Below are 121,896 nucleotides of genomic sequence, written 5' to 3'. Positions count from 1 at the left end.
CATATATTTACATAGGTTAATTTTCCTGGGTTTTTTCCTCTTCAATTGTGGTGGAGTCAGATCCAATCATAGCCTTTAAGGTGACATTACAGATGTTTCACTACAAGGCCACTAAACTCTAGAGAGAATTCCACAAGTGTCAACAGGGAAAGGCTACTGAGGAAGGGATGTGACAACTCTCCTGGCTCCGCAATGGCATTTATCAGCATTACATGCACCATGGGTCGGTGCCGTGCTCTGCCTTGTGGCGGGACAGCTCCGCAAGGTAAGAATAAACTTCTTGTTAACTGAGGTTACTGGTGTTTGGGAGTGGAGGGGCAGGAAATTTGTCATTTTCCTCCATCTTTCGGTGCCGTGAGTGTTGTGTGTTTATTACTGCTCTTGAGGCGGGTGAGCCCATTCAATTCGAGAGCCGGGTCCTTGCCACACGGTGCTCAATCTGAGTATAACAGGGGATGACAGAAGGAGGTTAGAGGGAAAGAGACTGATGACAGAAGCAAAGGGGTTTGAAATGCCTTTTGTTAAATGGACATTTTGGTGCGAGTCTAAGGAGTGGTTTGTGAAAGAGATGTTATTTGGGCTGGAGAAAGCATGTGCATTAAGGGAAAAAAGGGTAAAGCAGTTTATCATTCACTTAATGATTTAGAAGTCATAAGGAAAACAACATTTAAAGGCTTCTCAGAACCTTTTTATCATTACACTGTTAAAACATGCAGGAGCCTAGTGTGTGGTTTTTTATTTTAGGGCATCAGTGCTTCCCGATAGCAAATTCTTGCACATTTCTGTAAAAAAAATCCTGCTTCCTTCAAGCATCAAGCTCTGACATGTCAACTGCGATCTTTGTGAACACCAAACCCCCTTGCTTTTATTTTTTGTGACAAGCACACTGTCCTATTTACATTCTAGAGTGAACAAACGAGGAACCTCCTTGAAAGAGGGGTACTCGGAAAGAATCTTCCTCTCACTTCAGTGGGAGGGAATCTGACAAGACACCCCTCTGGGGCTGCAGTGACTGCTGAGGGGATGAGCCACTTCAGCTCAAGTATGACACAGAAGCACAAACCTGAGTGGCTGAGGCTGCAGGCACAAGATGAACACTTGCAGGCACACCCTCATCACAGCACTGTCCCCAAAAGGCAACTCTTTAAGCTCCAGCACTCAGAGTTCACCTCTTCCTGAGCTAAAATATGGTTTCCTTAAGTGTGTTTGTTCCAAGCCACAGCAAAGATGGATTTTTTCTCACTGAAGCTCAATTTACCGAAAAGCTCTAGGATTATTTCAGTTGTTCAACCAACTCCTGCAACAATGCCAGTAGTATTCTTGCACTGCGCTCAAAGTTCCAAGTTAAGAGTGTCTCGCTGCTTTTTGAAGATGAGGTGAATGTGGATGTGGCAGCAGGTCTCCTACAGGCTGTAAAACATACCAGAGACTGATAAAAAGAGGTTAAGGCTACAGGCTAAGCTCAGCATACTGAAGCTGAAATGATTTCTTGCGAGAGATGTATAGCTGGGCTGGAAGCCTTTTCATCCCAGCACTGGGACGTAATCCTTGAAGAAATGAAGTGCTTCACACCAACAGCACTGCTGCAGCCTGGAGCCCAGGTGATGGGATCCACATCTTTGCAACCAGAGGGATGCTGATGGTGAGCAACTCGCTGCATTGCCTGTTTGACTATCGTCAGAAACATCTAACTCCAGGAAAAGAGCCACTAACAAAGATGAAGCCTTATCAACGTGACATTTTCAATAATTCAATAATAATCCAGTTTTTTTAATAATTTAACTGTTCCTTACTGAGGTCTTCAAATGTACAACTGGAATCTCTGCAACTAATTATGCCTTTTTGTTATTCTCAACATTTATAGTATTTCTACAAGTTGGGGGAGGAAGCTTCATTCAAGAAGGGCTCGAGCATCAGCCATTAACACGTGGAGTTACGCTCGTACCTTGCAAGAGCAAACTTTCCAGGGCCTTTTCCTGAACAGAACTGGTATGTCCTGCAGACTCCTAGGACTCTGCGCTGCGGCAGGATGCAGAGATCTCCTGTCCTGGCTGCTGCTGCTGCTTGCAAGGACGGGGCACGGGATCCTGTGAATAACTCCATACAGCTCTGGCAGAGGCTGACAGGTTTCTAACACATCAGTGTTTTAAACTCAGGTCTGAATATGATTATGAAAAAAAAAAAAAGTCTGTTACTGTCAACACAGCTGCTTTACTTAAATAAGCCACATACGAGCTTTCTTTTAACAAGAAGTGGCAAGAGAAGAAAGTCACAGCACAGCAACTCTAGTTCTATAAAAATATTAATTTATTATTTAGAACTGGGGAAGGCAGTGTGTTGACTCATCAGCACAACAATTTGTAGCAGAGTCAGAAGTTGTGGCCTGCACTATTTATTATAAACTGACCTGGCATTGCTGCACAACTGGTTCTCTGCAACTGCTCAATCGGGCACTGAAAGTCTTTTAAAAGCTGACTAACAAAACAAGTCTATAAAGCGAAAATATGCTGTGACCTGTAAGAAGCAAGCGAACCATCAAAAAAACAGAACAGTTAATGTCTTTAATATAAAATGATTTTGTCCCAAAAAGCAGCAGCACTATGTTAGAAGAATATTATAGTTAAATTAAAGGAACACCATCATGATTGAGGACATCTTCATGGATGAAGCAGAATCTTCCAAATAATTCATAGTCCATTTTCTGTATATTTCAGCTTATCAAAACACACTTGGAACAAATAATATATTTTCTGTTCAGCAGGTGTCACTACCACCATTTCTCAAAGAAAACACAGTTTCTAGGAACACCAATGTTGGACAGAAGTTTGGATATAGATTCTATCATTGGAGGTGGACCGCAGATGTACCATAAAGTATCCTTAGATACATGTTTTTCTAGGTCCTTTTCAGATATTCTTCCCTCTGACAAAGAAAGAAGTAGAAAATGAGAACAGAAATATTAATCATGAGGTAATTTCAAAAAGAATGACTGGCTAGAGGTATTTTGAGCATTCATTTCTTAAAAATGCCAGGCCTGTTTAAGGATAATCGGTATCAAGATTTGAGGCTTCCAAAACCAATTGTTCTGGGGATTTATATCAGTACTTCAGTTGGAATGTAGGGGATATTAGTCACTGAGGAGAAACATGGCTTATGTACAACTAGTAATCCCACATGCAGATGGAAAAAATATAACACAAATACAACAGAAAAGGAAACATGAAGTATCTCTTACAAGCAGTCAGTTTATCCTTCATCAATCCCACCTTAAGCTAAGTAAATACTTTCCCTAATAGTTTCTGGAATAAAGTTTGCAGTGGGAAATACCAGTATAAGGTTTAGAATTAACAGAGGAGGTTTACTAGAAATGAAAACAAAACTGCAAAGGGAAATTTCTTCTCCAAAGCGTAATATGTACAGTGAAATTATTTAATTCATGTCTCATTTTGGATCTTCAAATGTCAAAATACTAAATTATGCATATAACATCATCCTCTAGGATGTAATCAAATACAGACCTTAGAAGTCATCTCTCTGCATTACAATTATATTTACCTGTAACATGTGGCTGAAGTTCCTTACAGATCTGTGATCTCTGTTGGGTAACGTGGAACCGACATGTGATCTTTCCAGGAAATGCATTCATCAAACCAAGAATATTTCTCTGTAATGTTAAACACACGTGCTTATCCCACAGGCTCTAAACCAAAGCAGATGTCTGCATCCAGCCCCAGAACACCAGCGGTTATGACTGAGTATCAAGACTCTTGCATTTCACAGGCCTGAGAGCTGGCCGGGCTGGATTTCAAAGGGCTGCCCTGCACATGTACGCAGCATTTCCATACCTGGAATGTGAACACTCTACCAGCTGTGCTGTTAGTGCTTTTCTCTTTTTTTTTTTCTCACAACAGGTAGCAATTTGTAAGATTTGGACCTAAGAACCAGTTACATCCTTTTCTGGTTTCTTCCTCATGTAAATTCTCATCATTTCTTCCACTTCCATATGGGTTTTCCATTTAAAAAAACCCCACAGTTTGTATTTACCATTTGTTAGGAACCTACTGAATCTCATCTGCTTTATCTGATAAGATCACTAGACCCTTTACTCTCTCATGTTCTCCAAATAACACCAACTACAGTGTAACACTAATGCTATTTTTACCCAAGCAGAAACTGTAATTTTCAGTTCTCTAAGTCACAACTGTGATAGTTACCACCAAAACCCCAATAGCTTCAGTTCAAATCATAGTAAAAAAAGAAGCCTGTCTGTCAGATGCTGTAGTTAGTTCTGAAACTAAGATTTATTTAGTCTAGATTCTGCACTACTTGGGGTTTTCACTGCTGGAACATACACTGGAAATTCTTAAAATATTCTGAAATGAAAATAATTTCTACCCTGTGAATAGGTAAATTAGCTCATATTGTTATGTGGTTGTTTACTAACTAGTTACTACACTGAACAGTTTGCCATGGGTGGCTCAACAAAAAAGAAAAAAAACCAAACCCAGACAGATTTTACTTAATAGACAAATCTGTTACTGATTCTCCAAAAAGACATGGAACAAAGAGCAGCACAGCTGGACACCACTGGACACGGTTCCACCAGCACCTGCTCTCACTGTTCTGGACGCAATTCTAAACTTCTGTCCCCTTCCTATGGAGCCACGTACAATCTGATAGCACTTTGGAAACTAACCGCGTCCTGTCGAGTTGAAGCCCTGGGACCAAGGCAGAAGGGATGCCTAAGGTAGGACCTAACCTGCTTAGATAATCCTGCAGTCGTTCACAACACCTACTTGTCACCTGTCACCCTGTAGTTCTGTGACATGGGCAGAAAGTCTCAAGTTTCACACCTGTGATGACTCACCACAGCCCTATTTTCCAGCACGCTAGGGCAAGAAACGGGCTCTTTTTAACCAAATGAACAGCTCAGCGGGCTCTTCGCAGCCTAGTAAGTCTGTATACACAGTGAAGCAGAGAGCTGAGCAATACAGACCCAAGGGGAAAGTCCTATCCCTGCTGTCCCAGCCATAATAAGGAAATGAGGGTCACATTCAGTCCTCATGACACGAGGAAAACCCAGCTAACTGGCATCCTGCAGTGGCAAAGTTAGCATGCTATCTTTTGTAATTTGAACACCACTACTTTAAATAACAAGATTTTAAAAAGCAGCACATCTGCCTGTGAAATGAGAGCACATCCAAATGATTATTAGACCACTTATACTGGGCTGACAGGGATGAAGGGTGAGTGACGCTATACATAGCTGTTTCTCCGGGGAACAGGTCCTCCAAAACGCTAGCAACAACCAAACAGTTTCTCACAGAAATTTGCACAGATATACCTCACAGCATAAAGACTCTAGCAATCCTATTTCCTCAATCCTCTGCACAGAGGTAAAGAATTTTCATATACATAATCTGGATTTGAGGACATGTGAAGAACAAAGGGGAGGATATATTTAAGCACTGCAACATATCAATGTGTTCTCTTCTGTCCCAGAAGCTCTAATTCAAAAGCTCTGCTGTTGTAATGCTGCTGAAGTAAAAACTCGGGAAATAGAATCACTGAATCGTTTTGGCTGGAAAGGACCTTTAAGATCATCGCATCCAACTGTTAGCCTAACACGCTCAAGTCCACCTCAAAACCATGTCCCTAAGAACCTCATCTGTAAGACATGTCTTTTAAACACTTCACTAAAAACACTGTGCACGCTTCAACGGGCTGGGAGATGAGTATTGGCCAAATGGAAGAGTAAATAGGCTTCCCGTTATTAGTCTGCTTCTAGCAACAAACAAACGACTTCTCAAAGAAAGCAAACATGTAAAGAAAAAACATGTAAAGAAAAACTAGTGATGGATCCCAAAACTATTTTCTGGAATTATGATAAATTTTCACCTTTATATTACAATCAAAAGCTTTAAATTCTTCGAAGAAATCTAAATCATTAGGGATGCTTCTTTACAGAAGCTGTGCTAATTTGATCCTAAAACGTTAACAGTGACCCTTAATACCTGTGTGTGACAATCTTTAACTGCATAGTAAATGTTGATGAAATACTATTACAAGCAATTCTACAAGAAGTGCTTATAAATCCTTCATTCCTAGACTAGCACCCAACAATAACTAACGCATTATTAATAAAGGTCCCCTGTTATTTTAGAAAGTATTACATTTCCCTTGGATAGAATTGCTCTTGCTAGTCTTTAAATTCAATGCAATCTGTACTGAGATTATGTGGTTATGGTATTATAGCATATAGCATTATGCATACTATTAGTGTGTATATACACATATATATTACAGTACATATGATCTTTAGTGTACTACGATGCTTTTAGGAGATTATAGTAAAATACAGACATTGAGGGTTAATTGACCTATCAGTGAAGTCAATGAGACCAGGTATGTCTAATAACATCCTTAATTTGTACACGGCATAATTAACCAAACATACGTGGAATTTGAGGCAGGAAGTGACGTTTGTCTCTATTTGTACAGTCACTTACACAGAGGAAGGGGCTCTCTGTAATTTCGCAACAGAATGATACACACATTAATAGCTGAATATCTGTGATCTATTTTTTTAAGCTATTTATTTACCTTAAATAAGAGTTCGCTTGTATTTTTTGCACTGTAGTAGAGCTTCACTGTTCCCATTTTGTATCCATTTCCTTTACTTTCTTGGTATCCATGAAGATCTGCTATATGCAGCAGTATAGAAAACAATGGGTTAATTCCAACACCCCCTGCTATCAGCACTAGTTTTACAGGGGAGTCACCAGGCTGAGGATCAAAGAAGAAATCACCTCCCACTCGAAGAGCCACTTCTGAGTCAACAGTACACTAGGATGGAAAAGAAGATATTTAATTTCAAAACTAAAAGCAAAAGTTGAAATATTATTCTTCTTGCACCACAGTCACAAGATTTGCTGGGCTGTCGCTTTTTATTTTTCTTGACCAGTGAGGAAAAACTGAAGTACTTTAAAATAAACACTTGGTATCCAGCTATCTGAAGTCATCTGTTTCAGTGTCTCTAGGGATCTAGTTCTACTTTCAGAAGTTTCGGTCTTCTGATAAGGCAGGATGGTGACTCCCCTTCCCACCCCCAGAAGAGCTGAAAGAGGAATGATTCACCCAAGAGTTTTTCAACACCAGTATGTGGTTGTGAAAACCCGAGGTTAACATGTGAGATCACACTTCTACCCAGACCTAGTCATGTCAAAAAACCCCCTTGCTATGAGGTCACAGGAAGAAGTCAGACATAGACACAGAAGGTTTCTTCTGTGCATAGACACAGAAGGTTTTTCCATTCCCATTCCTAAAAAATAAAAAACACCCAGAAGTGAAGCAAGTATCCACCAGAATATTTCTTTCAGAACCACTTCTGCATTTGTAACTTCAGAGTTGCAGAAGAAGAAAAATCAGAGGGAAAGTGGTCTCTCTTCCTTTCCATTTACACATAAGAAATTATTTCTTACAGAAATTAGCCAATGTATTATTTTTTTGATACATGGAAAACTAAAGCTACAACAAATAAAACATTTGGGTCAGTATCTTCTTGGTAAACTGCACCCCAGTATAAAGCGTGAAACTGCAGTACGGAGAAGTCAGATGAGTTCTCCCACATCACTGAAAGCCAACAGAACATACAACTCATTTCAAACCATATGTAGGGTTTAAAAATTGAAATTAAGGAAGTCTCGAAGGTGGGAAAGAAGGAGAGAGAAAAAAAGTAAAGCTACAAGAACTGCTGAAAAATTAGCAATTAATCATTTACAGAATAAAAACACCTCCTCCAAAAATCCTTTTGGTATCAGGAAACAGTAACTGAAACAAAATTATTTCAATTTACTTACTACACACGCGTGTAGTAAGTAAAGGTCTACATACGTAACAATTCCACCACGAGGAGGAAGAAGGCCCTTTGATGCAGGTACTGCACAGAAGTTCCTACAGTAATGAGCATGACTACTAAAAAAAGGCTTTTTGCCTTTCTCAATTATTGCATGAAGTATTATCTCTCAACTATTGTGTAAGAAAATCTGCATTTTTTATCTGAAATGAATTCTCTCTCCCTTTTTAGTGTACACTGCCAGGCTTTCCCACCATGTTTCACTTTGTTTTAGAGATGCTAGAATCCAGAAGTGATCCAGATTCATGTGGCAGAGGAGGACAGAGAATACGTTGCATCCTTTGTGGAAGTAAGCATTTTTGGGGAGAAACAATCTCATTCTTGTCTAATCTGCCTCCTTAACCAGCTATAGCTCAGCAAGGTGGGACACAGGAGGAGCCTCTCTTAACCAGCAGTCTCTCACACATTTCAGTGTATTAACCACAGCAATGATAAGAGTAAGCCAGTTTAAAAAAAGAAAAGAAAGTCTGGAGCAAAGGGTGACAAAGCGTAGTCCTTTAGCCTAGTTTCTAAATACAGCATTGAAGCAGCTTAGAGAAGTGAAGCAATCAATACATTACATGTACATTTTTCTAAATAAAAGTCTATTTTCCTAAACTATAAAGTACACTGTGATGAATTTTATGATTTTATATACAGTAATATTAAAGAATAAATAGAAATACCTCTGAAAAAAACAGTGAATAAATGAGTACTAACTATTCCCATAACAATCTTTCACCCTTTCACCCAGAGATATCAACTTCCTCTATAAATAACATTTAAATAATTAAGTACCAAAGGTTTTTTCATCATATATACAACCTTTTCAAATTCTACATCGCCAATTTTTTCATCTTCTTTCCTAAGGAAATCATGCATTTTTGTTTAGCTAGAAGAGTCCATATATACCCTGGATGTTTTTCCACAGCATCAGGTTTGACCTTGCTCACCCACTAACTAAAAATTTCATATAAATTCATCCAGAAAACTCAGGAACAGCAGACTGATTTACATCAAAAAATCCTACAAGGAGCCTCCAGAGACTGGGAATTACAAAGTTAGGCCTTCATATTCTCTAAAGAGCAATACCAAAACCAGGTAATCCTCTTAGTTATTATGTGGCCTGCTGGCACGTGTATTACAAGTTCTATACAACATCTCAAAAAAGTTATTTATTTATGCTCTACTGCAGATAACTTGCTATAACACCAATTAAAATACTGAGGATAGTCAATACTAGATTAGCACCACTTTGGATATTCTCAATTCTTGTAAATTTGCATCAATCTTTACTGTAACTCTGCTGGTCACTGAACAAAACTCCAATATTTGTAAACCTGGAAGAATCTGTCAATTTAAACCTTGCAGCCGCATTTAAGAAATGAAAATGCCAGGCAGAGAACAGTAAACAGGACAGATCACAGGGCGTTGTGAAAAGAACAAAAGCTCACAGGACAGCTCATCTATGAAATATGATCAGCAGCAGAAAAAGGACTCTTCTGACTGTAACTAAATCGTGTAAATGGATGAACAAAACGCCACAAGAGGCCAAAGTGCCAGACTGTACTTTTAATATAGCAAAAATAATCTCTTGGGATATGTCAACATTACAAAAATACTGCATATTTAAAAGAATACTACAGAAATTCTTATGTATTTTGTTGTTTTGTCTTTTCAGAAAAAAAAAAAACAACATCTAAAAATCACGCTCTGCTTTCCCTTAATAACTTATATTTATATTTATCTGACAATGATTCCAGTCTGTATTTGTAGAAACAGCCAGGAACAATGGTGATTTATCAAATGTAACTTTGTAGCATGCAATGCAGCCTGTTCTCAGGTACACAAGTTATAACAGATGTTTTTCAACATTTTTCAGTTCATGAACTCCAAAGGAATGAGAACCCTTATATGCACCAACTACAGTATCACTGTAAGCCCACCAAGCACAAGTGAATTCAAAACATCACAAAAACCATATTACCACAACAACATCCAATTTCAGTCCCTTACTGAACAAATGGTAATAAAATTGGCTGAACAAGTCAACAGTCATTTTGAATTCAATAGCAAAAAGTTGCCTGATATCACACGCACCACGCAAAAAAAGAGGAGGGGGGAAAAAAGAGGCTAAATCTCACAACCAACAGTTGATCTCCTTTACCTCAGTGTGAACCCAGTGAGCAGGAGGATGAACAGTGTGCTTTACTGCCAGCTCTAACAACCCTTCTCGTTCCAGCAGCCCGGGGCTTGAACATATTGAGAATCCCCCAACTACAGATACTCCAGGAATAAAGAAATCAACCCTAAAAATAGAGCAGAAACAAAAGGGTTTTTTTAAAAGTCAACAACCTCAAACATAGAAAACAATCACCTAAACAAAATGGCTGCCTTTGTTTCAATTATTCTTCCTTCACAAAGATCTTCATTTCCATAACACAACTTTTCCAAAAATGGACTTAATCTTGAGTAATGCCATTTCCTCAGAATTCCTTTCATCTAGAAACATGTTATCATCTTTGTTAAACTAGCAGGTTTTTAAACTGTTCTACTTTTAGCATTAGATGCCACATCTTACAACAGACTAGAATTTTCAGTGTTTAAATAAATTATTTGCATATCAAAACAAAAATACTATGTGGTCTGACAGAATGGCTTAAATTCTACTCTTTTTGGCCCCTTTGATGGGCTCTTCAATTTTCAAACATAAGAAGATTGGGAAACTAATTTTAGGGAAATGAGTTTTGATTAAACACTTTCTTTTCTTGGGAAGATGAAATATCTGAAAAATCACAGTCTGTAAAAAATTTCTTATGCAAAAAATAATTTACTAGAAGCAGAATTGCTTTACCTACTGAACTGCATTGCCCTCTGGTGGTTGATATCTCTTTTTACTTGATAGGAAATTGAACTGGAATAAATTACTACAATTGTTTTTAAAAGTTAAACTAAACCACGCCTTGGTTTCTACAGATTAGAAGGTGAACACATGGCTGAGCTTTTGCAAGACGACCAATTAGGGAGTATGGAAGGCAAGCCATTATTACACATGAGCTATCATTAATTTTCATAAAAGTGAGGCTTTGATATTCTAAATACTATCAGAAACATTATGAAGCTGGTTTATGATCTAACATTTAAACTATTCTGAGTTGCATAAATATTCAAATCCTTCCGTTTTCTACAGCATGTAGCAAAATCACTGTATTTCAAAAGAAAACTACTGTTTAAAACTAATTGTCCTGCTCCACTTAAGAACCACACTGGTAGGCAACGCCAAGTACCACAGAATCATTATTCAATTCAAGCCACAGTCCGGCTGGTTCAGTATTAGCTAAATGAGAATGCAACAAGAAATACACACGAACTTCCACTGCCCAGAGATTTTTTTTAAACAGCAAGGCTGTATTCTTCACGGAGATCACGAATTGTTGAGGGAGAAGAGAAACACTTTGAAGAGTTCCCTAGTTTTTAAAGAAAAAACCCTTGCTTGCTTTAGAATAAAATCATCCTCTCCTCAGAGAACGCATGAAATGTAATATATACGATACTATAGCGATGTAATTTTTAACCCTGTACTTAGAAAGCTGATGGTGTATAAAGGCATCTGACTTCAAATGAAAGGTCAACAACCAAAAAAAAATTGAGAAGGCTTATTTTGCTGTCCTCAGCTTCTGCAGCCTCACTGGCCATGGGGTTCAGCTTTCATGGCACCCAGGATCTAACATTAGAAAGGATGACTCTTGTACTGCAGCGTTTATTGTATTAAAGAACACCTCAAGATGCTACTAAAGCTCTTTACCACCCTCTGGTGGAAAATAATCTTACTACCTACATTAACGGAAAAAAAATATTTATGCTGTAAAGTAACAATTTACATTCAAGTGAAAATGTTCTGCTTGACACAGAAGGGAAACATGACTCCTGCCTGGTGGGGAAACACACACAGAAACCCAAACATTGCTGTAAAACCTAAATCAAATGTAGTTTTTAGCCTTCTAAAGTACTAATGTAGGTGTATGTTTCTATATTAGTATTTCTTTCCCAATTACATAATTATGAGAGATTTCAGGTATAGTGGGCCAGCTTGTACTTCTGATGGCTTTTCTCAGCTGTGTGTAAGAAGGATAAGAGGACCCCTGAAGAAATGCTGTCTGTGACAGCTTGTCCTGGTTTTGTTAAAATACAAGTTTCTCTTTTAGTAAATTTGCCTGTCCGCTAAAGCCTTCATATTAGCTACATTTTCCTGGAGATATATGTTTTGCTAAACCTAGCAGTGGAATGCAAACTTATTGATAAGCATGGATGGACATCTCGCCAGAGGGGCAATGAGAAACAGGTGACCAAGAAACTGACCAACAGCGTGTAACATTCCATTCACGTGAATACTTCATATAAAAGTGGGAGATCACGAGGATCTCGTCCCTTTTCCTTCCTTTTTCATCCCTTCTGCTTATGGCCGACACTAGGAGAGGACCTTGCTGGTTGTCCCTGCGAACTGAGGCCTAGTGAGAGACTGAATCCAGCTCCAATTGGCTGCAGAGCCCAATCCAGGACGTCGGGTGCCGGCTCTGCAGTTGCTGAGGCTTTCAAGATTGGTTTTGTATATTTTGTATTATTTTCTCTATTCTTATTAGTAGCAGTAGTAAAATATTTATAATTTTTCTAACTCTCTTCTCTCTGTCCTTCTTTTCCCCCCAATCGCCTGTCCTGAGTGGGAAGGGGGGAGAGGGAGGGGCAAAAAGGGGGAAGGAGTGGGGAGAGGAGGTTAACAATATATCTGCCAGGGTTTTATTGTCACCCCGCAATCTAAACCCTTGACACAGCTAAAGTGAAAAGAATTGTGGGAGGGGAAAAAACAGGACAAAGAAAAGAAATATTTATACCCACAACAAGGAGAGGTGCGAAAAGATGTAAAACAGATCTTAGGGTGGTTTTTCATTTCCCTCCTTTTAAAGGTTACCTAAGCCAAATCTTTAAGAAAAGAACAACCATCAGCAATTGCTGAAGGAAGAGATCAGAAACATTAAAATCATAGAGCTACTTCTTCAAAGTATTTATAACATGTATATACCTCAATACATGTTTTAGTAAATCAAAAGGGGTAACAGCAACAAGCCTCTTCATTACTACTTGATGTCAGATAAAGACCAGTATCTGGCAGCATGCTTGCAAAACAAATTCACTTTTGCTTCTGAAAAACTTGATAATTAAAACTCTTTCAAAATATATATACATTTTAGTGACAATCTTTGTCTGTAACATCTTCCTATAGCAAATTCTAACAAGTTAGCCTTTTCCTACTCAGGAAATTGTGGCCTGGTGTTTTGTAGTGCTCATCAAAAAATGCAACCACAGTTTACAGCTACAAGTATAGAAAAGTTGTTGTATCCCTCACAATAGCATTAGAATATTTTCAAGGAAGAAGAAAATGAAAAAGAGTAATTATAATTAAAGCTTTCAGTCTTCAGCACGATAATTTCTAAAACATTTTTGGAGGGCAAATGCACTTTCCAAGTACTGGCAAGCAAGAATTTAATATGAGTCACTGCACATGTGCAAAAACTGCAGCAAATTACTCCACAAACAAATTATTGCAATCAACATCTTGTGTTCTGGTTCTAAATTTAAAAGGCAGCATATTAACACTACATGAGTAACATATGCTGTTCATACCCTAGCAGCCATACTTTGACTCCAGCAAAACCACTTTCAGATGGCCTAAGCCAATAAAAAGTTTAAGAACATTTAAATGACCAATGCCAGAAGGAACTACTCATGGTGTTAAATTAATTTTTAAGAGAAAAAAAAATATGATTGAGTGGGAGTATTTTTAACAAGAAAGGAAGACAAACATGAAAACGCACTATTTCCATGGGAAAAAAGGTTGCTTAAACAGGTCATTATTTCAAAGGCTTAGTAATTCAAGGGTTTTTTTTAATTTTCAAATTTGTTTATCTGTATTTATATATTAACAGGCTTAATTTTCAGACTGGAAACTTCTAGAGGAAGAAATAGAAGTTAACACGCAATTCTGATTTAATTATAAACCAAAACTAAGAAACTTTTGAATCAGCAGCAGTCTTGGATCCACTGTAAAAATCACTATTAAATAAAGACGGTAAAGACAGCTTGCAGAATGAAGTGCAGTGTACTTCAAAGTACTCTTAAAGAAAAAAAGAAAAATACATAAAACAGAGGAAAATAGCAAAACAATCAAACTGATCATTTAAAGAATATTGATTTTTGCCTTTTAAGAATTAATATTAGAATATTTAATAATGGTTATTTTACAATTATGCCAAACATCAGCTACTTCACAGAGCACTCAATAACAAAATGTCATATTCTGTAAATTAACAATTTTTTTAAGGCTCAAATATCAGAGGCCTTTCATCATTTTGTATAGTGGATTTCTGTTGTCCCCTCAAACATCAGAAGAACTTACCACTGTCCTGCTTTGAAAGTAAAATCTTTATTTGTGATAGACAAACGAAGTCTTTTGACTGTCTCTGATTCATCTGTGATCCCACACACTTTTGCTTGTGAAATTACCTAAAAAAAAGGAAAACAAACCATTCTGTTACACAGATATCGTTTGCAGCAAAAGTACGCAAGAATCCGTGTATGTGTATGAGATGCCCATCACTTCACGTATTATCTGCGGCATTTCGTTACCTAAAGAAACAATATTTTTTCACTGGGGTAGAGAAACAAAAATGGATTCACTTACACAGTCACTGAATGGAGAAATGCTTTTCTGCTTACAGTCCGCTATGCCTAGCTCTTTTGTCAGGGTTATTCTAAGATTATATATAAACTTGTTTTATTTTTGTTGAGGAAAACATAATGGTAAACAGAAGGGATTGCTAGTTACCACCTCTCAGATTCTTTTGACATCTATAATAAAGCAAAACCTCCTGTTTCTTCCCAGCCACAAAGTAAAAATATCTCTGAAATAAAGGCTGACAAAAAATTTGTAAAACATCAGCTGCTACTGAAGTCCCAGGGAGAATTCTGGATCTGTATCTAGTTTTATTTAAGTAATTAAATGCATTACTGAAAGGTTATGCATTAATGCATAATGCGTTAATGAAAGAAAAACAACGAGCCTTGTGTTACTGCATTTACAGACATACCCGTTTGACCACATACACGATCTGTGAACCCGGGAAAACTGAGACATGAACATTCATTGCTAGTTAGCAGAAGACTTTTTGTCTGGATGGGAGGGGATGTAAGAGCTGCAGCTGATACCGCTTTTAAGGAGTTTATATATATATATATATATATATATATATATATATATATATATATAAAATGCTTTTCTTAACAAAAGCAGATTTTGCAACAGGACCATTGAGGAGGAGCTCCCCACTTAAACTCTTTGAAATGCTCATCAGTACAACATGGACTTTCATCCTCTCCCCTCCCCTCCCTGCCCTTCATCTTCAGGCGTTTTTGAGTTATAATTATTAACTTTTTTCCTCTACAAGGAAAGTAATGCCCTAAATATTCTCTATGCAGGCTAATATACAGATTTTACTCTGTTAAAAAATGCTGATGTCATTTACCACACTAGGAAATGCTAATAATACCACCACAACTCTACCATTTCTCATTTGTATAAGATCAAACAGACCAAAAAAAAATGTAAGCTTTAAGCAACTATGTTCTAATTTAAAACACATGGCAGGAAATTATTTTATTCATAAAGTAACATCTGAACATGTCCACTGTCACATTAAACAGCAGGATATTTGCCAATTTAAAATAAAGTAGCGTACATTTCTTTTCCACTTTAGCAGACAGTATTAAATGGGGACTGCAATCACTCCAAGTTAACATGAGAAATGTCAGATACATGACTTAAATTATTGTTCTGATGGAGAAAATGTAAGTGCAGGAAACGGCCATGAAGTTTGGACCTTCTTCATTCCCTTCTTTACTCTTCAGTATACTCCCTAATTTGTTCTTCGGCTGACACATCGGACAGAGCACTGGAAAAATTAGTTCTTAATCAGTGTAAAGTTATTACGAAAACTGAATTTGAGACAGGGTCATCAAAGACTCTCAACCAGGATTTTGGACCATCACAAGAGTATCCAGCTGACCCAGAGCAAGGCTGTGGTGAGAGGAAGGACAACACAGGACTATGGACTTTGCCACTGTATTTTAAGAAAATAATAGGCGCTTTTTCTTGCCCTGGCCTTTCACATTACCACACTTGAACAGTCAATTTCATGTAGCATGCACACTAATGCAACACAGATCTATGATTCTTTCATCCTTCTACAGGGCTGAAATGGCCAAATAAGGCAACACAGACTGAAAGAAGCCAGCGGCTGATTACATGGAATGTAAAACCAAGCAGAGGATTTAAAATAAACTGATTTTCAAGTGGTCAGAAAGTAACAAAGATTAAATCAACTGTTATAAAAAAGAAACAGCATAGTCCTCTGATATGCAGAGAATTTGCAGAAGCAAGAACTGAGCCCTGCTTGTTCACCTGTCCCATACAGCTTCCTTCTCTTCAGCAGGCCTTACAAAGATCCCTGCACCACCTCAGAGCCCCCAACACCTCATAAGGATCCATTTGCCACGTATTTTCCAGCTACCCAGCATTTATGTTGAGCAGAAAAAGTAAGCAAGCCAAGCAATCAGAATTGCCCAAGATAAAAAAAACACACAAAACACCAACACACTGCTGCAAAACTCAAAAGTGCAATTTTTTTTCATGTTAGAAGCAAACAAGAATGTGTCTCTGTCTGTACCTGTCTCTACACTCATTTTTTGATGTACTGGGTTGATTTGGCATAAACGGGACCCACATGAGCAGCTGTATGTCCACAAGCGATGCTGCTCTGTACTCAGGTAAGAGTTGGCATTAGATGCGAGTACCTGAGGCTCAGCTCTGACATACGAGCGTTCCCAGAGCTGCTTGCACCCTGACACCTCTGGGGACAGGCAGAATGAGGCTGCATTTGTCTCATCCACCTACAGCCTATGTCACAAGTGCCGAGTCTTCAGTTCTAGTGGTTACCTGTCTATCCCCTCCACCCAGCTTCATTCCGAGAAGAATTCATTTTTCCTGTGACTTACTCTCAACTATACTTAGGGAAAAACCTAGCAGAGGACGACTTAATTATGTACATATATGCACATTAATATCAGTGTAGTGTGTTTGAGAACAGTTTGTCGTGCTGTGTGACAAATGCAGGACTGGCCTCTCATGTCTCCTTAACACTGAGAGAAACTAACTAAACAACAGAGAAAAACTGAGCACTGTTTACCAATTCCTGGGAATTAAATATGGGATTTTTGAATCAAAAAAGTGCCCCACTTCTCCTGAAAAGTCTAAGGAAAATGCAGAATTGTTTACTAGTGAAACATTTGAGAGTTGATGTAATCTTCTTCCAGTATTTAAAAATTTCAAAACGCCTACTTTAGCTAATAACACCAAGGAAATAGCTATATGAAATACAAGAGTATGTTCGCCTCTGAGCATTATTAAAAAGCATGCTCCCTGCACAAACCAGATCCAGAATAAACATTTCTGGATTTTGATGGAGAACAATGCTCTTGTAATTGCGAATTAAAACAGATATAAACCAAGATCCTTTTTACAACTCTCTATCATTTCTCCCTTCAAAATGTGTACACATTTATCTTACCTCCTATCTTACATTTTAATCTTAAATTTTAACCAGAAGTGTAGAAATCCATAAAAATCTGAAAAGCCTGTGTAGAGATGATGGGCATTGCTTACCATAATCCATACTTGATCAGAATTCTATTCAATTTCTTGTTCAACAAAGTAGCCAGCATCATGTCACCAACAATTTTGCAACTCATTACGTTTCACACACCATCACAATATACACTTATTTTAAAACAATATCAAATATGAAAAACGAGGAGAAAAAAGAAATAAAACAGATTCCAGTAGAATCAAATACAATTATCCAGTTTCTTCACACCAAAAAAAATTACTTACGTCCTAAAGAACAGAACACTAACCTCCTGGCGAAAATTTTTTGCTGTCCTCTCTAGATGATCCATTTTCCTTTTTGATTTTATTGTGCTGCAACAAAAAGCAAACAAAGATAATTGTCATTTTGACAGCTGTGCTACTGTCCTTTTCTGATATGAATTTCTATTAGCATAACAATCCACCAGTGTAATCCAGACTGCAGATGACATAAATCCAAATAAGAATGAAATATAAATATATAATTGGCAGTTAAGTATTTATAGGTTTGTAGTAATTTGTCAGCTTCATTTTGACAGTGTTACCATGACATTCTGTTAAAAAAAAAAAAAAAAGAAAACAACAAAACATTTTTGTACGTGGATAACCTACCCAACCTACCCGTTCGCTGTGCAGTAACAAAAAGCCGAGTGCCTCAACACCACCAATGCAGAATGAGAAGAAAAACACCTGCTAACACCTCGTAGTAACTGAGGAACAGTAAAACCCACATAAATAGTAGCACGAGCCATGATGACTAGGCCTCCTTCAGAATCACCAGCTTCTGAAAAATCGATATAAATACTTGTTAAAATAAAATACCCACTGTTCGACATGGCTTGTTTTCAGTCTTTACTTTGATTAAATCAGAAAGGCTAAATCTCAGCTGGAGCTAAAATTAGCAATAGAAATATAGCGTAACAGGAAAGAATTTTAAAAGTATGAAAGTATCATAAAGAAGTGAAAATGTGCATCCATCAACCGAAGGACAAGACAACCTTGTCACAGATAATATGGAAAAGGCTGAAGTACTCAATACTTCTTTTGCCTCACTCTTCACAGGCAAAGCCTGCACCTAGACCTCTGCTTGTACCAGCAGCATTTGGAAAGGAGAAGGATAAGTAGGAGTGGGGCCTGCAACTGCTCAGAGAAGCTGGATTTATTCAAATTCACAGAGCCAGATGGGTTACACTCAAGGCTGCTAAGAGACACAGCTGACAGGCTTGTGAGGCAACTGCCTATTGCCTGTGAAAAACAGCAATCAGAGAAAGTCTCCGATTGACTTGAAAAAGATTAATACATGGTCATGTTTAAGAGATGCAAGAAGCAGCACCTCTGCCCATTCAGCGCCACCTCAGTCTCTGGAAAGCTGTCCAGAGCTTTTCCTTGCAGCTGTATGAAAACTAAGAAAGTAATCAGGGAGATTCAAGGGAGATTTACCAAGTGCAAATTATGTTTGACAAACATAATGAACACCTACTGCAATGAAATGTCTGGTCATGGAGTTAAGGTGACAGTTCAACGACTTTATCAATAACTTGGACAATGAGACACAGTGTACCACCAGCAAACTTGTGGATGACACTAAATTAGAGGGATGACTGACATGCTGAATGGTAGAGCTTCATTTCAAAGGGGCACTGAGAAACTGCAGGACTGGAAGACAAAAAGCTCATGAACTTGAAGTACAAAGGTCTGCATCTGGGACTGACTTAATCCAGCCCTGGCAACTCTCCTGCTCCAAGCAGGAGCTTTGACTAGATGACCCTCAGAAGTCCCTTCCAGCCAACATACCTGGGATTCTAAATGCTCGAACAATATTTATGTTTGAAAGAAGATCAGACAAACCTTGAATATGCATTCCCGTTCTATTGGTAAAGAAAGGATTCTGGTAGAAAATTGTAATAAATATTAAATAAAACTCTTTACAGGTTAATTTAAAAATATGTACATCCCTCATCCTTCCCTATATCCCATGTAATACTTACATCTCTAAACAGTTAAGCAAGTAGCAAACACTTGCATGCACCACATTGGAAACATAGTGTGAAGCTTCCCAACTGCCTATTCAAATAGAACTATGACAAAGAAAGATGAACTGACATGTACAATACTCAAAATAAGTCAGAAATGTCCTTCACTTACAAACTGTAGGAGCCAAGAGCTACTTCTCCTTGCTTGTAAATCTGCCTTTGTTTTTCCTAAAGTGGACTGACATTACTGTCAATCATATTATCATCACCTACCAAATTATCATATTATTTCTGTGATGCAGTCCACTGCTTCTTTAAAGCATACTTAATCTTTTACTTCCATTTTAATCTATTTTCCTGCATTCTTTTAAAGCATGTAATTTATTTTTAAAAAGTTTTTGTTTTTCATTTTGAATCCTTTGAAATGGCAACGATGCAGCTTGTTTAACTAATCAGGCCTGTACTCTGGGCTTTCACTAACAGCTGCAATGGCTGGTCACTCACTAATTTGTCCTGTTTATAATCTTGTACAAATGGGAGGCAGAGCTTTCATAAATTAGGATGCTCAGAAATTGAATACATTTACTGTAACTACTCAAAATGCCCACTTTCAAGCATAAGAAATACTTCCTGCAGCTCTTAACTGTCCATAAATTTAATAGCTTTTAAACATTTAATTCCACAGCAGCTTGCAACTTTTCAAAGTGGAATTATTTAAAATTCTTCTCCCACCAGTGAGCAAAGTTACTTTAATTTTTTTGCCATAGCATATACTGAGTACTGTATTTAAGCAAAATACTTCAGCTCTTTCTACATGCAAATGTGTAGAAGCTATTAATAAGAAAAGTATTAACATTCTTAAATTATTTTAGCAAGACAAAGTACACATTAATCAAGAATTCACATTCCTCTACATCAGTATGTCCAGTCTGTAAACTGTGACTGCTCAAAAATAATTGAGTTACTCAAATTCATTACATGATTTTATGATCTATAGTCTGTTGGATAGCAGATCTTGGTTAAATCCATCTACATCTCCACTTTGGGGGGTTTTCAAGTGCTTTTTGATTTGTTTTCAAGCTTTTCACTCTACCACGTTAACTAATTCAAAGCAAAAATTAAGGAAGTTTGAAAGTGGATACTTAAATAAGTTGTTTATGCCAATAGCAGTGACTAATTAAATCATCACAATGAACCACATAAAATCCAACACTTTGCTCCAGAGGCCAAGGACTGAATAATGATTTAATTCTTTTTTTTTTTAATTGCCTCACATCCCTCAAAATCCTTTCTGCAATTAATTGCTCCTAAACACAGTGACATCAGTTGGTAAAGTAAGTAGCCTAACCTTAAAATCCAACACAAAGATTCTGCATTGCTTATTTTACATGTTTAACTTAATCGTTCTACTGGTAAGGTTGGGAGTCATTAAGGCTGGCCTCACTTTCACTGCTGTCACTTTAGGCAGCAAGTATGTTCAGTTACACACGTGAAAATGTGAAGAAAAAAAAAAGATCTAAATATCAATACATAATACTGAAAACAAAACAAATGTCAGCCTTTTTTAATCGTAGCAGATACAATTTTAAAGTCAGGGCTGAAAGATCCTATTGAGACATACTATTTTAAGACTGAGACTCTGCCCTGAATGAAAAATAATTCTTGAACAGTAGCTCAAGCTACTTGTTCCATTTACACTATCATCAATCACTTTCCAGTCCTTAAAATCACAATGAAAATCAATTGTAATATTTACTCTGCAACTAGAAATTCTGAAACCTCTTTGAATGAGTCCCGTTTCTCCTCTACCCTATAGAAGTCTGAGTCATTCCTTTACAAATGTGAAGAGCCTCTCCCCCATCTGTCATCTCCACAACTTTCCTGGCTTATCCTGCTCCTCAGCAATCCCCTGCCCTTCAAGAAGCGCAGTGCTTCAGCCTCCCAAGCTCGTCTGGTGGGATTTTTCTGCCTTTATTTTTTCTTCTCTTCTTATCCAAATCCTTATAGAAATAGCCACTTCAAATATTTCCTTTCTTCTTTCACTCTGTGGAGAGAAATGAGCGCTTCTTTTGTATATGACTCCTCCCTCTCCTCACCTGAAATTAAAATCAAGCGATTCGTTCATTCTCCTTACCCTCTGACCCACCAGCCTTGGGTTATTATCGCTTGAGATCTATGACTGTATCTCTTCATTTCCTCAATCCTACATCAGTATCTGAAGGGACAGAGTTACTTATAGTTAACCTGTACCACACTGAAGAGTGAATACTATTTAAGTTAATGTCAGAGTGCTGAGGAGGTGAGCAGGACAGCAAATCTTTTACCACCATTAAGTGTATGGATGGCTAAGAGGCACCCCACGAGACAAACCGTCCCTTCTGCAAAAGTCATAACCGAAAAACGCTTTTCCCCTTGACCCAGCACTGAGGAGCACCCCGGTGCGGGAAGCGCGGGAGAAGCCCGCGTTCGACTGAAGCAGGGCAGCACTGAGGAGGCGGGAACGCGGCGGGAACGCTGTGGCCCCACTGCCCTCCCGTCCCGTCCCGTTCCGACCCGGGGGTCGGAGCAGGACAAGGTCGCGGCCACCGGAGATCGCTGCTCCGCGCCGCCCCTCGGCCAGGAAGGCGCTCCGGACGTGGAACCGGCGGGGCCAAGGTGCAGAAGGCACCGGTGGGAGCGGCGCCGTGCAGGGATCCCGCTGTGGGGAGGGGGCGATCGGGGGAGACCCCACAGCCCCGCCCCGCGCTCGCGCCCTCACCCCAACAAACCCCAACGGACGCCCGAAGCGCGCGCACCCCAACGCAGCGCCCCTACCCGGCGCCGCATCACGTGACGACGGGCGCTCTCGCCCCGCCCCGTCACACGACGCGCGGCCGAGGCGCCGGCGCCGTTGCGTCCCTTCCGCCTCCGCCCCGTGACCCCTCCCCCGGGCGCCATGTCGGTGTTCCACGATGAGGTGGAGATCGAGGACTTCGAGTATGATGAGGAAACAGAGACCTACAGCTACCCCTGCCCGTGCGGGGACCGCTTCCTCATCACGCGGGTAACGGCGGGCTTGCGGGGGCGGCAGGGGAGGGAGGCGGAGGGGAAACGGCGTTAGGCCGCAGTCCCGTCTCCGCGGGCGTCTGTGGGCCGGGCAGGCGGCGGGTCGGTGACTGCCTTCCCGGGGCTGTTGCAGGAGGACCTGGAGAACGGCGAGGACGTGGCCACCTGCCCCAGCTGCTCCCTGATCGTGCGCGTCATTTACGACCAGGTGGGTGCGGGGAGGGGCCTGTGTGGCAGGTCGCGGCCTGCTGTCCGGGGGGTGGGTCAGCCGAGCCGGATTCCAGTTCGCCATCCCGTTAGAAGGGAACGGTGGCAGCTTTTAAAGGTTCCTGGTAAACGTGGGGTAGGGTCGTGGGAGCTTGTGGCCGGTTTGTTTGTGGCTGCTGCTCCTGCCTCATCTCTCTCTGGTCACCTCCTGCCCTGTTTGGGCTTTCAATGTACCTGCTTGTGTGCGTGGGGATGGAACACAGACAAGACAATGTCCGTGGTGTTAAGGCCTATCCGTGATTCTAGCAGCCTGGTTTTCCTTACCTGGTAGGTATGTAATGGCTTTCATGTTTTGGGAGATAGTTTTGTACTAGTTATACTCAGGCGAGAAAACAGAATGGTTATTTGGTATTTTTTGGGGGGAGAGGAGATCCAAAAATAATGAAAATCAATTAAAACTCTTTTTGCTGTCTTCAGGAACAGTTCATGCGTGATGAAGTTGTTGCAGAACCTTTGACAAACAAGGAATTGATTAAATGCTGATGAATGCCTCGTGAACTGTTGCTGCTTTAGAATAAGAAAGTGTGGGAATGGTGACTTCAGAAAGAGATGTGGTTCTCCTCCTGGAAGTGTTTGCTGCTGTGAGACACAAGTGCAATAACTGGCTGTTTTCATAATTTGGATGAGAATTTGCTGGGATATCAACACATGAATGGGTTTTGTTCAAATGGGTTATACCATTAAAAATACACAAGTTGCCATATGTATTCCAGAAGACTCAAGGAGTGTGATCAGAACTGACAGCAAGTCAATATACAGAAGAAGTGTATGGAAAATTACAACATTTATCTAGCAGTGGCTTAGTCTGTGGAGAAGAGCAGGAAATGTGTGGGCATGTACCTCTGTGAAATGGCTCAGAGAGCTGAAATGTTGAGGGTTAGAAGTCTGTACAGCTTGATGCCATAAAGAATTACAGCTTTGATACCATGCAGTATCCCCTAGGCTGTGTGCTTGTGTACTTCCAGCCCATACTGAATATGGGGGAAAACAAGAGATGCAGAACCAGTGCTGCTGGTAAATAGGTTTTACTACTGTGAGCACAAAGAAGCTGCAGTTGTAATTCTGTCTGCAGGGGCAACACCTGAGTTGGGGCAGATTTGTTTCTTAAACTGCAATAGCTATGAAGCAGCTTTGGTAGCTGTTATCAAATGACTCTCTGACATAACAGTGATACACTATTCTGAGGGGAGTCAAACTTCTTTTACCCCAGCAAAGCTAGTAATGTACAAATGGTCTTGAACTTGAAGTGAATTGTAATTTACCCATAGTTTCTCAACAACTTTGATTTGACTATGCAGCAAATATAAAATGGGTGGCAGTTCTTTGTGCCATGTGTAGTAGTAATTCTGCTGAATTTCTCAGTCTTCCTTTGGTAGGTTCTTGTCACTTCCTGCATAGGAAATGCACACATTTCAATAAATAAAAAGGAACTTTTTATCTTAGAAAAGAGTTGAAAGAACATACTTCAAAGTATATTGATTCCAAAACTACTTACTTTATTACAAGTCATTGCATATAAATATTCATTTAAAATTATGGTCATTCATGTGTTTTAATAGGGTTTGACATCTATTAAGTTAAAATACTTGTGCAGCATTTAAATAGTTATTTTGCTCCAGGCACTAAAAATAAGCAAGTCTTACTGAATTCTTGCATTTAACTGTTTTTGTTCTTACAGCATTCTGTGAATGTTGAAGATGAGCATTGTAATTATTAAAAAAGAAAAAAAACCACAGAAAACAGAAAAAACAATACCCTTCAGTTAGAGGTTTTGAATGCAAGATGCACAACCCGAAGTGTTTTCGTTTCAACACCAGCAGGTGGCACACACACTCCTGCAATGTCCGTGCTTCAAAAAAGAAAAAAAAAGCTGTGGTACTTGGGATAACTGTGTCTTATCAGCTATTTATTTTGACTATTTAAATAAAGAGATCTAAAACTGTGCCAGTAGTTATAATGGTTCATTGCTTATTATTTGTGCACCAGACACAATGGTTTCCAGAGGTGCTGAGTTGCTGCTGCTGCTGTAGTAATGATACTGGAATTTCTTCAGATAAGTTAATAAAAAGTGTTTCAGTCTATCAGTGGATGCTACAAAACAAATTTACAGGAACCTTGTCTAAGCTCCTACTCAAATTTCTACTACATAAGGATCTTAAGGATTTTTCCACAAGTCTTCTACATAAAACTGAGTAAGTTTCAAATGGAATAGCAGGGAATGTGTACACAGAAGTAATTACATCAAAGTAAATTGCCAGGTGTAGCATTACTAAAGGTGCATAGATTTTGCAGAAGTAATTTGACTATTTCATTTTATAATGAAGGTAAGGCACTGTCATAAAATCTTATGAAACTGGCATAGAAAATTATTTTTACTCCATGTGGTTGAATTCCTGCATGGTTGTAAGAAGTGTTTATCAATTGAATTTTACTTGGCATGTGCTAATACAATCTTTGAAATGATTCTCTGTCATGTTCCCCACTTATCTAAGGTACAGGTAATGGCTTTTTTAGAAGTAATTTTAGCAAAGTAATTATTACATTGGTTGGGACTGTCAGTGCTTAAGGTTTCATGGTAAGCATATGCTTACCAAGTAAGAACAGGATCCGAGTTTTATAATGCAATTTATATGCACGTTAAAAATACTTGGTTACATAGTATATATCAAAGCTTTCTTGAAGTGTGCATTATCTTTGCTTCTCTGGAGCGTTTTTACAGTACAACAGTAAGGTGTTGTGGCTGACTTTGTTGGAAATGGGTATGGCCACATTTACTCACATAAACTTGTCTCAAGTCAGTCTCATTGCAGTGCCTTGTGGATCTTGAGGCAGTAGTTGCTGTCTCCACAAAAAGGAGACAAAACAAGGATAGATGTCACTTATCTCTCTTCTGTTCCCTTTTGGCAGTCATAGGTGTTTAAAAACCATTAATGGTTTGTTGCTTTCTGTTCAACTTTGCAGAGGGGAGTGGAGTTCTGCAGCAACCGAGTTTACCTTTCATAAAAGCTCAGTGATGCCAAAGAGCTGCCCACTGTTGTGTTTTGTTGACTTGTAAGAAGCTTTTGACTCCCATGGTTGTAGACAGCTATTAAAAATTTTTCCATACTATGTAGTTCCAAGACACTGGTCCGGGCAATCTGAGTAACTCCTCAGAAATGTTCCTCTTTCAGAAACTGAGTCACAAAGTTTTTTCACAGCACCACGGGCTCTTGTGCAGCACGTGGGACCCGTATGCGTTACTTGTGTATTACATATTCTTAGAAACCAGTGGGTCACTTGTCTTCTAAAAAGGCAATTGTGTAGGACACAAAGGAGGCTTTTGCTTGCTGTTTGTATCTGACAAGCAAATTGATTGACTATGCATTTGATTAGGTCCTTGACTCTGCCCGGGGTCCAACGTGATGAAAACAGCATCATGAACACTAATGGAGTAAGTGGTGTTTACTAGAGAAATTGCTAACATTGTTAAACACCTAAAACAAGTAATACACTCTGTTGCCACAATCTCATGGGAAGAAATGGAAGATAATTTGCTCTTCATTGAACTGAAGAGGCTCAGCTTCGAGCAGTCAGGTTCTTGTTTGCATGTCAAAGAAACTTGCTGAGAAGGTCATGTGCTCTTGGCTCATTGTGCCTCCTCTATGTCAGTGTCATACATTATTAGTTCTGAAGAGTTGTTCCAGAAGGCTATGACAGGGACCCTGGACCTCCAAGAGCTGGGGTCATTAGGCCACCAATTTCAGCTGTTGCACTTGTTCCGTTTGTTTGTACGTTGGGAAGGTCACAGTGTCCTAAAGGACCCTTATGTGAATACCTTGGCATTTCTTCCCTTCATCATGATTTTTAATTGTGATTGCCAGCACCAGTTAAAAAGAATACGTCCTTTGCAGAACACCAATTTAATAAAAATCATTACGTAGGTTACCAAGCCCATCTACCGAGAAGCAGATACTGTTCAAATAAACCTCCAAATTTCAGTTAAGAAAGTGAACTGACAACTATGTTACTAAGAAAGCAAGTTTCCACCTATCCCATTTCCATCTCACCTCTATTCCAGCTTAATGTTCAGATCAGGCTAACTGTAGGAATAGGTATTTGTTACACTGAAAACTTATGTAAATGTTTTTACAAGTAGGATTTATCGAGATAATTTGGTTAGTAATGAATGTTTGCCATGATTTTATCCTAGCACAGTTCATGGGGATAGCCTTATATTTAGTTAGGACATAGCTTTAATTCTGCTTCACAGTAAATTAAAATATTAATTTCTTAATGTCGCTTCATAGTAGCTGTGGCATGGAGGAGACAGGAAGGACAGAGAGGATCCAGGGGATCCTGTGGGCTCCTCAGCCGTGAAAATGGTTAAACCTTGTGAGTAACAGAGGTAACACCTGACAGAATCTGTGCCTAACTGGAAAACAGCTGTCACAGTGTCACGGGCTGTCAGGGAGAAAGTGGGTCAAAAGAGACTGAGCAAGAGGGAAAAGGCTCCAGTGACCTGTTGTCACTCCTTCCCACCGCTTGCTGTCACTGTTCTGATCTGTTTGCACACCAGGTCGCCTCTCCAAAGTTCTTGGCAACTTGCCCGTCCAGCAGAGGCTTCCTGTCGTTTTGTGGAAAATGATTGCTGTGCCGATTGCCCTGACGCTGAACACAGCCGAGAGAACCTCGCTCCGAAGGGTGGTGCGAGAAGGTCAGCAGCAGAGCTGCCACATCCAGCAGTGCTATCCCCCCACCGGGCAGGTGGTCACCATAGCTACTTTAAGAGTTCTCCCTCTAGAAAACTCCCAACAACAAACTGGTATTTTCTGCTTTAGGTTATGTGCTGCAACACACCAGGTGAAGAAGAAAGTGGGAGTCTCAGAGAGTTCTTTAGAGTTCTACCTGTGTGGATTTTTTTTTGAGCCATAAGGTTGATCACGGTGTCCACCAGTGTGCGCTGGGGCAGGAACAGCCCTGTGAGCCATTAGTCTTCTCTTTCAGTGTGCACCCCTGTTCTCGGTGTTCTTTGTCCTTTGTCTTCATAGAGAAGGGTGGAGCTCTGCTGGTACATGGTGATACAAGGGAATAATTCAAAATACATGTGCTATTGGTCTTGGTAGATGTGTAATTGAGAAGTAAACTTCTAGGACTGCCAAATAATGGGTCATTATTATGAAACATTTCCGAAGGAAGCAACTAGACTAATCCATGGGTTTTATGGTTTTATGCCTCCTCTCTTCCTTCTGGTGGAAAAGTGATTTAATTTGCATTCACAGAGTAGTAATTAATTCAGGAATATCTACCCCATCTATATTGTTAAGTAAGCATCTTTTTGCTATTTTCTGTATGTTAAGTTGTTGTGTGGTTAATACAGTGTAACTTTCAGTGTCTTATTTTCTTCTCAGAGTCACTTCCCTGACAGATTTTCAGTCAACTCATTGATGTTACTTGAAACCAAGCTTCCAAAATGTATGAGTTGGGCCCCCAAAGATCCTGAGTTTGTCTTAAAATAGTAAAAGTATTAAAAAAGTATTTAAAAAGTAGTAAAAAAGTATTTAGACTTTATTCTCTCATATTGAAGCTTTTGGGGATCATATTTTCATTTTGCTACAAAGATTTTATTTTTTGTTGTGTGGTGGTAATTTTTTGTTTTTAAGTCAAAGGTAAGACCCTTATCGTATTGTTTGGATACTGAGGCTGTTGCTTTAGGGAAAGATCCAACTATCACAAGACTGAGGGTACAGTCAACAGGAGCTGGCAATACACTGACCTGCAAGTCACTCCTTTAGTGCCTTTTTCAGCCTCTTTCTGCTCCATGGCAACTGTTTTTACTTTACTCTCAGTTGTAGCCCTTCTGGACAAGCCAGAAAACAACTTTTTGACACATTCCTTGTTTCAAGTAGAAGTTATTCCAGTCCACTAGAACACTAAATAGCTGCAACACTTTTTAAGCACGATATTTTGTGCATAGTCCTACAGTGTTTACACAAAATAGAACTTTATGGTGTAATGTTAGGAAGAGTAGCTATTTTACACTCCCTAGGAAGAAATTACATTTTTCAAGGGGTTTTTGGTTTGGCTTGGTTGTTTTTGTTTGGGTGGGTTTTTTTGTTTTGGTTTCTTTTTTTGTTTGTCTGTTTTTAATACATTGAAATAGATACTGCCTAACAGTTCTCATATCTGTGTATCTCTGACCATAGGCCTGCTGCTGCTTCTTTCTGTGGAAATTGTGTACCTATGCAAAGCCAATGCAAACATCTGGTATTTATTTTATCTTTCAGACAATAACGAGAATGTTGAGCTCCAACTGAACCTTGTATACTGCAGCATGAATTCATCATTTTATATCACTCAGAAACAGACTAGAATTGACTTTGTAGCTTGTGGCAGATTTTAAGATAAGTGTTTAACTAAGTATAGAAAAAAGTATGTAGAATATGAACCCTACATTATCCTACCTTTTCTCTCATTATGGTAGAATACTTTTAACCTCCTAGAGGAGGGTCCAATGAGTCCTCCTCTGATGAGGCCTTGCAAGAAGAACCAAACTACAACATTGAGGGCGGTGGTAAGAGGTGACAGGGTCACCCTGCCTTGCATCCTCCATCAAAAATAGCTCCCGCAAAGCAAAAAAGAAAAAGGTGGGGGGAAAAATAAAAGCAAGTTGTGCTCGCTGGAGACTCCTCTCTACAGGGAACAGAAGGCTCAATATGCACTTCTGAGCACCACTGAGGGAAATGCTTCCTTGCTGGGGCCGAGGTTAAAGGCACAAAAAACAGGGTTTAGTGCTTGGTTGTGGTTGGACTTGATGATCCTGAGCATTTCTTCCAACCAAAATGATGCTCTATTGTAACTTTCTTTTCTAATACTGGCCTGGAAAAAAAATACTGTGAGTGATGAGTGTGATAGAGCGAAGACTTCTTGCATTTCCTGTTGAAGAAGGGGTTAATTGTAACTCACAGTCTCTCTCCTCTTGCAGAACTACTCAAGATAAAGCTGTTTCTTGGAAGAATACCCTTAGGAAGTTAGTGACCTAGAATGAGCTTGGCATAGAATTGCCTTTTAGCCTTAACTGTGATGTTTGCTGCTGCTGTGATCTCCATACACAAATGGCTTTTGACAGGCTTTGCAAACAGCCTGGGGTCAGAGCCCACGAGCTTTCCTTGGGCAAGTAAAAGCTGTGGGTTTGGGAAGTTAATCTGTTTCCTGTCGAGACAAACAGCAAAATTCCCGAACCCTGGGATGGTGCACAGTGGGGCACTGATGAACAAAATGCAACCCCTTGTTGTAGGACTGCGAAAAGGCCATGGCAAGCAGCAAAACACACTCTCTGCCAGTGATGCTTCATGAAGTTCAAGCCCTGCTGCTAGCTGGAACTAAGACTCTATTTTTAATATCCCTTGACATAAGGCCCAAGGGAGTGCAGGTGACAGCACACTAAGTTGGCATCGTGCCTTGGGCTTCAAAATATGTTTCTCTGGCCCCTCCACCTCCACTGTAAACTGCTTATCCACCTAGCGATGTGATTTTGCTGTGGAAGCGAGGGTGAGTGGGAGCAAGCCTTTCCCACGCAGATTCGCTCTGTAAGCACACAGAGAGTGTGGCTGTGGGGCAGTCTGGAGGGATGCGCTCCTTTGAGAGGGAGGATTTTCTCCCCACCCCAGCTGTTTGTTTAGTCACTAATCTCAGAATTTGTTTCTTGCTTGGTAAACCTAGTGAGTAGCCCAGTGATTAGGGCTGCATGGTTATTCCCTGTATGTACAGCAAGTGGGAGACAATGTATAGAAGATACAGAATCACAGAATGTTAGGGATTGGAAGGGACCTCGAAAGATCATCTAGTCCAATCCCCCTGCCAGAGCAGGAACACTTAGATGAGGCTACACAGGAATGTGTCCAGGTGGGTTTTCAATGTCTCCAGAGTAGGAGACTCCACAACCCCCCGGGCAGCCTGTTCCAGTGCTCTGTCACCCTCACTGAGAAGTTTCTTCTCAAATCTAATTGGAACCTCTTGTGTTCCAGTTTGAACCCATTACCCCTTGTCCTACCATTGGTTGTCACCGAGAAGAGCCTGGCTCCATCCTCGTGACACTCACCCTTTATATATTTGTAAACATTAATGAGGTCACCCTTCAGTTTCCTCTTCTCCAAGCTAAAGAGCCCCAGCTCCCTCAGCCTTTCCTCATAGGGGAGATGCTCCACTCCCTTGATCATCTTTGTTGCTGGAAGAATTTAATCTAGTCCCTACAAACCACTCTGATCTTTGCAAATACTTTTCTTTTTTTCTCCTTGATAGTTTTTTCAAGTCTGGGATTTTCATAACTGAAGGAAAAGTCAAATAAATCAGCAACTGGAGAAAACGCCAAACAACCACAGTCAAACTTTCCCAGTGTTTTAAACTAATAAGACCCCCCTTCTCAAGATATTGTGCCTAACAGGATTTGATTGCGCTTTCTCAGCCAGACAATTTCTGTCAGTACCTCTGCCAAATGCACGGAGGGAGGATTTGATAGCGATCCAGGTTAAGCCAGGCTCCCCGTCCAGAGACAGTGACTGCCAGCCCCACACAGGCTGCAGCGGGGCCACCCAAATGTCGAGTTTCCATTGAGGGAGGCCAAATTCCCCTCACTCTTTTTGTTTTTGCAACCGTAGCAGGGCCGTGTCCTTGGTTTCTTTCCATGCCAAATAAAGCGTCTGCACATTTTGTCTAGTTCGGGATTTTTTTTTTTTGTACGGTTGAGGCGTTTATACCACGAGCACCTGCAAAAATAGAGGTCTGAAGAAAGACATTCATTTCTGACAGGTTAATCAACCTGAGGAATAAGAAATTATCGTGCTGGATCAGTAAACACATTTGCAGGTTGCTTTGCAAGGGCAGCTTGTGAAGATTAAACTGTCTGGGGATACTCAGAGCCGCAGGCACAGAGCGGCCTGTGAGGCACAGCTAACATCAAATGCTGTGAGGCAGATCCCGCCACCCCGCGCTGCCGCGTAAATCTGGAGTAACTCAGGCTGCTTCAGGGGCATTACTTCAGATCCACTACACCCAACAGAAGGGCAGAGTTGAAATGAATTACCCATGAACAGAGAAGAAAGGACATGTGCAGTAAATAATACATTTCTGGGTTTTATGCCCTTCATGACTCTAATAAATATTTCAGGCTCAGTCTGATGGCTGCTTCACCGTGTCAGCCAAAAGATCAGGCCAGGCAAGTGCATTTCGGTGTCATTCCCGTCTGACGCTGCTGAGGCTCAGGGAAAGGCAGAACCACAGACAAACCCCTGATTTCTAAGAGAATGATGCTGTCCTCACCAGACCCGTACTGGAAATGCCACAGGGCACGTTTTGTGACTTTCCTTGGTCACACACGGCTCTCATTTTGTTTATTTTTTATCTCTTGCTGAACTGAAAAAAACGTGGGAAAGAGGGGAAGCAATTTTAAATTTGTAAAAATCTGTTTGGTCCAAAAGTGTCAATTGAAGCTTTTCAGCATTTATGAAACTATTTATTTCATTCTGAATAAATTACTATAAAATAGCATGGTATTTCCCACCCTGCACAATCCCTCCATGCAGGCTGGTGCTTGACATCAATCTGTGAGTAGTTTTGGTTCCTCCAAAACTGAATTTTTGGGGGACTTTACTCACTGAGTACTTAATATGATTTATCTTTTTTTGTACGTTACTGCTGGATTCTTTCTATTCACTTATTTTGTTCAGCAGCTATACACTCTCTATTACGATACCCTGCAGATATCGTACCCTGGAAGGTACCTGATTAGAATCAGCCTGAACCACGATTGTTCGTGAGGTCAGGCTGTGACCCCCACATTGGCTGCACCCCTACAGTGTCATACACACTCGTGGTGCTCCTGACCTGTTGTGCAACACCGAGGAATAAAATCCCTGAGTGAGACTGGAAGAGCTACATCCACACCAGGAGGCACAACGGCTGCTAAGAAACCTCCTTTTCAGAAAGCCTGAAACTACTCAGTTTTAATATTCTACTTTCTTACTGAGGTGACTGTCATATTTTAAACCTGTTGAGTGTGTTTTATCAATGTGAAATGCTGTTTATTTTCACTCATTCTTGCACTATCCAGATCATTACCATGCAGACTCTTTCTGGTATTTTCCCCCAGATGTAGCATATTGTAATTCATTGCTCATGACTGCCAAGAAGTGACAATTTCAAGACTGTCCATAGTTTGCAATATAGTTATTTTGCTGGTGGAAATTCCATCATTTTTTTTTTCATTATAGCTGGGCCAGCAGAAAGCAACCAGAAAACTGAGCGAGATGAGCCTCTCTAATAGGGCAGGGAGGAAACGTCAAATACAGATTTGTGCATATTTCTGCCATGTCCAGCCAGAAAACGAGAAATCCTGGTCTCAGTAGAACAAATGACCACCTGCACATTCTCACTGTCTGAGAAAATACCTCTGTCCTGCCACTGCTGCTGTTTTTTGCTCTCCTGTGTTCTCCATTAGGATTGCCTTTCTAGTGCCAAAAAGCAAGAAAAAAGGATACAGCTCTCCTGTGTGTTCTAGCTGGATGTAAGCTTTGTCCACATCTAGGGGTTTTATCCATTCTACTATTTGTTTTGCAGATGTTTTTTAATCATTTTTAATAATATAATCACACTGATGAGATCTAGTACGGGAGCAGGTATAAATTACTCTTGCACTTTTTGCAGCTTAATACTCTCCTCAGTTCAGAGGGGGAAATCGCTGGCCTGGTAGAATGAGATCCATGTAGGGTGGGGAGGTTTTAATGGTACCAGCACAGCTGGAATGATCTGGCTAAGGGCTGCAGACAAAAAACAGCGTTTTGTTGTTGTTGTCAGGGGCCAAAATGAGGGTTATCTGGAGGGATGAAGTTTCATGGTCTGCTGTACGTTTCCAATATTCATCATGCCCACAGTATTCCTATTGAGAAACAGAAGATTAGGGGTTAAACCTGTCATCTACAGAGTCACCTTGAAACCCCATAATGAAATATCAATAATTAAGGATAGCTCTTTGCGAAAAAAATTACTGACAGGCAGAAAATAACCATCACCAGTGGCTATAAATGCATTTTATGTCTTGGATATTTTCCTGGCAGTCTTTAGTCTTTCATTGAGGTATGTAGTAGCAGCCCTGGATTTGGACAACTTGTGCTCAAAAGAGTAGTAGGATGTTTTTGGGGGTGCCAGAGGGGAGAAAGGATAGCTTTTTATATATTTTTATTTATTTTTTAAATCAGCATACCATAATTTTCTTTGGTTAGTGAAAAAGCATACTCCCCTCTGTAAACAGAGAGCTTCATTTCAGTTTACACTTTTGCCATGTCCTGTATAAGAGGGAAGAAGATGAGATAACTCTTACTGGAGAAAATCCAGAATGTTCATTAAAGAAACGGCAGTTTGACATTCATTCCTTTACTGGCTGGAGTTCATGACCATACAGGTATTAATATTTCATGTCTTACTTTCATGTTAAGAGCTTTCCAAGATGATTTTCTCTACAAACACCTATTTTTTTTTTCCCTGCCGCTAGAGATCCTAAAAATAATAAGGAAAGGAGGCACAAAAATATCAAGGAAAGGAGGCACAATGTACCCTTGTATTTGACACTAGGGCCTTGTCACAAGCTGGACTTGAGTCCCAGGTCACCAGAACACCCCGTGAGTTGGCTGACAGCATGGATCAGCACTGGGCAGACTGGAGGAATGGCATCTGACTGTCAGACTCAAAAGAAGAACTTTGCCTGCAACCCAGAGTGATTTTCGTGCATCCCTGAGGAGTGAGGTAGGCTTTTCTTGCACCTCACTGATTTGTCATGCCACGCAAGTTAGAGCAGGGAGGGTTGAGTTGTGGAGGGAGGGCTCAGGCTGCTCAGGTCTACCTGATGAGTGAAATGCTGGGGGAAATCGGGAGAAAATCAAGTGCCGGGATACTGAACAGCAAGGCAGTTCCCACCAGCTGAAACTGCTTCCAGGACTTGGTTCTGGGTCCTTAATCCCAGGCCTCCTGCTTCATCCTTTCCCCTGCAGAGCTTGTTTGTGCACGCAGGGAGGGACAAAAATCACCCCATGTGCCAGGGAAAGCAAAGAGAGAGCAAATGGCCTGATGCACGAAAATATAGTGAAAAGCTTTCCTTGACGGGCGTTCCAGTAGGAACCAGTATTCTCAACATAAACCTGAGGCTCCTGTTATAGTTGTAGCCCTGTTGGGTTGTTCTACGGTGCTCCAGTGCTCTAAAGAGAAACGGATGGATGTACTTGGGAATTGCAATTAAATTCAGCTTTTCCCAATTTATTCTTTCTCTGTGTTAAAAATTGAACATCGATTTTCCTCATTCTGCTAAGTCTGCAGTCTTTGTAGCACGTAATTGCTATAAAGAGTTTCACTAGAGCTGGTAAAGAAAGTTCCAGCAAGACAATTTTTTAAAATCAAAATTTGCCAGCTTGTTGAAAGCAAGACATCCTAGAGGAAAACGTTCTTTCTGATGATGGGATGACAAGGGAGCAGAGCCTGGCACCTTACTATGGGCAGCCCAGCTTGGGGACCCCTCTCTTTGTGCCTCCGGGGAGAATCCCCACTCAGCCTCATTGAAGGAAACACTGGGTCTGGTTCCACACTGAAACCAAACCAAACTCAGAAACCTTGGAAATTCTGCAAAATGGAATTACCACTCTCTGCCAAGCCAGAGCATCATGTTACAATGTCTAATGTTGAATTAAAATGTACAAAAGATTGTATTTTTCTGAAAAGATGGACATTTTCTTGTAATTAGCAAATTATGGCCTCTTTGTACTTATTTTGCTTATCAAGTTATTTTTCAGTGTCAAGACCCATTTTGTTTCACCCTTCCCTGTTGTCACTGATTTAAGAGTTGTTCTTGGCACTGGGGAATCTTAAGAGCGCTGTCACGGGCTGCACGCAGGAGGTTGTTCCAACAGGAAGAACTGGAGCCGAAACTGCTCATTGTTTATATAAAAACTAATATTTCTTTAGTGTCAACACCAGGCTCCATTCCTGAGGTTGCACGTGTGTGCATCAACACAGACACCCCAGGCTGACTGCGTTTGGGTACACTAGTAAATCAGCATTTCCTTTGCTGCTGGAAATAAAGGACTCGAGGGCAAAGAGCCCCGGAGAAGCAGCGGCTCTTGCTGCCGTTCGGGCTGCCTGCGGCAGCGGGTGATCCATCGGCTGAAGTGCACGAACTTGGGAAGCACTTGCTGCTCCGTCAGACAGAGCAGTCTCCCAGGCTGTGCAATTTGTTGGCTGATTTTTAAGTGAAAGCAGCTCTTGGCAGCACAGATGATGAGTTTTCGATGAGCATGACAAATACGCAAACCAGATAAGAAGACAAAAAGCCAGTGTTTTAGATAGACTTGGCCAAAGAGGATTTTACTGCGAGGCTTATTTTCATTTGACATGGTGGGTTTTATGTATGTGCCCACCTGAAGTATTCTGATTATGAAGCTCTTGGTTCACTGCATGGCTCTTGATTTCTAAGCAGGGAGTGTGTGCTAATAAAAGGGAAAGAAAAAGAAGACACTAATGCAATGAACTTCTCTATAGAACCGTTTTGCTTTAAACATTTTTGGTTTGGCTACAGCTTTTTACCACTTTTGGTTTGTTCAGTAATCCCAAACCATGTGTATAAAGAGGGATTGACAGAATACACTGTGTTTGAAGCAGCCTCCCAATGGCTTGTACTCAGATATAAATATCTGATGTTCTAAATCTTGAGAGATGAACTGATGCATCAAAGTACCAGTTGATTTTCTTTCATATATACAATTAAATTTTTCATGTAAATGTCACATTAGATGATGAAAAAGACTGTAAAAACAACCCCAGTTTTCACCTAATAGGATATTAAGTTAGAATTTTAGAAAAAATACTGTCAAAAACATAATACCAAAGGATGTAATCTCTTAAAGCTCATTTATATATATAAGTGACATTATTAGATAATTTTTTGTCAGTCTGTATGACTGAGAGACTAATAAATACATGGCAAAGAATGGAGATTTGTGGTAGTCACCTTTTGAATAATTCCATTAAAATACTACAGATTATTTAAAAATATATTAGTTTTATACAGTGCACATTTTAAAATATAGCTTTCACCCTCTTCTCAATTTGTAACACAAAATCACCACTGTAAATAAACTTCATGATAGTTTTACTGAAAGTCATGGACTTTAAGGGAGGTCATTCTGTAGCTATGCAGAAACTGAATAATGTATTCAGCCTTCAGGCTGGTCTGTATGTAACTTAGGTTCAAGCTGAGAAGAACCACCTTGCCAACAATCCTGACACCTGTATCTGTTCTGTTTCATCGAAATTCTGCTGTAGCTTTCTAGCCTACTCAGCAGAATGACAAAAAAGTATCATTAATTTTAAAATCTTCAAAATCTTAGAGAGACTTTTCTGAAAATTTAAATTCTTAACTTCATTAGGATTTGAATCTGCTGTAATAGAGCATCCTACACGGTGAGGTCTCTCAGGTTGTGAACAAAGAAGCCATCTGGAAAAACAGTGTGCTGCTGGATATAAGCTCTGAAGAGCTGGGCGCTGGGGGTGGGCTCCTGGAAGGGATTTCAGCCTGTGTACCCTTTGGATGATGTTCCTTCCAACTAACTCCAGTTTAGAAGCCATCTAAATTAATCCTTAAGACTCCCTGTCTAACCAGCAGAGAAAGCAAGCACCTCTAGATAGTGATTCACCCATCTTGTTACCTCTGGATGTGTTTTCTGCTGACCAGTAGAAGAAGCCTGGACAATCAGCTTAGTTATGACTACTGTTTAGGAGGCTGCAGCCATGGGGTGAAGCCCATCACATGTGTCTAATATATAATAATCCCCAAGTGGGAAGCTATTTCACCAAAAACTCACCATTTGCAACTAGAAAGACAGCAAAAATGCTATTCGTGCCATCCCAAGTCATGTAGCCAGATGGTTTTTCTAGTACATCCTTCCAAGCCACCTGGTGAAGAAACAGCCGTGAGCTGTCTGAGGAGTGTGCCAGAGGTCATGCTTTCCAGGGATTCTGCTTCTGTAGCCTCTGTTCAGACCTTTCCACTGACACTGATAGAAATTATGGCAAATGACTATGAAATCAAAGCCCCTCTATGACGTTAGCGGAGTCACAGTCCTCCTGTACATTTCTGTAAGATCATTAAGTGACAGTTAAATAAAGGTATTGCCACCGGAGGCTTTCGACAGGGTTGTTTGCAGACCAGCTGTTGTGTAGCATAAGGAAAAACAGGCATTAGCCAAACACATTGCAATGAAGAGGAATAAAAATACAACATTTCTCTGTGCACTGATATACTTTATTTAGGGCAGAAGTGGTGCAGTTTGTGTAGCTTAAAAAACCGAGCCAAGAAGTCATCATTTTTTGCAAAACACTCCTTTTCTAATCCCTTCCAATATGTTTTTGAATAAAACTGCCGGAGATAAAATGAGATACAAAGGCAGAAACAGAAAGCTCCCACCCACACGTCACCTTCCAGCTGTTAGGAAAATCTGAGCTGCTACTGTTCTTCTGGTTTCCTCAGCATAGCCCCATTCCTTCCTGGGGAAATCTGTAATCGAAGCTATTGCATTTTAGTCAGCAGGGAGTATTGTAGCTCAATCAGCATGTCCAAGGGAGGATATGGACTGAGACATGCCCTGAACATTTCTCTGCTACAGGATTTAGCATAAAGGTTGCTCGAACCTCTCCCCTGTTCAAACTTCAGGTTACCACTGGAAGAAAAATGCCACCATTCTGTTTCTCTGTGTTACTGGTGACACCTCACCCAACAGGACCAACGCCAAACTGCAACCCATACCGACTGCATCAACTGCATCTAGGTTTAGAAGTCAATTAATACTTCAAGCCTTTATGTTGTTCCATTTCTATTTAGCTGGAAAAGGAATAAACCAGGCTACTTAGTAAGCGTTGTCAACTGAAAGGTGACCTGTTCTTGAATTTGACCTTGTAGCTCAGCTTCATGGGTGGGTTTGACTCAAAGCAGTCATCATGCCTGGGCTGCCAAAGTCAAAGAAACAAGTGGAGTTAGACTGTAAGATGTTTACTTGTGTTATGTCGGAATTCCTCTGCTCTTGCCCAAGGCTCTACTTCGGTTAAAATGCTACTGAAGTCAAAAATGCTACTCCGTTCTTGCCTGAAACATTTTGTTCTTAATGTTTCTCTCCTCTCAATGGGAATTAGAGGAAAAGGAAATGTTCTCCCTGTCTAAATACAGAGCTAAAAGTAGTAATTCCACATTTTGTGATGCTGAAAGCATCGCTGTCTGCTACACACTACCACCATGAGCAGAGACCCTTTCTTGGCCCCCTCATACAACGAGAAGGGTCTAGTTCATGGATCCAACCACAGGGCCAAAGTGGAAATGACCACAATGAGGAAACAGCATTGGTACAACCAACCCTTCCATTTAAAAGGCATATTGGAAGGAAGCTAGGGAAAACAGGGGATGGATTTTTTGTTTGTGTGTTTGTTTTTGCTTTATGTGTGTGTCTGTAACAACAGGATATGTTTATATCAGAGGGAAGCGTGCTCCATGGTACAGCCCACAATGTGTGTCCCCTGGCTGTCCCCAGATGGAGACCTTCTGGCCCACATTGCAGTTCCCTTCTGGCCTGTGCTCTTGAGTTTAGCTCCCTTGAAAACCAAACGGATTTATACTGTTACTAAAAGCAAGAAGTATAATAACGATTTTTTTAATGGTACTGAACCATGTATTTTCATTTTATTTTTGGAAGAGGTTTTACGTAACATATTTTTCTATTGTACATATATCTACAGCAAACCTTGTTTTCTAGGGTTTTTTCAGTATGTTAAAAAGCAGTATAGGATGAGGACATCCACATCTCTTCAGTTTTATCCTGAATTTTTTCTTTCCGAAACAAAAATATTTTCATCTTTGTGAGAACTCCCACTTGTGATCAATTATCATATTTGTATACACATTTTTTAACATTAAGCTAAATGCTGAAGGAATGATATTCCCAGTGTAGAGTCCAAAATATAATAAATAATACATAATTTAAAAAATCTGGCATATTTATAGTTTAAAATAAAGGAATTACATGTCATTAAAACAGCATTTCACTCAGCTTGTACGCAATTTTAGAAATTCTCTTTTCTCACCCTAGATTTGGGCAATGGTCAGGGATCACTTGGTGTTCTGGAAGAAGTTGCTACTATCCTTTCAGCTGAAAGTTGAAGCTTTTTCAAGAATGTCACAGGAAATTTTAAATGACACAGCAGCAAATGGTATTAGATTCCGATGCTATCAAAGAAAGAGTAAATGGTAATTATGGTGACTGGAGTGAGGCCTGAACATGGTGTGGTATCTGTAGCACTCAAAGCAAACAGAGACCTCATTGGGAGATGCTTTGGCCAACACAACGCAGAGTGCTGTTTGCATCCTCTGTTTTAACCAATTTCATATGCTTGGAACAACTATGATTTACCAAGAGCAAGTAACTGGAAGGCTCTGATCAGAATATCCTGTTATTCCTTCCTTCGTTTAAAGTTCAAATAATGTGCTGTACATTTTACAGAAGAAAGCGATTTTCTGTCTTTTGAAAATCTCAAAACTAAATTAAATTTCATTAATGACACCCTTCTGCTTTAATAAATACATATGATTATGACTGATTCATAGTATAATCAGGTGTGGTGCTGATGTGGGAAGACTCCCAAATCTTTGTTCTTTCTTAGAAGGCTCCTGCAAAGTACCATCATTATTGGTTTTAACTCCAAAATTGAAAGTGCCCTAACAAAATATAGATAGAAGTTTGCTTTGCTGGTGCATATGGTATGAGACCATCCTCATTACCTTGCAGGAACTCTCCTTCACTTCTGTGAAAGGCAGGAGGTCAGTGGGCACGCAGGCTCTGCAGAAGAAGCTTTTATGTTACTGTCTTTCAAGGATCAGCTTGGAGCAAGAATCTAGATGATATTGGTTAAATCTGACAGTGTGAAAGACTCACTCAGCACAGTAGGCAGCAAGGAAGTGGAAGCGGGCATCAGTATTTTCTTTCTAGGTAGCCACTGTTGCAACCTGACATTTGCCTTAGTTTGCTCTTTTCAGACAGCACTTTTGTCACTGGAATAATAACTAACTCATCCCATAGCTTTATCAGAGCAAATGGGTGCCACTGACTCTTTCTGTTATTCTTCCCTCTCATCTAATTCAATCTTTCATACTCCACAAAAGTTTCCTGAAGAGTTGTTCTTAAATTTCATTACAGCTTAAACAAAGTTGTTAATAATTCAGTCTCATTTTCTGATCCAAATTAGACTGTGAACGAAGGATTTAAGGTAGGCTGCGCCAGACCCCGAGGACTGTTGGTATTCCAAGTCAATTAGAGCAGTTAGTGCCTAATTAAGTGCTAATTTATGCCCTGTGCAAACTCATAAAGGGTAGAAATCTGGCTCAGGCTAGTTGGAAAAAAAATTTAGCTATTACACATTACATATCTATAACTTTTTTGCATAAAAAACCTACTTTGTTTTATGTGACTCAAATGCACTGTAAAACAAGGCTCAATGCTAATCCTGATCTGGCTTTCTTCCTCTTGCATTTTCAAAAGTTTCACAAATATTCGTTTTCCTGTATGCCCAGAAGTCACAGAATATGCTAAAGACAAGCTGTCTGCCAAACAATTTTCCATGTTTTCTTCAAAGGGCAAACAACTGTCTCCTGCAATAGCAGAGTTGAGAATCTATAGATGCTCACAGTATCTTTATTCCCTGCTTCACAGAATAAATAGAATTTTTAGCTAGAGCTGAATAAAGCCAGGAACTGGTGGCAACTATATGAGCCACGCTTTCAAAGGAGTGACCTTCCTAAGTTGCCTGCATGCTACAGCAAACACAGATCTTTCATGTCCATGCAGGAAATGTATCTTAAATCCCAAACAGAAGTAATGTTAAATTTTGGAGACTTGACCTCCACAGAGACCTGTGGGTCATCTCTGACGTAGCACATGGGAATGTTCAAATTGCCACACCTGATTTGCATTCTTATTACATACACATAAAAACAAGTCCTTCTCATCATCACTCTTCGATGCCTCTATGCATTTGCCAGAAAGGACATGGACAATCATTCCATTCTACAAGATGAGAAAAGAAGGGAGAGAAAGAACAAATTAAAATTAAGGGATTTCCAGTAATAGTTAGGCCATGTTTCTGAAACTTTTTACATACAATAGGTCACCAGTAATGACTGGTTGTTCAAAATTTTTTAAGTATTGCTCTAAACATAATGACTAGGTTCAGCTCTGAGCCCAGGCCATGGTGACTATGCATAATTCCTTTTGAAGCTGACAGGAGTGGTAGGTGCAGAATCCACTAGATCTCCTTTTCACCACTATTTATTTCCTATGGGTACCACTTGTCATCAGCATCAACTACAGTGCTACAGGCTACAAAATTTCAAAAAGACCAGTGTTTCCCTTAGGAATCAAAACAAATCAGAGTAGGAACTGCACCTGAGGATTCTAGCATCTACAAGAACTGCTGTTTCCCCAGGCTGTCCTAGAGCATGACATTTTTCATTCTTGTAGAGGAGTTCCTGCTCTGCTGGGTGAAGTCCGCTGAATAATAACGAACTCCTCTAATAGGAAATTTGCTCTTCTCTTAGAATGCAGGAGGAATTGTAAAGTTTCCCTCTCTCCCAAGGGTCTCTCATTTGGGAGGGTTCAGGATCCCCAGACCCTTCTTCTATTCAACAGAAGTGGGCAAGGATTTGCCCTGCTTTTATTTTCACAACCACTGATTCTGATTCTATTCCTATAAGGCCAGTAAGACAAACAGTTAAAACCAGGACATAAGAATTTAGGTAAGATTCCTGTAACTTGTATTTTTAAATCAAATTTATTTCATATAAACAGTGTAAATGGGCAAGAGGCATCCTAAATTCCCTGGGTGAAAATGCCCTTCAAATACCTCATCCCTTCTCCACACACAAATCCTGTCAATCACCCACAGTCACTGTCAGCTGCCCTCCCCTCATGGCAGAGTCACTACTGACCTCCTGGACCTCCCAGCGCTGTTGGCTGTCGTCTGTCTCCTTTGTACAGTTTTGAGGGATAACTTTCCCGTGTCTGACATCAAAGCAAAAGAGCGGAGCAGAACCAAGCCGGATTTCCTTCATGCTGTTATATTCAAAGTGCTGGAAAAGGGAGGGTTTGTTTGAACAAGAATGAAGGGACATCCGGATTCATTTTTAAATGCTAATTCCAAAAATAATTTCCTATACATGTTTGTTAAGATGAAACCCAAACAGGAGTGATGGAGACCCAACAGCCTTGACCCTGCAAAGCAATCCCCCTTTTAGCTAATTCTGGCTTAACTATTTACCAAAGGAAAGGCTTTGCGGACTGTAAGTATGTATAACGTAAACTCATCCTATAATAAATTTTTCTAGCTTAATAAATATTTGAACAGAAGGGTGTTTCTGACAGTGTCCGCACACACTGCAGTTAGAAACGTGCCTGCAGCTCATCCTGAGCTCAGAGTGAGCAGCAAAACTTGCCTGGGACTTAAATATCTGCAGTCAGCCTGTATTGGTTTGGCCTCTCTTAATGCATGAACTTGCCAGTCTGCTACCAGTTTGGGAGTCTACAAGCATTTCCCTCCTGTCTTTGACTGCTGTTTAGGCACTAAACTTTGGTTTTAGTAACTACTGGGGAAACCCATCCCCATTATTATAGAATTGTTATATACTTTTTACTCCTTTATGTTCTCCAGACATTAACAAATATACTAACAAATAGGCCAATAATTATGTCTGCTGGAGCAAAGTGTGGGTATCTGGAGTCACTGACACATGGAACACTGCCATTTTTCAAAGGATGCTCAGCTGCAGAAGAGTAGGCACCATTGCCTTAGCACATGCCTAATTTTGAACGCATCAGTATTTCCACTAATATCAACCCAGCTGTTTACATGTTGGGAGACATTGTCTTCTGGATGGTTCCCTAGATCTGATACAGTGCCTATGAAAAGTATACAGTACCTGGGTGAGGCTGTCACTGCAAGGGGAGAGTTCAATAGAGCCTTCTGCAGCGGCGCTTGCAGGTCTGTAATCTGCACAGAAGCCAACACCAGTATTGTAAAGCTGTAAGTAAAGGTTTATACTGAAATAAAGCACAATCAGATACAAATAAAACATCCTTCAGCCAGTGTTACCCAGTGAGCTTTGTTTAAGTTAGAGATACCCACTTCTGGTTTTAACTATGATAGTTAAAAGAAACCCGTTAAAATTTTTATGCTAATGGAAATTGTACTTCAACTGGACACTATAGTCAGAGAAAAACAAAGATATTCCAGAAGAAAAGAACCATGTGATAATTCCTGTGACCCACAATCAGTTCTTAAGCTCTTCTCAAGCAAACTCTGATAACAAAGAACAGACAAACTAGTAAAACGACACAGTAAAATCTAACTACAGATATCAGTGTGTGACTCAGTTAGTGGACCTTGTTGCCTTGTTGGGGGAAAACAGCTTCCAGTAAGGCTGCTTGGAATAAATTAATATCTTAATGAATTATGATTACCAGCTTTTGCTTCCTGTACATTCTGCTAAGGAACTGCTGTTGCTTCCACTTCTGCCCTTGGGGGAAGTGCAGGACTGAAGAAATGTTTTTTTCTCTTCATGCACACGGGTCAGCACAGAGATATCTCAGTGGCTGTTGCTCCTGCCATCTGCATGAGGCAACACAATTCTAAAGGATTACTACTGGCCCCAGATAACTGCAGGTTAGGATTCTCTGAGCTGTGACACTGAACTGAGTCAGACAATCTAGGTTCAGCTCCTGTCTGGCTTTCAACATTTACGTGAGAATTTGGACCAGATGCTTGTCTCCTCTGCCCAGGGAAGTGGTGGAGTCACCATCCCTGGAGGTGTTTAAAAGACGCGGATATGAGGATCTTAGCAACATGGCTTAGAGGTAAACTTGGCAGTGTTAGGTTAACGGCTAGACTCAATGATCTTAAAGGTCTTTTCCAACCAAAATGATTCTATGATTCTATGACTCTATGAAAGCAGAAACAGCCTCTTACTGTACGCTCACTGGGTACTTGAAGTGATATCAGGGTCTTTGAACGATGCAAAACCACTAATTCTTTATAGTGTGTTTTGTCTTACCGTGCCAGAGAATCTTGGTGTGTCTTCAAGTTGGGAGAGTTCAGGGTACACATTTGATATAAACCATTGGAAACTTCTACAGCCCAGTCTCTTCTGTAGCTGAAGGCGCTCACTGCAGTCTGGCTTCTCTGCCTTCATGGAGAAAGCACAGGGGCAACAAGGTTACTAGTATATTTGTGTTAGAGATGCTGAAAATGAAAATGACTACATAGAAATTATTTTCCTCTTCTACCCTCCATAGATATTGATATGTATCTCTCATGAGCACACGAAAAAGAATCAGCTATAGCCTTCCGTCAACTTTGCGCCAAAACAGCATTTGATCTGGCATTGTGATGGAAGTAAATGTTTCACAAGTATCATACACTGTGAAAATAAGTATTTATTCTAAAAATTATTATTATTATACTTCAAGATAAGTCAGTCTTTGTGATCTTTTTAATTGAAAAAGTCAGGGCCAAGTTTGATACTTGTTGCACTGAAATCAGTGGGATTCTATTAGATGGTCATTCAGTTTAGAATTTGCTGTGCTGATTAAAATTCAATTTCCTGGTCTTTAAGAGCCCAAATTACCCCGTTATTGTCAGTCCTCCACAATCAGAGGATGTAAGTGATCACAGAATTTATCCCAAAATATAATCTATTACATGATTATCTGACAGTCACTAAATCTAGTAAGTGAATGTGTTTTGCAGCTGTAAAGGCATAAAACTTTACCTATGATTTAAGTTTTCTGGAATTATATACACACAACTTTAACTCCTACACCTCCTGGTAGCAACTCTGTTCTGAGAAAAGACAAGCACCTTCAACCCTCAGTGCAGCTATGGGCATCTGCACTGCAAAGGACTGACACTCTGAAGAATATTTGAGGGTATTTAGTATTGCAGATGGTTCTAAAAACCTCTAAGCAGGTAAGTGTTTAATCCTTTAGTTTCAAAACCACACAAAACACTTCCCTAAATTTCTCAGTGCCCAGATACTAAGAACACCTCACCACCCTCCTCTTTCTTGCCAGCAGTAGATCTCCCCCTTCACATTTCTACATTTCTAAAATGCAGATTTGGATTCCAGGAAACTGGTCTGGATTCCGATGTCAGAAAATAAAATTGGTAACATAAGCGAAGAATCGCCCATAAATAACTTTTCCCCAGTCTAGTAATTTCTCTGCATCCATAAGAAAGAAAAAAAGACCCTTCCACATGCCTGGGGAACACTGACAAATAAAGGGCCTTGTAGATGAAGGGAGAGCTATCAGCTTCTCAAGGCAGGGATCAATTATGCCCTGTGACACTTCATGCCAGCCCCTGTGAGCTGCACAGGCAGAGCTCAACTGTTACAATAAAAGAAAGAGAACCTCACAGTTTAGCATCAGTCCTAGATTCAATAAGCACAGCAGCAAAGTTCAGCAATTCAGTGCCACGCAAACCTGGCCCCACGAGGTTTTCTTGGAAAAGGGAAATACAGGAGTAAAACGCTTTCTCTAGAAAAAGATGTTTCTCATGAGACTCTGCTTTGGCTGAAGAAAGTGATGGCGGTAAATCTCATTTTGTCATACTAGTTACAGTCTGCATTTGATGTTGAATAAATGGTGTAAATAATGTAAAGAAAGTTATTATCTCTGTAAACCAATCAGAAAGGAAACTGTGCTTGTAAATGAAATAAACAATCCACATAAGAAAATGAGAAAAAGAGATGGTGTTTGAAACGGGAAGAGCTTTATGTATCTGTATTAACACTCACACCACGGGCATCCCATGTGGGATGCAGTTGAGACCATAAACCCAGGAGACTTCTAAAGCAACCTCCATGGGCGTCACTAGTTATTTTCTGCAGCGGGTGATGTCGGTGGTTTTGCAGCGGCCAATAGGTGGCTCCATTCAGCCTCTCAGTGCAATAAATCCCCGCGGGGCCCATCTGCAGCTGAGCGGCAATAATGTCATTGCTCGCTCGTGTCTTTTGAATAACATCCCACTGCACTGACAGACTGAAAATATTGGCTGTGAAAGAAAGGAACGGAGAAAAGGGCTTTTTATGTTATGGTATGCTGAGCACAGAGATCATAAAATTGATCATTTGAAGGAGCATCATACCTAGAAGTACTAAAAGTATTCTGGCTAGAATAAATTCCCAGGCAAAAGGTCGTGGTGCTTACAGCTAGTAAACCGTATCATTGGTGGCTGTAGTTTTTAGTACAGAATATTGCCTCTGAGTTGACAAGAAAGACCTTCAGGAAATTATTAAATGATTAAAGGACCTAACAGGCCATCCTAAAAGACTTGGCCTAGTGTCCTCCTTTCAACTACATGGCTGTAATCCTTGTCAGTCAATTGACAGACTTCTGGCCAGTGGAGTTCAAATCTACAACACAGACAAGGAGGGAGAAACTTTTTAAAAAATGTGAAAATAGAATTAATAAAGAAATGCAACAGTCTCAGACTCCAGGATTAGCACAGCAGACTGACCAGAGACAGAGATCCAGTGGTGGATCATAGGGAGGTCAGACTAAGTGACAGGAGAGAAGCCACAATGTCACACAGACCATTTCATTTCTCCATGATGGTGCAGCTACTGCTGGATCTGGCTTTCTTAGACAAGAGTAGGCACTGCAATGACTGAGGCATGCAGGACTGAAGTTCAGGAACAAAACTGATTGGGAAACTTTGCACAGCACCTACCCATCCTCTGCATAAATATGAATCTTTTTCTCCTTAAAAGTATGGCAACATTAAATGAACAAGATGACTGCCACATTTTCATTCAAAGCTGCTCACAACTTAGTCCACTGCCTTGTAGGAGAGGATATTGCCATAAGAAAAGCTATTGGAGCCAGAGAATTCCTGAGAACTGCAGCAACATCAACAACTTTACATTATTTGCAACTTAATATTAACAACATTAACCACAGCTTCATGACACCCAATAAACAAACATCCACTGGTTTGTAGTACATGGGATATACAGTCCCTTGACTGACCCTGATCTGCAATGGATTATACAGTGGCTTAAAAATAAGTGTGGTTGTTCTGTAGCTGCTGGAGGGTGTGCAGCCCTCAGGCAGTTCAGGTGTGGCCGCATGCCAGGTCTACCCCACATGCTGGGCTGCACGCCTGCCTTAGCGTACAGGCTGCTGGGAATCCAAATCCCTGGAGGTAAGACTGCAGTCTGTGCAAAGCTTCTAATGAAAAAGTAACTTGGAAATAGTGGTTATGTTGAGATCTGACTTTCCCAGTAACAGACAGTTGCTTCTGGATGTCCATCAGTTCAGGAAAAAAATCACCTTGTCACTAGACCTCTCAGATATGTTCCCTTCCACTAGGGGAAACACCACAGTTTGCCACATGCCTGTGAATATTCCTGAATATCCTCATGAATCACATGAGGAAGACCTTTGGTAATGAAGAATGAACCCTCTAGGAGAGCTTTTAGTACTACTAGATTCTGCTTCAGATGCACTGCAACCCTCTGTGTACTATCGGTGCAAAAATAAATAAGAGCTTGTTGGGCAAGCTGAAGAAGGAGTCATTTGGAGAAAGGGTCATGCTCTAAGAGACTTGATAACTTCAGCATAACATAACTCCTAGGCACAGGTTTCTCTCCTTTCTGATCTGACAGCTCTTCCACTGGCATGTTTCATAAAAAAACTATCCCCAGCACCATGCGTCTTGAATATTGGACTGCATACAGACACCCCCACCGCTGTTGCACCCCCTTCACCTACCTCAACACACACTTCTTCCTTCAGAAACAAACCACTATAGATGTTTTTACCTTGCTGATTAGGAAAGCCACAGTGTCATGCTTGTAGAAGTTATCTTTAAAAGAGCCCAGCCAGGTCTCTGCTATTCGGATTTTGTTCCTCACAATGGCCTCTTCATAGGAGAAAGCACGGGGAAAGTGATTTCGATAGACATGCCCAACTCGGGAGCATGGAATAATTTCTACAGAGCCACCACAGAGCCAGGTCTGAAACACAGGTGAAGGCACAAAAAGAGATTACCTTATTTAGATTACCTTTATCTAAAAAGGAGAAGGTCCTTTACTATAGATTCTGCCTCAGGAAATTCTTATCTGCACGTTGCTGGAAACAGTAAGAGCATTATTGTGGGCTTCTTCATACAGTTTTCCCCACAGATACAGAGACACAGAGAAGATACTGGGCAGGATAGATATTTGATTTGACCTAGTATGGCTATTTATATGCTTTTATGTTTTTCTGTGCACAAACAGTGCAGTGTAGTGAAGAGACCTGGGAGCACACCTTCTTTCGTCTGGGACATTAACGACTCTACATCCTTTGTGCCTGCAATTTTCATTGCTTTTTAATATGTTATTTTTTGTATTCAGCAAAAATATATGCAAAAATCTAATATAAATAATTTGGTATTAAAACTACAGGTTGGCAAAAGAAATAAAGCTATGTTCACTTTGGTGCATGTTACTTGCTGAAAAAGAAGAGGCAGCTTTCAGAAGGTGACAAAAAAAGTGACTCAGTTCTCAGGCAGATAGTGATAGCCAGTGAAACTGCCTTCTCCTCACATAATACTTTTGACAGCAACTGCATGTTCTTGTATAGTCCTGACAGATCACGGAGCGTGGGCATAGATTTCTGCAAGGAAAGTGATATTCTCCACACCCAAATATGTCCTACACTTAACTGCTTTTATAAATTGCTTCTTGCCTTTAAATTCAGGTTCCTTAAAAGCCCAATAGTTACCACGGCTTGAGATTTTCATGAAGGTTCTTACCCTTATAGATAGCTCAAGATTTTCTGCTCCCCACATGGTCATATCAGAATCATAAGCTCCAGTGTTTTGGAAATAATGTCGATCCATGGCCACCACTGCACCAGCTACCACAGGACTCCTGTGTAGACAACAGTTTGGAAGTGAACACCTTGAGTTTTGGATAGGGAATTTTGTGAAGAGTGAAAATCCTACTTTTCCACAGAGACAGTGTTACAAAACGGTTGAATACTAATCCACAGAAACTTGAATGAATTGATTATCTAACCAAAAGAAAGAAAAACTGGAACCTAATTCTAGGATTTGCTTGGGAAATGGAGCCAAGAGCTGAATTATTAAATAAGGCTCAGAACAATGGGAAATGTTGCATACATGTACACCCAAAGCAACAGACAAACAGGTCATGATTAAAACATCTGTATGATCCATATTTTGCTTTCCTTACAAACCTCCACACCTTGTCTGGTCAGATTGTATACTAGTGTCAATAAGTGGAAAATGTTCATCCTGTTGAAATATGACTGCAATCTAGTTAGAATGATTATTAAAGGCCAAATAAATGCAGTGTAAACCAAAACCTATCCCTTCAAAAAATGTTACCTAAGCATCTGCAAGTAACCACCTCTCTTTTCTGTTAGCTGGAAGATGACCCAAACTGTACAGTTTTGCTGCTGAGCTGAGCAGAGGCAAATTGTCTGATAGACTGTTACCTGATAGGGCTGATGGGAGACTGTCGTACCTTCTCTTCACGCTCTGGCACTGGTTCCCAATGAAAATCTAGTTTCCAATCAAAAACACCTCGATGCAGGCCCACAGAGTGATAGTACTGAAAAGTCTTCCAGTCTATGACATCTATGACAGGGGAGACGACACTGTTTCTGAAAAAGACAATATGATTTATTTTCAAAACCAAAGAACAAATTAAGTTCACTACTCTGTTAGAAAACAGTGGTTCTCTTCTTTGATAGTGTCAAGCACAAACACTTCTCTAGATGTTGAGTGTCCTTATTTTCTCTGCTGATAGAAGCTCAGGTGCTCAGTGCATGGGAATACTGAGCCTGCAGTGAAGAATCGAAAGATGAAGAATTTATTGATAACCTGTACCTTGCATTGTCATTTAAAGCTATTCAGGATTTTGCTATTTTGCTTTTGAGTTAACCATCAGAAACCTTACAAAGCTATTTCACACAGGGGCCCCAACCCCTGATCTTAAAGGCTCTGCATGGGTGTAAGGTTTATAGCAAAAGATGATTTTGGCCTCACATACTTCATCATGCTTTGATTTTCCTGTAGATGTTCTACACCCTTCATTAGTTTGTCACTTCAGGACAATGAAGAGTGCCCTTATCATTATTTTGTTCTGCTGGTTGTTTTGCAAAAACATTTATCATCGAGTTCATAAACCCATTTCTGTTTGTATATTATCACCAGCTTAAAATGCTCGTGCAAATGCACTGTCACATTGTGAAATCTACTTTTAAGAGCCAGAATAGAGCCACTGCACCAGAAGCAGCAATCCTCCAATTCATTTCTAACCTGACTTAAATTTGGACTAGTCTGAGAAGAGGTATTAGACATTTCCCCATGGCAAACATGTCATGTTAATTCACAGCGTGCTTGTACTTCATCTTGGAATTAACTAGTAGTTCAGAAGAGCCATCAGCGTTCCTTGTTTCCAGGTCAATGACGTATCACGTTTGAAAATTTTCAGAGTAAAAATGCACTGGTATTAGGGACTGCAGGAAAAAAAAACAAACAACAAACATGTTGAAGAACAACATTATCCATTTCTTCTCTGTTATGCAAAAAGAATAGCCTCTGGTCTCAGTGTAAGGGCTTGCTTATAGACAGAAGTTCCTCTGGAGAAAAATCAGTAACATTTACTAGAGATTCAAGTACACAGGAAAAAATTACTCTTGTTCTAGAGTAACAGTATCCATATAGGATATTATTCTGGAGTATCTCTTTCCCTAGAAAATAATGTTAAAATTGAGAGAGAGAAATGAAATGGTCAATTATGGGGCAAAAAGTAGTAGGTTTTATCTCCTCTTTTAAAAAATTATATGTTGGTCAGAGACCACTCTTGAGAGAAATACACTTAAAACGTAATATTGTCAATGAAGAAAGGACATCACGGAAGTCTGCATCACAGTGAGTCCTTTGTACTTTTCCATGGCAGAGAGCAGAACCAGAAGATGGTAGCTCTGGGTGATGTTAATGTAGCCTTCTGATATCTTTTCTGCCTTTACAATCACTAGAGTAATGTAATTTTCAGTATCAGAGTGGGAGGAAACTCCAAACTTTGTTTTATCACCGTTGTGATTTCCTGTGCAGAATCTTAGAAGCCAACGAAGAAATAGACGCTACTGATCACCAGTGAATTGTATGAAGATGAACTACGTAGAGGATAACGTTAAAATGACTCAGTTATTCCTTTGTTTCCTAATAAGAGCAAACTGCCCTGTGAGGAGCTAAAAGCAGAAAGTTTTAAAATAGAGAAGCGATTATATTTCTCCATTCAAGTGTAAAACCAGCCTTTGTAATATGTAATAATAGGCACTCTTAGAAGCAAGCACTGGGTTTATAAATAGATGAGAAAATTTCATGGTCACCTGCAACATTTGTAGGCTTAAACATTAAGGCAGTGATTTGTTGTCATTCTCTCACAGGACACAAGAAGAAATACAAAGGAATTATACTAAAAATAATAAAGCTGATATGCTCCCCTGATTCTCTTGATGATACCCCTGTGATATAGTTTTGCATCCAAGACAGGAGCAGCCACTTCAAACTCAAGACAGCAGGAGCATTTCTTCTGAAAGCTATATTTAACCTTTGCTCACTAACAGTATGACAAAGAAAGTAACTGCTTCTGCAAGTTACTAAAAGGGAGTGTCCTGATGGACTCACACGAGCAGGTGGTTTTCTTTGATGAGCTGAGAAAAATCCATCTAACAAGTTAAATGGATTTTATACGACTAAACCTCAAAAAATGAAGAGACACTGTAATTGTAATTTCTACAGCCTGCTGCATTCTCCATTGTACGAGTCTCTGACAGCTGTCTGGTTAGGAGTGTAGTCGCAGTTGTGTCCTTCCCACCTCAACTTGTTGCTACTTGCTGAAATGCATGCTATTTATTGCTACTTGTTTATTAGTTCTTATCCAGACAGGACCGAGAAACTAATGACCCCAGGGAAGTGCATTTTACTATTTCAGAATTAAGAGGGAAATACCAGGAGGATGTATTTGAGAGAAAGCCAGAGGAGGCAACGTAGACTAAAACATTCAAAAAAGCTTGAACATGGAGACTGGACCACATGTACATATCCAAGACATTTCAGAGAGAGATAATGTGGGTACTCAGTTATGGTCAGATATACCCTGTATAGGGATGAACCAGGTATTTCAGACTATCCTACATCTTCACATCATTTCAGCCATTTAAAACCTGTCCTTCTTATTGGATCCACCTTAAATCTGTTGCCACTATAAAACTCCAAACTCCAATGGTGCTTCTAGATTCAGTGCAATTGCTCATAAGAGTAAGCACCACAGCAGTAGTTCTTGTAGAAATAATCCTTTATTTTTAGTGCATGCTTTTGCTTGGCTTGTTATTGGGCATTGATTCTTCAATGCCATTCAGGAAAAATACCTGCAGTGATGTAATGGATTCTGACAGTTTGGTGACCAATCGATTATCCAAACTATCTGCAAATTACAACAAGGAAAATTACAGTGCTTAAGACAGCTGAAAACAACTCACTGGCCAAGTCACATTCTACCCTGGCTCAATTCAACAATAAACCAGAACAAAATAAACTCTAATCTCCTTTCCCACAAGATTATATCATACAAACTGATAACTGTGTTTTATAGCTATTGCTGTAGTAGCTCTTTCAGAATGCTGAGATTAACAGTTTTCAAGAGTATGTTTGTAAGCGTAATGGTAGATTTTCACCTGCAACAAACTGGTGTAGCTCTGCTGAAACCAATACAAACACACCTTATTTAAACTTTAAATATTGGGAGTGTCTTTATGATCTGAGATAGAGGAATCCAGTAACTTGATCTTGTGTGAAAACTGGTCAATGCCCCATTTTTTTACATATCTTTTGGTAATTTTTTTTTAAATGAAACATCTGTTTTCTGCATATTCAATGATGGCTTGATGCTTGTATGGTTCTAAATGCAAATTTGCTGCAGAAAGTAATTGAAAGTTGGAAGATGTTTTTGGCTATTCTTTTTGTTTTTAGCTGGGTAACTGGCAGACAGTCAGCAGCTTCTCGGCACTTTGAAATGAAACACACACTGGCAAACTACTGCTAATTTTACTCTGTAGAATCTAAGAAAAAAAACAGGAAATTCAAACACAACTAGCAGCAAGGCTTTGAACTGTTTGACTAATTTGCGAATATTTCAAACGCTTGGAACACGAATGAACTACAAAAGGTCACAATTCCATGAAAAAAACCAACCCAAACAAGAACAATTTCCTGGTTTGGCATTTCTCAACCAAATACAATTGCAAAAGAAATGTCTTCCCATGACCCTTTACAGTCACCATGGACATTATGTTCTTTTCTATTTTTAGAATAAGTAAAATTATGAGAAGAAGAGTTAATTAACACATCTGTTTTGAAGTTTTAGATATGCTGTTTTTTGAAAGTGGTTTTTAGTGAACTTTGTTTAGCGGGGAAGGGAACAGACTTTAATATGTTTTAATCCCTCTTTAAATAAGGAGGAACAAAAATACAAACATGAAAATTATGTATTTTCCTCAACCAGTTTCAGAGTGGATCATTCCCTGCAAAAAATATATAGCTAGGAAATCCAGGTAACCCAAGTTCTCTGGCTCTGCATGTGGTTGAAACATCAGTAAGTAACTGAGAACCCAAGCTGGTTCCACAGCACGCTGCATTTTCACTGAAATTACCTTGCTGGCTGGCTGAAGTCTTGAGGGAAATGGTAGTGCAAAACATTTGAGATTAGATAGGGTTAGTAAAAAGATAAAATGCAGTGATCAGACATGGTAAATGGTATAAAAAATTACTTAAACACTGCCTTACAGACCAACTCCAGACTAACTTACGGCATATGAACAGCCTCCTTAAATTGACAGACTAGTCATATGCTAAGCACTAAGCATATGCTTCAAATCTCTGCTAGGTAGAGTGCTAAGGGAATACTTTACTAAAAAAACCACAGACTTTTGAACCTGTCTTTTTCATTAGATATTCAAATTCATATATGGGGTACCAAAATCTGTAGGAGTGACCAATACCTTTTTACCCTGGACAGTCGTGCCACTGTGCCACGAATCATACCTAAATCCTCATTGCTCCTACTTTTAGCGGTAATATTTGGCTTCAGTTTGGTCACCAAACTGTCAGAATCCATTACATCACTGCAGGTATTTTTCCTGAATGGCATTGAAGAATCAATGCCCAATAACAAGCCAAGCAAAAGCATGCACTAAAAATAAAGGATTATTTCTACAATTATTTCAGTTGATTCTTGTCTTCAGTTTCTTCACCTCAGCTTCTTTAAAATAGGTCACCTGCTGATCCTGGTCAATTGTGAAAGATTGTAAAGAGAAAGCATATCTTCACATAACATACCATGTAAATGCAGAACATTAATTTACTGAATTTGGAATGTGTGTTATTGACAAATGAGGGATATAAAAGGATCAGGCATAAAGAGAAGTCCCAGGAAGCAAGCTCTTACATGTGAAGTATATGGAAGGTTTTCAAAACAAGGAGAGCAGCATGGAAATGCGTGCTCAGAGGCTGGGGTTGTGTGGGCTCTGGAGGGATAACACCATGCTTCCTGGGCCTGTGAGAAGGCAGAAAACAGATGGCTTATGTATTTGGTAGCTTCAAAAGCTGGGATATGGGCCACTGAGAGTGAAGAATCAGGTGAAAAGAGATGAAGGAGCTGTTCTACTTAAATGCAAAATATTTCCCTTCTCTCTAGTGTATTACCTTAAAACTTGAGCCACACAGAGATTTTCTGAACAGCAGAACTCTGTTTCTATTCCTGTATCTACAAGCAGAGGCTCCAATTTGCTCCTGAATGGGAGCAAACAGTGGATGAGACACCCTTTGGCTATGTTCATTTCTCATTCTGTTGAACAGCATTTTCCTTAAAGATTAGTGACCAAGAATCACTGAGCTAAGTAGAGGCACTGTGAATTTTAGAAATTAGATAGGCTTCTTCCAATAATACTACAGGCTTCTGTCTCCTAACATAGTATTTAAGCTGTTGTATGGGCAGTACACCAGCACAGAGGGGAAACAGCCCTGCTTCAGCATGGTGGTCACTGTTTTTAGGTTAAAGGAACAACCTTTTCGAGGCTTCATGGAACAGTCCATTATATGCCCCCCTGACTTTCACTGCCTTTGGACCGAGTACAAAATAGCAGCTGTCTCCTGCACTCCCCTGGAAAAGGCAAACCCCTCGAAAGACAACTGTAATAATTGCACAGCTGCATTACTATGCACCATGCTACTCACCTGGAATTATCCTGGAACACAAACAGTTGTCAAATGAAATGATCTGTTGGGCATCTCATCTAGTTTCCTAATGTTGTCCAGGTGCGTATGCTATTCATCCTTGAATAATCAAAATGTCAAGGGATGCTTCACAAAAATGCTCAACCATTCTCTAGGCAACAGACCAAGCTGATGCACAGCATCCCAGTCAATTTGTTACATGCGGTTCACAGAACTAGTCCCAGTCAAGGTGCCCATAAATGTGTGTGTAATGATTTTAGAAAGATTCAATACTTTCTGGGAAAATAATTTTGATTGGGTTAGTGAATAGAACCATCACATTGGGACATGAAATGTCATCACTCAGAGCAAGTCAAATAGCTGTCAAATATTTCCATACCTGTAAAATTGGGATAATTTTTCGTGTTTGTCCAGTCTGTCATTACCCCAGGCTACTGAGAACTGGGACTATCTCCCTTTCTGTGAGTATGTTCAACTCACAGTGAGGTCTCAGTTGGGGCAAGGATCTCTCAGCATTGCTCTAAGACAGGTCACAATGATAGTGGTAGATCTGATCAGGAGTCTAGAAAATCAGGCTTAATCACAATTTTAAAATTTAAAATCTCCCTCCAGTTCTGCTAAGTTCCTGCAAAGGTTCAAGATTTGGAAAGGCTGCGTTTTTTCTTGCCAGCAAACAAACTCACTCACTCACTCACTCACTCACTCACTCACTCACGGTGATTGTTTTCCCATCCTGTCTCTCCAGTAAAAGTACGTGAGTTGCAGCTTGACTGGTATATTAAGAAGAGGAATGATGGATATTTCACCAGTCACTATTAACTTTTTTCGATGCACTTACCTCATTTGGGTAGTCTCGGGGAATGCACATTTCAATTTAACAGCTCCTCAACTGCTAAATGAAGCCAAGTTGACTATGCTAATGGTTCACATTTCCACAGTGATCTTCATGCAAGCATTACAAGCAATTTGGGAAAAATAATGGATTAACTTCCTTATCAGGTCAGTGCTACTATCACTATTCTTCAAGTGGGGAAAGAAGGACAGCGAGGAAAATGATTGCCCGGTGCCTGAGAACATGTCTTTCCTGTGCACTGTAGAATGGCACAGGTTCTCCATACTGGCAGTGACAAAGCTTCCAGGGTCAGAGACAGCGACAGAAAGGAATGGTTTAGACTGGGGGTGTCTAACTACTCCTACACTTATACAGTCCTAAAATTACATTTGGCCCTTTGAAGGCAACTGCAAGGCTGATGTGGCCCCCAGTGCAAATAAGTTTGACACCCCTGGTTTGTATCATATTATCCAAGCATTCTTCTACCTTTGCTCTGTGGATCCAATTAGCCATTAGCTAACTCAGTGTTAAATTCTGCTTTTCTGGAGGAATGAATGAGCACATGAGCCTTATAGGGTAAAGAATCCCTTTCTCACCCCCTGGTGACAGTGCTACATAAATCTCAGAGCTATCGCAGGCTTGGTGGCTTACCATTCCCTTAGAAGAGATAATTTTTTGACAGTGACTCACTACAATTCTGGTGAAGGTCCTGATTTCTCTCTCGCCACTGTAATTCCCTCTTCACTATAGCTCTCCTGTGAGAGCCTTCAGCAATACAGCCTTGAATATTCAAGGACCGGACAATTAACACAGACAGGAGTTTTGCATGAAGATCAACAATAGACAGAAGAATCATGAAGTGTATTCATAATAAACCATCCAACAAGTCTGCAGACAAAACATAATCTGCTTTTCCAAGGAGGATCTTTTAGAAAATAATAGTCCTAACATCCTAGGACAGCATTACTCTTGCTTGCAGTATGATTAATGCTTTCATCCAAATGATGTAATCATTTCTAAAAACTCAAATGAATTCTTTCATAAGCAAACATAATCAGCCATAAAAGCAGCTTGTTCCAGTGCCTTAGAACAGCCTTTGAAGGTCTTTAGTATGACTACTTAACGGTCTAGTAAGAGTTTTAAAGATGTATTTTTTTTCTTTTACCCCCTCAAGCAATTATCCATTTTTTCCCAAGTGGCTTATAGGTAATGACAGACAAATTAATGTATAAGTTTTTCTTTCAGAAAAGTCATTTTAATGAAGGATTTAGTTCCATGTAATTCTTGAAACATTTTCAGTGATTTGATCTCTTTGAAGGCCCTTGGGACTGCATAGATGAGCTCAGCCGTACATTAGAGAGCAGGCCCAAGCACCAACCTAAACATGAAAGGCTCAGAAAATATGAATCTGTATCTTCTTCTGTTAGTTCAGGGACAGTGAAAGTCCCTGTGATTAGCTAGAACTGTCCAGGCTGCCCAGAAAGTCTATGTTTTTCTGTAGAACAGAGACAGTACAGGTGGTGTTGGTATGTAGCCAAACTGGCTCAAGGGGACAAAGCATTTTATCCTTGGCTCCATGACTTAGACAGCTAAAAATTAAAAATAATGGAGTCTTGCAGTAGTTTCTCTGGTGGATGTTTGCCAATTTCCAAACAGCTAGAGACTGCAACCTTTTTAATTCAGACCACCAGGAAGCCTTCTTGTAGCTCTAACCAGATACAAACTCCAACAGTTCAGTGAAACTCTGTGTGAAGTGATAGTTATCCTATCCTGCTTTTCACAAATGTGAGATGCATGTGGTAATGAGGTAGAAAATAAAAGCAGTGTGACCAGAAGGAAGAAGGTAACAAAGAGAGGATTAAAAAAATACCCAAATCTTTCAAAGTACCTCTCTCTCTTTCACCTGAAATTAGTATATGCAGGGAGCTCAGAGGTCATGGGGATATTTACCGGTTGCTGGACAGCCTAGCTAGGAGGGGTTCCAGCCAGCCCTTCTGACACTCGCAGTGCGAATCCATGAAGACCAGCACATCTCCGGTTGCTCGTGCAGCTCCTAGCATCCGACCTCGGATGACTCCAAGCCTTTTGTTGCTCCGGATGAGTTTCACACCATCCAGCTTAGAGATGTATTCACTCAGAGCTGACTTCAGAGGCCCTGTCAGAAACAGAACAGTCACCAAAATGTTTTAGTTTTGATTCAAGCTGTTATATAAAAGCAACAGGTAGTAGGAGATGCTGCTCATTGCTAGTAAAATGTTTTGTGGGCATTTGTTTTAGATGGCCAAGTAGGCCATGTTCCAAATATTCCCACAGCAGCACAACGTCAAAGTGCAGAGACTAATGGAAACTGAGATTCACTAGGTGTGAAGCTATTCCTGTGGGAAACTTAATAGCCTTCTCTTCTGTTTTCAGCAAAAGGTGGATGCTCTCATCATCTCATAAAAGGCACAGATCAGAGTGAGATACTACAGGTGTTTGGCTTTCCCAAGCACTTAAGATTACTTTAGCAATGTGGAGCTTTCCACTCTATGTTTCAGCCAAAGTGTAAGTCTGGAAATTATTACAGTGGATCTGGTCCAGTGGGAAGGCTGAGATTTGCATACTGTGATCTTATTTTAAAGCAAGAAAGTTCAGAGTGATTGGAAATGATGGGAGAAAAAGAAACATGTTTCAAAGTTGAAAAGCTAAGCTGAATTCTAGGGATGGAAGAGTAAAACCTGGCAGTGAGCTCAGGGCTTTGCTTAGCTCTCTTTCTGAGAGTCTTTGCCTTCTACTCCCCTCATGCTCTTCTTGGGAGGAGGACAGTTTCTCCCCTGGAGCTCTGGCAGAAAGTACTCACATACAGAAATATGGGGACTACCTTGCTGGCTGAGATCGTCGACTAGGATGATATCCTTGAGGGAGGCCTTCGGGGCTGTGTCCATAATGCTGTGCACGGTTCTCAGCAGAGTAGACCAGGCTTCGTCATGGAAACAGATGATGACACTAGCAGTAGGCAGACTGGAGTCATATTCTTGCTGTAGGCACCTGCATGGGATCAGATGAGAGAGACGCTAGACACTGGTACAATGGGCTACTTGACTCCCAGAGCGAAGTTGTAAGCTACACCTCAAACTTCAGGGATGGAAAGCAGTTTAAGGTATCAGCTCATTTCTAAAAAAGCAAAGGAAGTATTAAGTGTCCGAGACTATAATAGGAAGTGAAAACATGGGAGTGACATTACAAAAATTAAAATACAAAACCAACAACATTTTGCTGTATCCTGGGATACCTCCTTCTGCTCTGGCTGCCTGAAAACACACGGCTCAACAGAAATGGTCCAGAAAGCAAAGAAAGAGAAACTGAAGACAATCAGAGCAAATCAGAGAGGGGAATAAAGCAGGTCAGTCAGCCCCCACCAATTTCCACATTTTCTCAAGTAGTACATGAAAGAGTAAACTGAAATGCAGTACCTTTAAGACTAACAAGTAAAAGAACTAATCTGCACAACAGATTGGTATACCTGTGGACTGCCTGACCAGAGAATGAAGCCAACACCTCAGTTCTGTATGGGAAAGAAGTGGATGCTTAAACGGGCAATGAAAACAAATGTAGGTGATACATTTAAGCAAGTAAATGTATTTTCCCTATAAAGATTGCAGAGGTTGCTTTCTTCAGTGAAAACAAATCAGTGATGAATGAGGTTCACAGGTGGGTAGATTATCTTTATGCCATTTTCTGTTATTTCCTTTACAGCTCCAGGTACAAACACAACCTACTGCAAGACACTGGACTGTGTGGGTTAGTGGGTAGCATTTCCAGAGTGCCAGCTGGGGTCCACAGCTCCTCAGTTTTTCATGGGGCCAAAATTTGACACACAACATTGAAAAAACTTCCATCAAAATTACTGTGAATTGGATGTTGCTTTGAAAACTCAAGTGTTTAAGAATGAAAACCACTTCCTATTAATCCTCACAGAAACTGTATATGAAAACCATGAACCCTCATGAAACATTGGCTGTTTCATAAATGTAAGTAATAGATCTACAAATCACATTCACAATAAAAAGTGCTTTCTGATGTACCAGTCTGGGTTCAGAGAGACAGGACAGACTGTACTGGCATGAGGGCACACATTTTCCCCAAAAGGCCTTCAAATGCCCATTGTAGACATGCAAAGATGGTGCTTATATATCTGCTTTGCTTACATTAGAAAACACATTTTGAAATCTTTTCATTTCCTGAGGAGCAGTTGTTCAGTTTCCTAACTCATTTAACCCCTAGCAGCAAGGACTTCTTCCAGGAACTACAGAATTGGCTGAATATGGGCCACTGTTGTTTCAGCATTTTTGTACGGCTAAGCAAATAATCATACGGATTTTACAGTGGTTGTTGAACAATTAGCTGCTCAGCAGAAACTCATGTCAGGGATATAATTTTAATATTGCTCTGGTTTTTACCATTTTATTTAGTGCTTCTATTTATGAACTGAGGCCCTATCATGCTAGACATTATCCACACAAAAAGCTGCTTATTATTTAACAGAATATATAGTCTGAATGATTTAATATTAATAGCAAATATAAATAAGCAAATATGATAGATACAATTCTGGGAATATAAACTGAAAATGAGCACAATCGTGATAATTTATTATATTTTATAGTATTTCACATTAATGCCTTTTCATATTGAGAGGCAAATTTTCTTGAAAATTTTTACATTCTAATAATACGATTTATGATAAGTCCATGATTTACTGATTTTCTTTAATTAACAATTCTGTTCTTTCACAATTTCATAAGGGATAATTGTTTCCATTTTCAGCAGGATGGCGAAAAGGATACTCTTATGACTTGGCAGTGTTTGTATTTTCAGGCAGAGAAATCTAGAGGTGATTAAGAAATGTGAAGATCTGATGCAGTCCTTTTATTACCAGTCAGCTTCCAACCAGGAACATTCAATACAGCTATAAGCATCTACATTTTGCAGCATAATACTACAATGTCTTGTTGCTAGTACTGTGGTTATAGCAAGAAAATAATGCTGTTGTGGAGTCTTAATTGGAAAAGAATTGAAAATAACTGTATTTGAATACATAAGCTAGGTGGTGAGTGTTTGGTTGCCATGGAGATTGGCAAAGACTTGCAATATAGATATCTGATCTTCAGAAAAATGCGAAAGGGTACAGGTATTAAGAAATACCTTCCCTGTAATTTGAAGCAGATTCATAGACTGTCCATCATAAATCGGCATTTCAAAAAGTCAGGGTTGTGACTGGTATGAGGCACAGTGATTTAATCCAATTTGTGGAAAATAAAGGATCGTCACAGGCAGCAACGAACAGGAGAGCAATTCTGCCACGGCAAAGGCGCTGCCAACGGGGACTCCCACCCACCCTCAGGAAAATGTCTCATTGAGATTCAGCTCCCAACAGCCCTCAAGTGGAAGCTGCGCTTTTGTAATGAAACTTAAAACCTTTTGAGACAGCTTGCGAATTTCTGTTCGCCTGGACACATTTGACACTCAAGGCCAAGAGAGGGAAACAGACCTTTTTTTCACACAGAATCCCATCACAGAAGTCACAATGTAAGACTTAATTCAGGTCCACTGTCCAAGGAGGGTGTCAATGGCAGCTGGACCAACTGATAGCAGCAAAAAACCCTTTGAGGGATGAAGGTACCTCAGAGGAGAGGTCTTGATGTGGACGAACAGTTTCTTAGTACAGCTAGACAAGATGTTAGGCCTTTTCACCCAGAGACCCTGTCTGTTTCAAAACTGGTACTCAAAGTAAACGGTGCAAAACAAGGTACCCAATTCATCCGTTGGGGTATGTTTTACTGTGGGATCAGCAGCAGTGCTGGAAGAAGATTAGCATAAAACATTCACCTGAAAAGGCATGGAAGGGTTATGTCAGAAGCTGGAATCTGGTGAGAAAGGTCTAAAGTATCGCTTTCCAGGTGAGGAGGTTGGATCCTGGGCTCTCAAGGTACAGCACAGCCCACAGGCTCTACTTTATTTCCAGCAGGGCTTTGTACCCTTCACATGAAAAGAAACCATAGTCATGCTGCTCATTGTTCCAATGTAAAGCACAACAGATCTCTTCATGTGAATTTCAAAGAAACAGCAGTGAAGTATATCTTATGGCATTTACCTTACATCTGGCACTCTGGTTTAAGGGTAAAAATGAAGTACGTAAGTGTGAAGTTTGGCCAGCCTTATTTTACAGTATCTGGAAGTGCTTCACAATTAGTAGGCATAGCCTCTGGTATGAGGAATTTGCCACCGAATTTCAAGTGAGATGAGAGAGGCTGAGTCTATGGAGCTAACTCACTGAAATGCCTCTAAATGGTCGGGTTCTCTCTAACTAAATAATAGCAGACATTATTAGGAACAACATGATTCAAACAGAACAGAGTAACAGACAATCTGATTCATTACTGGTTCGCACTTATTTTACATTGATATAAAACTGGGCTGACAGAGTTGTCAGCTAGGCTCACAGAATAAATTACACCTAAAAAAAAAATCATTGTGGTTTGTGTGTTGTGCCATGAAGGACAGGACTGGCTTAGAGGTAGACCTCTGCCACAGGTTTATGATCTGGATTTAGATCTGAACAACTGTGAAGCCTCAGATGTTCAGATCTGTGGTTTCAATGTGGGCTCCATAAGCTGTGGTGTTGATAGCCCTCAAGCTGTAACAGGCCAGACAGGAAAACCCATCCAAAAGCTCTGAGACCGCAGCTTAAATCTTACTGAGATTAGTATTAACTAAACCTGTCTCTTGTTGGATGGCCCTCCAGCTGCCAAAGTAAAACTTCTTTGGCTCACATCACAGGCAGTGAAACTGGGTCATCATTCCTCCTTTGAACATTGCATAGTTCAAAGAGCTGCCAGTGAAGCATGGTGAAAAATAACCAAAATAATATTAAGCATTATATTATTCAATGGAATTACCCGAATTAACACTGAACCTAGTCAGCAAGTGTAGAAAACACTCCCTTTCATTTCTCTTTCCTTTAGACTGTCCCCTTAGAGCCACCATTTTCAAACATGGGGAAATGACCACTAGAAAAAATGTTATATAAATTCTCTGTCTTAAAATTCTTACTGGTGCATCTTTCCAACATGTCCTTGGGGAAAGTTGCAATAACTTTTGTTACAGGAAGCAAGAAAAGATGATACCCATCCAGATCCCCTTCCCTTTCCCTTGGGACAGGGGAGTGTAGATGCTCCTCAGCCCCTTTCTAAGAAGCTGCCTCTCCTGGGCTGTAGGAGAATGACTCCAGAGTCTCCAGGCTTCAATGTGGGGCTTCAAATCTAACACATGTGGTTTCAGATGCCACATGTGGGTCTCCAAATGTAACACTCGTTCCATGTGGCCTTCCAGCCAGGCGGCTGCTGGCTTTGGTGGCATGGGCAGATCTGGCCAGACACACTCATCTCCACCATCGATCCTTCCAGGAGTTTCCTTTCAATGTTTGTGGGCGTCACTTGTTAGACTAAAAAAAAAAAGTTAAAAGCCCCAACTTCTGACTCCTTCACCACCCCAGAAGACCAGCAACCCCGTAGCTCTGGCAGAGGCCCACCATGACGAGATGCCCAGGGCTTCGGACGGACCCATAACGGTGGGACGCGGCGGGAAGGCCGCTCGCTGTCCCGGCCCCGTGCTCTCCTCACGCCGCCGCCCGCCCCTCGCACACTGCGGGCCCAGGGCAGGCGCAGCCGGCGGGCGGGCTGAGGCCGGGGGCCGGCCGAGGGAGGCGGCCGCCCTTCCCGCTCGACAGCCCGGCATTTAGGCATCCCCTTCCCAGCACACAGACATCGAACCGGGGGTCACGGGGAGAGCCGGAGCGCTCCCTGCCCCGCCGCCCACCGGCACCTGCTGCTGCGGGAGGCGCCGGGCCCGCTGCCGCCAGCAGGGGGCGCTGCCGCCTGCCCGCAGGGCGACGCGGTGCCGGGCCGGACCGGGCCGAGCTGAGCTGTGTTCCCCTCCGCTGGCTGCCCGCAGCCCCTCCGCGTTTTGCCGCCTTGCGGCTGCTGAGGGCTGGAAATGCCGCCGGTGCTTCATGCGGCCTGTGCTGGCTCCGGCAGCACCTGCCGCGGCCTCGGGGGCTGTGGCTGGGCAGCGCGGGGTGGCAGCGGGAGCCGGCGGGGGCGGCTGGGAGCACACCTGGCTGTGAGGAACGGAGCTGTGTGCCTCACGCAGCCTGAGGAAAAACGGCATCCCGAAGCGGAGAGTTTAAAAGGAAAGACGCGGGAATTACAGAAGGAGAGGTTCACGGGACGGGGCGGGGGGGAAGGGCTTGGACGGCGGCGGGGAAAGAGACAGGTTTTCTCCCAGAGATGAAATAGGCTGTTGTTACTTACAACGGGTGTCGTACCTCAGGCAGGTCCCTGCGCAGAGAGATCCGCTCGCTCAGCGCTTCGTTAAAGCCGTGGGTTTCCAGGCCGAGCGGCCGCTGCCCCGCGGCAGCGCCTTCCGCGGGCTGCAGAGGACGGGCCGGGAGCTGCGGGGACTCCGCGTCCCCCTCGGCCCTCGCCTCCGGCCGCCTGCTCTGCTGCTTCACCACGCGATAGCCCTTCCTGGCCTTGCTGTGGTTCCTCCGGCCCGTGGGTGACACGACGGCTGCGATCAACTCGTCCTCCCGCAGGGAGATGAACGGTGACAGCCCATCCAAAGGGTAGTACTGCTGGCTCTCCTCCTGGGTGTCCAGCATCTCTTGGGTCTCCACAAAGTCCACCTGATACCCTTCCCGGGGGTTGAACTCCACAGGCTGGAAAGTCCCTTCCTTGCTCTGGTTGCTGGGTGGTGGATTCAGCGTTGTAACCATCAGTAGCAAAAAGCCCAGCATCAGCAGCAACAAGAGAAACTGCAGCTTACGTGATCCATATCTGCACTTCTTCCTCAAGAACATACTGTTGGTGACAAAATGATACAGATGGTCATGTTAAATATCCCTCGGATCTTTCTTAGACTCCAGTCCTCGGGTTGCAGCAAAGCCCTGGTTTTCACTATCTGCCAAGAGGATTTTTTTGCTCCCCTCACATTTCACTGATGCCGTTTCATGCTTTCCTTTCTGTTTACAGACAAAATATAACATTCCTATTAATATTGCACTTACTGTAGTAAAAGGTAGCATGGATCCAGTGAGATGAAATAGATCCTTTATGATACAGAGTCCCAGCTTAGTTAGGAAAGCACATGTTTAGCTGAAAAAAAGAGTGGCTGAAGTTTTGATTTTTTTTCCCTTTTAAATTCTAAGTAAAAAGAAATTCCATTTCTGATAGTTTCCTTCCAGAGTAGTTCCTGCTTCTTCAAAATTTCCAGTTGCTGCCTGGATTGAAGCGCTTTATGCCTGAAAACAGATCTGACAGCTCTCCCCCGTGCAGAGGCTTAAAGTTAACTGTGATCAACAGATGAGAACTACTCAGCCCCTGACTTGTTTCACACATAACTACGGCACTCAGTCAGGAAGCACTTTGCCAGACATAATACAGAGCAATGTGTGCGTCTTTCTCGTGGTCCTAATGCCCTCACTGTTCTTGTCCTATCAAATCAAAACTTTGCAAAAGCTGTAAGAGGTGAAATATAAGAAGCAAAACGTTGTACTATAAAAGAAATCAAGGGACACCATGAATCTCTCTATGTCTGAATAGCTCTGTTAAACTAAGAATGCTCAGAGCAAGAAGCAAGAGTTTTATAAACTGAATAAAAGAGAGAGTGCACATGATTTATTTAAGGTTAGATGTATTAGTATGGTAATGTGCTAGCTGGAGTATATTTCATTTTCAGTAAATATTTAGAGCAGTGGGGATTTTAACACTGACATAAGGTTGTCACATTATCACCTGGCAGAATGAAGTTGTCTCCTCATCCATAAATTGGGTATTGCAGGGGAAGCAGCACTTCAAGTTTTCAATAGTCCAAGAATAATATGTAGAAAGCCTGGGCTGGAACAACCACCCACACTGAAAGAAAACAACGGCTTTTGTGATTAAAAGGGGAGCTCAGTCTCTGAGGTCTGTTTGCTAGTACTGCTGGTATGGGTGCTAGTGGGCATTTTTTTGCTGTGAGATGGATGATTGTCCAATGGGAAAAAGGGTGATACAGCCCACATGCTTCAGCGTCACACGCCTCTTGGTCTGGCAGAGATCAGGTGTGGATGTAACTCAGATGTTACCAATCCTTTTGACGCTGGGGACATGGGATGTGTTTTTTTGCATATCCTGTAATATTTGATGAGCAAAAAGTACCAGCTCCAGGAGGCATGTGGTTACTAGGAAACTTCCATGTCCACCTTTTGTTAAAAAGTACATTTCTACACATTATAGGTAAAACAAAAGCCTGAAGATGTGAATGCTGTATACTCTAAAGGGAGACAAGAATTCTTCCTTTTTTTCCTGCTTTCCCATTACTTCCCTGTAAGATGTTTTCTAAGTTCAGCCTATGGTTCTTGGTAAACAACTTGCAAAAAATTGAAAATGAGAGGACATGTACTTTCAAGACACACACTTTCAAACTACAATGAGTCATCACCTTCAAAAGTCGGGATAGGATAGGATAGGATAGGATAGGATAGGATAGGATAGGATAGGATAGGGCACCTTAAAATTACTGGACATGTAGTCTCAGTTCTGTCTGTACTGCCCTAACCCTCTTATATAGAATGTTTTGAGGTGGTGTGATGAGTCTGCTGTGTGGCACCTTCCTTACCTCAGCTGTTCTTTAAAATATATAATACTGCTTTAATAATATCTTGGATAGAAGGAAGATTTAACCAGTATTTGGTACTTCACCATTGTATGTGTCTTCCTGTTTTAACTTAATTTACAGAAAAGTAACATCCCAGCCCACCTTCAGCCCTGAGAATATTGCTCTTTATCCTACTTTTTATAGGGAAAAAAAAAGTGTTGATGTTTTCAGTTCAATAGGGAAGCATCACACATTTGCATTAAAAAATCTGAGTTCAAAAGCATTCATATAAAAATATGTGTCAGGCATAGAAAGACAAAATGAAACAGAAATGAAAAGACATGTCCAAGGCACTCTGCTGGCACCAGCAACCTGCAAAACGTTCAGTTCCACAGTCTCGTTATCAGGCATGTAGAATGGAAGAAAAGAAAAGAAAAGGAGAAACTTAAGAGTATGTGGAATAAATGGGAGAAAGTATTACTGGCTTTTTAAACTTTTTTTTTTACTTTTCTGATCCAGCCAAGTATTTCAATTTAATTTAATTACTATTCTTGCCCTGGCTAAAATATTATAACAGGATGCTGATCAAGGTAATTCTAGCCTGCAGCAGTAAATTCTGTCCTGGTTTGTCCTGTGTTGCTGAGCAAATCCACCTGGGTCTCTCATGCAGCTATGTTGTAGCTATAGATGAAAAAAGACCCAATTAACAAATTCACAGCAATCTTTGCTACTCTTGGGACAGAGCTGATAGGTAACTTTATCACTGAAATATATGTATATGGAATCTGGCCTTTGAATATATCCTGACCATTTTAATAAAGAAGAAGTGAACAACTGCAGAAGATGTTTGGAGGTCAGTCTAGTCAATTCAGTGCACAAGTACAAAGCACACTTCCAGTAGCCTCCATTCCCTCTCCAGCATGGACCTCTCCATTGAAGGTTTCTCACAACCATCCCCAATTCTGCACAGTGAGACTTCCTGAACCATCATGTGTCAAACAGCCCGTTTTCCAGCTTCGTCTCTTAAAAGTGAGCCAGGAAAGCACTGTGGTTTTCCACTGCTAGTGTACAAAAGGAGAGACTGTCATCCCAATGGATTAGCCTTTTGGTGGCTGAGAGGACAAGTCTTGTTTCCAAAATGCACTGGAAGAACGGCAGCACTTTCTAATGAGCTCCCCACCTGGAAGTCAAGAGGACCACATCCCTGTTATTTTCTTTCTACCCAGGGTTACTAAAAAGCACACTACAAAGTAGGACCTTCACTGGGACAGAGAAGAGGTTGCTCCCTCCTGCCTAGCTGTGGGAGAGTCCCTCTCCCCAGGCATCCTAGGACATATTCCTGTGCATCCTTTGGTGGAAGAGGAAGGAACACTGCATGTCCCAGATTCTACCTTCAGGCGTAGAGCCACTGTCTTCTTCCTGGCTTCCAGTCTTTTCAGTGCTGCTTCTTGCAGGTAGCCCATGAAAGAGGATGCCCACAAAAGGTGTTGTCCTTGGACTGTTCATACAGCAGACCTTAGAGCTCCTCGGTCAGTGAGAGGGGAACATGTTAGAAGCTGTGCCAAATATGTCAGCAATTGCTCCAGAAAGGGCCAATATCCAGTGCCAATATTGACCAGTGCCAAAATGGTGGTGTCTTTCCTGCAGGTCAACCCATGAAAGCACTGTAGGACTTTGGCTCCTACCAGTCCTGCTCAGGCAAACCTGGTTGTGGAAGGTGTACATACCTTCAGTAAATGCAAAGTCAAACCATAACAACTCCTCCATTCTTTAATGCTTACCCATGTCTCTGACTCATGAGGAAGAAAATATTCACCATTCTTTACTGTTGCAAACTTTGCTCACTAATTGCCAAGAACTACAACATAAAATCAAATTTAGGTTTTGTTCATTTGAAAAGCATTGGGAAACTGTTGCATTATCCAGTGTAATAAACCTGTCAGTTACTATGGTGTAGCTGGTTGTACTTACCCTTTCCTCCCCATCTCATTTTGGCTTGCCATTTTGTCCAAACCATTCCCCATCACATACTTATTAAATACTATGTGACATGCTATGTTATCCGTACGTGAAGAAACAACACATACTTGCAATGTGTAGAACCCGTATTTAACCGCCAGGAAAATAAAAAAGCAAGAACAAAACCAAGGCTGGATGGAAGAAAGACCGTGTGGACAGGTCATTACTTACTCTTTAATAAACATCTTGGATTGATTTACACTCCTCTGCCAAAAGCAGATGTGCCACCTTCCATTTAAAGACTCAACACATAGCAGCAGTCATGGTTTCATAGCTGCAAGTATTACATGCCACAGCTCTTTGTATATTGTAACAATGGCTTTATTTGCACAGATGTGAAGAAAGTCAGTGCATAAAAAGAGACTGATTACATGGTGCACAAGATTTGTGGTGGTTTCATAATCAAGTTACATTCCCCATTCTTCCCAGGATGCAATAATACGTATTTACAGATTATCACAAGGCATAATTTATTTGCAGGTGTTGCAGATGCTTTGTGTACTTGGCGTTGCACCAAATATTGTTATTTCAATGACATTTTCTAATAGAAAGTTAATAATAAATTAGAACAAGATTCTGTGGAACTTGGTTTTGGAGGCTGTCAAAGCTTGTTAAAATCTGTTGATCACTGGCAGGGATTTTGGTGCTAGCATTGTGATTTATGTTTGCCAATCTGTCAGTGAAAGAAATGCAGCTGAAATTCCATTTTTACAGTACTTCTGCTCATAAATCACATGGCCAACTTAAAGCAGAGCATGGAAGCCATGGACTTCTGCACTGCTTCGCAAAAGCAGTTCTGTGGGCATGAAGGTCAGCAGCACTTGATGGGAAGTAGAGGAAACATGTCACAGGAATGACAGCTTCTGGATTTACAGCACCACGGCCTCTGGCTAACTCAGAAATGGTGGCTCTCAGGGCTTTAAGGGCAATAGTATGTACTCCATGCCTGAAACCTAGCATCTAACACAGCCTTAGGTAGTTACCAGCTATCACCTAGGAGGGGTGAGACCTTTGATCATCGTTAGCTGACCTAGCAATGATATATCTCAAGCACTGTGGGCCACACACATGCCATCACAACCTCCTGCTTTTTGTACTCAACTACTATTAATATCCTTAAGCTGGAGAGGGTGCTATATACCTTGAACCCCCAGTAACCCAACACAGGTAGCTTGAATCCAGCTCTGAAATGGTTGGGACTATTTGTTGACTATTGTCAACATCCTTCCCTAGAAAATCACCCCATGTTGGCCATAAAATCTAACCCACCATTAGAGACAGTGGAATGGGTTCTTAGCTGGCTCTAAATTGCTGTAGCTGCACAGGTTGAAATGGAAATAAGGTGGTTTACTCTTGGAGTGGCTGGCCTGGCCTCTTTGGTTTTAAAAATGAAACAAATGAGGTAAGGGAAATTGATCCCTTTATGTAATATTAAAAATGTCAGTGGAGTTTGAGGATAAATTCAGCCCTATGGGTGGAGGGTCACAAGAAAGAAATCACCATGGGTTCCCCCAGGGAAGCTCTACCCATAGAGTTTCATCTGTGGTTGAAAATTTACTTCCACAAAACAGGCCATGAAACCATTTGCAAACAGAGTGTCTCTAGAAATTTGGGTGATACTAAAAACACCTACAGTAAAGCCTTTTTTTCCTACCAAGTACTCTTTCCCTGGTGAGCAGCTCTAACAATATCTATTGTATTTCTTTCCGCATATACAGGAGATATACAAACAGCATATGCTTCGCAGAACCTTTAAATGTAGGTAGCTTTTAAAAGCCACAATATTCCTATGGGGAGGCTGTGCCCATAATAAGTATTTTTAGTTAAAATGGTGTGTAGGCTAAGTGAAAAAGAAAAAGCTTTAAATCCTTCATATATCTCTTGACACACTATTGAGTGACATGCAGTTGCATAGTTGATTGCACCTGTTTCAATGCTATGGTCATCCACATCACCTAAGCTGGAAATTACTTTTTGTTTCCTAAACAGCTACATATTTCTTTGTGCTTGGTATATTAAATAGCCACTCTTCAGATACCTGCTGAATATTAGGGGTTTGATTTACCAGAAAAGTTAACAGAGAGTACCATATTCGTGAAAACCCTGATGAGAAAATAGTATTTAATGATAGCATGAAGTGCAAATAATTTCACTGTTGCTGGGGTGAGTTAAGACCTGAGTGCAGCTCAAGTTAAGTCACTGCAGGTGTGCAGCTTAATGAGCTGCAGTTGGGGAGCAGGTGAGCATGAACTGAGAGCACAGGGGGCATATCTTGGAGTTCTGCTACAGAAGGACTGGAGTAAATGTGAGGTGAATGCTTGAGGTAAGATTACAGTAAATATTATTTTTCTGTGCTTAAATATTTAATATGAGTAAAATACAGGGAAAATTAAAATAAGCTATGTTAATATAACAGGTGTGTGATCTGGACCTGTTACATCTCTGTATCTCCCACGGAGGACTTATATTCTTTAACTATTTGTTGAGAGGGATGTAACAAACCTGTTGCTTTTATTTTTTTCTTTTAAAAATATGTTATACTCATAAGAACTAGCACTGAAATTATGATGCAGTTCAGCTGTATGTGTGTAGAAGTCAGCTTTCAAGAACAAAGGACTTGGTTCCTTCTTTCCCATACTACCATTGCAGTGCGGCTTATGGTGGGATGGACATTCTCTAAAATGTGGAACATTGTATAGCAATGTACATCTTGGAAGCACTAGTTCAAGAGTTCAAAACAAACCCTGTACTTTTCTTTACATTTGTTTGGGATAGTTATTATTTCTAAAGAGTGAATAAGCTTTGAATGTAAAGTATTAAAAATTAAGCTAAACTGTATGCCTAAGATGTTCTAGATAAACTAGGTTTACCTCAAGGATGTACATGGGCACTGCCACCGGTATCTGTAGGAGCTCTGTGTGTAGTCTATTGAAGAGCAGGATTGAATTTAACAAGAAAGACAGAAAGGAAGCCTGCCTGTGTATGCGTATAGAACTTCAATCTGTATGTGTACTATATGTGTGCATATATATGTATGAAAATAGAAATATATAAAACAAAGACCAACCTAGTCTACTGTCACGAATCACACAGGGGGCTGGACTGGAGCCCTCCTGGGGTTCATTCCCACCTGGATTATCCTACCATCCTGTCCTATGTGCTCTATTCAGCAGGTGACTAGCTTCTGGAGATGTTTCCTTTTTTGCATCTCCCCCATTTGTGGTGGTGTGGGCTGTGTTTGTGGTGGTTTTTGTGTGTTTTTATTTTTTCTTTTTTTGTTGTTGTTGTTGGTGGGGTTTTTTTGTTGTTGTTTTGTTGTTGTGGTGTCTGTTGGTTCTTTTGGTCTTGTGTGTGTGGTGGTTGTTGTTGGGTTGGTTTGTTTGTTTTTTAGCAATAATAGATGAAAACTTCTTGGCAGCTTAGGAGAAGGGGTAGAGGTGGTAGAAAGTACAGGCTGTGGTCAATTCTGGCTGCCGAACAAGAGACAATGGGATTAGACATGAATGGTTTTATTGATCTGATCACAAGCAAGACAGATCGTTAACAGTCAACAACTCACCTTTTAAAACATATTCTTGCAAATATCATCCAGTTTGTAAGGTCATTGAGGCAGGGATTTCTAATGTCATTCACCAGACTCCGGACATGCTTTGAGCTACACAAGAACACAAACTGAGATAGGTGGCTGTTGATGCAGTTCATTTTCTCAGTGTTCGTGATTGAAATAAAGTTTAGTTTATCCTCCCTTACTTAATCACTGCATTCAGTACAAGACAATTGAGATTTTTCACTGACTCCTTTCCCCTTCATGTTAAGTTTTGATTTTTCAAAATTATTATTATTTTATTTTTCTTGGTTTAGGAAGAAAGCTCTCTAGGCATAGATGGGACACTTGGTTTGTGAAGGTGGTTAGCAGAAGTAGTCCAAGAAGCTAGCTGGCTGGTTAATGCTTGCAGAAATTGAAACAAATGATAAAGCTGTTAGTCATTTGAACAAAGCCTTTGTTCAAGCTTCTTGAGTGCTTCTCAGAAATCATACTCCTGGCATCTGTACAACACAGCTTGAAAATGCTTAGAAGACAATTTTGGTAGGAAGAATACTGTTTTTAAAGATGAGTGTTTGGAGATGGCATCCTTTTTTTGAAGAATCTGGTGATTATAGATTTATATTGTGGTGTGGGTACTGGGAACCTAGGCTGTTCCTTTGCTAGTACTAACATTTTTGTCAACAGAAGCCTCAAAAGAATAAGCTCATGTGAGTTTTGGGACTTCACACAGTGATTTAGAGGTTTTGTACCAAAAGAGAAAGAGAGGAAAGAAGCTCTTTTGTAGTAGAAATTAAAAAATGGTCCTGCAGGCTTCTCAGGATTTTCATGTGTAAAGAAAGTCATCATACAGAGGAAGAAATCATTGCTAGAATATTCACAAGAGATTTCTGGTTGGGTCAAAGATAGTGCGAATTTGACACTGCCACATCTGAGGCCAAACCCACCAGACCGCAGTCTGGACAAGAGTCACGATCAGCATCTGACTCTGAAACTGGTCTCCTGGATATCTCTAACTATTGAAATGCTTTATCAGTTCTGCCTTACTGTAAAGCTTGTTTCCACACAGCTGTCCAGATTAGAGGAAGGCTGATCTACAATCCTGAAGCATACAAGAAGCTGTACACCAAAAGCTGGAAAAGTGGTCTACAATTTTAAGGAGAATTCTGCAAGCCAGAAAGTGGAGTGAGTGTGCATGTTCAGGGGGTGCCGTTAGACTTCTGGAAGCCATCACTCAGCGGGTATATAAGCAAAAATAACAAGACTTTAGAGTGATTTTAATAAAATGCATGTTATAGCACCTTTCATCTTCAAAGAATGAACCAAATTTATTGTTGGTATAAACCCATTGGGACCAATGAAGTTGAAGAGGGGGATGCAGTTATCCATTTACTAATCAGGGTCATGATTTCACAGGACTATTATTTTGTATGTTGTCAGTAACTATTACAAAATCTGGAAGGCTGCAGTACAAATTTAGCAGCATAAGGCAAAGCGAATCTTGTGACTGCAGGCTTAATGGCCATCATTAAGTATAATATATATTCATAGCTGTAGCACACTTCTTTTGCCAAGTTTCTGGAAAGATAAGTTAAGTAACTGACTACAGGAGTGTAAAATTTATACTTCATCTTACTAATGACTACTTTTATTCCTACTGCATGCAGTATGGAAGTCTGTAGATCATATTACATACAAAACTGCACCTCATTCTCTCTTGTATCTTTTGCATAACATCACTTTTGGTGCATTCCTTGACAGGTTGGAAGCTTTTAAGCCTCAAGTCATGGAAGGTGAAACACTGGCCATCATACAGGCACCCACCACCCCACACACACAGAAAAAAAAAAAGCACAACACATTTACTCCTGTTACTAAAGCAAAGGTCTTTGGAAACAAGGGTACAAGCAAGCTGGCCTGTGCATTTCAGTGGGGTATGAAAATAATTTCTTCCATGTTGCCTCAGTCATTTTATGGTGTGGAAAAGGGCACAGGGCCAATAAGTGAGGCTAGCTCTTTGTTTGTTTTCCCCCTGGCCCTACATACTGGGAGTGCAAGCTGATGCATTTTGCTTGGCCCCTGCAAAGGAGTTCAAGGATCCCCTCTTTATCTGAGCAAGCTTTGGCAAAATCTGTCTGCATGTTGCTTTCTTAGTGGGAGCTTTATATAGAACTCCATTCAGATTGTTAATGACTGGGAAACTAATGTGCTGGAATATTTCAGATGTGACAATCTATGTTACACCTCAGATGCGTTCTTTATGAGGGGAAAAATAAAAAGGCAATACTAGCAAATTAAAGAAATAAATTTACATTGCCTGCTTAAAAGCAATATGCAGAATCAAAACCATTCAAGTTAGATGTGAAACTTTGTCATTACTACCAGTATTTCAATACTTTGTGGATGGTACTCTTTAAGAGAAATATTGCTCTTGTTTCATTTGACTTTAATGAATTCTTGGTGGAACAACTATTGTCCATGTAAAAGTAACTGATAAGTGTGGGGCTGCTTGCAAATACTTTGCAGAGCTCTATCTTAATTACAGAATCGTGCAGTAAGGACAGATTCCAGCCTTATCTTTCAAATTGCCTTCTTGGATTTTAATTTAAAAAAAATGGGTCAATGTTGTCTAACATGGAAAAAATTATGTTCCTACAAATAAATATCAGCTTGCATATATTTCTTAAATGCTTCAAATGCTTTGAGAATTTAACCTACTCTGTAAGTGTAATGCACCAAGATTTTTTTTGCTATACTGTAATTTGTCTCTGCACTTGGTTAGGCTCTTTGATTTCTATGAAATGGTCGTCTGTTGTTGGCGTATAAACATTGCTAAGAGAAGTAACCAGGAAACACACATTGGTATTACGATAACCGCAGAGTAAGAGACAAGGAATTTGTTTGGAAGCTGTACAAACTATGTTACTTGTTGCTCTGTAAACACTAGGTCATATGCCTTGTGGTACTATCTATGCATGGAAGAAGGTAGAGGGAATTGGCAAACTCCTTGAAAGCTGCGTCAGAAAGATGTGGCTAATGGTGACAGTGCCATGGAAACTGCACAGAGCGGGGATATGAGGAGATGTGGATTCTCTCCCTCTTCAGCCGTTGCTGGTGGATCACTTAACTCCATTTATTTCCTACATTTCTGTCTGTTTGGATTTCCACCTTCTCCAGAAAGGACCTGTGTTATGTCAGCTGTTGGTAGAGAATCTCTGCAATGTCGGTCTTACCATAATGGTAGCTGTGTAAAGGCTTACACCAGTGCTGATGCTGAAAGAGTATCCTCCTAACAGTACAGTACGAGATAGTATAAGGTCAAATTATGTTAGTTATACAGAGCTTATAATAAAAATTCCTAGGTCCGTATTGTCACAGGTATTGCTCCTGCAAATGATTAGAGTACTGCAGTTTGGTTCTCTCTCCTTCAGATAGCAATTGGTCCTACAGGACTCTGTCATCCCCGATCTCCAGACAGACTTTTGTATTAGTGTGCTAAAACAGACTGTCCCATGCTATCTTCTGGTTCCACTGAGCTTAAAGCAAATCCACGGATTTCCAGGTTACCTCAGGTGCTCCACACTTCTGGCGTGGTGTGGGAAGATGAGGGACCCGTGGTATGTGAGGATTTTGCCGTTGTTTCCCAATACTCAGTGTTCGGTGTGGGAAAAAATGTTTGACACAGCTTAAGGCCTGCCTTAAAATCAGAAGAACCTTGATAAGTGGTAATAAATAATGCAGGGTATTTTGTAGTTCTTGATGCATGAGCTGCCCACTAGTCAGTGAGAAGTCTTCATAGACTGAGAAATCACAGCCCATGCTTGTAGAGGTTTGTACCCATGATACGTCTGTGTGATTTGTGCTCTGTGTTGAACCTGTGGTAGTGGAAATATGAGACATATTCGCTATTGCTCAATTATTGCCTAGTGCCAAGCGAAGACTGAGACAGAAGAATGAGTTGGCAACAAATAAGCAGCAGCAAACTTATTTGGTTGGACTTGTTGCCTCAGTTGACATGAGGTATGTGTCTAGCGACAGGATGACAGGCCAAGTGTCTGAGGCTACAGCTGTGGTGATGTGGTAAATGGGAAATGCAGAGTGTTTTTTGTGGAGGCAACTTCAGGCTCACAGAGAGACTCTTTATTACTATTGACTGGGGGCAATGTGCAAAGTGAGGGGCAAACTGGTTAATCCTAATGAAAACAACCCCACATCCCTAGAGACATTCAAGGCCAGGCTGGCCAGGGCTCTGAGCAACCTGATCTAGTTGAAGATGTCCCTGCTCATTGCAAGGGAGTTGGACTAGATGACTTTTGAAGGTCCCTTCCAATCCCAAATTATTCTGTGATTCCTGGTGCTCTCTCAGGATGCTCAGCCCATTATGATGCTCTATATCATTATTGCCTTCTGCTCCTCACCACTCATCATCCCATGCTGTGTGTAGCTTGTTGTGCTAGGCAGCAACAGTGTTTGGTGTTTTGGTTTATTACTTATTTATTTCCTTTGACCCAGTAGTGACCTGCTTTCTTGTGTTTAATGCAGGTGCATGCACTAGTGGTTGCAGTAGTGGGGAAGGAAGGTGGCCTGTAAAGGGTGGCTTCTCCAAAACCTTGGTGGAGCTGTGATACTGTCAGATGTGGACCCCTGCAAGTGCTAATGTATAGGTCAGAGGTGGTAAACTGCCAATTTGGAGGGTGCTTCTATCTGGGTGTGATGTTATGCTGAAGGATTTCTGTTGTGGGAACATACTCTGTGCGTTACTGGGGGCTTTGTCTGCTTTTATACCAGAAAAAATGCACATTTATTCCATCTGTTTGTACCAACCTCATCTCAGTCTCTCTGTTTGTTTGTTTGGGGTTTTTGGTTGTGTGTGTGTGGCTTTTGTTTTTTTAATATAAGTCTATGTTGTCCTGATGCTCTCCGTACAGCAGGAAACTATCACCACATCTCTGAGATGTTTTTTGATTGCTCTGAGAATGAATTTGTCTTTACAACAAAGGAACCAGCCCTACATGTTCCGCTCTACTTCTTGTTGTGCAGAATTTGTCAGAAATTTATACTGGAGAATATCCCTGTGTACTTTGCCCTGCAGGGCTCTTCCTCAGGGTTCCTGTGCAGCTGGGAAATGGTTCTCACAGCAGGGCTGCACCCTGGGCCACAGTCCTAGATAGTGGATGTTGCCCAACAGGAGATCTGTCCCTGTTAGATCTTCCTCTTCAGATTCAAAATGTACTTACTCATATGGTGCTTCTTGAGACAAACATCTAACTGACAGTAATTTACAATCCACATTGGTGTGATGCAGAATTCCAGATGTGCTAGAACAACGTAAGGGCTTGTTACGCTCAATTAGTCTCTGGGGTGTGAGCTTATATTATATGATATTCTGGTCTCTGCAGGAACATCACCAGCGTTGCTGCTGGAGAAAGCGAGTCCATTCGTGCCCTGTTGTACCGAGGTGGCTGGCTGCTGGGCCTGCTGCCTTGTTACCTATATTGCAGAATGAATGGCCTCCTGCCTGATAATCTCACACCTTTTCCGGAACAAGGAAAATCTTTTACATTTTTCCACATACCGAGTTCACTTGCAGTGTGATTTTTTTTTTTTTAATCTTTTTTGTTTGTTTGTTTGTTTGTTTGTTTTGTATGATCACAGTGTTGTATCTTGTGAAAAAACAGACACTTGGGTCTTATCATGGGCGATATGTACAGAATCATTCCCAGGATACTGAGAGGTCTTGGTGTTCCTCCTCAGTTGCAGGACTTAATTTTGCCTGTTTATATCTCTAAATCCTCAGAAATTCTAACATGAATTTGTAATGGTGCAGACATTCTTGTTTTCAGCCTTCTAGCAAACTAAGCATCATCAGGCAACATCCATTCTCCACTGGTGTCTTTTAATTTAAGAGTATTAAATATGGATCACATTCTCATTCTATAGCTTTTAGAGCAGGCGTTTTATTTTGACACTGTTTTCTACCAGCTCCTTAATCGAGGCTAATGGGAATTGCTTGTTACATTTCTAAATTCGAGCTTTATTGCAAATGATTCAAACTCACACTTGCTAAGCTGTAGCCTACTGTCAGATATAATGTTAGTTGTGCCATTTCTAATGAAAATGCTTTTATGTTCTCTGCTGCAATATGGTCATTTTGTTAATGTTTTGCACAAAGGTATAATTCAAGTACATTGGGTTTTTTCCCCTGCTAATTAAAAAACTAAAAATAAGAAATCTTTGCTTGTGTTGCTCTTGAAGCAAAGATTGGCTCATTTACCTGGGCTGGTCTCTCCTTTTTGGAAGAAGTTTTGCCAGTTTCCTCCAAAAGAAATCTGCTTCATTTGTGGTCTGTGCTCTGGCTGATTAACTCTCTCTGTAATGAGAGAGTAGGTACAGTGCATCAACTGATTCTTAACAGCATGATCTTCTACATTTACTTGCTAATGACTTGCCCAGGCTTAGGCACACACATATGACTTCTAGTCTTCTAGATCAACCATTCCTAACCACATTTAAGAGATATGCTTACCTCTTTGGGCATGGAGTTCTTACCCTTGTTCCTTTTGCACGCTTCAGGAGGAAAGCTGAGAAATATAACATCTGGCTCCTCTGCACTCCTGTGTGCCATGGCAGGGAGCTTTCTAGCTTCTTAGGTAGAGTTTCCTGGTTAAAGCTGGAGAGTCTGAAGACCCACTGCCAAGGATGGAGTGAGGAAGGATTAGAAAGAATTACTGTAGTTCACGTTAAAGTTTTATTATGTCATGTTCTCTGTATGTTCAAGAAAAATATTCTGCACAAAATTGTCTTCAGAAAAAAAACATCTTCTGCCATCCCACGAGATTGCAGATAACATCCATGGGACCTCATTTGTTGCCTGTGGAAGATGCAATTCTTGCAGTCTACTCCAGGGGTTGTGCCAGCAGCTGCTCTTTCTTCACAGATAGTTACTCCTCCTGGAAGATGGTAGCTTTCTATAGCAAAAGGTGTTATACTTCGAACGTAAGCAGTTATCTCTGGTCACTATATTCTCTATTCCTTAAAGACATTAACAGAAACTCTTCCAGTTAACAATCAGAGCCCTAAATTTAGGACCATGGACAATCTTGGGTTGCAGGGTTCATTCCGCGTTTTTGCGTAACGCTACTACCTAACCAGTTTTGCATATTGACACTCAGTCTTAGTGGGATTTTTGTTTGTTTTTTAATCTTGGCAAAATCTTCCTTATGTTTTACTGTGTTGGGGAATGTGACAGTGATACTTGTTTTAGAAACATGTCTTAAATAGATGGTTTAGACCTGTGCGAGACAATCAGTGAAAATAACCCTGCAGTGAATCCTTAGACCTTAGTAAAAAGCAGCACAGGAAAATGTTTCTCCTGTCTGGAGGTTTCCCTATTACATCATAGGGGTGACGGATCGTCTGGAAGAGGGCAGGCTGCTGAAATGCTGGGATATAACCTGCTTGATTGTCTTTACACAAAACACATCATTAACTGTATCTAATCTTTGTTGCTGCTGGTCTAAATGGCTCAATGCTTCATCCTACTACAAAGGTCTGCTTTTGCTCAAATGTAGTGTGCCAATTCTTCTTTATTTCAAGGACAATTTTTCAGGGGTTTGGAGTGCTGTACCTCAGCCTGCTTGGATGTATTCCAGTTTTTAAAAAATCATTCAAGAGTTCAGAATGCCTCAGAAGCACTGTGAGGTTGTGTGGCCAGCTTCTATCCTTTCATATGCAGTTGCTGTAGCTGAAGAGGCTAGGTTTGGCTTCTACTGCAGAATCAATATGGCTTTAAATTAAAACTTTTCTCCATTTTATTGTAGCTACTGTGCCATTTATCAGATTTGACTCCTCTGTGAATATGGCCATATCTAGTTTTGATGCTTATGTTTCTTCACAGATGAAATGATGCTACTTGGAGACATGCGACTGGGTATTTATCTTATCTGCTGAGTTGCTTAAATTATGGATGTTTAAGGTGTGTAAACCCGCTGCAGTTTGCGCAGTTATCAGAAGGCACAATATGAGATGCCAGGGTCTATATAGCTGCAGTATAGCTGTTGTGATGCTTGAGAAGAACTGCAAGATATGATAAGTTAGGTTTATTTTCATGTTTGAAAGGGTGTTTATAGGGATTATGATCTAAAAAAAAAAAAAAAGGCTTAAATGTTTGACATGGAAATTACAAAGTGAAAACTGACAAAAATAAATGGAATTTTGCAGTGCTACATTAACAGAGTTGAAGTAGAGCTGGCTATCGCAATTCATATAGAAAATTATATTTCAGACTTTGATCTACCATATAAATCATGAACAGGAAAATAACACTCTTGCATGATGATACAGGATGCTTAGTAGGAGAGCCAGCTGGGGCAGCACAGTACGGCTTGCCTGCTGCTTTAGTCTTTGTTTAAATTGCCTGCCTGTGCTTGTTGTTACCATTCAGAGTAGCTATTTACTGAACTCTTAAAAGATATTTGATATCTCTCCATTTGACAACTGAGAGATACTTGGCATATCTGCTGATGCTTTTTATCTGTGCTCTTATTAATATGTATTTATCTCTTTTTGTTCTGTTTAAGACTGAATTACTTCATCCAAATCCATCATAAATAGATAGTGTTATTGTAGCCACAGTCAACTAGGGTATAAGAGAAACAAGCCTCACCTCCTCCTATAAATTGGAGCTTTCTTATACAATTGTTTAATGGCTTGATTTGCTCCCATCAGAGTTTTGATTATTTTGACAGCTGAAATAGTTTGAGATTGTATTTTTCTGAATAATATAACTCTGATTATTTTGAGAGGGTGTTTTCTTGCACATAAATTAAATCCCATCAGAGCAGCTGTAGTTCTCTTTAAAATGCTAGCTACAGAGCTACATGTTCAATGTTTAATTAGCCTTCCCATGTCATTAACATTTCTTTAATATTCACTCAGAAATACTTGGCTGTTAAAATGTAAAAAAGCTAATGTATACATATAGCTTATTTATATGCATAACTTATTATAAACATGAAAAATGTAGGCTAAATGCCCAGATAATCTTCTGTGACAGCCAGCTTAGCTAGACTGTGGAATTGAGCCTCTTCGCGGGCAGGCTTGAGCAGCAGAAGATACCCTGTGTGGCACAAGGGGCAGAGATGTGGGTTTGCCAAGCTCTGGACTGGGTGATCTGACACTCTCTGGTTGCCTCTGCAGTGTCCTCCCTGCTGAGGATAGTGCTCAGGTGCTTGCTTTAGGAAAGGGTCAAGGCTTGCTCTCTACAGGTAACAGGGTGATTTATGCTTTGTCTGACAGTCTCCATCTTATGAGTTCAGGGCTGAGAAAAGTATTTGATGAGGGACAAGTAGCAGCCACCACTTTCCTTGGATCCACTTGAAATCAAAAGAGGGTGACTAATGCTAGAGTGGTATTAATATTTAGATATGGCTGCAAGTGGACACCTCTGGAGAATCAGTGGAGAAAACCACTTCCCCCAAAGCTTGATGTAGAGTGCATTGGGGACAACCCCCCCTTGTAAGTAGTTAAGGAGAAGGAAATGGCTGAGCTTTACATTACAACTCCAAATCTGCTGACATTTCAGATACTGTTAGGTCTCCTGCTGCTGCTGATGTATTATACCTCTTGCTGCCTTCAGCCAGTTACCATCTCCTCTCTCATGGAGTGGCTGAGACTAGAGGAGGGAAATAAATTGGAAATAGTTATCCTTCATTCTTGGCAAGTGAAAGGTATGAGGGCATGCTTGAGACATTTGCTTTTTTTTCTCTCCTTCTGCTGTTCTTTTCCTACTCTACTTCCTTCCTCTAATAGGAGCTGCAGAGGAAGAAGTATGGGAAAATTCACTGAATTTCTTTCCAAACCAGAAATTAAAGGACATATGAACCGGGAAATAAAAAAAAAAAAAAAAAAAAAAAAAAAGGAGAGAGAGAAAAGAAAAAAAAAAAGCCCTTTGTTTCTCACTGCATAAATAGACCAAACATGGTGGCAGGTAGTCAGAATGGCAGCTAAAGTACTTGCAGGCAGATGACTGTAAAGCTATCTGTTTTAGAAGGCAGCTTAATGTAGAGGTAAATTATGCACCATTCATATTGGGCAGGGGCTGAGTGAATCCATATATCTCTGTTAACTCATATTCTGAGAAAAAAGCTTCATCAATTTGGATTCTGGCAAGGCGGCAATTTCACTGCCTTAATTTTGTAACTTTTGGTCTAAGTTAATAACTATTTAACTGTAACAGAAGACAAAATGTCAGTTCTGGATCTTTACCTTTTACCCAGCTGCCATGATTAGCATGAGGCACTTTACAATATGCTGAAGGCTTCTATTACTTCACACGAGAAGAATATTCAAAGATCCTATTTATAGCAAAATGGGAAGGTTTTGTCAGCAAAGTGCAAGGCTAATTCGTGTACATTTAGAGAAACAAGAACAATAAATACTATTAATATGTGAGTTTATTAGTGTAACCTTGGAATGTCTCTCATGATTACATACAATTATTTGCTTCCTTCACTCTGGAGGCAAAACTCCGCAAATGTTCCCACACTACTATTTGACAAGACATAAAAGTGGCACCCGCAAGGCATATACAAACTGTTATCCTTGCAGGCTCAAGTTGTACTGAAGCCAAGGCTTGCTGCAATCTCACTGATATATTTAAATGCCAAGCAGTTGAGAAGAAGAAACTGTTACTTCATCTATCTTTCTGACTGAATGCCCTTGCTTCTCTTACATCTTGTTTATTCGTGAGTATTTGGACACATTCTTCAGTGTGGGTTGTGTAGCTGAAATTTTCTTGCCTTGGAGTTTGCCTCCTGTTCGTTTAGTTCATTGAATATTGTCTTTGCATTTAAGGCAGTGCTGCTTATTACTTTGAGGCCAGCCTGTTTTAAGGAAAATTGTAGGAACTGTATCTAGAGGAACAAGCACAAAGAGATGGGTGGGAAAGGGATGGCAAGAGACTCCACTGAAATTAGGCTCAAAGAACTGGGAAGGGAAAAATAGAGACAAACATTGCTAGAAAGGGGCAGGGTATGGAGGAAAGCCAAAACCAACCTTCTAAAATAGGAGTCTAGAGATGATGGAAAAATATGAATTCCTTTATTAGTACGTAACATACTTGTCGGGCAGTTTCATTCTTGGGTGGTGAGACATGGCTGATTACCAGTTAGAGAATGAAAGGGGGAAATAGGCTGTAATGGCTAAAGTTGCAGAGTAAAGGAGTTTGGCTCCCTTTCTGGTTAGCCCTATGATAACACTGGGAGGTCTCTGGTTTTCCATCCCTACCCATTACCCAATGTAATTGGAGTGGACCCAGCTGATCAAGCGTAGAGGGGACTAACAAGCCTTATTTTGCTTCAGACTCTTGTGATTCCTTCTCAAATTGTTACCAAATCTTGTAGTCTGTGAGTCTGGATATTTACTAATTGTCTTACATCTAAGATTAATTTAATTCTTATTTCCAGCTATTTTGGAAAACCCATAATACTCTTAAGTAGATAAAATTGTCAAAATACCGTGTGCAATTTCCAGTGTAGTTAGTGGAAGCCTAAAGGCTCAGTATTGAAAAACTATAGGAGTGGTCCAAGAGTGTCAGGCAGACAAGGAATTAAAATACTCAGATTTAGTGCATTTCTAAGTTAATTGCCTCCAAAGTTTAAAATTGGCTTACAAGTACACAGGAGTATTTAGCCCCCATTTCTGATACAAGATACTGAGATAAGTTGGCCTCCTGGATGAAGTGAAGGACAGCAGCTGTCCTGCTCTTTCTCTGTGCTCTGTAATCATGCCACAAATATTTAAAAATAATATTAAGTTTTAAAAAAAACTGAAGAATGAATTGTACCCATTGAAAGGCAGAGATGTCTGCTCCCGTGATCTCCCTCAGCGTGCAGACCTGATGCGTGGTTGTGCTACAGTGGGGAAGCTGCTTCCTGGGGGAGAAACTGTATTAGCCACAGACCAGCTGACAAGCTGGCCCCTCTCAAGCATGAGCAAAGTCAAAGGCAGGCAGTAAACTGTTTCAACAGACTGTGTTTTTGCTGAGGAAGGTTTGACCAGATGGACATTGTGGTCCCTTCCAACCCAGTATTCTATGATTCAAACCATGCAGTGGGGCAGGGAGAGACATGGATACCTGTAGCATGTCTTTGTGGCACAGCACAGAGCAAATGGTACCTGTAGCTTTTAAATGTTTTGCACCAGAGCTGGAAGTACAAGTGCTGGTGCACAATGTGAAGATAGTGCCAGGTGACTACAGAAAGTGGAATAGAGATCTTGGGTAATGCAGATCATAAGGGATGGAAAAATCAGTGAAGCAGCTCCAGTTCTCATTGCCCCGTGCAAACTGACAGATCCCTAACAATGTGCGTGTAGGCTGGACCCTGTCCTGGAAGGACACCATCCTTTGGTTTCTTTATTGCTGCCAGTTTTCACACTTGTCCACACGATGGTGAGTAGCAGGATTTGTCAAAGAAGTGGCCTTAAGCTTTCCCAGGCTGGGCATCACCCTGGTCTGTGAGGTGGTGCTTGAGCAGAGCAAGGTGGAGGGTCAGATCATATTTAGCATGTTAGTATGTTATAATGGTGCTGTTCTTGGCATATCGAATACTGTCGTGGTATTTTTATGTTTCTTTCCTGAAATAACTGGATTCTGATTGTGTTTACAAAGAGCTATTCTGAATTTAGGTGGTGTATATTGTAAGTGAAATCCAGCTGAGAGGAAGGATGAATTTTACGCTTAGTTGAAAAGCATACGCTTAACTGTACCGATAGAGAAGCCACAACTTGTCAGCTCTGGAATCATGATAAATTGAGCAGATTACTGCTGGAAAAACAGGTGGGGTTTTTTGTTGTTGTTGTTAACAAAAATGTGAAAACTAAACTTGCCATGAAAACAGCAACAACTGTTACTCTAGTACAGACCAAACAATGCCAAATCAACATCAGCAAGTACAAAAAAGATAATGAAACGCATATTCAAAAAACAGTGTAACAGAAATGAAAGTTCATACAACCAATAAAAAGTGTGACTCATCTGTACTACTTCCACCCCAACTGCAGACCAATGTTCCAAAAAACTTTCCCAGAATTAGTATGTGGAGAGTGTTTATAAGTTGAAGTCTGTTTAGAAGTTTAAAACTCAAGAGCAGGCAGCTAGCACACAGAGGATTTTATTCTTTCATCCTACTTGATGTGTTACCCATAAAAAAGATCAGATCAAGCAGTCTATAAATGGTCCATGAAGATTTCTGGCCTGTAACCTGACTGAAGTCATTCTCTCTTTCTGAATGCCATTGGATTCACTGCTGTGTATGGAAAACAATGGCCATGCAGCATATCTGCAGACTGCTTGTGTCCTGTGGCCCTGCCCGCCACCAGAACAGACTACACAGCCTGCTCGGCTGGAGAGGGTTGTGCATTGCTGGGCTACAACTTGCTCAACATTGTTGCTGTTTTCCTGCTGTTGCCCGTGGAGCTGGGGCACTTGTGGCTCTGTGAAGCCCTCAGTAGCGATGCACTGATTGTTCAAAGCTGCCTTTTACCTTTCCTATCCTTCCATCTCCTAAAACAAACAGCTAGTGTGAGGTTAGTCCCCCAGCTCCTCAAAAATTGCAGGTCACTCACTAACAGCCCTTTCAGGGTCTGTTCCAAAAATATTGTTAGAAAACATTAATTTTTATTTAGTATTATTTAGCATCATTATGCAATTCTTATGTTAGTCATGGAATACTATTTATTTGGATGGCTAAGCCACCAACTGTTACAATGAAAAAGATAATTATCTCCCTCTTAACACCATGTTTCTAAGATGCTTCTATTGTTCTAACGTGGTGATGTATATAAGGGTTTTCTTTGGAAACAAATGTGAAGTATCAGAGGTTAAAAGATATTTGCTTCACTGATTCAGAAAGACATCGGTCCTAGTGAATCAGTTCATCAATAAGTACTGACAAGCTCTTGTCTACTGGAAGTCCTTCATTTTAATATGAAGTGGACAAATCAAATGATCATTTATTATGAGCAAAATTGTTTTCAATTGGTAAAGCTTCTAGTTTTTCACTTTCTAGAAGGAGCAGAAGTAATGCATCAGTGCAATGGAATGATAACTGCACAGTTGTTCCCCTTTGGGAGCAGTGATACACAGAAATGAAACTTGGGTCTGGCAAAACTCATTTATGTAATTGTCTCATAGTATACTTATACATGCACTCAACGGCATAGTTTGTTTATTTATTTAATGTTGGCCTTTTTACAAAGAGAGGACGTAAATTAAATAACTTGGGGTCCATTTTAAGTGCTGTTTTGTTTCAGTGTAAGCAAGAAGTAAACATTTATTTTCTTCTTTGATGCGTACTCTTTACTGTCTAACCCTCTCCAAAACCATTAGTACAATCGGTTAGGCACACTCATGCCACCTGGCTCTGGTCAGGTCGGGATTTGTGATCTATGAATATCTGGAGGGGTAAAATCAGTAAAAGTGAAGGCTTTGAATAGACCTTGTTGCTGTTAGTTTCTTAACTTCCCTGGTTAGAAGATTATGTGTCTTGGAAGAGTGGGAAATGTTGGGAAACTTTATGGAAACAAAGCCAAAATGAATAAATCCAGTCCGACTGAGGTAAGACTTGGTAGGTAATGCATCCACGCAGCAGGTGTAGTCTATCTAAACCTCATAAATACTTTATATGATCCTTTGTAGAATTACTGCATGCTCTTAAAAAACACACACACAAAACAACAACAAAAACCCCTCATGAATCATTGCTATAAAATGGATAATACAGAACGGGGAAAGAGCTGGCTTAACAATTTCACATGCAGAACACAGCAGGGCAACTACTGATTTATTGAAAAGTGACTTTTCCTGCTGGTGTAGAATACTTGTTCTCCCATAAACAAGAATCATCCAGCGCTCAGCAAGCACCAAAAAGGTGGTACCATGAGGGGTTGAAATGGAAGCCAAAGAGCACCTGAAGGGGCTATAACAAGTGGCGCCTCGAAAGATCTGGAGAAGTGTCTACCTTGTTTGTTTGGTTTGTTTTCCCCAATATGTGATTGAACGGATATCTTGGCATCAGGCATGCTATAGTTGTGTGTGAGAGTAACTCTGCGAAGAAGCTAAGTAAATAGTCATCTTCTGGCTGCACTGGCTTGAAATTTCCTGGCAAACATGTTCTGGTAAATAGGCCAACAGCAAACTGATCAAATCTTTGTGGGTTTCTTTTAAAAATATGTGAATTTTCCATTATAAGTGGCTTAATTTTCTATTTGTTTTCATGCCAGGTAGTGCAATTTCATTAAATGAGTATTGCATTTCTAGCTTTTTGTACCAAATTCTTATGCGGCTTTTGGCATTGGTTCATCCTGATGTGAGCATGAATTTTAACCTGACATCATGCCAGATTTGCTGTATCTTTCAAACCTCTCTAATAATTCAGTGGATGGGCTGTGTGGATCTCTCTCTGAAGAGACCTCTGCACGATATGGAGAGCATCTACTCTACTTCTTAAAGAAGAAAATCCTAGGCATGAACATGTGTGACATGTAGTGTGAGGAAGTGCTTTGTATTGAGTCACCACAGCAACTAATTATCTTAATATTTTGCTTCTGAGTTTGTCTTAACTTGGTATTTCGATTATGCCTTGTACTGAAACAGACTGAAGTGATGGTGCAGTGGAACAGCTTGATCCGTCCAGTTGGATGGATCGTAAACCATCCCTGAGGTTGAATTTGCTTGGTCTTATGAAATAAGTTCTCAAACTGGGATGTAATGCTACTGTTCTATTGCAGTGCAATGTATCTGGCTTGTGAAAACAACAATGGTTCCTGTAATGGTTAGAAAAGGGATAGATGTATTCTCTAGTGGACCTCATTGCAGAAGCATCTTACAGACACATAATATATATAGGTAGTCAGGACCTTCCCTTGGGATATTGAAGTTGTGCAGGGCAGCAGGAAGAAAAAAAACCAAAACACTATAATCCTTGTTTGTTTGCTAGAAAGCCCTCAAAGGCTGGGGTGCTTCTGCTGGTGGAAGGGCAATAGGATATCTGAGGTGTGACTCAGAGTTATGGGCCATCAACTTTTCTCTTCTCAAGACAGCAGATAAGCCAAATTCAAAGGTTCACTGGTCTTTTTCTCTGACTCTGCAACCCATCTCTGCACCCTTTTTCTTTTTGTCCTTCCTGTAGCAGGAACAGCTCAACCTCTGATTCAAGTTCCTTATTCCAGGAGGCAAAATCCAATCTTGCCCACCTTGCTGAAAAGTCCTGAGATAGCTCTGTTTATAGCCATGATTCTGTGGTGCTAGAGAACATATTATGGGCCTTGCTATGTCTCTGTGGGTTCTCCATGTTTCTGATGCTAGTTTGAAAACAAAAGCTCGGTGTTTCCTCTCAGCTGAAGTAAAATCTGGAGCTTGCCTTTGAATATTTTTACAGACATTGCTAATCATCTTTCAAAAATTTTCCTTGTAGGAGGTTCCTTTGGAGCTATTTTCTGGGTGTAAATTATCAAGTTTGCAGAAGACCTTGTAATTGGAAAGGAAGTGAACAGAATCAGACTCTATAAAGTCTGACTCTTTTCTATAAAAAGACCTGAAAAGAAGCAGAGTTTTGAGACTGCAAGGGAGAAGAGTAGTCAATTATTTGAAATCTTTCTCCTGGAGAGAAAAAGTATATAGTAAACACTGTTACACAAATAGGGGTAAGGATATAAGCAGTGACTGCCCTGTTGCAGCCTGGGGTTGTTTTTAACTTGTTGAATTTTTATGGAGTCGATAGTGTTCTAACTTTTAGTGCTGCCTGTCCAGGGAAGTGTAACCCAATAGCATCTGGCCCTTTGCTGTGTACAGCCACTTTATACCCATTATTTCCTGAAACAAGTATTCAGCTGCGTACCACAGATTATTTAAAAACAAACCAAAATAAAGGAGGCCTTTCCCACAGCTGTGCTCACATCACAACTGATTTCTGTTCAGCCTATCATAACAGCATCTACTGTATTTGAGTTGTAATCTAATTTTATGTTTCTGATAAGTTTTTTGTCTAGATAGGAGTGGGGGCAAATAATCTAAGCTTAATGGGAAAGCGATATGTTCTCATATGGAAACAAATAGCAACCATGAAACTGTGGCATGAGCAGGATATTGTAACCAAGACACTTTTTGTAGATTCTGCTTCTCTTATCTTGCTGTTCTGGAGTGGATCACAAGGCTTGTGCCCAAAGACAGCACTGTCACTATCTTGCTTTGTCTTTCTTTGCCCTGTTTTTCTTTCTTCCTTTCCTCTATTGTTTATTTGGATTGAAGCTTGTTTGAAGCAAGGACTGTGTTGATGCAAAATTTAGCTTGGGTTTCAATCTTTACAGGAGACTCGAGTCTGTTTGTAGTGATAATTCTCATTTTCTACATAATTCCATTTCCTTTAAATTTTTATCAGTTTCATTTGCAAAGTCCTTGTAGAAGTAAAACCAGAAAGCTGGACCATGACTTTTTTTCTTTTTGAACTTTGTTCTGGCTGAATTCATTCTGGTTCTGTTCTCATGCAAGCTACTGTGGGCACTTAACCCTTTTGGTAACACCAAACCAGTTTAAACCCATTTGAGTTGGAAAATGGACCATCTTGGAGCATGAGAGTCCTCATAGGAGGGCCACTGGGGATGTTGAGGGTATAGGCTATACTTATGTAAGATATAACACAGCATTGCAGACCGGCACAGGTGCAGCCAGTCCTGCTGCTTGGCAGGTGCCTATCTGGAGACACCATTGGTAGCTGAGCTGTTACTTTGATTAGCAGAAAGACTTTTGGGAGGCTGGTATGAGCTTAACAAGAACTTAAAAACATTGTTTTGAATGGATTTTGGGTAGGATTATGTTTGATTCAAAGCCCCATTTGCAGTCCCACCAGGGAGGCATAGAAACTGCTTTCTGACCCTGGATGTTGGCAAATAGCATGTGCTCTGGCAGCAAATTCCTCTGAGGGAGGATCTGAATGTGAGGCCTGAAGACAGTGTGTGTACATTGTCATGGCACCGTGTGCTAGGAAAGCTCTGGCTGTTCACAGCCTGTCTGCTCCATGTTTCCCTGAGCACCTCAATGCTGCCAGCCCTTGTCGTGACTTGGAAATGGAGTAATCCCTTGGCTCTTATCTGCTCTTCAGATTGGGCTGGTGAGCCCATTGTACCCCTAAGCTTCATTAAAAAATATTCATTGCAGACAAGGATTTAACCCTTCATAGCAAGCATCAGTCCTGTGGCACAAAAAGCAGCCAGACAAGTGAGCTTTTTCAACAGTAAACAAGATTATCCTCATCTCTGCAGGACAGGGTGCACAGCAGGAGAGCCCTGATTCAGTTACCAAAAATCTGGCTCAGACCTGCACCACATCTCAGTTCCTGAGCTGGGTTTTGAAGGCACAATGTCTCTGGTATCTGCAGTTTTCAGATTTCCTGAGAAATTCTGTGGTTCCTTGGACTTGCTGTCAACCCGTCAACTTGCTGTCTTTCAGGTTCCCTGCAGGAGCCTTCTGGAGAAGGTGATACGTTGCTGGGGGAGCTCCTCCTTGTTCCAGCCTTGGTCCAGAGTCTGGAAATAGGCCACTACTTTTTAGCAATATCTTTGCCAGTCTTCATTGTTGTCATGACCACGAAGGAAGTATCCTAATTCATTCTCCTTTAGGTTGTACTGGTCATTTCAAGCACTTTTGATCATTGAGATGGGGATGACTTCCTAGCAGAATTAAACCCAAAAATGCTGCCCTTGTATTTGTTCACGACTTTAATCAGACCTCTTAGAAGTAGTCTACAAGTCTCCAGAGTCCACTGAACTCAGGTTGAAAACAACTGTTTATTACTATACACGCAATTATGGGAACTGTGGAAAACACATTGTAGTATATTTTCATATTTCCCATATAGCTGTTAAAATTCCTTTCTCTAGTCAAGTTCAGCATGCCTATAAATTTGACTCACAAGGTTTTTTTAAATGTAAGGGTATTAATGTATTCAAGGGTGCTGCAAAGCCTGTGCAAGGTGCTGCATATTCTATTTCTACACTTGTCAGCCTTATTGGACTTGTATTGATTTACAATCCATAGTTCATGACCTTAGTACCTATTTTCCACTGAAAGAAGCACATGTAAAAATATATGTAAAAAACCCGCTGTCTCTTGTTATTGTGAAATCTGAAAATAAATGTTCCCTTTTGAATTCCAGCTCCACTCAGTGATGCTCCACATTGTATTCCCATCCAGAAAAATATTAGTGGAAGCTCCAAAGAGCATAAATTGCAGGTTCAATTTCGCTGGATTTGAAGTAAATAATGTTATTTTGGTTCATATTAAAGGAATTCTTCCATGGTCACTCATACAACATATTTTGTGGTGAGCTGGAAATGTGAGCAAACAACAAAGGCTGCAGGGTGGACAAAATAAATGATAGATAAAAAGTGAATAGGAAAAGGTTGTGCCATTGAAAAACTGTAAGACTGAGATGTTTATTAACATCTGGATGCTGTTTATGAAGAGATGGAATGATGGCTGACGGGAGTGTGGAAGGGAAAGAAACTAGAAAGGCATCGAGTTTCTAATGCCTGTTTTTGTGCAGACTGAAGCAGCACTTGACTGGTGCATTTAATGGTATCTGAAGCAGCAACAACTATAAAATGTGTAGTGATGAAAAAAGGTGAGGTGGCTCTGCACTTCTCTTTTAAAGTGAGATGGAACGTGTGACTTAGCAAAAGAATGTGCTAAAGATTACGCAGTCTGTCTTATGTGAGGAAAACAACCATCTCTTTCAAAGGTTTCATTGGACTCAGGGATCTATTTTTGCCTGTGAGTCAATATTTTGTTCTGCTTCTTACTTGCTGGAAAAAAAGCAGTTTAAAAAAATAGTAGTAAGAAGTGAGGTCAGTACAAGCAGAACTATTGCTGATATTCCAGCTGGCTGAAGTTCAGAAACAAGGTGAGATACTAGTAGAGGTGCATAGACATCCCTACTTGAGTGCAAAATACAGAAGAGGATAAAGCTTGTCAAGATTAAATCCTTTGGGAGTATCTCGTATCTGTTACTGTCTGCTTGTCTACAAAGTCAGGTCAGAAAACATTTGACCTCTCTAGAGTTGTTGGACATTTTGCTAACCAGGGGCACATTAGAAACATTACAGGAGAAGAAGAGATCACAAAGAGCTGGATCTAACTACATCTAATTCTGCATATCTACACAGAAACAAAAGGAATGCTCTTAAAGCTTGACTTTGGAACTGCATTTAAAATGTCTTCACTGTGAACCCCTCAAACAGCAAAACTATATGAACATAAAATTATTGTCTCTAAGCACTGTTTGACATTAACTTAAATGTTTTTATGCCAGGTACCTCATCTTACCATTTAGAAATATCTTCAGTTGACTGGTGAAATGCTGTCCCTATTGAACTCAATTAGAGATGCCTGTGCATTTCAGAAGGGCCAGGATTTCATTCCACATATTCCAGATACCATAGATCTGTTGTTCCTTGAATCAGTCGTGCTTTTTTTTGGCCTATGAGTCATCAACAGATCAAAATAAAAATGCAGTATGCATAAAGAAAACAGTAGGGAAAAACATGAACCTTAAAAGAAAAATCAAAAAGGTTTCCAAATGGTAATTATCCACAAGGGTCATATTTTCGTTATTTATGACTGTAGTTTAGATCAGTGGTTTTAGCTCTTTCCTTTCCAAACTACTACTACCATCTGTACTGATGGAGTATGTTCCTTTTAGTACCTAGCACAGTGCACAGGAAACAATAGCAGTCACCTTGACGTCAGTGCACAATATCAAGCTTGCAAAACCCTGTTTTGATAGACAAAACCCAGAGGAAAGAGAAAGTGGTTTTCCAGCTCGGAACATGATGTCTTTGTTCTGTGTAACATGATGCCTTCGTTCTGTTTCTCAAAAATGCAGGTTTGTGCCAAAAATGACAACTTAAAGGGCAACACTGAATGGAGTCACCGCTTTCTAGATACATATGTACCTACAAGCAACAATGACATTTACAAAAGATGCCTGTACGCTTTGCACGCTATTATGAGCAGTTCTGTATATCACTGGCATATGCTGAGAAAGAAGCATTTCATCCAGCAGACTTTCACTTGATAAACATCATGGTATTGCGTAGGGGAGGGAGGAAAGAGGATGTTCTTTCTGAGATGCTTTAATTCTGAAGGTTTGTTTTGCTTTAAGTGAAGCCATCCTTTTCCCTTTTCTGTTTTTTCTCTTCCCAGATTCAAGAAGACTATACCAATCTCTTGAGAGCAGTCTCTGCTCTTTCGTAGTTTTCCATCTCTTCCTTGCAGGATAGGAACAAAATGCATAACAGGCAGGGGTTACCACAGAGGCAAAAATACCAACCTTATTGCCCAGGATGTGATAAATGATCATCTGGTTATTGCCTACCCTCTACCATTCCTCTCTCTTTTTGGGTTTAAGACATGTAGCTGTTATGAAGATAATTTGTATTGAACATTTCACTGTGCAGTGAGTGCAGATTGTTTGTTTTTATTCAGAGCATGATTCATTTGGTGCTTTATGAAGTTCTGGTGCATGAGTTGTACATGCAGACCTATGAATTATGTCCCTGTAGGAATGCTGGCTATTATTAGCTCTGCAGAGTAGACACTGTGACTCTCTGGGAGGCTGCTGTGATAAAGAGCCTTATCACGGAAAGGTCATGTGCTATTTCTATTGACTCTGTTGATGCAATTGAGAAAAAGTTATAGTCTAATAAACTGAGGATGAGACTGGAGCTGGGACTTCTTAATCTTGCCCTTGAGAGTAATTCCTGCAATAGCCTTGCAAAGATATGCAGGGCTAGATCCTGTAAACTGTTTTGGTACCTGAATCCCACAAAGGTTGGACTAAATTGGATTGGGAATCATTTTGATACTTGAATCATTTTGTGTTTCTGGTCTTCTGAGCCTGTATTTGCCAGTTGAGTGGAATGTGTAATACTGTAGCATTGTTGGAATCAACCTATAAATATGGTTTGTTTGGGTTTTTTAAAAGATGTTGTAAAGAGAAAGTCTCAGTGCCACACATTGGTGGTAAGATTTAATTCCCTGTCATATTTACTGAAACAACCTAAAAAACTCCCTAATAATCATAGAATTGTAGAATCATAGAATCATTTCAGTTGGAAGAGACCCTCAGGATCATAGAGTCCAACCGTAACATAACCTAGCTCTAGCACTAAACCATGTCCCTAAGAACCTCGTCTGAACGCCTTTTAAAAACCTCCAGGGATGGAGACTCAACCACCTCCCTGGGCAGCCTGTTCCAATGCCTGACAACCCTTTCCATGAATAGTTTTTTCTTAATATCAAATCGAAACCTCCCCTGGTGCAACTTGAGGCCATTTCCTCGCATCCTATTACTTGCTACCTGGGAGAAGAGACCAACACCTTCCATGCTACAACCTTCTTTCAAGTAGTTGATAATTTGACCTCTTAGAAGATAGTAAAGTGCAAACATAAATAATCCAGAAATACACAGAAAATGGTGGGCCTATAGACTCCAGTGTTGGTTTTTCTGACTCAGACTGATGTATGCCGAGTTTACTTTAGATCTTTTAAATAAATATGTATCTGTATCTACAGTTATATAGAGCTCTGCTTGTCGGTTTAGAAACCCTGCAATTGAGTGTTACAGAATGCGCATCACTTTCACAGCAGTTTGTGGCAAGAATCCCTTGAGAAATGGTTGAGAGAGCCTAAGTTTGCCAAATAATGATGTTTAGTGACTCAGAAACTGCCATCTGTTATATAGGCTCTTAACTTGAGCTCTGCATATTGAAATAGACTCTGAAACATCTGCAGTTTTCTTCTTGACGCTTGGGCAAAAACATCTACCTAGCTGCAATCACCCACTCCATCCTCGACCCTTCCCCCAGAGATAATTATTGTGGCTGTTTGTTTTTTTTCACCTATTATAGCATACTTTCAACTATATCTACTCTCACATATATCTCTTATTTCATGCTCTTAAACGAATGCTTTGCTTCAGCCACTGTAGCCCAACATTTCTATGGTGTTCCCAAGGTGAAAATTTTGCTTTTAAGTACCAGCATTTGGGAAACTCTGAAGGAGCAAAGTTGGCCATTGCATTAAACACACTGTTTTGGTAGAATTCTCTCTCTGACACTGTTGTGATCTGCTGTGAAGCATCCAGAACTATACCTTGTGCATTGTGATCTTCCAGGCAGAGATAAGCCACAGGAGCCCACTGAATAGTTGGTATGTCTTGATTTCGTCTTAGATTTTCATTCTTTTGGGGAAGGTGGAGAAGGAAGAAGACAAGTAACAAAGGCTGGAAGCTGAAAGTGGCATTAGACCTGACAGAGATCTGTGCAACATAGCTATGAAATACAGATACGAATGAAGGATGTATAGATGCATGGGTGTGTGTGAAGGCACATTAAATATGTGTTCCTTTCAGATAAATAACCATAGATGAACGTAAGAGGAAGCGTCAGTTGTAAAGTTCTGATGCTCAGCCTTCTTTTTTTACACTGAGAACGAAGCTCAAGGAATTGAGCGAGAACTCCAAATCACAGGTCAGCCACGGGCAATGCCTTTCTATTTATTTATTTTGTAGTTGTTCCAGTATGTATAAAGACATCATACTCCAGGAAAATGTCCTAATACATTTATGTGATATGATACTGGCTAAGGACAGGAATAATCTACAGCAACACATTAGTTTTAGCCAGAAACTGACCTTGTCTACACACTACCACAAGATTCAAATATCTTACAAGAAGAGTGGCTATGAATAAATCTCTTCAGAAGTGCAGAATAGAGAGATTTTGCATCTGATGTTACAGAGAAATAAGATTCCTGTAAAGGAGTAAATTCCATCTGGAGAAAGATTGCCTTGTGAGCAGAAGTAACGATTCCTCTAAAACAGCTTTACATGACAGTATACTCACTTGGATACAATTTTATTTTTTTTAAAGTACTTATTACACAAAAAGAGACATTGCTTGATTAATTGAAACAGTTGTTCCCACTTTGAATTCACAGGAATATTTGAATTCTTAATTATGGTGATGACTCATGGATTAAACATCCCTGAGGAGCTTTCTCCTCTGTCTCGCCAGTGAAAATCCAGATACGTGATCCATATCCCACTGTCTTTCCCTTATTTTTTTGGTGGCATGTGTCCAGTGTGGGCACAGTGGGAGAGAGATGTTTAAGCAGCTGGGGCTGGTTTCGTTTGAAAGAACAGGTAGAGGGAAAGATGCAAGAAGAGGACTGAAACTGGGGGCAGCGCCATGGCCACAGAGCAGTGGAGAGCTGGTAGTTGCTGTGGCCCTTGGGGCAACCATGGGAAAGTACTAAAACATAGACCCAGCCTATGCTCTCAAAGTTTTGCTGGCATAGAAATGTCAGTAAGGAGTAAGAACCTTTTGGTGATGTGGCAGTTGCAGAATAGCTCCAGTGCGAATGCTGGCCAAAAAATCCATTTGCTACTGTAGCATGTTTTTTCTTAAGGGCTAGATACAAACCACATGGACAGAAGAGCTTTTTTGGCCAGCTCTTAATTGTGCTTACCCTAGGAGGAATGGCTGGTATGGCTATAGCTTTTAAATGCAGAAAGGCCATAGATGAAGAATTACATGCATGTCCTCTCACATTTTTGCCAAGGGCTGATTGTGATGTGTGGATTACAGATTAATTCATTGATTAGTTTATGCTGAGCCAGTGCTTGAATTAGTTCAAGGTCTTTGCATCAACATTTTGTGTGGAGAAGTAGAACTGTTGCAGTCTATAATATAGCACCTAAAACTGCCTTGGTAGCAGAATGATTAAAAAGTGGCAAATGTGATTTCATCCTATAAAACAGATTTTCAGGAGGATCTGGGAATTAGGAACTCTGTCTATATCAGAAAAACTGTAGGAAGTGTAGTAAAAAGTAGCCATGTAAGGAGATGCATAAACAAATGAGGTATGTTAGGAAAGAGTCATCATCGCTTTTCTAGAAGGACCTCATCCCTTGCAAATTTATTAGAGTTTTTTTCTAGAGTAGCAACTAGTATATGTGCAAAGTTTATATTATAGGCCTGGAATTCCAAAACAGCTTTTGCCAAATACTTGAAAAGGAACAAAACTACTAAGCAATGTGATGAGTCTGTAACTTGTTAAGAAACAGGAAACAAAGAGTGGGATTTGATGGCCTAAAAATAGGCACTTTGTGCCATCTGGGATGCTCTGTGATATCCAAGACATCTGCATGAAGCTGGCAGACGCGACCTGGGATTTGAGGGAAACATGTGCTTGTCAGCACCATACAGGCTATACCACACGAAAAATTACATGAGCCGTTTTTCTTTGTGCACCGAATCTTACTCACACTATAGGGATAGATAATGATCTTTCACAGGGAAGGGGATCACTGGTGTCTCCTGGAGAACAGTATTCAAGCCAGTGCTACCCAAGTTGTTCATGAGTGATAGAGAATGATGAAAGAAAGCTTCAGAGGAGAAACAAAGCTTATTTCAGAGTAGCGAAGAAAGATTGCATTTAATAACTAGGTGAAAAATGCCATCTGATAGTTACTGTTAATAAAAGCAAAATAAAGTAGCATGCTTTGGAGAACAGCCTTAATTTCACATATACAGTGATAGCCTGTGGAAGTAGCTATTAGTAATCACAAAAGATCTTGGAGTCATTTTGGACAGTTCTGTGAAACTGTCAGTCGAGTACTCAGTGAGGGCCGAAGAGGCAAAGAGTATTTTGCGTGTTAGGGAAGAAATAGAGCAGAAAACCGGGAAACACAGTTTTGCCACTGTAAGAGCCCATAGTGTGCCCAGCTCATGGATCCTCCATTCTCAAAACGAAGAGTAAATAGAAAACATACAAAGAGGGAAGACAATGATGACCAGAGACACAGAACGGTTTCCTTTCGAGGCATGACTAAATAGTTTACGGCTCTTCAGCACTGGAAAGAAATTACTTGAAGGGAAGAATATGATAGAGATCTATCAAATAAAGAGTAGCAGAGAAGGTAGACACCACTGACTTCTGTTGCATGATGCCAAGTGAAATAAAAGCTTCAAAAGTTCAGAATAGGCAGAGGAATTTCCTTCCATGAGCCATAGTTAAGCTCTGGCAGCTTTTGCCACAGAGCAGTGGGGACCAAACTCTACCCAGGTTCAGAAAGCAACCAGACAAGCTCATAGAAGAAGATGTCATTACAAGCCAGGATACAGAAGCATACTCTTCTGGTTTGGGAAGTTCTAAAGCTGCTGATTGCTGGGAGTGCATTCTAGCAGAGCATTGCTGTGTGCTTAGCCTATTCTCATAGTTTAACATCCCTTACTGGTCCCTGTCCAGGAAGGGAGACTGAGCTAGAGGATGCAGCACTCTGGTTGGTATAGCTATTCTTACCTTTCTAATCCATGGTGGGTTTTTGTTTGTTTGTTTTGCCTATGAGGAAAGTGCCTATTTGGTTCAACAGCTCCCCTGAGACACAGGTGATAAACTCAATAACTTGCTGCATCTGGATGTGAATTAAGCTTAAATCAGCAGTGTCCCAGTTTTCCATTATGCAAACCTGGTCATATTGTAAAGTTCTGTGAGTCTGTGAGCAGGTAATAGAAACAGTACAGGATATTGATGCTAATACTTACCTACTGATATATTTTTTGAATGCTGCATTTCTTTAAAAATCTTGTCTTCTCATCCTCTAGTGATCCAGACCAACTCTTGAGCTATTTGTGTTTTGGAGTGAAAGTGAACTCATCAACAAGAAACAAAGGAAAATTAACAATATCTTTTTGAATTAATTTGGAGCTCTGTTAATCCAGCTGGGAGAAAGACTTCCTTATTATATACAGTTTAAAAAGGGGGGAGGGTGGATAAAAACAACGCCTTTTAAATTTTTTTGTTTTTCTTCAAAGTGAGTTTCATAATTCCCATAGTGTTAATCTTGCTATTGGCTATTAACTTCAGACATTATACTTGGAAATAATTATTTTCCACATTCCATATTTCCATATTCTCCATTCCCGACTCTCAAATTTTTCAGTTTTTGGTGTCTATGTGGTAGAGCGCAAAGCTCTCCTCACTTGCTAAAAAACAAACTGGCAATCATTAATCCACTTCAGAATAAAATTCTATCTTGCATAGGTGTATAGTTACCATAATCTTTTTCAAACAGCAAACACACTGTAGAGTCTAAATGCTGAAGGAAGATGTTACTACGAAGATGTAGATAAGATGTTATTGAGAAACTAACAGTTTCTTTATGTAGGCATTACTTGGACTAGCTAACTGGGGAAGTTCTTGGAGAAAATGGTTGACAAAATGCTCACTGTTGTTTGGTTCCCTTTTCTGCCATAAACAGAACAGTCAGTTAGGAAGTGTCCCCAAGTCCACCAAATTTCCATAGGTGTGAATAACAACGACCCAGCCCTGTCACCCCTGGTTTGTTTTGTACTTTGTGAGTTTTGGCATTGGTGTGTTGTGGTAGGTTGGTTTGGTTTGGTTTGTTTGGTTTTGATTGTGGGATTTTTTTGTTTGTTTGTTTTTGTTAGGGTTTTTTTTGTTATTTGAGGGGCAGTGTGTGAATGTTTTCATGGGATTTTTGAGTGCGGGTAATTTTAATGAGTTGAAAATGTTTTCTTAGAGGAAATTAAAATCCAAATTAAAGTAAGTGTCACATAGGTCACAAATAAGTGCAAAGCCAAGGATTGCTTTTGGTTTTTGTGGTTTTATTTGTTGTTGTTTTGTTTTTTTCCCTACACTTCTGCAAAATTTTTCTTGATCCTGGACAGTGATGATGGAAGGTTGATGTGGCCAAGATTTATTGGTGGATTGAACTCAGTGATTCTAATTTATCTGAGTTCAGAAAGAGGAACAGAGAAAGTTTCTTGAGAATCCAGATACCAGATTTTGAAGTGAGGTGGCCTCAGGAACGGTATGCATTAACTGTCCTCTTTCATGTCTGTCATGGATGGGAGAAGAGTGGTTGAAAAATGTAATGGTAAAAAAATATCTGCTCTGCTGAAGATGGCAAATGCGAGCATGGAAAATCAAGGTGTTATTTGCTACTTTACTGCTGTAGTTAGGTGGGACTGCTCACTGGACAAGGTATCTGTTGCACAGTTTCACAGGGGCAAGAGGAATAATTGTGTGGGAAGTGTCTTGGAGCAGAACAAAAACTGCAAACACCCTTGCTGTGCCATCAGCCCCACCAAACACAAAACCAAAAATCCCACCTGTTTCTCAGTGTTGCTTTCTCTTATTGATTAAAAGTAGCTTTCATTTCCAAATGAAGTGAAAAACAAAGCAGTGATTAGTGTAACGAAATAAGACCTGCAGATGCTGCTTGCCCTTGTGTCCCAGGCAAGGCCTGGGACTGCCATGGCTCCAGTGGCACTAGCATGGTTTCAGTGTCCATGACTGGACCTCCTGGGGCCTCCCCATGCCCTGCCCAGTTTTATTCTGATTTGTTAACGTTTCTTTGAGAGAGGAATGGTAATTTGGAAGAGATGAAGGGTTTTTGGCTTGCATACTGGGAGAAGAATCCCAGTGGTTAAAGAATCAACAGCAGCCCTAACCTGGTCCCATGTCACCCCTGCTACATTGCCACCACCCCAAAGGATGTTCTCATGGGAATGACACTGGTTGAGGGCACTGCAAGGTCAGGAGACTCCAGATCCCACCAGAGCTTGCACTGAGAGACTCAGACCAGTATACTGGGTGCTGCAACACCGCAAGATCTGCATGGACACCAAGGCCAGATGGGGGTGAAAGCAAAGATGAAATCTCAATAATTCTGTCATAGCTGTGACCTATTGTGGCTACATCTGCTTCTAACAAAAGCATTACATTTTCTTCACCCCATTTCTTTTGTTCTGTGCTTGCCCAGAGCAAGGGGCACCTCTACCTTTTTTTTCTTGCAATTGTGGTGGAAACAGCAATCTGGACACCCCGGGCCTTTTCCTCAGCATTTGTCCCAGCCCAGGTTTGTACTTTCCTCTGGCTTGGGACACTCAGCCCTGGGATACTCTGGACTCTCCTTGGGCAGGCAAAAGTCAATCCAGGTGGTCTTAGTAAGGCTGTGTTTCAGGTTATTCTCTCTTCAAAGTGATTTGGAAACACTGGGCAATGCATCTTCCCTGACCTTTGCTTTAGCACTGACAAGTTAAAGTTCACACAGGAGGAAACTTTGGTAACAAGTTCTGAAATTCATCCCTGGTATCTCCATGGCACATCTAATAAGGTCCTGGTATGTCAGGATGTACTGTATTTCAGCCTGAATGAGGATAAAATGTTCTCGGCAAAGGAAGCCCAAGTATTTGTGGTTGAGGGGAATCAGCAAATCGACAGATCATAATGTGTTGGCACAGCCATCAGTAAATCTCTATACTGAGTCTGGATATGGCAGTTTTTCATCAGCTTTATTATTTCCCAGAAAGTTCACACAGGAGGGCTCAAATCTATTTTTCTTTTGTCCCAAAGGCTACCAATAGCTTATGGCTCTGGCCTTTGTCTTGTGTCTTTTTCCTGTTTACCGCTCTACCAGTTTGGACAGTGAGAGAAAGTTATTTGTTTACAGTGCCTTTATAGCCCAATGCTATTTTTGTGATTCTATAGCAACTAAAGTCCTTATAGGGGTTGTGGGAATTTTTTGTCCAATTTTTTTGACAAATATCTGTCACTTGGTTTGCCTGTTTGTTCCCTTATTACTGCCTACGTAGCCTTCAGTTCTGCCTGGAAAACTTGCAGAGGCAGGAGAAAACCTACTCGTTAGTGCTGACATTTAGAAGCTGGGGGTGTATTACACAATTTGGCAGCTTTGTGGGGAGCAGATTATGACATTTGTTCTTCCCACTGCCCCCAGCCTCTTGCTCCTCTCGCTGCCCTGTGCTTCAGTGTTGCTCCTCAGTTTTACCAGTAAGATTGCTAAAAAAATTTATTTTTCTTGATTCTTTACTTCTGAAAGAGATGGCAGATAGAAAATAGCTTGCATCTGCCAGGCCAAACAGGCTCAAGCATACGGATCCAGTGGTGCAATGCAGGACAGCAAACTGCTTTGTCTGCTCTGGGCTGGATTAGCTCCCCAGAGGTCTTGAGGGTGCATTGTGCCGATGCTTGTTCATACACACATCCCTAATGATCCCTGACCAGAACACATGCAGAATCTGCATGGCACCAGAGGCAACTGCTATCAGGTGGGAAGGTGACAGGTGAAATGGCCAGCTGGGCTGGTTGGACAGTTGCTGTGTACTGGCTGCTTAGTCCTTTCAGTGCTGCATGTCACTGCCCATGCAACGATGTTGACCATGTTGTCTTATAGGCAGACATTAGCCAAAGCCAGAAAAGACATCTGTGATGCTGTTAGGATGATGAAAGGGAACAATGTATGGCGCGGAAGATATCTGTCGCTTCAGGCGCAGGTATGTGGGTGTTATTCTGTACCCACATTCTCAGGCTAAGCATTTTGTTGGTAATTGTATGGCACCGGTCACAGAGACACTTATTTATGCTTACATCTGAGTAAGTCTTTCTGAGGAAGACCTCTCTATGGTGACATATGTTGTCATTATCTGGCAGATTGTGAAGCTCACTGCTTTGGGGCAGAGAAACACAAAATCTTCTTGTAACTGAAGCTAGCACAGACTCTGGGTTGCTTGAGTAGCCTTACATGCAAAAATGGAATTTTGTGTCTGCGAGGCCGTCTCCTTGTGTGCTCACAGATGAGGTTGAGTGTGTTTCTCACTGCTCTGCCTGAGGCTGTACTCCCAGACCTAGAGGGTCTTTGTAGTCCTCTTTATCATTTCTATGAGAGAGGCAAGGTAGCTCTTGATCACAGTTCTCTACTTGGTCTTGGTGTTAAGTTAAACTGATTGCCTGACAGAGGATGAATATGATCACGGTGGAGCACAGGATGTCTACATGACTTCCATTGAGTTGACTTGAAGGTGGAATTCAAGGAGATAGCTTGAGCAATTGCTGTCCCTAATTCACGCCACAAACATTTCTCCAAAAGTCTTTATCAGTGCTGGAGGCACAGCCAAGCAGAAATAAATGTGAGCATGAGCTGGAGCTTGTAATGAGTGCATAAATTTGAAGTCAATCATTTTATTTCACGCTAAAGTGTCAGGCTGTAAACTGCAGCAGGCAGACACTCCACTTGGCAAGTTCTTCTGCATGGGTGGCAACATTTGGAGTAAGGTAAAAAGGACAATTGAAGGTTAGCAAAATATACTTCATATTATGAATTGGAAGCTTTGGATCTACAGAGAGGCAGATGCAAAGGTCTCAACTGTGGCTCTGGTTTTAAGCTTGCATAATAGGGGTCCTCTTTTTTCAGAGAAGCTGGTGTTGAATTTGATGTAATCTTCTGATAGAATACTGAAAACTAAGGTCTTTGACCTGTCAAACTGGCAGCCCGTAGATGTACCCTGTGGGAGCCAGTGTTCAAGGAAAGAGGTCTTACAGATCAGGCAACAGTTGTGAATTTTAGTATGTTTGGTGAGGTTGCCTTTAAGCTACTTTTGTGAGTAACTCCAGTCCTGGGGTAAGTTATGCAGCCTCATACCCTTGTATCTGCTGGCATTAAGAGTGCCTTGTACTCAGTGATGGGTTATATTCCTGGAGTGCTCAGGACTCTCATCAAGATGGTGCTGCCTCAACCTATAGACATCAAAGCAGGACCTGTCTGTACACACATTTGGCACCATTTGTCTATAGGAAGGTTTTGCACTCACGTTTGAGACTCTTCCAGGTTTTGTTGGAAAAGTCTTCACAGAATATTTCCAGCCAGGATTTGCTGCAGAGCACTGCCTCTCACAGATTTATGCTGCTTTGAGTCATTTGCCTGTTTAAATACCGCAGCCAGTGCAATGCTGTAAACAAGTGAGCAAACAGCCACATAACTCTGTTTCCCAGGAGAGAATGATCTGTTAGAAGGGGAAAGTGCTTGTTTGGTCACAGCTGAATTACTAGTATTCCTATAAATTGCTTCTTTAGGGTTGCATAACTTGTTTGGGAATGTGGCAATAAGATGTTGAAATGGGGAACAGGCTTAGAGTAGTAGAAATGGGAAAGAAGCCAAGCCAAAATACACAGCAAGCCTTTTCCAGAGACAGGTCAGCAGTGATCCAAGTGCATTCCCACAAAATGGAAGTTCAGAAGGGAATCGTAAGCAGTGGAAAATATTACATGTTCAACTTTTGTTACGAACCTCAGTCACTTGAAGTTCACTGCAGAAAAAAAATGTTCCTAGAGTTTAAAGCCCCATTTTATTCTTTCCCCCTTTTCTTCTTCTATGTTTAAATATTTTTGGGTTTGTTAGGCTAAAACTCAGACAAAAAAAAAAGCCAAAACCAACTGCTTTTTCTAACATAGGAAACTTCAACAATAAAAAGTACTTCAGAACTTTTCATTTATAGCATTTGTCAGGATAAAACATTCATTTCTCCTCAGGAGGAAGGCCACTCAAAGGAGGAAAGTTTAATGGGGTGTGTTTCTACTTGACTTTTATCTTTGTTTTAGACTTGACAATTACTTGCTGCCTTGCTACTTTCTACTGTCTTTACAGATACAGATACTGTCCTACTCTAAAAACAGCTGCCCAGCCAGGTTCAGGCAACACCTCTGTGGCTGGCAGTGTGGAACCACCTGGCCTGAATTCAATATTTGTTCTCAGGTGAACATTTTCATTGGGGAGCATCATGCAAGCAGTAAGACAAGTCAAGGTGTAGCTGCTACACTCAAAACTCACACTGGCTGTTCCCACATACACTTGGCCTGACAGCTGCTGTTTCTGTTTCAGACCTGGAGAAGGGCTTATGTATCCCAAAAAGCTAAACCACTGCATCAGATGTGCATGCTTGCCTAATAAAAGCTGTTACAGCATTGCGTCTTCTTATTATATCTCGCTTGTTTGAGATGGGGTACCTCTTGTTGGACAGCCAACTGTCTCATGATAATCTTTTGGCAGAAGGTGGGATTTTTTTTTTCTTTTTTTAATGTGTGTATATATACAAATATATATATATATATATATATATTATATATAGTCTGTCTGTTATCTTTGAGTACTTTAGCATCTTGGTGGCTACACATTATTGTAGCTAGGGGATAGTATTGGTGATCACTCACAGTGATCCCCTGTGCTTGCACAGTCCTGTAAGCCGTTTTCTATGAGTAGGTCCCCATGAAGAAGACTTTGTGAGATGTATTAATATTTAGCTTGTTTTTAACTGTAAAACTATTGTTTACTGTGTGCATGTCTGGTGTCAGTGTGTTGGTATCTAATCACAAACTAGATGCACAAACTCTGCTTTTCTTTTGTTTGGAAGCAGACAGAAACCATTAGGAAAGATCAGAGAACAGCCTGCTCTACAGCTCTGACACTACAAAGAGAAAAGACAACCTGGTAGTACTAACAGCACCAAACTTCTGGCAGTGATTATGTTTCTAAGTCAGGAACTAGACTCCTTAACATTATTAATGGAGAGAGAGGGAGATGCTTCATTTGTTGAGACAGGGGATTACAGCAGAAGTGTAATTTAGATTAACCTGCTGACCCTAGGGGAATGCATCCGTTGCTCCCTCTCACTATTATCTACAGAGAACCTGAAAATCTTATGGTTGGTATCAACAGTTAGGTCATATGAATATCCACCTCTGTCTCAATTTTTAATTTAATAAGGAAATCTCGTATCACACTTGCTTGTGGGGTTTTATTGCTGCTCTTCAGAAAGCAGAGCAGACAACTTTGTGGGTTTTTCCTGCTCGTGATCTCCCAAAAAGGAATAGGTGAGAAAGCCTTCTCCTCTTTCTTCCCTCTGTGGCTGGTCAGGTTGCCTATCTTCGTTTTCTGACTCCAGTGATCATTTATTCTGTTGGCCCAGAAAGGCCAGTGCATGTTGTAAGCTTGTTAGAGTGTTTCCAGGCTGGAAGCTTCTGCACTTACTTTATTTTGAAATTGAGGTGAAAGAGGGGAAGGAACCTCTTCCTAAGATTGATCTGAACAATCCTGGAAATTCAGCTGATTTGAAATTTGAGACAGGGAAATTCCTTTTGCCAGCCAGCCTTATGGAGATTATCAATGGTGTTAGTGCTCTGGTCCCTATTCTGCTGCCACAGGAGATCTGAGATCAAACTCAGTCTCCTGCTTCATAAAGGCCTAAATAACTGGAGATTTAACAACTGCCAAATCCATGTGCCACAGAGCCAACTGAGCTTTTTCCCACCCTGCCCTTTAGTGGTTATTGTTCAACTCCTCTCTGCCGGCTTTTTCTAGGTGGAATTTGGTGTATGTTGCCCTCTTGCTTGGGTGGATGCTCAGCCGCGCTGAGGACATGGGAACTGTGACTCCTTGCTGTGTCATCTCTCACCCAGCTGCTGCCACAAGGAACTTGTTTTTAACCTCGGTAGAAAACTTCTATTTTCCCAGCAGTAGGAATTCAGCTTTTTACTGATGCGACTGGTTTACAGTTACTGCTTTCCATACCTCTTTGTTATGCTGTTTTTCATAATTCCTTAAAATTTGATCTATTCCTGCTCTTAAATGATGTGTCTCTAGTGTTCCATGTGTGATGGGACAATAGGGATTAGGTGTGTGCTTTCCTGAAAGACATATAGTAAAAAGGGCTCGTTATTTGCCTGTTTGAATAGTATGTTGTACCGAGTAGGAATACTTTGGTCCGGATCAGGTCAAAACAAGCCTATGTCCCCTCTGCTGTTTCAGTGCCTCATGAAATTTGAAGTTTCATAGTCTCACACCTCAATTCTGCATAAGCATTGCTCACCTGATGATCTGCATTTCTTGTGCTGACCTAAGACTGAAATTCCTATGAAATGTGGTATTGATCTTACCCCCATTTGTTGGTAAAATACATTGGAGAAAAATGGGAACTAATGCCTTGAAGTACAGCTCCCCAAGCCTCAGAAACCAGAAAGACTGAACAGCTTAACTTAGAAATTCAGAGACAGGTGATAGTTATTTCAGCTGAAAAACTGTTAGTGAAATAATCTTTTTCCAGCTATACAACCACTCATCAAGCATCTTGTGTCCAAAATGCCTTCTGTTTGCAAATCCATAACAAGGAGGTGGCCAGCAAGGCTCTAGACTGTCTGGAAATGGCTGTTTGTGGCAGAACAGGCTGTCAAAAGAGATCACAAGAGATTGCTACAGCTAACGTTTTGTTGTTGTTGGTTGTTTTAAGTTTAGGAAGAACTTAAAAAATAAGTTTCCAGAAATCTTTTTCATAGACCTTTTAACAAAAATAAAAAAACAGCTCTTAAAAGCCAGAAAAAAAAAAGCCACTACAGATGTGCATGAGTATGAATAATATGGAAAAAGAATTAAGTATGCTCTCCAAGGTCATGTTAAAAGCAGAAGTGAGTAAAAACTAGTTAACATGTGGGTTCACCTTTTGCTTTCTTTTTTTTGTCTGCAGATCGCATCCCTGGTAACATATACACCTCATGGAGTACAAATTATATGCACTGGGTGTTCATGTGGAAAATGTGCAAAGCCAAAGCATCCTGACAAACCACGGTTCCTGCTGGGTGAGTTAAGAGTCTGTCCTGAGGGAATGAGGGATTCAAAACTCCCACTGCAGGTGAGTGTAAATCTCTTCCTCCTTTTATGGTTTTAGCTTTGCTGGTGGTTTTAATTTCCATTTGCAGCCATTCAGTGGAATGAAATGAGAGACTCAAAGTGCTGCCATGCAGTTCATTAACCGCAGGGTTTTTGACAGGCTCATTCCTTGCTGTGGCTTCTCTGGCCAGCTCTGCCCACTGGAGGGATCCTGAACTCGCCATCAGGCTCACCTGTGTCCACAGTGTAAAGGGAAGGTGCAGCAGGTTCCATTTTGCATTGGAAGCAATATCTCATGGTTTCTGAGTCATGTTCTAAAGCCCGAAGGGGCTTTTCTTGCATTGCGTTCCCCAGTACCGAGCCTTTTCCCAAAGCAACAACTCTGGGCATGCTAAACTTGAGATTTTTTTATTTGCTTTTTCATAATAATAGTAATGAGTTGAAAGTGTTTCTGCATTATGTAATCATATAAATATATATATATATATATATTTTAAGCCTAGAAACCTGAGTGCTGTGGTGAATTTATCCCTTGAAAATTAGTGCAGCCTGTAAGGAGGAGATTGGATGATGACTGGTTAAAATTAGTCTCCTCCTGAGCTTCTGGCGAAGAATTGCAAAGTCTAATTTGTGCAGCAGGCTTTCTAATCCACCAGGCTTCAATAATGTAGTAAAAATATATTAGTAATGTAGATACATGTGGCTGAGGTTAACTACCTCTGAATTTTTTCAAAGGAAAAAAAAAATCCCTTTTGCTTCAGCAAGCTATGAAGGTCATCTTGAGGATGAAGACCAAAACTGGTATTTCAGCTTGTTCAACTGATCCTTTGGGAAAAAGCTTTCGTATCCAAGAGCCAGCAGAAAACTGCCACAAATACCTTGAATGTCTATGGAAGACCAACCCCAAATCTGGTGTGAGATGCTAGAATACTGTTGCCTGCAGTCAGCGGGCCTCATCTCTTTGTTATTGTAGGCTGTAAAACACAAACATCTGGTCTGCATAGGCACACACAGAAGAGTGCTGGTGCCAGGACTGCTCTACAGTCTGTGGGACTGTGCCTGACCTAGTGAGGAGATGTATTACCTCATTGTGCTGGGCAACCAGGTAGAGTCAAAAATTACAAACTTCAAACCATAGAAGGCTTTTAACAATTCACAAAAATAGCTTTGTCCCTTGACCAGAATGGTTGCAGTTGCCTCAGTGCACTTTGACTCCTACAAAGCATAAAATCCCCAGCAGCTAGTAGAGGAGGAAATGCCCTTGACGCTTGTCTGGGGTGCCCTTAGCCACAAGTATGGGCTTGCAGGCTGAGCTGCTCCTTGGTTTGGTCACCTGCGGTGAGTCCACATGGTTGCCCAGAGCCCATCTGCCTGATAACGTGGCAGCTGCTGTCAGGGCTGTTTGCCCACGTTGCTGTGGGCTTGGGGCCAGCTGAGGATGGGCAGCATAACTCTGCATAAAGCCCTTGCTATGGGGCAGGGATGCCATATGTGGTTGCTAACAACCACTGCACATGCCAGAAAACAGCAAGTAATCGCAGCAACTAATTTTAACCAGCCGCGTATCCAGGTATGCAGGAATATGTACTTTGTCAGCCTCAAGGAGGGCTTGCGGAGCGAAGTTTTGGAGTTGTGAGGTGTTCCTGTTAGCTGAAACGAGAGTCAAACTTGAGTTCTGTGCAAGGCTTCTGATTTGGGACGACTATCATTCACTTCACTAAAAAAAAAAAAAAGTATTTTGCTGAGCCCTATGTTTTGCATTCTGGAAATGGTTCAGCAATCTGAGCACTATTCAAGCAAACCTTCACAGGAGTAAAATTTACTAATAAGAAATGCTCAAGGTCTCAGTCTACCCAGCATAAGTTTTCTTTGTGCTGCTGAAGTCAGTAACACTCTATACTTCCAAATCTGCTGAGCATCTTGTCCACAAGTATTTGTAATTAGATGGCAGTGATATTTATTTAATACTTCATTTATTTCATTCTTCATATCATCCAAGATACAGTCTTCAAGAGCTGCTTCTCATCTTCTTTGTCTAAGTCTGTGCTCACTGTCCATGAGAGAGCTACCCATGAATGTGACCAGAGAACTGGGCTTCTGGCCAATAAAGCCGATGTTTTAGAAAAGGACATATCAGTCAATGTAAACTGCCCTCACGAGGAAAGTTTACATGTCTAAAATGTCTAATGTTTTTTAATCTTCTGCCTCCCTGTGTAATGCCAATTTCTCCAAGAGAATCAAGCTTCCTAAGCCGTCCTTTCTGACTGCAAATTATTCTTCTGTATCTAGCCAGGCGACAGACTATGTAGTTGCTGGCCTGTCTCAAATGGGTATATCAGGTAATAATTAGTCTCTTTAAACATTCACAATCAGCTAAAAGATTTGTTTTAATTGTATGCATGACAAATGAATACATTAAACTTTGATCTATTTCTAGCATCTTCATAAGCAGCAGAGGAGCTAATATTAAATACATTATGCATTATTCTAAATCTTCTAATCTTGGAATTTGTGAAGAACTCTATTTTCTTTCCTGTTCCATATGCTGCTCTTTCTAGACCTAAATGGAACTTCACACACCAGAGTGATTGTGATTGTACTCAGTTGGGAAGCAATACAAAAGTGTGTGCTAGATTTTATTTATTTATTTATTTCACCTACATTCACTACCATTCCCACATATATTTTCTTCTCCTCCTTTGGTTCATTCTGCCTTTCCACTGGGTTTTATGGAGTTCCTTCAGAAATTAGCCCATGCGGCAGTTGCCAGAGAAATGCTTTTTCCCTCTAGATTCATGTTGATTCATGGTTTAGTGGTTTTGTTGTTGTTGTTGTTTGTTTTTGGGGGTTTGTTTGTTTTTTGCATTTAATAATGTGTGCATGTCTGGGGACTCACAAAAACATGAGGCCTCTCACTAAATATTCCTCTGTTCTTGTCACCGATGTGCAGAATTTAAATTCTGGCTGTATCTTTCTTACTCTCATGAAAGCTTTAGTGCCACATTGGCTTTCACCTCAATCTCATCTGTTTTAAGTGAGGTTTGCTTCCATAACATCTCTCTGGCTCAAGTCCTTGCTTAGTTCGCTCTGAAGAGCTGCTCCAATCCCCAAAGTACCTTTTGGAAGCTAAAACCCAGAGCCAGGCAGGAGAGTACAGAGCTCTGTGTTGTATTTGGGGCTGTAGCAATCAACTCACAGAAGGAGCTTCATGAGAGACAGATGCCTCTGGGATGAGGGTTATGTTTTTGATACTACATATGTGCATAAGCCTATGCTTGTAGCACTTTCCTTTGTTGCACATTCTCTTTGTATTTGCAGGAACTTACGATACTCTTATTTTTAGCATTAGTGGCCTATAACTAAGATTTTTATTATACGGGATTTCAACAGGTGATAGCCCCAGATGTGTTGCCCTGAAGGTTAATACTCTCTATGCAAACTTAAATTATCAGGTGTTTAAAATATCATTTTAACAATATTGACACTGTTTTCCATAAGGCAGCTTAATTGTAACTCCCTGGTTATGAAGCAATGTCATTCAAATCACAGCTGTTGCAAAACATAGTAGTCAAATTGTGACCCAATGTCTGTCATTACCCTCAGCTAGTTTGCCATAGGTGTCAAATATAGAGGTTATATATGAGATTGTATATTCTTTAAGGAGATCTGGGTAGTGACAAGAGTAATACAGAACCACTATGCAGAATCAACAAATATTTCCAGGCCAAGCTTATACTGTGGATTTAACGTTTGCTTGCACGTATTTGTGTGTGCAACTGCAGACTGTTTCCGTTCTGCCTTTTCTCTCATAACTTTTAAACAATGTTTATTTTGAAAGAAGTTTTCGAACATTAAAACCAGACAGTAATGGACTGCCTACGATATTTCTTACTGTCAATTTGTCTCTTCTTTTGGCGTACTTTTGACTATACTGATTTTTACACCATGTGGCATTTGGTCTAACTGCAGGCTGCCACCAGAGGTGGCAGTTCTGCTCCTGCTCCATTCCCTGTTGTGCACAGCGTGGTTACAGTAAACAGCTGGTAAATGTCTGGCCAAGGCAGGAACTGATTCAGTGAACGGACTCAACACCAGAAATATTTGCTCTGATGTGTTTTTCAACCCAAGAACAGGTATTCCATTTCCACAGGCAATTGGAAACTTCTTTTTTTTTTTTCAGAACTCAAGATTTCCTTTCTCCTTACAGCCAGTAATCTGCCCTGTTTATGCCTTAAGTTTTATCCATCTGTACTCCACAAGTCAACTTTCTCTGCAAAAACTCTGAGAGTCAGATGTCACATTAATCAGTGTAATTGTGTCCCATTCATAATAATAGTCTCATTTAAGTGCAACATAATATTCCAGTCAACGGGTGTAGCCAGCCCTGATATTTTTTCCTTTCCATGCTGAAATTTCTTTTATTCAGAATATGTACACTTTGGAAGGGTCTTGGGTATATTCTTTTCCTTTTCACAGACTAATGTAAAAATGTCTGGTTTTCCTGCAGGCGGAGAAGTTTCTTCCAACAGGTGGACACTGCATGTCTGTGCTTGCTTGTGCGTGTGCTTTTTACCTTCTGCAAGGTTGGGCTCTTCACAGACTTTGCAGAACAGATCCACTGGGTTGTCTGTGCTACTTGCTGTCTGAGGGTCTTCCCACCAAGATCTGATGGGTACATTCTATATGTCAGATTAATCTTTGTTTCTTCTAGGCTTAAATCCAGCAAGTTTTAAAAAGTTTTGGCTTTCTGATCCCCATTAAAACACAACACGACTAAAAGACTTTGTAAGCAGTCCAGAGCAAAGTGTTTGCACAACTGACATCCTTTGTTTCTCTGTAAATTATAGCAACTAAATGTCTCTCTAATGCCCAAGAGACAGAAAAAATACAAAGCTTCAGTTATCTTATGCTTTTTTTGTTTGTTTGTGGGGTGTTTTGGTTCTGTTTTTCCTTGGAAGCCTGTACCCTGTCATGAAAAGGATATGTCCCTGTTCAAAGGTTATGTATTTGTTGCATTCCTGGAAAGTTCGGGATGTAAAAGGGTCCAATTTCTTACACATCTTTTTTTCTTTGGTTTCTCTCTTTTAAAAGGCTTTTTTCTATCTCTATCCCAATTCTGCTAACTAGGCAGCATGGTTAGGCGCCAGCTAATGAGAAGTGAGCACCAGAGCTTAGGACTTAGTGGAGCTGTTGATATAACTAAGAGACATCAGAAGGAAGTGCCTGGGAGGGTAAGAAAGCAGAGCATATTTGCCTTCAAAGGCTCCAGGTCAAAGCTTGGTACGACTAACTAAACTGGTTCTTCTAAACTGCTGCATTTCAGCCTAAGCCCCAGAGACTGGATGGCCTTACAGCTTCTAAAATAATTTGGTAGTTCTGTTATTGATTTGTGGATCTGGAAAGCCAAAAATTTGCTTATGTTTGCTTCTGAACTTGGAGGCATCTGATTAGGTTTCTAGGAATGGGTGTCACAGTTTTTTCTTAAGGACCAGATAAAAACTGAGCAAAAATGTCATTGTTCAGCTCCCTGTGCCAGCACTCACATGGCTGATGCCCATGTCTATTACTATATGTTATGACTTTAAAAAGTGACTTGAAACTAGTAAAAATAGGGGCAGTTTCCATAAAGTGGTGCTCTCTTGCTTTTCCATTGAACAGACCCAAAAATACTTTGGCTCACATTAGATAATGCAGTGAAAGAGAAAATGCTTTTTCTTTGATCTGTAGAGTTTGAACTGCAATGTAAACCAGATGGAAAAATCCCAGCGGATAATTTTTCCCTTCTTTTGACCATTGAGAGCCATCAATCCAATCACATGAGCTCGGAGAGCCCTTGAACAGCTATAGCATATTTACAAAATGAGCTGGACTGAGAATTTTATTGTTTGAACCCAGTGGCTGCATGGAAATAATTTAATGATATACCTATCATATTGTCTGAGGAAAGGCTGAATTGTATAAAAGACCTTTCACTCTTACATGGATCAGAGACAAGGTGACTGGGGCCAGGAAATCAAGAAAATGGAGGGATTTGTAGTTTGACATGCTTTATTTTCAGTTGTCCTAAATGCTATAGGCAGCTCAGCGTTTCAATGTCTGCTATATTTCATAATTTTGTCTTACCTTACTGCAAACAGTTTTAATAAAATGTGTATTAAATTAATCCCAGTTTTACTGAAACAGTTTCAAAAGAGCATAAAACAAATTGTAAACTCAAGTGGAACTATCCTGAAATACAATAAGCTTGTAACAGGCTGTTTATCACACACACATGTTCTACCTTTAGGGGTTTTTTTGTGTTGAATAGATTTCATACAGATATATCTATGCTGCAGAAAAAAATACTGGTAGAGAAGCAAGGATGTACTGACATGTAAGCTGCCTATGTAAATGCTTAAACAACCTCATGAGCATTTTTAAAATGCCTCCATATAAGACTGGTATATACTGGCATTTACTTTTTACTTTCTTAGTACTTTGGTTATTTAGGTATACTTTTACTGTGCTGATGCTGAAATCTGTAGCAGTGTTCTTATCATCAGTCTCCAGTCAGTGACGAAGGGCAAAGGCTCAGATTGCACTGGTTGTGTGCAGGGTCTCATACTCCCTTCTCATCAGACACCAGCATCCTAAAATCTGGACATGCTGAGGTATTTACACAGAATGGCGCATCCTGAGACCCACGAGGAAAGTTTAGGAAAGATAGTTTTATGGAAAAGTGTTGTATGAAGGGCTACTTGCTCCAAAGCTGTTGTTGTCTCTGCTGTAGCTGTCTAGTCACACCTGTAATTTTCTGATTAAAGATTTGGGCAGTAAAGTCATTGGATCCATTTCAGGAGCAGGCACAGATTTCTATTGGTCTCATTAGCAACGGGCAAAGGAAGGTGACCTCTGTTTTAACAGATGAGTCCACCAGAGTTAGGAAAACCATGAGCTGATGCTGCCGCAACTCTGCTGTTTTTAATGGATTTATTGCAATACTGGCATGAACCAGCACTGGAGAAGATTCAGGGCCAGACACACTCCTGCATAGTGAAAACACTTCAGTTTGATCAAACATTTTCTGTGGTACGGCTGTTTGTTGGCAGCACGCAGACTTCAAATCCTAGAGAGGTGATCACAGGCAGGCAGATGTATTACATTATAGAAATTTGCCATGCTTGACACTTCAGGGTGGCATCTATTGTCTTTGCAAAGAAAAAAATCCTTGCTTTGATAAAGCTTTCTGATTCAAATTCTGTTGAAAGCTTGTTTACCTGGGATGACTGCTGCATGCTCTGGTGTTAAACTTGTCCATGCAGGGAGAGCTGCTTTCCCGCATACAAGCACATTAGATAACTCACCTGCCTTTAAAGTTATCTTGGCATTTATTTTGGGTACTCATCTGATTATGTGAACACACGCGTTCTTAATGCTGTCATTCTTAGTTCTTCAAACCTCTTGTTATTGTGTGGATTGCAGAATTTGACCTTTTTCATTAAGATATTAAATTTGTCCTGCGTAGATCCTCATAGACATTTAAGAAAGTGGTCTGTATTCCAGTAAACCCTGTTCTGATTAAGGAGATGCAAATGACTCTCTAGCAGGTGGCTTCGTGATCCAGTACAGCAAACATTTGCATACCTATTTTGAGCTAAGTTACTGCTTTGTGACTGCTCTTGTCCTTGCAGTTGAGTTACAGTTTTAAAGATGCTGCATACAAATGCAGGACTTTGTTCTTAAATTGTGCCAGCCAACTGGTTTATTAGCTTGAGCAAACACTTTAGCAATTTGCTCAGTCCTCTGCAGCATGAAAACTAGAAACAGAAATGGAGTTTTCCAGAGAAAACCATAAATAAAGTTTAGAGCTTGAAAAAAAAGTTTAGGCTGGATTTGTTATTGAAAAGATGAGTGATACCACCAACCCACTGGCAGAGAAGGTAACTGCATTGTGTCTAGTTACCTTATTAAAGATATATGCTCATATTTCTGCTTGGCAAGACAAAGTTAGTTTTGAACAATAAGAAAAGATTCAGAATAAGGACAATTTCCATTTCATGCACCATTTCTGTAATTGTTACTATAAGACTGAATTACAAATCAGAAAGTGCTTTGCCCAGGTGTTTAAATGAAAAAAAAAAAAAAAAAAAAGTTAAGCCTGCCAGTAGTTTTGCCATGCTGGGACTACTTGGAAAATCTTGGTTCGTTGGTTTATTTTTCTCTTGCAAAATCCTGGTATTACTGGGTTTGCTGTGAAGAAAACCAAGTAGCAGTTCAACTGGGCTAAAAGAACAACTTCAAGCATTTCAGCTGGACTGCCAAAGAGGGCAAAGAGAGGAGAGACAGATACGCAGCATGAGCAAAGCATGTGAGTATGTCTCATACAATCTCACTATCTCATACTATCTCATTTTTTCAGAAAATGTTTCGTTCAGTTGTTCCCCCATTCTTCTTGTTCACACCTGCATGATTTAAACGCTGCTCCGGACCAGGTTGGGTACTTAGCAGGGTTGTGAACAATGTGATCAGACAGCAGTTATGAGGTTTGTCAAAAAGCTTTTGGTGGCTTTTTTTCTTCAAGGTTATAAAGCTATGGTATATGACAAATCTTTGGAGACTGAGGTTTGTGCTGAAGTCTCAGACTATATTGTAATTCAGTCCAGGGAATCTTTGTGATTAGTCACTACGTCCTTGCTACTTTATGCTGTCAGCACCAAGTCCCTAAACTGCAGTTAATTTCTTACCTTTCTCATTGCTGTGGGTTTTGGGCAGCAAATTCAATTATAAGGGGACAGCCTAATGAGGAGTAGTGGAGTAGTGGCTGCTGCAACCTCCTCTCCATTGTGTTTCAGTTTGCTCACTTGTTTGGGTGAGGATAAAGGCATGGAAGTATGGCAAAGAGACATGGATTCTGCCTCCACCTCTGTCACCAAATTGTCACATGGTTTTGGGGAAGTCACTTTATTCTCTGTGGTACCCTCTTATTGCTTATAAAGGGGAAATGCTGGGCTCCGCTTCCCTTTGGGGAGTACATTGAAGACCACTGACATCGGTTTCTATATGAGAGCCCTGGATGAACAGATTCTCTGCTTTGCATTATGTAATGAGATCATCTTAAGGATTCTGCTTATTAAGAGAGAAATTAAAAGAAGAAAGGCAGGTAAAGGTAGGAGACACTTCACAGCAGCCTGCTTCACTGAAGTGTCTGCTCTCCAAGGGCTACCTCCAGCACACTACAACTATCTCTAAAAAAAAATCCAACCAGTGCAATTGGAAATTCTAATTTGTTTTGAAACAACTGTAATATAGGAAGCTAACATAGGGGTAGCTTTTGACCAGTCTCAGAGTATTTATATAGTCCCAAAGTAGGTGTACTTTTGACTAGTTATAGCATAATTATAGGAAAGATTTGTCATACAGGGAGATTTGTTTGTAAAAGTGGTACTTCAAATAAATGTCTTCTAAGTCATGGTTCAAATTATAGTCCTTCTGCTAGAGTGAATTTGTGTCTTCACTCTCCTCCGTGACCCATGTCCTGCTGAAACATTCAGGTTTGATCTGTTCAGCATCGAGATGGTCTCTAAGACCCTGTCAAGGGTAGGATATACAGATGTGTTAGGTACTTTATAAAGCAGCTCCATATAACTAACAACCTCCAATAGAGTAGCTGGGGCAAAATCAATGGGTAGAAGAATTTTAGCAAACCTGACGATAGTAAAGTTCAAAGTTACGTTTCCAAAAGGCATTTAGTGGTGGTAAGGTGGACTGAGGCTTTGGATTTGTTGAAGAATTCTTCCTCTCACTGAAGTCCTAGAAGAAACAAAAGATGGCTTTGGGGAATCTATTTTCTGTTTGAAAATCTATTTGTGTTTTGCTGCAACTTAAACAGTGAGAAAATGCTTATGCCATAAATACTTTGAATACATTGGTCATACAGCTGAATAATAATGTATTTTTCATTTTTCACCTAGTCTCTTCTGTTGCATACATGGCCTTTTTAATTCTTTAAGCAACCACAATTCAGGAGGTTTTATTTTTCCCTTTATTCTTTGATTTCCAGGATCCCACAAAAGTTTGCAAAGAGCTCAAGAAAACAATTCGCTGCTTAGGCATTCAGTGTATTTTGTTCCTGCTTCTGTTTCTCTTGGTCTTTTTCTCTCCATCCTCAGGATTGAAGTCAACTCTCTCTCTCTCTCTCTTTGTTTTTTCTTCTGTTTTCTTTGTCCTTTTTTTTCTTTATTTCGTCAACCCTCATGTGCATTTTGTGACTTTGTCCTTTCATTTGGCAAGCTAGCAGTAGATGGATTTTTGAATGCTTTTGCTTGAGTGTTAATTGCCCTTCACAAATTAACCAGGGTCACTGGCTTTTGAATCAATAAAAATAAACACACAACCAGGAGTAAAAAAAAGCAAAATATTTCCTTGGTGTGGTAATTGTCAAATGTACAAGCAGATGTAGTATTTAGAGTATAAGTTAGTAGTGAGACCAGTTAGATACTGATTCAAGAGAAGGCTTCAAAATCTATAAAGATTTAGATCTTTCTTGGAAAAATCACATTTTTCTGTGTTCAGTTACCTGCATCTCAATTCAAGTGTCTCTTGTTCTGTTCTATAGTTTATTTGTAATGTAATTGCAACACAAAGGCCGAGTCTTTGAGCTGGACTGTAGGGCTGTTGGTGTTCAGATACAGAACAAAGAGTCTTCTTGCTTCAAAAACTTTAAAATCTATTCTCTTCAAAAGTAGTACAATGAATTAGTGTGGGGAGAGGTTGCCCAATAAAGTACAGTGCAAGTGGTGAAGAAACAACAGAAGTGTAGTTAGTGTCAAGAGGAAAGAAAATTGTATACAACAGGATGTTCTGGCCTGTATGTGTATACATCTACCACTTCAAGAAGTTCCTCTAAAATCAATACAGTTTGTGAGTATAGATCTACATATCTGGATGTTAAGCAGCACAGTTTTCTCAGCAGATCTCTTGCCAAAAATACACCCTCATTTTGAAAGCAATTTTTTTTAATAGCATATTTTGAGAGTATTTTTTTAAAGTGCTTGGATAATATTAGAAAATAGCTGAAAGGGCATAATTTTTCTTATCTATGATCAGAGTTGTTGTAATTTTAAAATGAGCAAACAGGAGAATTTATCCTAAGAAGAAAGTAACCAAAGCTGAAGAGAAGGAAATTCCAAATCAATGTCTGAGCCCAGTCCTAGCTACAAATAGAGAAAGCAGGTAGTATGCAAAAGCCACCTTAAAATTAAATTAATGTGAACATGTGTGTTCATTAAGTAGATGTTTATACACATTTATAAGGTTATTTTTGTACATACTTTAATGATTCAAGCATGTAATTAAAAGCCATGTGTAGGAGTTTCTAAGTGATTTAGATCTCATTTTCAACGATGATATTGGCACTCACGAGCCTTTACTTCCTTGAAAGTTAATGGAGTGTATGTTCCTAGATGTGTAGAGCGTTCACCTTTACAAAGGGAATTTTTAATTCACACTTGTTTAAATGCTATTTAAAAATGAACGATGTTTCAAAATGCACATGTGCATGAAGAAGCAACATGAAGAACGCCTTATACCTGAGTATTTTTTTCTGCCTTTCTACCTCCTCCTTATATCAGTGGCACAAACCAACCCAAATACAGCAGAGGCTGGGAGGCTTCATCTCATGGGTCCATCCCTTAGGCTAAAGGAAGATTACGTGTTGGGAGCCACAGATCTCTTGCAATCTGGTGGAAAAGCTGCAGCTGCATGATGGTGACACCTTTGCTGGCACACTTTGTCAGGTCAAAGTGATTCAGGAAATTCTACAGAGGCACCGTGAGACAGAGTTTGTTTGGCTGTTTCTGCTCCAGTGGTTTTGCTGAGAGCTCCTCAAAGGATGAATCCATGGAGGAGGAGGCTGCCTTGTGCTTTCTGTTCCTTTTCCAAACTGTACTGTGCCCTGCTTATAGTTTCCACTTATTTCCACTGAATAAATATGAAGAGCATATACCATCCTCAACCTCTATCAGAAATGTTAGCAAGAAGGTTTAGAAAATATGAGTGTTGAGTCCCTTAACAGATCACCTGCTAACCACCAGGTCCATTTGGGAAATGAGAGCATGGAAACCTTGCTCAAGAATAGCTACTTCTGCATGGCTTGCTCTGCAAAGTGCACCCAGTTAGTGGTAGTGCACTTTCTGTGGGATGGGAGCCAGCCCTGAAAGGTCATGCAGAAGGCCAGCCCTCTGAAGGAACTCATCGCAAATACCCCTGCTGTGCAAAAAGCCTGTGATCCCACTGTGCGCCAGGGAAGACAGGACAGGACTGGTATCAGTGCAATTTAAAATATCAACATGCTGTGCCAACAGCAACGGTCAATAAAGTTATCATGATGTTCATCCTCCTGAATTTCACAGGCAGGATTATGGCAATAGCCCAGATTAGATGTTTCAGACATCTGTCTGCCTGGTGACTGTTCTACCACTGCAATGCTGACCACAGTGTCAGCCTGAAAAAGACTTGGCTGCAGCATGTGCCACGTTGTCTGTCTCCTACATGGTGAGAGAACCCCATACAGTCCTTTCTGAACAGCATCAGCCTTGTCAGCGCCTGGGATGTGTGCAGCAGGAGTTTGAGCTTCCACAAGCTCCACTCTGCTTCAACAACAGAGTAACTGAGAACTGATGAAACTCAGCCATGCATACAGGAAAGGCAGGCATTTGCTAATTTGCTCATCATGTCCACCTTGACTGGATCAAAAAGAATCATCAGTGAGATGGTGTGACACTGCTTTCTGACTTCTTGACTGTCTTTCTACCAGATTTCAACTTTCTGCTCTGAAACTTTGCAGTGATCTTCACAAGTGGATGGGGAAACTTGCCTTTGTTTGCTAGGTTTTTTTTCT

At 40.5% G+C, this 121,896-nt stretch overlaps 3 protein-coding genes across 14 annotated transcripts; 1 reads left to right on the top strand and 2 right to left on the bottom strand.

Annotated features, from left to right (window-relative positions):
* Positions 1–2,284: 2,284 nt before the first annotated feature.
* On the bottom strand, positions 2,285–22,507 carry OXNAD1 (oxidoreductase NAD binding domain containing 1). 9 transcript variants are annotated; one of them, XM_065051469.1, is made up of 9 exons: positions 22,436–22,507; positions 18,270–18,432; positions 17,918–17,981; positions 14,346–14,452; positions 10,062–10,203; positions 6,810–6,846; positions 6,604–6,704; positions 3,556–3,664; positions 2,285–2,922 (listed from the first exon to the last, which is right to left on the bottom strand). In XM_065051469.1, the coding sequence occupies exons 2-9, from the start codon at positions 18,398–18,400 to the stop codon at positions 2,768–2,770; spliced, it is 846 nt and encodes a 281-aa protein (XP_064907541.1). In that variant the 5' UTR covers positions 18,401–18,432; positions 22,436–22,507; the 3' UTR covers positions 2,285–2,767. The 9 variants fall into 9 exon arrangements, with proteins under 9 accessions (XP_064907541.1, XP_064907543.1, XP_064907538.1 ...); XM_065051471.1 differs by having other exon boundaries at positions 6,604–6,701; XM_065051466.1 differs by lacking the exon at positions 22,436–22,507 and adding exons at positions 21,591–21,665; positions 21,756–22,343 and having other exon boundaries at positions 6,604–6,846.
* DPH3 (diphthamide biosynthesis 3) lies at positions 22,445–24,876 on the top strand. Its single transcript, XM_005504412.3, has 3 exons — positions 22,445–22,664; positions 22,800–22,874; positions 23,351–24,876. The coding sequence occupies exons 1-3, from the start codon at positions 22,557–22,559 to the stop codon at positions 23,414–23,416; spliced, it is 249 nt and encodes an 82-aa protein (XP_005504469.2). The 5' UTR covers positions 22,445–22,556; the 3' UTR covers positions 23,417–24,876.
* A 12,108-nt stretch (positions 24,877–36,984) lies between these two features.
* On the bottom strand, positions 36,985–67,191 carry GALNT15 (polypeptide N-acetylgalactosaminyltransferase 15). 4 transcript variants are annotated; one of them, XR_010470102.1, is made up of 11 exons: positions 67,016–67,190; positions 65,534–66,082; positions 60,043–60,209; positions 59,133–59,337; positions 50,545–50,712; positions 49,838–49,955; positions 48,861–49,055; positions 45,090–45,221; positions 43,959–44,029; positions 42,972–43,112; positions 36,985–42,051 (listed from the first exon to the last, which is right to left on the bottom strand). XR_010470102.1 is itself a non-coding variant. In XM_065051459.1 (11 exons), the coding sequence occupies exons 1-11, from the start codon at positions 67,039–67,041 to the stop codon at positions 41,905–41,907; spliced, it is 1,950 nt and encodes a 649-aa protein (XP_064907531.1). In that variant the 5' UTR covers positions 67,042–67,188; the 3' UTR covers positions 36,985–41,904. The 4 variants fall into 4 exon arrangements, 3 of the variants coding, with proteins under 3 accessions (XP_064907531.1, XP_064907532.1, XP_064907533.1); XM_065051459.1 differs by having other exon boundaries at positions 43,959–44,060; positions 67,016–67,188; XM_065051460.1 differs by lacking the exon at positions 67,016–67,190 and adding an exon at positions 66,289–66,648 and having other exon boundaries at positions 43,959–44,060.
* Positions 67,192–121,896: the final 54,705 nt, after the last annotated feature.

This window comes from Columba livia, chromosome 2 (assembly GCF_036013475.1).
Source record: "Columba livia isolate bColLiv1 breed racing homer chromosome 2, bColLiv1.pat.W.v2, whole genome shotgun sequence".
NCBI classification, from domain to species: Eukaryota; Metazoa; Chordata; class Aves; order Columbiformes; family Columbidae; genus Columba; species Columba livia.
Note: the sequence above shows the minus strand (reverse complement) of the source record. Positions and strands in the feature narration are given on the sequence as shown.

Excerpts from the sequence above, each read along its gene's own strand:
- OXNAD1 (XM_065051464.1), bottom strand. The coding sequence starts at position 18,400 with ATGGCTCGTGCTACTATTTATGTGGGTTTTACTGTTCCTCAGTTACTA. Across the intron at positions 10,204-14,345 it reads ACTTTCAAAGCAGGACAGTG|GGTTGATTTCTTTATTCCTG; the intron begins GTAAGTTCTTCT and ends CTCTATTTTTAG. Across the intron at positions 2,923-3,555 it reads ACTTCAGCCACATGTTACAG|AGGGAAGAATATCTGAAAAG; the intron begins GTAAATATAATT and ends TTTCTTTGTCAG.
- DPH3 (XM_005504412.3), top strand. The coding sequence starts at position 22,557 with ATGTCGGTGTTCCACGATGAGGTGGAGATCGAGGACTTCGAGTATGAT. Across the intron at positions 22,665-22,799 it reads ACCGCTTCCTCATCACGCGG|GAGGACCTGGAGAACGGCGA; the intron begins GTAACGGCGGGC and ends GGGCTGTTGCAG. Across the intron at positions 22,875-23,350 it reads TGCGCGTCATTTACGACCAG|GAACAGTTCATGCGTGATGA; the intron begins GTGGGTGCGGGG and ends TGCTGTCTTCAG.
- GALNT15 (XM_065051459.1), bottom strand. The coding sequence starts at position 67,041 with ATGAGGAGACAACTTCATTCTGCCAG. Across the intron at positions 59,338-60,042 it reads CGACGATCTCAGCCAGCAAG|GGCCTCTGAAGTCAGCTCTG; the intron begins GTAGTCCCCATA and ends TGTTTCTGACAG. Across the intron at positions 43,113-43,958 it reads GCAGTGACAGCCTCACCCAG|CACTTTGAATATAACAGCAT; the intron begins GTACTGTATACT and ends TCCCTTTTCCAG.